Source organism: Tenrec ecaudatus, chromosome 9 (genome assembly GCF_050624435.1).
Source record: "Tenrec ecaudatus isolate mTenEca1 chromosome 9, mTenEca1.hap1, whole genome shotgun sequence".
NCBI classification, from domain to species: domain Eukaryota; kingdom Metazoa; phylum Chordata; class Mammalia; order Afrosoricida; family Tenrecidae; genus Tenrec; species Tenrec ecaudatus.
The window spans coordinates 160,231,604-160,375,782 of NC_134538.1; the positions used below are offsets into that span (position 1 = coordinate 160,231,604).

At 43.1% G+C, this 144,179-nt stretch overlaps 7 protein-coding genes, 1 non-coding gene and 2 pseudogenes across 8 annotated transcripts; 6 read left to right on the forward strand and 4 right to left on the reverse strand.

The window, feature by feature from the left end:
• Positions 1-1,592: 1,592 nt before the first annotated feature.
• On the forward strand, positions 1,593-2,528 carry OR6B1 (olfactory receptor family 6 subfamily B member 1). The gene has a single exon (XM_075557780.1). It carries the CDS (start codon positions 1,593-1,595, stop codon positions 2,526-2,528), a length of 936 nt encoding a protein of 311 aa, XP_075413895.1.
• A 35,434-nt stretch (positions 2,529-37,962) lies between these two features.
• Positions 37,963-38,895, forward strand: LOC142456629 (olfactory receptor 2A5-like). Its single transcript, XM_075557781.1, has one exon. The coding sequence runs from the start codon at positions 37,963-37,965 to the stop codon at positions 38,893-38,895; it is 933 nt and encodes a 310-aa protein (XP_075413896.1).
• An 11,980-nt stretch (positions 38,896-50,875) lies between these two features.
• On the forward strand, positions 50,876-51,802 carry LOC142456631 (olfactory receptor 2A1/2A42-like; annotated as a pseudogene).
• Positions 51,803-52,494: 692 nt separating this feature from the next.
• LOC142457498 (U1 spliceosomal RNA) lies at positions 52,495-52,658 on the forward strand. The gene has a single exon (XR_012786225.1). It is a non-coding gene; the product is annotated as a U1 spliceosomal RNA (small nuclear RNA).
• A 4,624-nt stretch (positions 52,659-57,282) lies between these two features.
• Positions 57,283-58,215, reverse strand: LOC142456632 (olfactory receptor 2A12). Its single transcript, XM_075557782.1, has one exon. It carries the CDS (start codon positions 58,213-58,215, stop codon positions 57,283-57,285), a length of 933 nt encoding a protein of 310 aa, XP_075413897.1.
• A 19,467-nt stretch (positions 58,216-77,682) lies between these two features.
• Positions 77,683-78,615, reverse strand: LOC142456633 (olfactory receptor 2A12-like). Its single transcript, XM_075557783.1, has one exon. It carries the CDS (start codon positions 78,613-78,615, stop codon positions 77,683-77,685), a length of 933 nt encoding a protein of 310 aa, XP_075413898.1.
• Positions 78,616-86,171: 7,556 nt separating this feature from the next.
• Positions 86,172-87,104, reverse strand: LOC142456634 (olfactory receptor 2A7-like). The gene has a single exon (XM_075557784.1). It carries the CDS (start codon positions 87,102-87,104, stop codon positions 86,172-86,174), a length of 933 nt encoding a protein of 310 aa, XP_075413899.1.
• A 15,435-nt stretch (positions 87,105-102,539) lies between these two features.
• Positions 102,540-103,412, reverse strand: LOC142456635 (olfactory receptor 2A2-like). Its single transcript, XM_075557785.1, has one exon. The coding sequence runs from the start codon at positions 103,410-103,412 to the stop codon at positions 102,540-102,542; it is 873 nt and encodes a 290-aa protein (XP_075413900.1).
• A 22,798-nt stretch (positions 103,413-126,210) lies between these two features.
• LOC142456636 (olfactory receptor 2A14-like) lies at positions 126,211-127,117 on the forward strand (annotated as a pseudogene).
• A 14,474-nt stretch (positions 127,118-141,591) lies between these two features.
• Positions 141,592-142,524, forward strand: LOC142456637 (olfactory receptor 2A5-like). The gene has a single exon (XM_075557786.1). It carries the CDS (start codon positions 141,592-141,594, stop codon positions 142,522-142,524), a length of 933 nt encoding a protein of 310 aa, XP_075413901.1.
• The last annotated feature ends 1,655 nt before the right edge of the window (positions 142,525-144,179 follow it).

The following is a 144,179-nucleotide window of genomic DNA, read 5'->3' on the forward strand; positions in this document are numbered from 1 at the left end:
CAAATTCTCTGCAAGATATTATTCCAGAATATTCTTACTTGATTGCTGAGACCTTCTGCTAAAATAGAACAGAATACGGCCCCGGCACTTCTTGCTATTGGCATCTCCTTCACAAACATGCTGGCCAAGTCGTCCAGTTTCCCTTCGACTGAAGGCCATTCCCTGCACCCCTGTCCCTCCATCCATTGGTCCAGGCACACAGCCTCCTCTCCGCTGGAGCCCCAATGCCCAGCCACCGTGTAGCAGATCACCCATCCCTGATCACACCGACACAGTGCTCTTTCTAAGCCCTCTTGGACAAAGCCTGACATCATACAGTGCATTTGTTTGTTTACATATTTAAGAAATCTCCCTGCAGGTGCCCCACAGGACTGGGCACTCCTTCCAGTCGCCATGGCTGCCCATGTGATCACCATGGGCTCAAACACCACAGATGTGAGGATGGCATAGGAGTGGGCACAGCTTCCTTCCGTTGTGCCTAGGGTCGCTATGGATCAAAACTGAACCACAACAGTAGCCAGTGTGACTCTCTGTGGCTCTGCTGGCTTGCTAACAGCAAGGTGGTGGTTCTGAGCCACCAGATGATGTGGGGGTGAAAGAGTCAGTTCTCGCCGTGGAAAGCTGGCTAGTCTGGAAAGCCCTGTCAGGCGGCTGTGAGTAGGAGCTCAGCCCGTGGCAGTGAGTTTGTTGTTGGACCACACCCTGCCCCCATGCCATCTGTCTCCCACCCTTTGCTTACAACCCTATCTATACTCCCCTGTTTGGATTTACCCTGCAGTGTCACAGACTGGACAGATAGGAGTATTCTCATGTTCAGGAGAAGAAACTGAGTCTCAGAGAGTGTGGCTTTCAACACCACCTGGCAAGTTAGTGGAACAGCCAACACTTGATGTCAGCCATCTGTCCCAGGACACCCTCACAGGGGGCCTTGGAGACGATGCATCTCCTCTCCATTCCTAGACATGGTACAGGAAAGGAACCAGTGAGGTGTGAGAGTGAGACAGGTGTGAGGAATGACGCCTGGAGGCTCCAACAGACGGGGACCAGGAAGCCAGATGATCATTTTGGATGGGCAGTCAGAGCATGGACTTTGACACTTCCTGATCTGGAAGAGTTGGTGAAGGCAGCATAGGGTTGGGATAGAGCCTGCATTGGAGATGTGGACTTGAATGAGCTCCCTGCTCTGCTGTCACTGTCCTCGTCACTAAAATGGGTGCAATAAATGCTATGACGAACATGTGTGCATGCATACATGCGATGTGCATATATTTATACACATGTGTGTGTGCACATACATACAGGGGGCTTCACTGTGTTCATGGAAAAATGAAATCAAAAGATAATGAAAAATTTCCAGGAACACCTTGAAACCTTTTCATGTATAAGCTATGTGGGGGTTAACTTGTGTGTTGGATGCACCTCGTGTGTGTTCCAGGCCACCATACATGGTTGAAATATGCTACCTGTTGCTGCTACTACTAGTCAGAGAAGGCTGAGGCAAACGCCTCTAGTGGGGCCACAAAGTTTGATGGAGTGCTTGTCTTCCCCCCAGCCCCAGACCCCCCAGGAGAACTGGGCCCCGCATCTCCAGGATGGAGGTGGAGAACCAGACCCGGGTGACCAAGTTCGTTCTGGTGGGCTTCCCCGGCACTTGGGGGGTGCGTGCCGCGATATTCCTGATGTTCCTTGTGGCCTACATGCTGACCGTGGCTGAAAACCTGATCATCATCTTGCTGGTGCAACAGAACCGTCCGCTGCACAAGCCCATGTACTTCTTCCTGGCCAACCTGTCCTTCCTGGAGACCTGGTACATCTCTGTAACGGTGCCCAAGCTGCTGGTCAGCTTCTGGTCCGTGAACAACACCATCCCCTTCACCCACTGCATGACCCAGCTCTACTTCTTCATCGCGCTCATGTGCACGGAGTGTGTGCTCCTGGCTGCCATGGCCTATGACCGCTACGTGGCCATCTGCCGCCCACTCCACTACCCGACCGTGATGAGCCACGGGCTCTGCGCCCGCCTGGCTCTCGGGTCTTGGGTCATTGGCTTCGGCATCTCCCTGGCGAAGATCTACTTCATCTCCCGCCTCAGCTTCTGCGGCCCCAACGTCATCAACCACTTCTTCTGTGACATCTCTCCTGTGCTCAACCTCTCCTGCACCGACATGTCCACAGCGGAGCTGGTGGACTTCGTCCTGGCCCTGGTCATCTTTCTCTTCCCGCTGGCCATCACCGCGCTGTCCTACGGGTGCATCCTGGCCACCGTCGTGCGCATGCCCACGGGGAAGCAGAAAGCCTTCTCCACGTGCGCCTCTCACCTGGTGGTGGTCACGGTCTTCTACTCTGCCACGATCTTCATGTACGCGCGGCCCCGGGCCATCCACGCCTTCAACATGAACAAAGTCATTTCCATCTTCTATGCCATCATCACCCCTGCGCTGAACCCTTTCATCTACTGCCTGAGGAACCGCGAGGTCAAGGAGGCTCTGAGGAAGCTGGTCTCCTGCCAGCCGGCCCGCTCGGACTAGCCAGGAAGACCAGGATGGGCGTGTGCCTTTCCAGGCATCTCCCGCCGTTCTTTTTCAGAACGTACCTGGGTGTGACCTTTGCTCTGCGACAGCATCACGCCCTGTCCCAGGATGGGCTCTTGGCTATGTCCTGTCCTTGCTCTGCCTTTTGCTCCTGTTGTCAGGATTCTAGGGGCGTGGCACTGGGAAGAGAGCAAAAAGCAAGGGTTTCTCTGTGGCCACAGCCACCTGGGACTGGGAGCCTGTGAGTACATTCAGAGCTGAGTGAGAGAGGAGAAAGTGATGGCAGTTAACTGTTTCTTTTTCTCTCTTTCTTTTTTATTTAATTTTGACTGCTATTAAAAATATCACCAAATGGGAAGCTTTAAAACATATATGAATTTATTCAACCCCCCACCCCCGCCCCAGAAATCTAAATTCGGGTCATTGTCAAGCTATCCTCTCTCCTGGTTCCAGCCATCCTGGTAACCCCAATTGTCCTTGGGGAGTTCCTTGGCTTATAGCTGGAGCCTCTTATAGTCCCTGTCTCCTGTGTGTGTGTGTGTGTGTGTGTGTGTGTGTGTGTGTGTGTTAGCTCTGAACCAGCGGAGTGGCAGAGAGGCTTCCCTTAGGAACCTGGCTGGCAGAGACCACTGAGTGGGGACGGTGAGTGGGACCGACTCTGTTCCAGCATGACTGCACCCCCACATCTTCACCACATTTCCCAAATGAGGTCACACTCACAGGCTTAGGGGTTACAACTTCAATATCTCTTTGGGGAGGACACAACTGAATCTCTGAAAGTCATGTGTAAGGAAGCCAATTTTGGATCCAGTAAAAAGCCGACTGATTCAGCGGTGACACCCTGACTTGCCAGCCTCCTGATGGAGACAGGTGTTCCCTGCACAACCCCCTGCTGGATGTTCCCATGAGCTCTCCTTGGCAGTCTTGGATCAGAGCCAGCTTCCTACCCACTCCCCAACCAACTGTCAAGAACCTAGTCTCCTTTCTGTATCCAGTGGGTCAAGTGTATTCTCTGACCTGGAAGTAAACATGAAATTTTATTTGATAAGAGCGTTGACCTTCTCAGCTCCCAACATGTTTGCTTGTATCTTCTAGTCAATGAGGATAAAACAGATGATAAGAAAATAGATCCAACACAGGGTTTGCTAAATGGGAGCTTCCCTCACCCCTCAGCCCTCTTCGGTTGGTGGATCTTCCTTCTCTTCGTCCTCTGCACTTTTGGGTTGATTTGCTCCCTTCTGACCCCCCACTCCACCCTCCCTCATCTCACATGGAGGTGACCAAGCCAGTGATGTGAGAGGAGTCTTCATTCTGCGGTTCGGGGACTCTCAGGTCTCATTGCCATCCATCTGCTCTGGCCCTTTGCTCTAGACCTGCTAGATGAAGCGTGCTAGATGAAGCGTGTCCCTGAAGAGCTCACTCTTCCTGGCTCAGCTTTCCATGAATGGCGACAGCTACTGAAAATACTGTGCAATAGAAGCAGTTCCTGACTGGAGACATATTTGCTTTATGAAAAACTGCATTTAAGACAATATTCTGTTTTCTTTTGTACATCTTATTGTTATTGGTATGTACTATGTGCAATGTTAGAATGTAGCCCCCAGTTTACATGTAATATTTCCAAATCCACAAAGACAAATAAAGGTTGGCTTTATGTAGAGACTGATAAAAATGGAAATAACAACAAAAACTTAAGGGAAAATATGAGCTATTTGACTTTTGTTAGAACTGACTTATGGAGATATTGGAATGGGTCTCTATGACAAGATGGGCCTACGAGGAGTTGGCAAAGTTAAAGACAGATGTTCCCCTGTTAACCAGGGCACTGAAAAGTAAAAATTTGGTAGTGAAGTTCTGTTTCCTTCCTTCCTTCCTTCCTTCCATCCTCTACTTTTTTCTCTCTTCTTTTTAAGAAGAAAAATTCTTGAAAAACCAGATGTCTAGTGAGTTAACCTTTGCCACTCTTACTGTTCAGCTTGATGGATAGACATGCCACTCAGCAGTCTATTGGATGTATTCATACTGAGAAAGAAGAGTAAAATGCTTCTCGGTACCTGGGCTCTCTATAGACTAAACCCTCTCTACAGACTAAAGCTAACAGGATAACCTGCTTCTGATCCATGGTTTCACCAATGGCAAAAGAAAGCAGACTTCAAGCTGCATCCACTAGAGCATGACAGCACTAGTAGAGATTTATACCCTTTGTTCAAGCAACTTAAAGTTTTTCCTTTTTCCATCTAAGAGTAAATGACACCATCAGGAATACCGTCTCCTTCTTCTGGAGTAAGAGGCATTGGATGTGATTATTGTCTCACTTTGACAAACTTCCAGAACCCATGCATACAAATAGGTACAGCCTCAGGAGGTAGGGGACCCAGGTCCATCCCCCAGGCCTCATGTCTGTGGGTCCCGGGTCCTTTCTCAAGCTGGGGTGGTCTCCTGGGATGGAGAACATGTACCTTCAGTGAGCCAGGCAGGGAAGCTAATTGTGTAGGGACCTGGCTGGAGTCACTAGTTGCCGTGCCAAGAAAGCAGGTAACAAAGCAGAAATGGACACATGTGCAGTGCAGGCTGAGGGAAGAGGATAAACTAAGATGCACTCAAAGCCCATTCCCTGTAGAGGACGGAGACCCCAAAGAACATGGATGTGAGTTCATGCAGCCTCCTGGGAGCTTCAAAGGGGGCTTCAAGAAGTTGCTGGACCCCCAACTGTCACGATCCCAATTCTACCTTACAAATCTGGCTAGACCAGAGAATGTACACTGGTACAGATAGTAACTGGAAACAGGGAATCCAGGATGGATGATCCCCTCAGGACCAGTGGTGAGAGTGGCAATACCGTGAGGGTGGAGCGAAGGTGGGGTAGAAATTGGGAACTGATTACAAGGATCTACATATCACCTCAGACAACAGAAAAGTGGGTGAAGGGAGACATCAGAAAGTGTATGATATGACAAAATAATAATAACATAAATTATCAAGGGTTCATGAGGGAGTGGGGAACGGGGAGGGAGGGGGAAAATAAGGAACTTATGCCAACGGCTCAAGTAGAAAGCAAATGTTTTGAGAATGAGGATGGCAACAAATGTACAAATGTGCTCGACACAATGGATGTATGTATGGATTGTGATCAACGTTGTACGAGCCTCCAATAAAATGATTTAAAAATAATAATATATTGTAAATGGGAAAAAATTACTTGGAAAATCCCATTATCTTTCCATTCCATTTCTCCATGATGACATCTTCTCATTCCATTTGTCCACGGTGTTTAAAGTCCTCTCTTTGTGTTCATCCCTGGAAACAACGAAGAAGCAGTGATGAAAATATCTGCATGTAAAACAAGCATGATGATTGTCTGACGAGTCAAAAGCATGATGATTGTCTGACGAGTCAAAATAGGATGGACATCTGATAGGGAGGTTAGCTATGTGCCTCCCACAGCAGTGCTCTACGAACAGGTGGAAAATAAAGGCCCCTGGGTGAACTGGGATGATCCGATGTTTCATCCCAGGTAACTGGTCCATGGTTTCACCCCCTTCTCAGGAGAAAGACGTGCCTGCTGCCCCTGTGAATATTTACACTCTCATAAACCAGAGGGGCAGTTCTACTCCACCCGGTAGGGACACTATGAGTCAGAATGGACTTGATAGCAGTGGGTTTCCGATTCTTTAAAAACTATTTAATGGCTAATAAGAGCCCTAGTGTCCAAGCAAGTTAAGTATTGACCTCATCACAAAAACGTCCTGGTTCCAACCAGCTAGTCTGTCTGCAGAGATGTACAGTCTCAGAAACCCTTTGGGGGCAGTTTTACTCTGCCCATCAGGGTCACACGAGTCAGGGTTGACCAGGCAGCCGAGGGATTTTTGGTTTGTTTTAATGGCTACATGCATAGAGAAGCTAGCTGTCTGTGAAAGGAGACACACAGAGAGTAAGCTAGCCATGTTCGGCCAGCGAGCCTGGGCGGGGTGACTTTGTGAAGTAGTCATCTTCCGTTTAACATTTTACCCAGAGGACCCACACTGAGGCAGGCAGGAAGGAAGAACATAAAGTGAGCTATAAATATGTCAATCACGCATGGACTATATTGTTCAAAAGACCATCTTAGGCCATCTCATTCTGCTTTGTACTGAGTCCTTACTGTGTGCAGGAGTCTGGACGGCGCAGTGGGCTGAGCGTTGAATGTCTGCAGTTCAGACACAAGTCTCTTCCTAGGCAGGCAGACGAGACTGATGGAAGGTGTTGGGAGGGGCTGGGTTGGTTCTCCTTTGCTCTGTCTCCAGAAAAACAAGAACCCGTCTTTCCTGGAAACCCTGAGGGTGTGTCTGCGGGGCTTTTAGGCTGGAATTAATCACCTGCCTGTGCCTATCCCTAACGTGGTCACTTTTGGGATGGGGCATGTTAAGTGGCTTAAGCCACTCAGTGGTCACCCCTGGAGCTTGGGGTGAATCCACCTGCCCTGAGGCCTACTGACTGCACAGGTGGGGGGAGTTACCTTCATTAAAATTGTGATTCTGCTCCCTGGAAGGGGAGCCGGTGCCGCTGGTTATTTCTACACAGCAAATGCACACCACCCTCTCCCACTGAACTGACCCAAACAGACCACACCCATGGCTACCAAGTCATTGCGACTCAGAGAAACCCTCCAGGACACAGTGGCGCTGCCATCTAGGCTTTCTTGGGGTGGGAGCAGAGAGCCACTGCTTTTTCCTGCGGGGCAGCTGCTGAGTGCAAATCTCTGATCTCAGGGAGTTCCTGTGGCCTTCTAGCCACTGCACCACTCTTTGTGACACACCGAACACACGACCACGGAGTCTTCTCTGACTCCTCCTGCTCTGTGTTGTTGCTCCGACTCACTGCAACCTTGAGAACAACAGCCAGACGCACTGCCCTGCCCTGCGCCATCCTCCCAGCGGTTCCTCAGTTCAAGTCCATTGTTGAAGACGTGGTGTCATCCCATCTCCTTGAGGGCTTCCTCTTGTTCGCTTCCCCTCTACTTTACTAAATATGCCGTCCTCTTCCAGGGACTGGTCTCTCCTGACAAGGTGTCCAGAGTCCATGAGACTAAGTCTTGTCGTCCTTGCTGTCAGGCACACGATGGCTGTGTTTTCTAAGGCAGACACGTGAGTTTGTTTGGTGGTCCATGATAGTTTTCATAGCCTTCACCTGCCCCATGATGCAAACTCATCGACGCTTCTTCGGCTTTCCTTACTCCATTCCACCTTTCTCCTGCCTAGGAGGTGACTGAAAACACCAGGCCCAATGTTGCCCTCAAAATAATATCTTTCCTTTTCAACATTTTAAAGAGATTCTGCACAGAAGATTTACCCAGTGCAATAGGAACCCTCTGGGGCAGGGTAGAGCTGTGTGTCTGGATTTCAGAGATGTAAATCTTAACGGGAGCAGAAAGCCTCCTCCTTATCCTGAAGTGCGACCAGTGGATCCAAATGGATGACCTCGTGGTTAACAGCAAGAAGCCTAACCCACTCTGCCTACAGGATCCGCCTTTGACTGCCCAGTACCCCTAAGCACCTCACTGTAAAAGATACTATTGTTGTTAGGTGCTGTCAAAACAACAACAACAAAACTTACCGTACATACTCGTGTATAAGCCAAGATTTTCAGCACAAAAATAGTGCTGAAAAACTGGGGTTCGGCTTATACATGGGTCTGTGGTACCCCAGCGAGGCATAACAACTCGTTACACCCCCCCACCCTCCCACCAGGTAATGGGAGGAGCACCCATTATCTCGCGGGTGATTGCCGTTTCTCCACTGTTCATTCAAAGCCCTGCTGACACTTCAGGGCTTTGAATATTTGTTTACTCACATCTAACCAATCAGAGCTGTGCTATGATGTGGACGGCTCCAGTTCATAGAAGCACCCGTAGTGATTCACTTATGCAGGAAGCTGAACTGGTAAGGATGTGTCTGTGGCTGCGCTCTGACTTTCCCCTCTGGTCTCTGTGTTAATTCACATCCTGCATCCCCTGCCCACAAGGACTCCCCCCTCCTCCCAGCTAACACGTCACGGCGGGGAGGGGGGCCATTACCATGAAAGTCTTGATTTTTTATCCTATTAGAAATGGATACTCTTGAACCAAAATAAAAACGCCGGTCATATGAGGCTGGTTTCAAAATGAAGGTTGTGTCAAGCACAGAAGAGAGCAATAATGGTATTGCAAGTAGGGAATTCTGTGTTGATGAAAAGCAAGTGAGGGAGTGGCGGAAAATGAAGGCTGACTTGGAACAGATTCCAAAAGCTAAAAGAGCTTGTCATGGTTTAACGTCCTTTTCTGGGGCTCTAGAGAGTGAATTGCACAAATGGGTTATGGAGTGTTGACAAAATGGTTACTGCGTAACAGGCACGGGGATCCACACACATGCTCTACAAATGGCTAAGGATGGCAAATATAAAGCACCAGGCATTGAAACATTTGCTGCGTCAGCAGGATGGTGCACCCGCTTCATGAATAGGTTTGGCCTACCTATGTCTGAGACAAAGAACAAAGATTTCCCAGAAATTGCCACAAGACCTTGAAGAAAAATTTATGTCATTCCAGTCATTTATTATAAAAGAAAGAAGGATTTATAATTATGACCTGGCAGATAATGGGAATATGGATGAAATTGCCATGACTTTTGATCTTCCAGCAACAGAACTGTGGCAAGTTTAGGAGAAAAAAACATTTTTCTCAAACCACAGAAAATGAAAAAAATCCTTTAGAGTTGTTCTATCATGTCTGACTAATGGAACTAAGCTGCATCCTGTCATTATTTTTAAAAGAAAGACCTTGCCTAAAAAGATCAATTTCCCATCAAGAATTACTGTGTGTGCACATGTTAAAGTCTGGATGGATGAAGACGGAACAACAACAAAAAAAAAGGCTGGAAGAAATTTGGAACCGACGAGCAGGAGCAGCCTTAAAGAAAAAGCCATCGTTACTTGTTTAGGATATGTTTAGAGCCCACCTATCTTATGACATAAAAAATTGGCAAAATCTAGTAAAGTTACTTAAGCCATTATTCCAGGTGGGCTTACATCTGTACTTCAGCCTCTAGATGTATCTTTGAATAAACCTTTTAAAGACTGTGTGCGAAGGATGTGGCATGAATGGATGTCATCTGGTCAAGCCCGACTAACCAAAGGAGGAAATCTCATGAAGCCTGACATAGAGTTAATAGCAAAGTGGGTTCGAGATGCATGGGAAGACATTCCAGAAGACATGGTGCAATGTGCCTTCCAGAAATGTAGTATTAGTAATGCTATGGATGGCAGTGAAGACTGCGCTTTGTATGAAAATGACAGCAGTGATGGTGATGACGGCAATCTCAGTGAGGACAGCGTCTATGATGACCTCACACCAGCTGAAGCTCTGCATTGGGATATGGATGATGATGAGGAATCCAGTTTTGAAGGATTTTGACTCTTTACATATTAACTTGGTTGCTGATTGAGCTCAGAGAATGGTACTCTTTTTTTTTTTAAGCAAAAGGGAAGAAAATTATTGGAGCCCATATGGGAAACCCTAGGGGGGCCCAGCATACCCTACTGTGTAGGCATGCCAAGCAAAGTATCATACCATTCACTGTACTCCCATGTTCCAGAGGGACTCCCCTTGAGCCAAGCCCCAAAGCCCCAGGACTAGCTGGGGGTTGGGACAGGGAATGGTACTCTTAAGGTATCATTGTTGATACCTTGTTGTTTTTGTTGAACCTATTTTCCACTTACTGTGCTGGTTTACTAGTGTTAAATGACTTGTCTTTTTATTTAAAATAAATATTTAAATACATTCTCCTACTGATGGCTCAATTTTTAGTAATTTTATTTTCATTTGCTTTGATTATTAAAACTCACTAATAGCTTCTATATTTTCCACCCTAGGCTTGTACTCGAGTCAATCAGTTTTTCTGGTTTCCCAGGTAATATTTAGGTACCTCGGCTTATACTCGAGTTGGTTTATATTCAAGAATATACGGTAGTCATTGAGTTGATTTCAACCCATAGGGAGCTTTGTAGGTTTCTGAGACTAGCTTTTTACCAGAGTTGAAAGTCCTGTTTTCTCCGAAGGAGCCACTGGTGGTTTTGAACTGCTGAGCTTTCAGTTAGAAGCCCGAGTAGCTATACAATCCTCTGTCAACTCAAACGAAGGAGTGGAGTCTAGCCTGTCAATCAGGTCATAGCCAATCTTGCCTCTGGGTGGGCATGACTTTCTCCTGAGGATTCTGGGAACTCCTGTCTTCCTCCCTCAATGTGGGACATGCACTCTCTCTGCTACACATTCCTGATGACAAGCCAGATGGAGTTACGCTGATAGAGCCAGAGCCCTGGAGCTGGAGGAGCCACATGGAGACTCACGCCAGTGCTGAGATGCTTCCACCACCACTGCATCTACAACACTTTCCACCCACTTGCCTGTCATCTTCCTGTATTTGACATCATTGCACGTGTTGCATAAATCTGAACAGGAATTTATGGACTGGTGTCGGACATATGGACTCATATCGGACTTATGGACTTCATTTGGCCTGGGCTGTGATATTTCCTCAATATACAATTGTTCTTGTATATAAAGCTCTTTCTTATACACATATGAGTGTCTGTGAATTTGTTTAACTTGTCCATCAGGACTCACACAGCTGCCTAACCTGGGACCTCTGCATCACCAGGGCTCCCTGGAGTGCCATCAAGTCAGCTCCCATTCACAGTCACCTTAGTTAGCATGCGATATTCAAAACACCACCTGACCCTGAGCTGTCCTCACACACATGGCTACTCCCCAAGATATACCTTCTAAAGTGCTTGCGCCTCGGAATCAGTCCTCTCCTGCTCAAAGGGAGTCGACCCCACTGTCACTAGACACTTCATTGAGTCCCAGCTCCAGCGTGGCGAAGTCATGAGCATGCTCCTCTGGGAGGTCAGATGGAGCTCTTGTTGAAATGGTCTCAAAACTTGGAGAAAATCAAGGTGGCGATTGTTTGATTGTCTGATATCCCATCAGAGCCCTTTCTCAGAAGCCAGCCAGTACCTCAGATGGCAGGCATTCCCCAGAAGGCGTGGGGCATTTGGCTAACATTTCGTGTCAGGTAAAGGTGCAAATGGTCATCAGTCTTTTCCGGCTGGAGGTTGGCCTGCAATAATGGACGAGACAGTCTCTTCTTAGAGAGGGTGACCCAGGGGGACCTTGGTCTGTTGGGCGATAGTGAACCCAGCTTCTATGGTGGGCGATCGAGAGTTACCTATTCTTGTAAGACACATGCTGGGCCTGAACTGCTGGGCAAACCTGGGCAAGTTTGCCCTGTGTGGTTGGGTAAGCAGGCGCTCATGAAATACAAGTGAAAGCCGTTCAGGAGGTGGGTGCGTGCTGTGGTGTGCACAGGAGGCCAGCGGTGGTTTCCTTGATGGCAGCATGCACTGAGGGCAGAGCTCTGGCTCTGGGTCAGCACAAGCTCAGCCACCATTCCCTTTCTTAGGAAAGTTGTCATGGAGACCGGAAGCACAGGATAAGACGGCTAGCTGCCTTTCTCACACCAGAAAAAAGTACATTGAATACTGTTGGAAACTGCTACACACACACACACACACACACACACACACACACACACACTCCTGTTGAGACTGCTACCCTGGGAACACCCCCCAGGATGTGCTGAGATCACATGGTCAGCAGCAATCTCCCCGGAAGGAAAACAAAAGATGTGGAAAGGAAGATTTCTGAGGCTTCAATAGTGCTGGGTAGGAGCAGGCAGACCCAGGTGGTCTGCAGGTCCTCCCTCCTCCTATCTTCTTTAATCCCCTCCCACTTCCTGTTCTTTTCCTGCTGAAGAAATGCCTGTGACTTGTGTCTGAGATAAAACCATTTAAAATCAGATTAAGACACAAATCAGATCCTTCATGATCCTCTTGAAAGCCTGCCGGAGCTTTCCTTCGCCATCGGTGTTCTAAGCTGACCGGAGGGAAGGGATCCTTTATGGGGAGAAAGAAGGAGACAGAGAGGCTTCTGGGGATTTTTCCAGGTTGAGTAATTTTCTAGCACTATTTGGGCAGCGTTGAAAATTCCCTGTTCAGAGAAGCATTGGAAGCAGCGCTGCTGTTGCTTACAGAGCCGGCCCACGCTGAGCTCACTTTCTGCCTTCACAGTCCTGGCTCAACGGGTCTCGTCCCTGGTAAAGCACATATTCAGCCAGCCTCACAAACCGGAAGTCTGGGCTTTCTCTCTGCTGAGAGGAGCAGCCCAGATGCAGGGAGAGAGAGAGAGAGAGAGAGAGAGAGAGAGAGAGAGAGAGAGAGAGAGAGAGAGAGAGAGAGAGAGAGAGAGAGAGAGAGAGAGAGAGAGAGAGAGAGAGAGAGAGAGAGAGAGAGAGAGAGAGAGAGAGAGAGAGAGAGAGAGAGAGAGAGAGAGAGAGAGAGAGAGAGAGAGAGAGAGAGAGAGAAGCTCCTGGAGCTCCAGATGTTCCCCATAATCATTTTGCTCCATCTTCTGAATCCTTAGTGAGGCTAGTTCGATCCAGTCAGCCCACTAGGATCTTGGATTCCATTTCCTCACCCACGCTTCATGCTGTCCTCCACCACCACAGCACACCTGTCTCAGGCACCGTGACCTCTCAGGGGGTGCAATGGTATCTCACCCCCTGATGAGTCTGGTTTCCATTCTCTTCATCGAGCCAAATAACCTCATCATTATCAACAACAGCAGCACCTCTGCCAATGACACAACACCAGCAACAATACCGCCACCACCACCACCACCACCATCGTCACCAACATCACCTCCATCACCATCTTCACCACCACCACCTTCACCAACATCACTATCACCACCACCATCACCATCTTCACCAACATCACCACCACCACCAATAACAACACCAACATCACCACCACCATCTTCACCAACATCAGCAAGACCACTATCACCAATGACAACAATGACAGCAACAATCCCCCCCCACCAGGATTATCATCATCATAACACCACTATCACCACAACCACTACCACTTGCACCACCATCAACGCCACCACCACCACCATCTTCACCAGTATCATCACCACCACCACCACCACCACAACCAATGACAGCAGCAATGACAGCAACAATACCCCACCCCATCACCATGATCATCATCACCACACCACTACCACCATCGCCTTTCCCACTATCACTACCACCCCCACCACCATGATTATGGCCGCACCACCGTCACCACCACCACCATCACCTTCACACTCATCACCACCACCACAACCACCACCACCAATGACAACAAGCACAGCAACAATATCACCACCACCACCATCACCATCTCCACTGCCAGGCATATTTAAAAACACAGCCCTGGCCACAAAACTCAGTAGAAAAGTCTTACATTTTGTCCCACTCTCTACCCAGTAATATCCAAAGACCTTAGCTGGACTTTTAATATCTTTTACTATCTGTTGCTACTATCTGGAAGTGGTTTGAGACCGGGACAGGGAATGAGGCACAGCATTGCTGCTGTCACATTGGTCTTTGCTAAAAGCAAGAGATTTATGGATTAAAGGATAGACAGTGAACAGAGCAGAGACCAATGCCTGGGTTTGAGTTATGGGGCTGATGAAGACTGTCAAATGCACCACGGCCTGGGGCAAGAGAGGACAAACGTGGCTCAGAAGAAATGCAGCCGACCTGCTCCTTAGAAACCAAGTTAGGAAGAGCATGTCTGAGGCACTTCGGGCATGAGCTCAGGAGGGCCCAGCCCCCGGGGAAGTACATCACCCTGGGGAAGGTTGAGGAGGGACAAGGGAGGTCCCCAGAAGATGGCCTGACAGTGTCTGCCACAACAGTGAGATGGGGTCTGGCGCTGGAACAGGAGGGGCCGTTTTCCTGTCATGCACAGGGTTCCTGTGGACCAGACGTAAATTTCACCACACCCGCGTGATTGGAGTTCACATCACAACACTGCTCCTTACACTGTGCTGCTTTGGTGAGAGGGATTCACATTCAGTGGTTTATTAGCAAAGTCTTCTCTTAAGAACAGTCAAATTCTGACATGACCATCATGCACAATTTCATATAAAAACCCTTCGATTCACTATAATTTCTTGGTCAAACTGTAACTGTTGTAGTTAGTAGACTACGTATCTTGTTTATTAGTGCTTACAACTCACTAAAATCATAAAAGTCCATTTTCTCAGGGATATTATGGGTACCCATTTTATATGGCATGAGGGCCATCTAGTGGTCATTCGGACGACTGCTTAATTAACTGCGTTAGAACGCTGGTCTGACACATCTTCGCTGCACAAATGAGTGAGCAGAGATTCAGGTTCCTAAGGAGGCACTCAAGATGTGTGGAAGACCAAGTGCCTGTTATGTGAATTAGCATGTTCCAAAACCCTAACTCATGGACATCAAGTTGATACTGACTCATGGCAAGCCTGTAGGACAGGATAGAACTGCCCCATGGATTTCCACCTCTTCATGCTCATCTTTCTCCCAGAGTGGCTGGTGGCTTTGAACTGCTAATCTTGCACTTAGCAGCCAGCCAATGCCACCACTATGCCACCAGGGCACCTACTAGCATGTTAAGTGGCCAAAAAATGTACTACTATAGGGATATAATTAGTAAACATAGAAAGAAACCTTTTGTTTTGAATTTTTCAAAGTTTACCACTTTATCTTGCTTATATTTCAAGAGATTATAGCAAGAAAACACCTTCTCCTTTGCCTCGTGTGTAGGAACGGCCCTGGTTTCTGGGAGAAGGAGCGGCTAATGTAACAGGGTGACTCCAACGTACACATTCAGGGGCCTCTGCATCCATCGCAGGATCCCATCTCTCCGTGGGTCGCACAGATGGTTTGTACTCAATCCCAACGTAAGGGTGGGGAATTTGAACCCAAATAAAGACCTGTGCACTTGCTTCTTTGAAGATAAAAAACCCAACTCCAAACCTGTTTCGGTCAAGTTGATTCCAACTCATTGAAAAGAGGACAGACAAGAAACCCCTATGGTGCAGTTGTCTTCTGGAATACACAAGGAGCTGCCAGGAATCAGAATCTATTCAGCACAAGGCATTAAAAAGAAACAGTTTTATTGGGACACCATCCTCATATCAAACGTCCCAATGGTTCAGTTACATCAAGAAGAGTTAGACAACCCTTACCACAATCAATTTTAGAATATTTTATTGGTTCTTGTACTCATTGTTATTAGCCTCCCACCCCTTTCCCCCAAACCTCCCCTGCTGTACCGTACTGCCGTGGAACTATTAATCCAGCTACTGATTCTATAAATTTACCTATCCTGGATTTCTTATACAGAAAAGCATGCAAAAAATCTCACAGTTAGCAGCCAGCCAATGTCACTACTATGCCACCAGCTCTCCTACTAGCATATAGGAGCTACTTGCTAACAACAATAACAATAATAACAAAGTAAAACAGATAAAACCTCAACAATGAAGAAAGTAGAAAATATTTAAAATCTAGACCAAATTTTAGAAGGATCATAATGTAGGTCAAATGATAGGGTACTAAAATTATAACCCAACTACATGTGAAATAATTCATTTTTTCAATGCATTCTGCAAGATAGCAAGGCAATTCCCATCCCTGGTCCATTGTCAGAGGGAATTCACCAGAGGCTTGATACACAGGTATTTCTTCACATATATATTTACTAATACAACTTGTAAATTGGTCAAAGGGGCGGGGGTTCAACAAGACATTACATTTTAACTTAACTATCAACTCAAATTGTCTTCCTCATGCTATCTGGACACTTCTGTTTGTAACCAGCCACCTTGACCTCTCTGATTTGATGACACCTTCATCATAAACACAACCCTAATATATGGATGTTTCTGGTCCATCAGCATCCCTCCTCAGTTCTTCACCAAACACACACAATTTACAAAGCTACAGTTTTATGATTTTGACCATCAAAAGGATAGGGGATTTTTTGTAAGTTGTCTTTAAGAGGAGTCTCCTGGTTGCTAATGCTTTTTGATTTTCTATGGGATTTCAGCACCATAAATAGTAACTAACTCACTGATTCTCTATCTCACTAAAGAGAGAAGCCCGAATCCTCTTTTCAGGAGTCCTGATGGTGTAGTGGTTGGAGTTGGCCTGTGATTCACAAGGTCAGAAGTTCAAAACTACCAGGCGCTCTGTGGGAGGAAGAAAGGAGTTTCTGCTCCAGGAAAGGGCTAACATGTCTCTTCAGAGAGGCCATGGATCCCCTGCTCTCACGCAAGAGTGCACGGGAAAGCGGACAATGGCAGGTGTCATCACGTTAAAATTTCGCATCTTATTTGACCTCCCTTTGACCCATTTTAAAGTTGTGCTAGTATTTTCTTTTTTTAAATTATATAAAAATATATTTATAAAGATAGATATATAATTCAAGAAATAAACCATTAAGTAATATACAGATAGATAATACAAGAAATTAACAGTTAAATTATAAAGCAGTGAGACACTAGCAGTCCTTCAAGTTTTGAGAGCTGCCAGTTTCCAGTCCCCTTCTGTAGAGAGAGCTGGGCTATATATACCCAGGCAGCAAACAGCAAGGCAGGTCCCCAACTGTCATCAACTGTCAGTTCCCAGCTCCAGAGATGAACATTCCAATCGTGTGGGCTTAAAGGGACCTCAACTTACAGCGACACAGTCCACAGGCTAGGCATCCCACAGGTAGCATACGCCTTTAAACTGAGGCACAGAACAAGCAAGGTGAGGCTCACCGAGCCATTTATCCCTCTGCCCTTCAGTTAATCCTACTTGTGTTTATCGGCCAGGCTGACACAATAAACTATAGCACACAGTATGCAAAATCAACTCTCTACAGTATAAAAGAGACCCTGAGCTTCCCCAATGGTAGTTAACATATTTACAGAAAAGTGGGTGAAGGGAGCCATTGGACAGTGTAAGATATGACAAAATAATAATGATTTATACACTATCAAGGATTCATGAGAGAGGGGGAAGCAAGGAGGGAGGGGGGAAATGAGCTGATTGCAAGTGCCCAAGTGGAGAGCAAATATTTTGAGAATAATGAGGTCAACGAATTTACAAATGAGGTTTTTGACTATTTTGTTACTGGTGTTAGCTTTTTTGTTTCTTTTTTTTTGTTGTTTTTCTGAATATGAAATCAGGATGAGTGAGTCTATAGAGACGGAATGACTGGACTGGTGGGTCCTTGCGGGTGTGGCACGGGAGATTGGGGGAAATGGGGCAGGAATCACAAGGAGTACAAGAAAGAAGAAAATTTTCTAAAATTAATTGTGCTGATGATTGTCCAACTCTTCTTGATACGACTGAACTGCTGAATCCCTATAAAACTGTTTTTAAAAAAGTTGCAGTCTTGCAAGAGCACAAGGACAGTTCGACCCTGTCCTATAGGGCTGTCGAGAGTCGTCATGGACTCCGTGGCAAGGTCTTTGGTTTGGTTTTTGACTGAGCTTGTTTTATGCTTATTGAGCTGATTGGGGGACATTGACATTTACATCACATGATTTATCCAAGAACATAAGTGTTTCCACTTGGTAAGGTTTGTGTGCCACTCAATGCTTAATGCTCAGTGCCATTGGCTCAATTCTGTCTCCCAGCGACCCGATAGAACAAGGTAGAGCTGCCTGCTGGGTTTTCTTTGACAGAAACTCTTACTGCAGTAAACAAGCCTCATCTTTCCCCTTCGGAGTTGCTGGTGGTTTTGAACTACCAGCGTATGCTTAGCTGCCCAACGCATAACCACTACCCCACTAGGGCTCGTGTGTGTGTGTGTGTGTGTGTGTGTGTGTGTGTGACTGGGGGGAGCTTTAGTTTCCTTCACATTATACCTGCTCCATTTGCTAGATTTGTGCATTTTAAGATATCATATATCTATATATTTCTATTGAAAATAAAACCTGTAGACATGTAACGCTTTGAGACATGATAGCCGGCTTCGTTGCTCCTTTCCGCAAATGCTCCCGTGTAAAGCAGGCAGTGGAAAGAAGACTGGCACCTTGCCAGTTTTCACAATTCAGGCTTCGGGAACTGTGAATCAGAACTACTTTATTAAATTTTCTATTTGGTCCTCTCTATTTTAAATCCTTCCCGTGATGTTATGTGGATGAAGGACTCTTCTGCCTACTGCTCTTTCCCTCGGATTTTCTCTTTCAGTTATGTTTACTATTTTATGAAGATTGGTCCGATGTCATTTGAACTTAGGTAGTTATAATTACTAAATCTTCTCTGCTAATTTCACTGTTTGGGGTTCAGTGTCCTTATTTGATTTAAAAATATATATATTTTTTTTTCTGTTGTGTGTGTGTGTGTGTGTGTGTGGGTGTGTGGGTGTGTGTGTGTTTTGGTCTGAATTAAATCTTGTCTGATACTATGATTACAACCAAAGAAAACCCAGCTCACTCACTGCCAGGATTCAATTCCAGCTTGCAGCACCCCTGCAGGCAGGGCGGAACTGCCCCGGCGGGTTTCTGAGACTGTACTCTATGGGAGTGGGTGCCTCATCTTTCTCCCAAGGAGCAGCTGCTGGTTTCAAGCTCTGACATTGCAGTTGGCAGCCCGCACACAACTCGCTCACCGGCTCTTGCTTCCTCTTGCTTTATTTTTCCTGTTTGTGGTAGGGCTCTGGTGAGCTTCTCTTGCATTAGACCCCTGCTGAGAATTTGCAGCTCCATCCCAGGTAGATTGAATCAGAATTTAGCTTTGATCATGGTCCTCAGGTGATTCTTATCGATCCCCATATGGCTCTTACATATGTTAAGAATGATCACGCTCCTCTTACATGTACACAAATGGTTTTGTTACCAAATATTTTAGATAGACTCAGATCCCATCTACCGCTGGTGAAAAGGGCAAAGCTCAGCAGAGATCAGCCGGGAATCAAACACGTCAACGTTCTGGTTTGCCACCAGCATCGTTTCTTTCTAAGTATTCTGAATCATCGTTTATGTTTGGCTCTGTTTCCTGTGCGCAGCAGACAAGCGAGTCTCGGCTTTGTTGCTGTTTGTAATGCAATCAGTAAGTTCCCTTGACATTTCACACTGTTCTCTGTTCTTTTCACACTGTGATGTGCTGGGACACTTCCTCTGGGCTCTGTCATGGGACGCGGCACTGGGCTTTGAGGCTTCAAACACTGGCGTCTGTGCTCTTTTATTGTGCGCATTTCTTTCAGTAATTAGTAGGCGACCGGTGGCTTCATTCCGGTGGTTATATTTATATTTGCAATATAGGATGTGAAAGCTAGAAGCTGTGTAACGTGAAAACCTGTCAGATAAGGAAAACTGAAATAACCCCGAACCAAACCGATGGCCGTCCAGTCCCTGCTGATTCACAGCATCACTGTAGCACCCACTAGAGCGGCCTCTGAGGGTTTCAGAGACTAACTCTTGACGGGAGTAGAGAGTCTCATCTTTCTCCCATGGAGCAGCTGGTGGTTTCAAACTCCTGACCTTGTGGTGAGCAGCGCAACATATAACCACTTCACCACCAGTTACCACTCAAGGGAGCGAGAGGAAAAGAGTTAACACTGCTCTCTGTGTATCTTTATTTTTTAAAAGAGCTATTGACATTTCATCCACAAATCATAAAATTTAGTAGTTCAACCATATCAAGAAGCATTGTACAATCTTTACCACAATCAATTATAGAACATTTCCCCCTCCGAACTCATTGTTATTCAGGTGATTCAGCAGATACTGAAGATAAGAGAGTTGGCGATGTACCAGTTATTTTTCTTCTTCTTCTTTCAAACAACTTCCATCATTTATATTCATTCTGACATTGTCGGGGCACATTTAGCATTTGCAATCTGCTCTGAGGCTTCCTCCTCATCTTAACCCCCATCCGAGCCCCACAGTTAGATTCAGAGCTCAATGCCAGTCCCTTGACTGCCCATCTCCTCATCGTCCCATGGTAGCTTTTTCAAAGAAGGGCCTATCGCATTGCTCGGCCTCGAGTCCCTTCATGCTCGAGAGTGTTTGTGCTTTTGCCTGGCCCTAAGACTTGGCAGAGACTTGATTATTTGGTAGATGGGAATTCCTCATCTTGCATCAGTGAATACATTCCGTGGGCATACTTTCTGCTTTATAAATGACTTGCTCCTTTTTGCTCAGCGAAGCCCATGATTCTGTTGATTTTTTTTTTACACTGGTAACATGGGCTAGGGCACATCTTTGTATGCCCATCCTGCTTCCAGTTCTTAGGGACAGCCTGTCTTTCCAGTTTCGAGGTTAAGCCTTCATTGACTACTAGAAAAGATATTTCGAAGATTCCTTTGCTGGTCTACATGTTCCTGAAGGGCATGGTTAGATTTTCCGTTTCTGTCTTCCACACAGCTCCTTCACCTGATAATCCGTTTTAATTCACGATTTCAACATGATGATGTTTGCTTGCCACCCACAGTTGTGCAGGCTCACTGAGATCCAGTCTCTCCACACCCTCTCCGGCGTCTGTTATTTTCTGTTTTGTTTTCTTTCTTTAATTTTGCATTCAGTGTCGGTGGGAGGTGGTATCTCATCATGACTTTATTTTGTCTTTCTCTTATAACTAATGCCCACGAGCATTTCTTCATAAATGCATTGGCTGCCCTTCTCCCTTCTTGGGGCCATCTGCCCTGTGCCCCTTCCACCACAGACCCACTCATTCATCTGACTCTCCCGGCTGGTTCAGTGCTCGCCACCAGCACCACCATTCAAAGCCTCGGTTCTTCAGTTTTCTGTATTCCTTGTCCAGCATTCCCATGCAGATGAAGCCACTGAATACCATGGCTGGGGTCAGGCACACCTGTGATATCTTTGCTCTTGAACACGTTACAGAGGTCTTGCGTAGCAGATGTCTGAACCACCGCTTCCACGCACACTGAGTGTGAATCCAGCCAACTGCAATCCTTGACAACACCTTTCTCTCCTGTTTATCATGATGGTGTCCATTGGTCCCGTGATGAGGGTTTGGGCTTTCTTTACGTGGATTTATAATCTATGCTGTGGGTGGCAGTCTTTGGTCTTCATCAGCAAGTGCTTCGAGTCTTCCTCACTTTAAGCAATTAAGGGTGTGCCCGCTGAGTAACGAGGTTATTAATAAGCTTTCTTCCGATCCTGCTGCTGTGCTCTTGTTCATATAGCCCAGCTTCTTGGAGTCTTTGCTCAGCATATAGATCGAGTAAGTACGGTGAAAGGATATGACCATGCCGCACATCTTTTCTTATTGTAAACGACTCAGTATGACTCTGTTCTGTTGGAAAGACTGCTATTGGTCCACGTACAAGATCAGCACATTCTTCTCAAGGCTCTCCACAGTGTGTTATGATCCACGCAGTCAAATGCCTCTGCATTGTCAGTCAAACGCCAGTGAACATCTTCCTGGTGTTCATGGCAGTCAGCCAGGGTCCGTCTGACACCAGCAGTGATAGCCTTCTTGCGGCATCCTCTTCTGAACCAAGCAGCAACTATTGTTCAATGTTCGTCAGCAACATTTTACTTTCATGTGGTATTTGCTGTATTGTCCAATAATTTCAACAGTCTGTTGGGCCACTTCTCCTTGGAATGGACACAGATATGAATCTCTCCCGGTCAGTTGCTTCTTCAGCTTGTTGGAATATTCGGTCAGTTGCTTCTTCAGCTTGTTGGGATATTCGGTCAGTTGCTTCTTCAGCTTGTTGGAATATTCGGTCAGTTGCTTCTTCAGCTTGTTGGAATATTCGGTCAGTTGCTTCTTCAGCTTGTTGGGATATTCGGTCAGTTGCTTCTTCAGCTTGTTGGAATATTCGGTCAGTTGCTTCTTCAGCTTGTTGGAATATTCGGTCAGTTGCTTCTTCAGCTTGTTGGAATATTCGGTCAGTTGCTTCTTCAGCTTGTTGGAATATTCGGTCAGTTGCTTCTTCAGCTTGTTGGAATATTCGGTCAGTTGCTTCTTCAGCTTGTTTGTTGGAATATTTCTGTTGCTATTTTGTTCATTCCTGGAGCCTGGTTTTTCGCGAACTTCTTGAGTGTGTCTTGGATTTCTTCCTCCTGGCTGACTAATTCCTTACGGCACGGTGACGCCCTGCATTCCTTCCATTGTTGCTTGACGTTTCCTGTATTGTTTAACACTTTGCCCTTGAGAATCCTTCAATATTTCATCTTAAGCTTGATGTTTTTTCTCCAATTATTTCAGCTTGAGATGTATTGAATGTATTCTTCCTTTTTGGCTTTCTGACTCCAGGTCTTGGCACATTTCATTAAAATACTTTATCTTCTCGAGTTGGCCTTTGCAATTTTATTCATCCCCTTTACTTTATCATTTCTTCTATTTGCTTTATATGTTCTATTTCAAGAACACATTTCAGAGTCTCTTCTGACATCCACTTTGGTCTTTCACTTCTTTCCTGTCTTTTGAATGCTTTCTTCATGTTATTGCTGTCACTTCGCAATTTATAAGATATCCCGTCTTTAGTGTTTAACATATCAAATCTATTTTCAGATGTTTTTAAAACTCAGGTAGGAAAAACTTAATGTCATAGTTTTGCTCATGGTTTTTGAAAATGTCATAGATTTTGAAAAAGTGTCATAGTTTTTGAAAATTGAACTTGTCCTAATTTTCAACTTCAACCTGAACTTACATATGAACGATATTGTCGGTTCCACAGTTGGTCCCTGGCATCCTTTTGGCTGTTGATATTGAACTTCTCCACCATCTCTTGCTACAGATGTAGTCAATTTGATTCCTATGTATTATGTATGATGAGGTCCTTTGAAGTTGGTGTTTATGTCATTAAAAAAAGCTATTTGTAAATTAAAAAAATAGTTGGTCTTGCAAAATTCTACCAAGCAGTGTTCAGCTGCTATCTTCTCACCAAAGTCATATTTCCTAAATTTTTTTCCTCTTTGTTTCCAGTGGTAAAATTCCAGTTGCCAATTAGTATCAGCACACCTTGCTTAAATGTTTGATCAATTTTAGACGAAAACATTGGTAGAATTCTTTGATTTCTTCATCACTAGCTTTAGTGTTACAGGAAAAAGGTGAGGCTTCCGACTGCCATCGAGGATTACAAGCTCAGAAACCCTGACTACGGGGTCGCTCTGAGTCTGAAACCACTCAATGGCAATGGACAAATCAAAGCTTTATTGCTTGGTGCATCAATTTGAATAACAGCTGTAATGACATGAATTCAAATAATATCCTGCCACAGATAGCAGTGTACTTCAAGATAAATCACTCACCTCCAGCGACTCAATGGGGACTCACAGCGACCCTGTAAGACAGACCAGAGCTGTCCTTGTGGATTTCTGAGATTGTAACTTCTTACAGGATTAAGTTTTGAACTGTTGATCTTGTGGTTAGCAGCTCAATGCATAACCACTACACCTGTGGTTGACGACCCCTTTGGGGGTCACCTGATTCATAACAGTACCAAAATTACTTATGAAGTAGCAACAAAAATAATTTTATGGTTGGGGGGGTTTACCACAACATGAGGAACTGTATTAAAGGGACGCGGGATTAGGAAGGTTAAGAACCACTATTCTTTTAAAACAATAATCTCTAAGTCATCCCTCTTGGATTTGTCATTTCTGGCAGAGTAAATAATAAATTGCTTGATTCAATATGGCCAATACCAGTCCGTTTCAGCTTGCCAATGCTTAGGGTATCAATCTATGTGTTCCATTTTGTGTTTGTCTGGGTAGACTAGAGAAACAAATGCAGAGAAATTCATATGTGTGCAAGAGAGAGCTTTATATCAAAGAGTATTTGTATATTAAGAAAACATCCCAACCCCATCCAGATCAGCTCTGTAAGTCAGATTTGAGCCCATATGTTTGATACTATTCTACAAATTTATCTTCAGACTCATGCGAGACATGCAATGATGCTGAATCCAGGAAGATCACTGGCAAGTTGGGGGAGAGTCTTATGGATCCAGTGATAATGGAAACAACTCAGCACTGGCATAGGTCTCCATGTGGCTCCTCCAGCTCCATAGCTGTGGCTCCATCAGCATAGTTCCATGTGCCTTGTCAACAGGAATGTCAAGCAGAGAGAGTGTGTGTCCCACCTCCAGGGAGGAAGACAGGAGTTCCCAGAATCCTCAGGAAGATCATGCCCACACAGAGGACTCATTGGCTATGACCTTATTGACAGGCTAGACTCCACCCCTTCGCTCAAGTTGATAGATCATGTAACTGCCACACATTTCATGTTTGATGACTTCCAATTTTCCTAAATTCATACATTCCAAGTTCTGGTGATGAATAGATGTTTTCAGCTATTTCTTCTCCTTTTGAGTCAAACCCCATCAATGAAAGAGGCTCCCAAAAGTTTCACTCCATCCATGTCTTCATGATCGACTCTGCTTTGAAGAGCTGTTCCCCACTTGTAGTTTGAGTGTCCTCTAATCTGGGAGGCTTATCTTCCGGCATGACCCCTGACAATATTTTGCTGCTATTTTTAAGGCTTTCGGTGGCTAATTAATAAGAAGTGGACAGCCCAGACCTTCTCCATCATCCTGTACGTCTATTCTTACTCTGGAAGCATCACTGAAGCCCGTACACCTTGGGTGATTCTCCTGGTATTAAAATCCTGGTGACACAGCTTCCAACATCACAGCAATACTCAAGTCACCCTAGAATGACAAACAGACAGTCAACTTGTGTGAGGTCATTATTAGAATGGCCAGAATTTAAAGAACTTGAAATTTTACCATAACAAGTGTTGCGGAGCAACTTGGCGCCTCCTCAACTGTTGAGAAGGTAAGATGCCTCAACAACTCTGAAAAACATTTGATCATTTTCTTTAAACACACCACTACCATACAGGCCAGCCATCATTCAAGCACAGATCTTCACAAATGCATATACAAAAACCACATATACAAAAATGTGTTACCGCCCCCAAATGGGAAAGAACACAGATACCCAACAGTGAAGGCGTAAATCAAGCCATGGTATGTCCGTACAATGGCACGTGGTAGACCAGAAAAGAAACAAACCATTAGCACAAGCAATTGCATGTGTGCGTTTCTGGATGAGCACATACAACGAAAGAAGCCATTCGATGAAGAGAACGCTCTGCGGTTTGGTTCATGTCAAATTCTGGAAAATGCAAATTCCATGGCTGTGGAAGAAAGCTGGCTAGAGCCTGGCTTGGGGTAAGGTCACCATGAGTGAGGGGTTTCTAGGGGAGCATTGTTTTGGGGGATGTGTATGCTTATGGCCTCGTTTGGAGTGGTGGGTTCATGGATGCGCCGCTATGTCAACAACCTTTAAATAGGACATTCTAATTACATTCTGTTTTCAGCCTATCAATCCTCAACTGACTTTGGTAGCGAAAGGAAGCAGGGCTGCCAAAATAAAGTTCAAAGATTTAGTTTCCTGTTTTCTTTGAGGTTTGTGGATAACGTCAATGAAGAAAGGCAAGCCTCTCAAATGTGCTCCTCAACATAAGGTCTCGAAGTCCCTCTTTTTCATTCTGAGATCTTGATAAATGAGACTGTGAGGCAACACTGTCTTTGAAATAACGTGAAAGTAATTGGCTACTTAAACATAATTTAGAGGAGCTTTAGTGAAAGAGTTGGTGGTCAAATAAAGAGAGGGAGCCGAGTTGCGTCAACAGTTTTGACAGGAAGGGGAGCCTAACCTGAGCTGTGGGAGATGTCCGTCTGCTTGGGCTTTGTGGACCACGTGTGCTGGGGAGACAAAGGGGAGGATGAATGAAGAGCCGAAGGAACCAAGGTCTTTAAAAATAAAGATGAGCTGTTTACTGTGAATTAGGTGGGGGTCTACATTCAGATCATGATTTCTGCATTCATCATCTTAAATAGCTACCAGCCCTCCCTCCCAATTACCTGGCCTGGCCCCCAGGTTGTTCTTGTTCCCTCTGGTTGGCTCCTAACTTCTCCTCCACTCAAGACTTGTCTGTCCACTCTCTAGCCTATTGCTTCTCCTCCATTCCCTTCTCTCCCAGTCCTGGTAACCATCTGTTTCTTTGGGTATTGACATGTTTATTCTTGATTTTTGAAACAGACAGTGGTCTCATACAATATTTGTCCTCAACACAATGTCATCCAGATTCATCCAGGCCAGGAATGCTTCAGTTTCCTCATTGCCCTTTAAATATGCATAGTATTCTGATGCATGTATTCAGTTGAATTTAAATATGCATAGCATTCTGTTGCATGCATTCTGTTCCTCATTGCTCTTTAAATATGCATAGTATTCTGTTGCATTCTTTCACTGGTGGGCATGTCAGTGGTTTTTATCTTCTGAGGATTGGGAGTAGTGTTGTGACGAACCTGCTCTTTTATGTTCGTTATTTCCGTGGGTTCTCCGTACCAAGCAAAGGAGTTGTCGGGTCACCTGGTATTCCGATTCCCAATTGTTTGTAATTGGTTCCTCCTTTCCAACCCACTCACCCTCTACCCTCCCAGTATCAACCCTCACACCCCTGGTCCTGAAGGTATCATCCACCCTTGATTCCCTGTGCCTCCAGCTCCTATTTCTGTCGGGAGCCATGAGGCCCGGCCATAACCTTGCCTGTCCGGAGCCATGAGGCCCAGTCATTGCCTTGATCTCTGAGCTCTGTAACTTTGCACAGGAACTGTTTTTTCTGCGGTCATTGTTCTCAGGGAAACACCTGCGGCTTGCTTCCCCCATTTATTCTCAGGGAAACACCTGCAGCTTGTTTCCCTTTCCCTGGCCTATATAAGCTGTAGCCTTTTACTCAATAAATGAGACTTGATCAGACTGCTGTCTTGTCTCCATTTCTCGTGTCTCTTGTCCCCCCAATTCCCACTCCCTCCTCCAGAGTCCGCGTTGAAGTTCCCGTGGGTGGGGACATATCTCCACCAGTGTACATCCTCTGCTGTATCCAGACTTACAAGGTAGAATTCGGATCATGATAGGGGGGCGGGGGGCGGGGGGAAGGAAGCATTTAGGAACTGGAGGAAAGCTGTATTCTTCATCGGTGCTACGCCACACCCTGACTGACTCATCTCCTCCTCTAGATCCCTCTGTGAGGGGATCTCCAGTGGCCGACAAATGGACTTTGGGGCTCCATTCTGCACTTCCCCCTTAATTCACTATGGTAAGATTTATTTTTTTGATGATGATGCCTTATACCTGATCCCTTAGACACCTCATGATCGCACAGGCTGGTGTGGTTCTTCCATGTGGGCTTTGTTGCTTCTGAGCTAGATGGCCGCTTGTTTATCTTCAAGCCTTTAAGACCCCAGTCACTATCTCTTTTGATAGCCGGGCACCATCAGCTTTCTTCACCACATTTGCTTGTTCACCCGCTTTGGCTTCAGCGGTTATGTCGAGAGGGTGAGCATCATAGAATGCCAATTTAATAGAAGAAAGTATTCATGCATTGAGGGAGTGCTTGAGTAGAGGCCCAAGGTCCTTCCACCACCTTAATAATAAACCTATAAATATAGGCACATAGATCTATTTTCCCATACATATATATATATGTATTTGCATGTACATGTCTTTGTTTAGACCTCTATAAATGCCCTTTGCCTCCTAGCTCTTTCCCCTGGGCACTCTTTTGCAGTTCCACCAGCAGGCTATGAGGGTTCCAGTCTCTCTGTCCCCTTCCAGCACTTATCCTCTGGCTTATTTTTTTAAACACTTTGCTGTTAGTGCTGGAGCGAGATGGCATCCATCATGGTTTTGGTTTGCATCTCTCAAATGGCTAGTGGTCTTGAACATTTCTTCCTATGTCTGCTGGCCCCTTGGATGCCTTCATTGGTGAGCTCCGGAACCTAACTGGTGCAGTGGGAAGGAGATGGCGGAGATACACTTGGAATTATTAGCTATATGGACAAACAGGGTCGTAGCATGGAATGTTGTTCATCAAAATATGTTCCTGCCTATTTCCCTTACCAGTTCATGTGACTCTCTTTTCCTTCCTCATTGTTGTCAAGAAAGAAAGAAAATGAAGACGTTGGAGATTGTTCATCTGACTGTGGGCAGGGGGTTAGAGGAAGCCTATTTGGCGACACCGTGTGGAATTGACCACTGTAGATTAGTAAGAAAATATAAGTAACCCATCACTACCCTGTTTACTGGGTAGAAGAGTCTGGTTCTATAGGAAGGGGCTTCAGTGTTGAGACAGACTCAGAACTCACCAAAACCTAGAGGCAGAAACTTTGCTTGGTGAAAACCTGTGTAATCATTCACAACACATTAGTAGGTAAGCACAAGTACACCCAGGCTTACATTGCTTCATAGGTAATGTGTCCGCAGAGAAAAAGGAAAGCCTTTGGAGTCTTTTTCAGAACCCAGGGTTATCATGTGCCGTGACCTCATGAGTTATTTAATGTAGTTCAACTCATCTCCAGGGAAACAGTGGCTAACTACTGTTTCAGCTCACTGTGATGACTGGTAACAGCTGTGCATGAACGTCCTAGACTTTTTCTGGAACTGAAAACTCTCAGCAGCTTGAAGCTTATTTGGCTTATTATTCTAATGTGCAAACGGGAAAAGATGAAGCCCATTGATAAAGTGCTTGGTGCCCTGGTCTCCGAGGAAGGCATCTGTGGGCCCATTTAGATATCACCTCTGGGGCCCACTGTGGAGACACCAGGCTCCTTCCCCACCAGGCCCCATGGTCTTGTGAGCAGTCACCCCCTGAGAGAGCTGCACCATAATTAATGGTGGCAGAGTTTTAATGAACACCGCCAGGAGGTTTTCCCCGACACTTTGTAAATCCTGAAATACTCTCTATCCCTTTGAGATCAATTAAAAAGTTTTTGTTTTGTTTCTTAATCTTTGTCAAGGTGCCTGAGGCAACTTTCCAGCTGTGTCTCTTTAATGGCCTTCTGAAAGGATGGGATGTGGTTCTCCAGTGGGGATTGTGATTGCTCATGGAGGGAGGCGTGGAGACTTCTGAGAAACCCTGCAAGCGATGGCCCTACAGCCACCCAACCCTGCAACCTGCAATCTCTCTGGGCTCACTCTCACCCACGGAGGGAGGAAGGGAGGGGTGGAGAATACTGAGAAGACTCTCACAGGCCTGAGTTCAGAGAGGCTCTCACCAGTCTCCTCTCTGAGAACGCACCTCCGGCTCTGGGCGATGGCCTGTGGCTGCCAAATGGAGGATGTGAAGTGTTGCCCCCTCTGCTATGGCAAGTCCCTGCGCCCCGCAGAATACACTCATCAAGCACACACCCCACGCTTAGCGCTTCACGCTTCACGCGTTGGTTTTTCCAAAATAACACCTCACTGAGTTTTTTCATAACACATTGCACAGTGAGCTAGGTTCCTATTCCACAATTTCTGCACAAGATGTTCAGTGACAAAGGCAGTGGTTTTCACAGTGTGTCACCATTCTGGTTATTTCTGCTTGAATTATCCCATTTCCAGCAATCTGCTTCCCCTGCTTGAAAGTCATGTTGAGCAATTGGTCTCAGATAGATATTTTTTGGTGGGGGGTAGAATTTTGGGACTCATGGATGATGTCCTTTAGTTAGTGAACCAATCAGTTACATCATCAAAGGTGACACAGGGGACAGTTCTGGCTCCATATTTAAAGAGTACCCACGAGTTAGTCTCCTGGTGCCCTCTATTGCAACTGGTCCAATGAGATTGGACTTAAACAGTTTGAAGTTGGTTAAAATTTTTCTCCCATTCTATCAGGATCCGCCATCCCTGCCAGGTGGCCCCTCCTCCTCCATTAAAACAGCACCCAAATTCTATGTGTACGTCTACACACCCACAAGTGAACTTGGACATTTGATTGAGACCATCAATTTAGAGAGGAAATTCTTTCGTTCAGTTTGCTTTGTTGACCAGAGTGTGGATCCATAGTGACCATTCATTTGGATCTCTGACCTTGTGGGCTCCCATTTGTCCTCTGACAGTGGGTGAAGGAGACACAGCTGGAGTTCAGGTAACCAGAAAAGAGCCAGGGGGGCCTGGACTCCTTGTAATTGCAGCAGACAGGAGAAATGCTGGCATGGTGCCTCTGATGGAATGCCACAAAGAGGCTTCAGATTGTACAAACGATTATTTCAACCTTTGATCAAAAGTAAAATGAGGTTCTGGGTTCTCAGCAAGTCCTACAAGGATTAGAAATGTGTGATTCCTGTCTGACAGTGAAACTTTCTCAAGTAACCGATTGGATATAATAAACTCTTCCAGATTGTAAGTTTGGTGCTATGAAAAGGAAAAAAAATTCAGCCTTTATCAAAAATTAATTATTTCATTAAAAATGCCTGAATGAAACCCAAGCTCACTTTGTTTTCAGCAATGTTAGATCAGGTTTTTCACAGCTGCCTGTCCTTGAACCTTTTCCCTGTTTAAACAACAATAAATAATTAAGGGAAGTTGGTGTTTTTTAAAAATCATTTTTCTTCTTCTGTGAACAAGCCAAAATGTGGCAAATAGGTCTAATGGAAAGGGCTCTTGATGCAGATCCATCACTGTACAGCAGCCTACAGAAATACTCCTTCGGTGATCTATAAAGGTGTAGAGACAGCCTCAAGAAGTCCTGGGCCGCTAACTTATCTCAGTCACCCAGACAGCCAAGCAAGTGTCATTGGAACAAGTCGTTTCTAAGATAGAATCCTAGTGCTAATTCTTACCACCAACTCCAGTCCAGTAAATGCTTGACATCAACCTAGACATTTTTATAGCCTGTTCTGAAAAGCATACATGGTAAGCATCTTTTGACTATGACTGTAAATCTTTATAGCCCATATAAGTTTATCTTTGTAAGCCTCTGTGTTTCCAGTCTCCCCGCATTTTGTGGGCCCCACCAAGGACTCCCCAGTCCATTCTTTTATTGTGCTATCTCTGTATCTTGCCCTACGTCTATCCTCCTTGGGACCCTCTCACTGGAATCTCCATGTTTTCATTTATGCCAACTGGTGACTTCCCATCAGAATGCCTCTCCAATCCTAACTACACGCTCCAAATCTTCATCGGGAATCCCAGTGGTGTTTTCCCTTCAACCCGGTCATGAGTTCCTGGTGAATGGAAACCCCGTCTCTGAAATGCCTTCCCAAAAGAAACAGCCAGCAAGCGACTTTCCTGAATAAGCTGGAGAAACATCTGTGCGAAATAATTGACCTAACGACATAGTTAACATACATTGATGCCCCTAAAGGGAACAACAAAAAATGTTGAATTGGCACATGTTTATATCTATCTATCTATCTATCTATCTATCTATCTATCTATCTATCTATCTATCTATCTATCTCTCTATCTCTCTATCGATCTATCTATCGATCTATCGATCTATCTATCTCTCTCGATCTATCTATCTCTCTATATACCGATGTTAGTATATAAACACATGACAATTCTGTATTTTATATATGTATATACTTCCTGTAAAAGTTGAATAAAATGTTTCCCCATGAACTTTTTGAAGTATGTATATAAGCATATAGATAGATACACACACGTATTAGCTGTAGATAGATATTACATACGTGCATGTATGTAATATATATGTGCATATAAGTCTGCTCTAGATAAATTTGGTTCAATTGATTTTGGAGATAAAATTCTTAGGGTAAAGAATTAATTGACAAAAGCAAAGTAGATCTTCTTTTTATTGACACATTTATGTCTTCTCTGTTCCCAGACAGCACTCAAATGTCAGTAGAGCAAAACACACAAGCTGCAAGAACAAGTAAAGCGGGAGAGGAGACATCGCAGGAAGGAGAAGAGCAGCGTTTTAAAAATCGGATAATTGTGAGGAAGGTTGCGTTCCATCGTGCAGTGCGCAGGGTTGCTATGGGCTGGAACCGACTGGATGGTGGACAGCAGTTATTACGACTTATGGAATTAGATGGAGGACTACTAGCTAACATACCAAAAAGAAATGATGGGGTAACAAGTTCTCTGGAGGAGACCAATGAGATCTGAGACCCACTCACTCCAGGGACCCCTGAAAAGCCTCTGACCAGGACATCAGCAGTGTTAGCTGGCGAGTGGCAGGCAAAGGGATGGAAACCAGAGATAAGAGAACAATGCTTGTCAGAGTCCTTGGATTTTCCAAACTGAGTACCACCCCAGCCCCAGACAATGATTCACACTCAGCAGGAGGCTGCGGGCTTATTGTCTGGAAAAAATTAAAGAAGCTCTGAGTTATGGGGTCCCTGTTGATGTAGACATCAGGGAGGCTCCGTTAGAAACCAGAGGAATTATGTGACATTCTGAGCCCTGGAGGATGAGAGCTGTACCCCACTGTCTCGCCCTCCTCTTCTGTCTCTGTCACTCAGATTGGTACTTCCTTAATAACAGACACATTGTCCAATAGAATAGAATTGAGATTCCAGAAATGAGCCCATACTTAAAACAGCCAGTGAATAATTTGCTCAGTCTGTTCAATCTCCCAGCCATACCACACCGGACTCTGTATCCTTGGGGGTTTGAAGAGGGTGAAGAGCTCACTGGGTCAACCAAGCAGCCCTGCAGGTAGTCACACTTGAGAGAATCTCAGCGAACTAGCCAGGTGAGGGACTGTGGTGGCAGGGGCTACCTCATTCCCAGGAAAGCACAAATGCATAAACACACATGTCCAGATGCTCATCCAACCTGCAAGTTGGCTGGGACGTTTACATGAGATGCCTTTTTCCCTCCCGTGTAGGGTCACCATGTGTCATAATCGACTTGATTGCAGTGAACTCTTTTTGTTTTTTAATATAATTTTGCCCTATGCAAACCTTTATACATGGAATTTCCAATAAGACACAAATATAAAAAGATAGAAACAGAGATGATTCCGAGGCGAGAATAAAACTTAACTCCTGAAATTAGATTATTCTACATTTTCCATCTATTCTTCCATCTGCAAAGAGTCAACATTTAACCAGTTGCTTGGTACAGGGATAGGGACAGGGGAGAGGGGAGCATTGCGGGACTCACGTGAACTTGAAACCCCCAAGGATAAAGAGTGTGGTCGTGGCATTGTTGGGAGATAGGATACACTGAGAAAATTATTAGCTGCCTATTTTTGTATGGGCTTATTTCTAGAATCTTGATTCTATTGGTCTATGTGTCGGTTATTAAGGCGCGATCAGACTGTTTTGATTTTTGTAGCTTTATCTTATATTTTGAAATTAAGAATTGTGAGTCCTCCTAGTTATTCATTTTCAGGATTGCTTTGACTATTCAGAGCTCCCTGTAATTTGACATAAGCTTGTGGATTGGGTTTACTTTTGCAAAGAAGGATAGTTAAAATTTTTATAGATGTTTGTTAAATCTATAGATCACTTTGGGTATGATTAGCATCTTAACATTTTTTATCTTAAATGTTCTAAACCTTAAACACAATGTATTCAGTTTTAAAACCATGTACCTGATTTAATATTCAAAGCATATAAAGAAATTGTACAAATCAGCAAGTAACAACAACAGCAACAAAAAGACATACAACCCACTTAAAATGGATAAAGGTATAACAGTCGCTATTTTTTTTTAACAATTTATTGGGGCTGATACAATTCTTTTCACAGTTCATACATATACATACATCAATTGTATAAAGCACATCTGTACAGTCTTTGCCCTAATCATTTTTTTTCTCTTTTCTTCTTTTACATTTTATTAGGGACTCAAACAATTCTTACCACAATCCATACATATACATACATCAATTGTATAAAGCACATCCATACATTCCCTGCCCCAATCATTCTCAAGGCATTTGATCTCCACTTAAGCCCCTTGCATCAGGTCCTCTTTTTTCCCCCCCTCCCTCCCCATTTCCCCCTCCCTCCCCATTCTCCCCTCCCTCATATGCCCTTGGTAATTTATACCTCGTTATTTTGTCATATCTTGCCCTATCCGGAGTCTCCCTTCCCCCCTTCTCTGCTGTCCCTCTCCCAGGGAAGAGGTCACATGTGGATCCTTGTAATCAGTTCCCCCTTTCCAACCCACTCACCCTCCACTCTCCCAGCATCGTCCCTCACACCCTTGGTCCTGAAGGTATCATCCACCCTGGATTCCCTGTACCTCCAACCCTCATATGTACCAGTGTACAGCCTCTGTCCTATCCAGCCCTGCAAGGTAGAATTCGGATCATGGTAGTTGGGGGGAGGAAGCATCCAGGATCTGGGGGAAAGCTGTGTTCTTCATCGATACTACCTCACACCCTAATTAACCCATCTCCTCTCCTAAACCCCTCTATGAGTGGATCTCCATTGGCCGACACTTGGGCCTTGGGTCTCCACTCTGCACTTCCCCCTTCATTTAATATGATATATATATACATATATACACATACATATATACATATACACATACATACACACACATATCTTTTTTTTTTTGCATGATGCTTTATACCTGGTCCCTTGGGCACCTCGTGATCGCACTGGCCGGTGTGCTTCTTCCATGTGGGCTTATTTGCTTCTGAGCTAGATGGCCGCTTGTTCACCTTCAAGCCTTTAAGACCCCAGACACTATCTCTTTTGATAGCCGGGCACCATCAGCTTTCTTCACCACATTTGCTTATGCACCCATTTGTCTTCAGCGATCCTATCATGGAGGTGTGCAGTCAATGATATGATTTTTTGTTCTTTGATGCCTGGTAACTGATCCCTTTGGGACCACTCGATCGCACAGGCTGGTGTGTTCTTCCATGTGGACTTTGTTGCTTCTGAGCTAGATGGCCGCTTGTTTATCTTCAAGAGATAGTGACTGGGGTCTTAACAGTCGCTATTACAGCAAACATATACAAGTGGTCACTAAGCACAAGAAATGCCACCAACCATTAGAGAAATACAAATCGAAACCACAAGGTACCACATCACACCTCGCACTTGCCCGCTCCCTGTGATTGAGTCCATTCCGACTCACCTTGACCCACGGGTCAGAGGATAACATAATATCCATCTTGTATCACACCCATTAGGATGGAAATTACCAGAAAAATAGAATTAACAAGCGAGGGCGAGGACATAGGGAAAGAGAACCCTTGTTTGTTGTTAATGGAAATGTACAATGGCACACTTGGAATGGCAAACAATTCAGTGGTTTCTCCAAAAGTTAAAGAGATGAATGTTTATTTGGTTTGGACTCAAAGAGACCCTACACCCTTTTGAATGACACACGTTCTGGTCTCGCACCACCCTCACAATTGTCTTATTTGAGACAAAGGTTGGAGCCACTGTGTCGACTGATCTTGTTGAGGGTCTTGTCTTTCAATGCTCTATTAATTTACCAAGCTCTATGTCTATTTCTAGGGACTTGTCTCCTGATAACTTGTCCAAAGCATGTGAAACAAAGTGTCACTACCTTTGCTTCTTGGGGAGCCTTTTGAAAGTATGTCTTCCAAGAAAGGTTTGTTTGTTTTTCTGGTCCTCTGTGGAGCTGTCCCTAGCCCCCACCAGCACCATCATTCAAATGCATCGATTCTGCTGAAATCTTCCTTCTTTGATGCCAACTTCCACATGCAGATGAGGCAAGTAAAAACTCCATGGCTGGGTCAGATGTACCCTAGTCTTCAATGTGATGCTCTTGACCACTTTAAAGAGGTCTTGTGCAGTTGATGTGACTAATAAAATGCAGCCTTTGATTTCTTGGCTGCTGCTTCCATGAATATTGCTTGTAGATCCAAACAGCATGAATTGATTGAAAAGTTGAATCCTCTCTCCATTTTCCATGCTGGTCCACTTGTGAGTATTTAGATTTTCTTGACATGGAGTCAAAATCCACACTGAAGGCCATGGCCATTAATCTGCCTAGATTACAGAAGGAAATTACCATTGCTATGGCCAGAGATGAGCACACCACAGCTTCTCTGACAGTGCGTCCTTCTCTGGTGGCTTCCATGCTGCTGTTATGCTTGAAGCCATGCTGCGTGTGTTTCAAATGCCATTAGGGTCACCCAAGTGGAAGAGGTTTCAGCGGAGCTTCCAGAATAAAAGCAGACCATGGACAAAGAATAGACTATCACCTTCTGAGATATTAGCCTTGTGAAACCCAGCACAACATTGAGATTTCTCTCGGTTTAAATATTTATTGGGTGTAGAAAGCCTCATCTTTTTCCAAGAGCAAGAGTAAAACCCATGACACCATTGTCATCGCAATACCTGTAGATACAATTTGTCCTGTGGTCCCAGGGGTGTGTATGTTCTGTTGCTAAATGAGCTTCATGCGCATGGATCCATCTGGGCATTCAGTCGCTCCCCAACATTTCCTTTCCTCCTGAACATTCCCCCCAGGGCCCACAGCAGCTTTTGGGTCTCCTGGTAAAGAGGGTGTCTTTGTGCTGAGCTTAATTGCCTCCTCTCCCTTTACAAAACCCTCAGACATGATCTGGAAAGGGATGCGATCTGGAAAGGGATGCGGGGAGGTGATGGCCTTACAATAAAACATTCTCTCCTGGTTCTCAAAGTGAGCAGGCCCAGTGCTCACTGAAAGAACCTATTGGAAGAACAACGAAGGTCTCTTTCAGAGATCCCCAGGAAGCACAGGTTTAGACTCAGACCTTCACAAGTACTCCCGCCCTCTGTAATTTCCTTGAAAGCTACGCAGAGCTCTGAGAAAAAGACTGGGGCTGGTCCCACAGTAAGTAATGGGTATTTTGCAAAGGGTGTTCATTTTTTTTTCAGAAATGAGGGTTTGGAGGAAGGAAGTTTTGAAAAATCAGTACACTGCATTGGAGGTACAATTCCACTCACAGGTGGGCAACTTTCTGGGCTTTGAGACAGGCTGGCTGTTTTTTGAGAGGTGAGGACGTAAGAAGCTTGTGGAGAATGACCCATTGGTTAGACAGTGGGCATTTACTTCTCTGGACAATCTCAGTTCTCTCTTTCTATCGCTTGGTGATCAGGTGACCAATGGAGTTACAGGAAAGAAATAAAAGGGGAATAAAAGGACTTAATTAACACCCAGGATATGCCCGTTGGGTGTTGTTCAATAATGCAATGCCTGCCATACACCCATTCACCCACCCACCCACCCACCCATCCACACAGGTCCCCTTCACCTATCCTTCCACTTATTGATCAACCCAGTACCTTCCATCCACTCATCTGGCCACTCTTCCTTCCTTTTTTCCTTCCTTCCTTCCTTTCTTCCTTCCTTCCTTCCTTCCTTCCCCTCTTCCATTTACTCCACAAATGTGCTAGACAGTGTTCCAAAGCAGTGAGTCATAGTAATAAACAAGTCCCACCTAGAACCTAGAAAGTAGCACTGCAAGGAGGTGGGGTTGGAAATGGCTGTAGGAATGATATATTGTTAAGCGTTCACTCATCCACATACTAACAAGTGTCTATGTATGGACTACATGTGATTATACTCTATAAACTTATATTAACTACTTGAAGTGAACTGTTTTTTCTGCTTTTGTGGATTAAGAGATTTGATAGAATGTCTCTGTAAACAAATAAGTCGACCATTGCTTATACCACGCAGTCTCCCTTTATATGCAGCACTAATCTCTACCTGCATTTGCCCCACACAGAGCACCCGACTGTAGCAGTGGTCCATACAGGCCTGTCCGAGGACATGACAATAAACCAAACCTCCATCACACAGTTCATCCTTCTGGGGTTTCCTGTTGGACCCCAAATCCAGCTGCTCCTCTTTGGCCTCTTCGCTTTGTTCTACACCTTCACTCTGCTGGGGAACGGGGCCATCCTGGGGCTCATTTGTCTAGACTCCAAGCTGCACAACCCCATGTACCTCTTTCTCTCACACCTGGCCATTGTTGACATGTCCTATGCCTCCAACAATGTCCCCAAGATGCTGGCAAACCTGGTGAGCAAGAAAAGAACCATCCTCTTTGTCCCATGCATCATGCAGACATTTCTGTACATGGCTTTTGCGCACACTGAGTGCCTGATTTTGGTGGTGATGTCCTATGACAGGTATGTGGCCATCTGCCACCCCCTACACTACACTGTCATCATGAGCTGGAGGGTGTGCACTGTCTTGGCTGTTATTTCCTGGGTGTGTGGCTCCCTCCTGGCCCTGCTCCATGTGGGTCTCCTCCTGAGACTGCCCTTCTGTGGACCTCATAAGATCAACCACTTCTTCTGTGAAATCCTGTCTGTCCTCAAGCTGGCCTGTGCCGACACTCGGCTCAACCAACTGGTCATCTTTGGAGCCTGTGTATTTATCTTAGTGGGGCCCCTCTGCTTGGTGCTGGCCTCCTACACCCGCATCCTCTTGGCCATCCTGAGGATCCAGTCTGGGGAGGGACGCAGAAAGGCCTTCTCCACCTGCTCCTCCCACCTCTGCGTGGTCGGGCTCTTCTTTGGCAGTGCCATCGTCATGTACATGATGCCCACGTCCAGCCACCCTGAGGAGCAGCAGAAGGTCCTTTCTCTGTTCTACAGTCTGTTCAACCCGATGCTGAACCCCCTGATCTACAGCCTGAGGAATGAGGAGGTGAAGGGCGCCCTGCGGAGAGTGCTGTGGAGACAGAGATCGGTGTGAAGGTGTTCAGGAGAAACCTGAAGGTGGGAATTTTGCTCTCTGTGATCAGAAGGAGCAGTGATGCAAATGCCTTCAAGTTCCATCTCTTAGATGTCTGCCCTTGGGACCATGTGTTTATTAGTCTCAATCCCGAAAGATGGCCTAATGTCCACATCACAGTAGCCCTGAGGAACTGAGTCTGCATCAGAGAGGCCCAGCGCTCCTGAAACAACCACCAGGCAGACTCTTTGTTGAGCCCTGGCTCATTCTAGATCCAAAAGCCCTGGAGCACTCTGCGTCGATCCTGTGGGTTGTGCGTATTATGATGGAGGGATCCTTGAGGCTCCGTGTGACGGTTCTGGTTGGTTCCCAGGGGACAGGTGTCTCACCTTTTCACTCCTGGCTGTCAGCCCAGTCCAACAGAGCTCTCTGTCATGTAGAAAAGGGCTTCATGTGGTGCAATGTCCAAAGCAGTAGTCGGAGTCACATCGGGCAACCAGACATTTGATTAGTGTATTCAAGGAATGCGTGTTTGACTTAATGTTAATGAACTGAAACTTGAAAGTGCTGCGAGTGATTTGTGGTCACCCCACTGAGGAACAGACAGTCTCCCAGGGGTATGAATCAAGGTGGCTGACACAGATATGCCAGCAGACACCACACCGACCATGCTGATGAAACAGTCACACGAGCACTGCATGCTCCCCTCTGTTCAGGACCACTTGAGAATGTCTAATTCATAGCCAGGAGAATGGTCTCTGTGTGGATGCAATTGGATTGCATGTTTGAGATATGAACTGAGAGACCTAGAGAGAAGGTGATGCTTAAAACCCCCTCAAATGGAATCTACTGATACAATGTTTGCTCTGCCTCTTAGGGACTTGCAGAGAGTAGAATTGCCCCACAGGGTCCCCCAGGCTGTACGCACATCTCTACATGAGCCGGATAGCTTATCTTTCTGCTGTCGAGTTTTATACAGGTCGACACTGGCAACTTTGGGGTTAGCAGCCCCAGAGTGAACGCTACTGTGCCCCCAGGGCTCCGTATGCTCCAAGGATGGATCATAGGAAGATGAAAAAATCAAGTTCAAGACATGAGCTATCTTGACCAAATGCAGTGTTAGATCACACCGACAAGCCAGGACTAGAAGCAAAGTCCATGGACACGGGGGCAGTGGAGGGTGTTGGGAGACAGGCAGAGAGGCGTGGATGTTCATGTCGAGTCGCAGAGGGAAGGCTACGGACTCCTCCTGCCAGTTCCCAGAAGCACCTCCCATCCAGATTTTGTTATTTTTAGGCTTAGCTCCATCAAATAATTTTGTCCACTGTTCTATGGCTTCCACTCCCCTTACTTCCCTAAGTGTCTACCACTAAATGTCACCGAGTTAATTCTGACTCACTGTGGCTCCGTGACTGTCAGAGTGGAACTGTGTGCTTCCTAGGGTTGGCAGTGGCTGGCTTTTCTAGAGTGCAGCTATCTCGGCATGCTTCCTTATCTAGTAGGCAGGCATGTTAATCACTGACATCACCTGGAATATACTAATCATTCTGTCAAACATGCTGCGATGGGATGGCATCTCTACCAACACAAGTCAACACTGCCTTGGTTGAAGCATTCCCTCTCAGAGATGCAATAGAAATGAGGGCTTTCCCTACAGAGAGAGAGCAAGGATGAGTCATTGATGCTGCCCGAGGATGAACTGTTCCCTTACAGAGATGTGATAAAGATGCAAAGTTCCTTCATAAAAATGCTGATGTAAGGACAAAAGGTTCCCTTACAAAGATTCCTTAAGGGTGAGCAGCCCCTTACAGAGATGCAGTCAGGATTAGTGATCCCTTGTAGAGAGGCAGTACTGTGTGCAGGTCCCTCCCTCCTAGAGGGGCAGTACAAATCTTGCCCCGCCCCCTCCACCACCGCCAAATAAACCATGGTAGTAAATAGAACTGTCCAGCACTCTGGATCTTTGTATGCTCTATTCTAAAGGCAGAACAAGAAGCCTTTATAAAGCCTTCCAAAATATGCACTAGAAATTTCATATTTTGTTGAATTACGGTTAAAGTTCTAAAAGAGAAGGGGGGAAAAGAACTTTTTTTTTTCTGTTCTGGAATGATCACCCATAGATTTGGATACAGATTTTTTTTCCCTTCCACAATCTACTAGAAAGTGAAGAAATGATAATCGTTCTAAGGCCAGTTCAGAAGTCCTTGAGAAAGAGAACATGAGAAGGCCTGGGCTCTGCTAAAGGAAGCCAGTGTAGGTGAAGGAGATAGGCATGGCCTGATAAGAGGTCTGTGGAGCAATTCTGACCACAAAACCAACGATTTAGTGAAGAAACTGCAGAAAGGCTGAAATGAAGGTGGTGAAGTAGTCAGGCATACTACCCAATCCCAGAAGAGCAGGGGTTCCCAACCTTCCACATGATGCAACCCTTTAATACACTTCCTCATGTTGTGGTGACCCCCCCCAACAATAAAATTATTTTAGTTGCTAATTCATAACTTTACTTTTCTACTGTTATGAAATGGGCGACCCCTGTGAAAAGGTCATTCAACCCCAAAGGGTTGCAACCTACAGGTTGAGAACCCCTGCTCTGGACGAAAGACCTGAAAACTCAGGTGAAACTGATGCAGAGGATGTTCTCAGAGCCCTGAGCGATAGGCCGGTCAAACACTGGTGGGAAGGAAATGACTGAAGGTGGTGAACACAGAGATACAGAGCAGAGGCTTCTTCCTCACCGGCCAAGAACAGCCTGGTCATTTGAGGTCTTTGGAAAGTAACTGAACAGAATGTCTCGTAAGATACAGACACAGGGTGAACAAATAGAGAAGTTGAATTGGTCCTAAGAAAGGGAAGTGCATGATGGTGGGTGAAAATTCCAGAGATCCGGGCAACTGCAAGCAGGGAATGAGTCAAGGAACAGGGGAACCACTGGGCATTTGTGTTGGGCACTAACACGTTGTTGGACACCTGTGCGGTGGCCATTGCAGATGCCAGACTTTGCTGAGCCTCCTCCCCTTGCAATCAGTTGGGTCAAGGACCAGAAGAAAATAATTTTATTGATATAAAATTGACATGTCATTCATTACCATAGTTAAACCACTTTTAAAAAGAGTTGTATAAACCTTGGGGGAAGGGAGACAGGTCAGTGTAAGATATGAAAATAATAATAATTTATAATTTATGAAGGGGACATGAGGGAGGAGGAGAGATAGGGAAAAAGAGGGCTCAATAGAAATCAAATGTTTAGAAAATAATGATGGCAACATATGTACAAATATGCTTGATATAACTGATGTATGAATTGTTATAACAGCTGTTAGAGCTCCCAATAAAAAAAGTTTTGTATATATCATCACAATCAGTTTTGGTGTCTTTCTTCCCTCCTCCATTCTTTATTCGTTCCCCAATCCCTCTCATCGTCCACACCCCCTCTCCATGGTAAAACATTGCATCTGTTAGTTTCTCTCTGCATCCACTCCTTCTGTGCATCATAAGCATAAAACCTAACCAAACAATAAATAAAAACAATAAAGCAGAAAGAAAAAATAATCACATAAAGATAAAAACAGAGAGTAAGAAGGACAAGACCACCAAAAATATTTTAAAAGCCAGGGAAGAAATTTCTGCCATGGATCAAGTGAGAAATATTTAAGTCTAGAGAAAATTCAGATTGGGTCAGAGGGAGGTCAACTGGTTAAGTATCATATCATACCGTCATTTGATTCACCTTTAGCAAGTTTACAATCATCTTCGTCTGATAGTAAAGCCGCTCGTGTCCCTTGTCTGTAGCCAGACAGGATCTACCAGAAGCTTAATCTGACTAGATACTCTGCAGATGGATTTTGGCCTCCTACTGTTATCCTTAGCTATCGACAAATCAGGTGTTTACATTTTAAGCTCTGATACTTTTATCTTCATAATATTTGGATTTTGCTATTTGTCATCTTTGGATCACACAGGCGGGTGTGCTTCTTCAGTGTGGACTTAGTCGATGCCTCACTTAGATGGCTGTTTGATTGACTATAAGCCTTCAAGACTACAGAAACTATTCTAATTCATAGCTGGGCATCATATACCCTCTTCACCACACTTTGCTCTATGTAGCACCTTATCTTCAGTGATCTCTTCATGAAGGAGTGTACCAAGCAGGGATAACTGGCTGTACTTACTTAGGAGTTCCTTAGCTCTCGTGCTAATTAAAAGAAGTCACTTTCCACTGGATGGTGGGGGGGGGGGGGGGGCGTTGTCTATGACATCCTCTCACACACAACTTCCCAGTGCCAAAGGTGTGCCCCATTATCCACCCAGTGGTCAGTGATGCTCCTAACTGACCCTCCCTTGCCTGATGATCTGCCTGGTCTACCTCCACCCACTGCAACCTCCCCTTCTTTTCTTCATATGGTTTGCAGTGTGCTCTTGTCAGTCAAGCCCTGAGCACCCACCACCACTGTGACCTAATCAGCTGTATATGCTCCCATGAGTCACACACCGCGTGCCCACAGTCTTTACACGGGCAGCGTGCATTTCTGTTCACCAATGATGCATGCCTGCGCATCCATGATAGGCAATGTGTGGTCCCATCCTGGCACTTTAGTGATGGATGGCTTGTGCTCCAGCAGACTGGGTGCCACAAGACTGCAACCTCCGCAGTCAGTGACCTGCCCTCCCATGGACTGGGCACTGCCCTCTCCCGACTTCCTTAATTGTCATCACACATTCCTGCAGCTATGCATTTGTTCATATACATACATATATAAAGTAGTGGCCACAACCACACAACCAGACACCCTCAGCACCCTTGTGCCCCCACACCCCCCCCATCCACTGGATGAGTGCTACCACCTGCTGTAGTACCAATGAATTGACGAAAATGATGGTTAACACTCGACCAGCTCACCTTAAGATACTCTACCAGATAAGCATTCAGAAACCTGAGCCCACACTCAAGCCTGCTACCCAAACCACCCACAGACAGGTGATGCCTGTCTGAGGGCTAGCTAACTAGTGACCTGAGTAGCTTGCCCACCATGCCTGTCAGACATATATATATTTTTAAGGGGCAAGAAATCAGGTGGGAGCAAACCATCATGCAGTCAGTCAATTAATACAACAACACAGCAGATTCTCGGAGGGGAAAAAAAATCCACAGCCACTGAGTGAATGACAACTGATAGCATCCCTATTCAGGCTCTCCAAGGTTTTGTAAATGTTTGAAGGAGCAGACAGCCTCGACTTTCTTCCATAGAGTAGCTGGTGGTTTTGAACTACCAACATTTCAGAACAGCCCAATGCTTACCTAATGTCTCTATCAGTGCTCACTTCAAACCACACACACAAAACCATGACAGGATGGCTCAAACAGTGACCAACGTAAAGAGCTATAAAACTTCTGAGAGTAAGATATTGTCATGGAATTGCCAGATAAGAAAATTTTAACAAGAAACACAAAAAATTATATTTAGTCACTTAATATCAGTAGTCAGAACAAGGCCAGGGGCCAACTGTGTGACTTACCATCAATTGTTCACATACCAGTTCAAGGTGAAATGGAAGAAAATTAAACCAAGTCTACAAAAGCCAAAGTACAACCTTAAGTATACTTCAGTTGGCTTTATAGATAATCTTGGGAAGAGATATGACACACTGAACACTGAGTATCGTACATGAAAAATGAAGCAAGTAACTAAAAAGTCAGGTAAGAAAGAAAAGATGCAAATGGATTGCAAAATAGATTTCAGAACTTTTTCTTGAAGAAGGAGTAGCTAAAATAGATGGAAGAAATGACATAAAAGAGCTGACCTGATTTCACAGTGTGGTTGGAGAAGAAAAAGTAAATTATTATAATGAAATGTGCAAAAACCATGAGTTGTAAGACCCCAAGGAAAGGACATATTTCACATTTCTCAAGTTGAAAGAACTGAAGAAAAATAATCAAGCCTTAGACTGCAATATTGAAGAATGCTATGGGCAAATGAAGAATGACATAAAAAGGGGCAGAAACACACAAAGCCATTATAACAAAAAATATTCGGCTGTTAGCCAACCATTTCTGAAGACAGGATATGATCAAAAAGCAATAGAATTGGAGGATCAAAACCCAAGAGTACGGCACGAAGTTGAAGCCACACTGGAGTATTGGTGAAACACAAGGCTCCAGGAATTGACGGACCATCAACTGAATTGTTTCCACAAACATCTGCAACGTTGGAAGATCTTAGTTTTCTGTGCCAAGATATTCAGAAAACATTTACTTAGTCAACTGATTTGAAGAGCTCTGTATTGGTGAGTATTCCAAAAACAGATAATCCAACAGAGTATGCAAATTATTCATCAACATCACTGATATCAAATACAAATATGATTTTCCTGGAATTAATTTGAAAATGGTTGCAGGTGTACAGAGAGAACCACTAGCCATTCAAGCTAGATTTAGAAGAGGGTGTAGAACGAGGGCTCGCATTTTGGTGCCAGATAAAGATATTTACTTGAGTTTCACTGACTTGGCATGCACGTTTAAATGTGTGGATCCCCACACATTTCTAATAACATGTGTTCAAATAGGACCTGTGGAAGAGGCAGTTGTTAGAGTAGAGCATGGGGTTATTTCGTAACTTAATATCAGAAAAGATGGGGGTTGGGGCTGTGTATTTTCTCCATATTTGGTGATGATGGACAAGTAACCCAAGAATCTGAACTACATGAAAAAGGATGAGGTATGAAGATTGATGGGAAACCTTTTTAAACATCTGTAATAAGAGAAATGTTTAGTTCTGTGGTACCTATGAGTTGGAACCAACTCGATCACCTAGCAACAACCACGTGCAGATGACCCCACCCTGCTGGCTGAGAGTGAAGAGGATGAGAGACACGTGGTGATGGAGGCGGCTGAAGCCTTCAGGATGGATCAGGCCTCGGCGTACCGCAAACAGTCTCCACAACAGACCAAGAAGCAGCATCGTGGTCAAAGAAGAAAATTTGGAACGGGTCAATGATTTCATAGTATTCGGATATTCTAGCAATGCCTACAGAAGAAATCGTCAAGGAATCAAGTGATGCGGTGTATTGGGAAAATCTGTTCTGAAAGACTTCTTTAAATTGTTAAAAAAAACAAACAACAAACAAACAGAAAAGCAAAGCTGTCGCTTTGAGGACTAAGGCACACCTGACCCAAGCCAAGCTATTTTTGGCCCCCTTGGGATGGTGGACGCCGAATAAGGAATAGGAAAGAAGCATTGATGCTTTTGAGGTATGGGTATGGTGGAGCAGAGTGAACATAGCACGGACAACCACAGACTGGAGACCCTGTCTCGGCAGACGCGCAGCCAGGATCAAAGGAGGGCTAGCTTTCATCTCACGAACTTGGGACATGGATCAAAAGGAGAAGTCAGTGACAAAGAGGAAGACCCTCCAGAAGACGACTGAAATCGTGGCTGTAACCAGGCACTAAACACAGCAAAGATTGTGAGGTTCACACAGGATCAGGGGTTAGGTCACTTTGAGCCCTGGTGTCATGAGCCAGAACTGACTCCAGGCCACCTGATGAAAGGAACCACCCCTCCTGTGTCTTTGTGTGTGTGTCCAAGGAAAAGCCCCAAACATGGCTTAACAAGGCTCTTTGGAATACATTATCTTCTTCCTGCCTCCTTCATGCATTCCCCAAGACTTCCGCGGTTTCTACTACCTGGTTTTATGTTATGAATTATATTTCTGGTGGGGACTTGTTGGAAGACAAACAATATATGTTAAAATTCCTCAGTCAGTGGTAGCATAAAAGCCCCACTAATGCTAGAGAAGGTTGGTACAATGCATAGGCTCCACCTGCCTAGAGTAGTAATCCACCTATTTGCAGGGTCTAGAAATGTTGATGTAGTGTAAGCCATTAAAACAAAAACGAAGCTCATGGTAACGGCAATGGATGAAAGGCTCGTCCAGGGCATTCTAACACTTCTTCAACATCTGAGTCTCTCGTGATTGAAGAAATGATCATGCCCATTGCCTGAGCCTGGTGCTCCCTCGAGGAAGAAGAAGGGAAATACCAAGGGGGCCCCTCTCCCTGGAGGGGTGCAGACCCCGTCTGTGCAGAGGACAGTCACCTCTGTCACCGCTGGACTCTCAGGAGCATGAGCACAGTATCTCTGCTGTGAGAACCCTGCCTGCATGGGAACACCTGCTCCCCGGAGGAGACCCTTGAGAGAAGTTTCAAAGTAGCGTAGAGATGTCTATTTCTTATTTGTGAAGCTTCACCTGAGCCTTTCCTTCTTGCCTTCTTGTTTTCGGCTGTGAGTATGAAGTCAGTGTGCACCCTTCACTCACCGTGCACTTTTAGATAAGCTGGGATGAAAAAGAGCAATGAGAAATGTAGCTGCTATTGTCTCTGGTGGATCTTTCTACGTATGGACTTATGTCCTAAGACAATTCAAAGTTACCATTGCTTTTAGATACCTCCTACTGGATACCTCTAACTTAGTTTGTGGCATTTAGTGTTGGATTTCTTATTCAATCTGTGAGATAAAATAGCGGTGTGAGAGAATTCATTATAAAAGCTTCTGTTACCTCCTGCAATTAAGGAGTGTTTTTATGACAGAACGGGTCTGACCTATAATAAGATGGGCTCACGTTATAGAAGAAGGACGTCTTGAGGTTTTATTTTGGGAGGTAAACTTCATTTAGCTAATTAACACAGTAATTATCTGATCTGTGGGTCTGTTGGCGATCTTGTCAATCCAAGCCAGCAATATGTGCCCTGCCTATGAGCTGTGTGGTAGAACAGATGGTAAATTTGGCAAATAACCTGTGCCTCTTATGTTGAATGTCGAACCAGCCTCCAAAGAGGAGGAAGGGAGGTAAAATCACTGACCCCACCACTTTGTCGTCCTGCCTGCATCACAGGAACTTTTCCTTGCACTCTTATATTCATTGGCTCCAAAGATCGCACGAAGCATGACAGGAAAGTGGACAGTACTTTTCTGTTTACCTTGGGGCCACTCAAGATATAGTGGGAAGAGGCCTTAAGATCACTGTAGTTCAACTTCTCACAGGACATATGAATCCCTGATGGTTATTCAGTCTCTGATTTAAAACATTCGTTGACAGTTAAGCCCCAAAGAAACAACCAGTTATCAAGGAAGCAATTCTATTTGTATTAAACTATTTATTAGACAAGATGATATCCTCTCTCAATCATTTCCACTATGAATTCTATTCTTTCTCTGAAGTAAAGCAGATGTTTACTGACTTTTGCTTACGAAATCTAGCTTATATTAATTTATCAGAAAATTCAAATGATAGACAGGAACTCTGTTATGAACATTTTCAATATTCTTATTTTAGTAAAACTCAGGCGGTAAGTTTGACATTCTGTACTGGACACGGATATGGAAGCTGACAGATAGAAAGCAGAGGAAATGGTTTATAACATATGAGGGGATGTTAAAAAAAAGTGTTGCTACTAGTGTTCTACTTCATCTATACATGGGTTTGTTTTTTGAATAGTTTAAACACATCTCTGTGCTCCGTGGATGGCTGAAGACAAGTTCTCTCATTCTTGTCTTCGTCTTGTGAGAACGCACTAAAACAAAAGAGATACTTCTTGTGCCGTAGAACGAAACATTTCTGCGGTCAGAGTGAAGATCAGACGTTAAACAGAACCCAAGTGGGCATCTTCACAAGTCCCTGCTTCATGTTGACAGGGACAATGCCCGCACGTCAGGCAGCTTAGGGACGGTGGAGAAGACCTCAACATGGGCCAAGTGAGGAAACGGCATCAGTCCCAATGTGTGGAGGGACTGTGGTGGAAGTTTAGGATCGGGTGGAAGAAGAGCAGAGACCTACCACTGGTGTGATAATGACTGGTGCTTTGATTTTACGTCTCGGTTTTCAGTGAGCATATTGGCTTCAGCAAGCTCCCAGCTGGGTGGGGGCCAAAGCGCTACACAGAAGTCAGCTTGCTCAAAGAGCTCATCTTTCCACCAGCTTTGGAGCAAGATCCAAGCTAGCAAAGAAGACTTTATGGAACGAATCTCAATCTGTGACAAGTCTTGGCTTTACCAATACAATCCAGAGAATCATGTTCAAGTAAAACAGTGGCTTCTGAGGAAATCAGGTGGCTAGCTAAATTCAAGACAGAGAGAGGTCAGCTCAGAATTTCATAGTGACTGTTTTGTGGTGGGATTCCCAAGGGGGAATCTGGATAGATTTTCTTGATTGACTCAGGACAATCACAGGGGCTGACTAGGAAATGGAAAAGCTCATTCGTGAGAAAATGGAAAATTACATGAGAATGTTTCCCTCTTTTTCTCGTGGCGACATCCCAGCTCCTTCTTGGGCTGTCCCCTGAGAACTTGGTGGGGAAGGTCTTGGTGTGTGTAAGCCTGGCCCTGCCTTCTCATACAATGTCTTGTTCCCCAAACCCAAATAATCTTTTAAAATACTATAAGCTTATTCCCTCAAAGATGCAAAACCTGCATTTTGTGGTGATGTGGACCAAAGAGTACAGCATTCTTTGAGGAAGGGTTAAGTAAATAAAAATTTCTTCTGAACAGAACTCCATGGAGGCTGTCTGGAAAGAATATTAGCTTCAGGTTTTGATTTTTAAAATATTTTTATTTAATAAAGGGTCTATGATTTATAGCAGTAATATTTTACTTACACTCCTACATTGATCCAAATTTCAGAATACCCAGTGTGTTGTGGAAAGAGCTTTTAAATTGTGATAAGCCAACACAAAAGAAAGATTTGCATTACGTTAAAATTTATTCAACATTTTTATTAGACAGTTAAGGAACTATCAAATATGTAGAAGTTCTATGCATATGAATCTAAAGTTAGAGTTAAAGCTATAGGCTTGATTATTGGTTAATATTACTTACACTCCAGCACATGATTCATCATGGACTCAATTAACAGGTTCCAACCAGAATTTTTCAAATTAATGGATTAGAATAAGGCAGATTAGACCACAATTGAATAGAAAATAACAATGTTTTCCACATACTAGGGACTCTAGTATATACTTGTTTGTGTGTGTTATGGCCAGACATTTCTTACATGAGATACTGTAAGCATGTTGGGAAATTCTAGTACAAGTACATACAGACATAAACATATAAATTAATAAAGAATAGAAATATACCATAGTGACCCTTGTGGCCTTCTGATCCTGAGACAATAGATCAGAGTGTGCAGTCCCTGAGCACAAACGTTAGAAGACACAGACTCTGTCTTCACTGCAGTCCGAGACAGAAAACCACTAGAGAAATTGAAGATGCTGTGCTCGTCTCCACCCCAGCCAGGCCTGGGGCTTTGGGGCTCGGCTCAAGGGGAGTCCCTCTGGGACATGGGTTTACAGTGAATGGTATGACCCTTTGCTGGGCATGCCTACACAGTAGGGTATGCTGGGCTCCGCTAGGGTTTCCTGTATGGGCTCCAATAAATTTCTTCCCTTTTGCTTAAAAAAAAAAAAAGGAGAAGATGCTTCCAGAAATGTGCTACGTTTCACAGATGTGGTACAATTGGAAGGACACATTCATGAGGAAATTTCCTAGAAAGACTACTGAGATAGTCCTCACCCCTCTCTCAGTTACAGACACTGAGAACCCTGGACAGTCGCACACAGCACGTCTGTATGCTGTGGTAGACGCAGGCACGGGTGACGAGCCTGAGGACAGGGACAAGCCTTGCCATGACAGCTATTTAAGTACTGACATAGTTTGAATTCTGATTAAAGTTGATTTGAAAATAAAGGTAATGTTTACTGAACATCATGAGAGAAGATGAACACTTTGCTTATCATAAATCGATTTTAAAAGATCTCCCTCAGTCACATCACACGTTTTGCACTTAGCGACCAACAGACCAAACAGCTCATTGGAACGGCTCCACTTTCCTACAAAAACTCAGTCACACACACACACTCACTCACTCCCACACACACATCCAACAGGTTTCAACGCTACCATAGACTTTCCCTTTCCATGGGTTGTGCGGATCTCTTTTCAGAGAAATGGGTGAAAATGAGACAGTCGTCATAGAGTTCCTTCTCCTGGGATTTCTTCTTAGCTAAAAGGGTCAGCTGCTCCTCTTTGGCCTCTTCTCCTTGTTCTACACCTTCACCCTACTGGAGAACAGGATCATCCTGGGGCTCATCTCGCTGGACCCCGGGCTGCACAGTCCCATGTAATTCTTCCTCTCCCACCTGACTGAGGTTGACATCAGCTACTCCTGCAACACCATGCCCATGATGCTGGTGAACCTGCTGAATCCCACCACCTCCGTCTCCTTCGCTGGCTGCCTCACACAGACCCTCCTCTTCTTGGCTTTTGCTATCACTGAATGTCTTCTCCTGGTGGTGATGTCCTACAATTGCTACATGGCCATCTGCCACCCCCTACACTACACTGTCATCATGAGCTGGAGACTGTGCACTGTGCTGGCTATCGCTTCCTGGATATGTGGATTTCTTCTGTCTATGGTTCATGTAATTCTCCTCCTGAGACTGCCCTTCTGTGGACCCCACGTGGTGAACCACGTCTTCTGTGAAATTTTGTCTGTCCTCAAATTGGCCTGTGCTGACACGCGGATCAATCAAGTGGTCATCTTGGCTGCGTGTGTGTTAGTTTTAGTGTGGCCTCTATGCTTGGTGCTGGTCTCCTACATGCGCATCCTCTGGGCCATCCTGAAGATCCAGTCCGGGGAGGGTCGCCGAAAGGCCTTCTCCACCTGCTCCTCCCACCTCTGCGTGGTCGGGCTCTTCTTTGGCACACCCATGGTGGTTTACATGGTACCAGACTCGCAGCAACAACAGGAGCAGGAGATGCTGTCTCTGTTTTACAGCCTCTTCAATCCCATGCTGAACCCCCTCATCTACAGCCTGAGGAATGCTCAGGTGAAAGGTGCCTTCTACAGAGCATTTCAGAAGAGGACCACATGAAAGCTGAATGCCACTTCTCTAGGAGATGTCACTTCATAAGGACTTCATGGTCAGAAAAAGTATCTAACACAGAACTGTGATATAAGGGTGTGAATTGACCACATCTTGGAACCAGATAATTGGCTGCATTGGATTAGTATATCTCCCCTCGAGAGTCCTGGGAGAATTGGCATAGCCCTTACAGATTAGGCCGATTGTGCCCTTAATAGAAATTGGGGTGTTAGGTTCACATTGTCATGAGTCACATCCTGACTGCCTTGGCTAGGGGAACCTGAAACAAGCAGGGAGCTCTTCTGTCTAGTAGCAAGTATGTGTCCCAGTCATGGTCCCGCCTATAACTGTGATGTATTGATCTGCCACCAAGGTCTCTTTGGTTATAGTTTCCTTTGCTCTCCCATGTTTGTTATAAACTCTGAATCTCAGAAAATCCTGGAACTCCATTATGACCTCCTGCTTATAACTGTTATCTGGATGATGTGTCTTCGTCTTTTGTTTGTTGTTTCCTATTTAAGATATATTAAATGTTCTCCTTAAATTGTATTTCAAATGTGGACTATCTTTTTTACTCTAAAACATCTTACAATATCAACTGAGAGGCCAAAGATACAATGAATGAGTTTCACTGCTGAATAGCTTATCATCTCTACATGCTCTGATTGCCGTATATTTATTTACTGTAAAAACTTAATAAGATACTTACCTGGCAGGGGAGATACCATGATCACGAGGGTGGTTTTCCCAGGGTGAGGCTTATCCATTGCACTCCGGATGTGCTGACCCCTGCGATTTCCCCAAATGTGGGAAACTCGACTGCATAATTTGTGGTAGTGAGGGACTGTGTCTGCGCTCTCCCCTGAAAAAAATTAATAAGATATTTCTATCTTACAACCCCTGTATGGATATACATATTCTTTCATTAGCATTGATTTTATTATGCTAAAAATATGTTCCCTCTCTGTTTTTCATTTGTATTATGTTTCATATAGAGTTAAAGATGGATTTATTCCATGTGCTACTCCAAGGTGGTCAATTCTAAGGCATTTTCCATGTATATTTTTTAAAGTTTGAAACCATAGGTAGATTACTTTGAGGACCTAATATCTCACTTAATGACATCTCCTAACCTTTTTTTTAAAAAAAAGAAAATTAAATAGCAAAGATAAATAAATAAATTTTGTAGCTATAACAATATGAAGGATGCTTAAGTTCTCAGAAGAAGAAAAAAAATCTCACATGCAATGATAATCACATGGGAGAGGGACTTGCAGGTAGTTCCCTGCAAAATGACCAGTACTTCACAGACCTACTTTATATCTCAAGTCTCTTTTCGTGCTATCAAGTCATTAAAGCCATTCTTTTTTCAACAATACAGTAACTACTGTGATTAAAAATTATAAAAAGTGGATAGCTAATTTATAGCTTACATTGAAATTTAAATTACCATGCATCTCAGCTATAACACAATGGTGCCATGAGGTTTCCCATCTCAGCAAAAACAACCATGTAATCTTTACAAAGTATTGAAAACAGCTGTTGACAGACATTGAGCTAATACACTGCTGGGGAGACATTGGAGTCCAGACCCAGTCTGAGGGTACAGATTGGGAAAGAGCCTAGAAGTGTAGCTAAGATTCTAAAAAGTTCCATGTCTTATGAGAAGGACCATGCTCTGTGAGGAATTCAAAAAAAACTATATATAATATATATAATGGTTCCTGGTTGTGTGGTGGGGGAGGGAGGGGATCAAGGGGAGCAGATATCAAGGAGCTCATGAAGAAAGAAAATGTTTGGAAACTGATTGTGATAGCCATTGTACAACACTGCTTGGTGTGATTAAATTATGGAATGTTATGATATCTGTAAGAGCTCCCAATAAAGTGATTAATATAATAATTAATTGATTTTTTAAAGCTTAAATTTATAAAATTGATATTCACCCAACAGATAGCTGATAAATAAAACACATTCTTACAAAAACTAACAAGAGTATGCAGTTGTCCACTCATGACTGGAGCTTGCCCATCGTGTCAGTCCCCGATGGAAAGGATGAGTCAATGAGAAATAAAAACAGTATGTAAAACCAAGCTTCAGATGAGATCAACCATCTAATTAACCACACTGGTCTGGCAGATGAGACAAATTACTCTCAAGAATAGCAGAATACAAACTCTTTTTCAAGTTCATCATGGACATTCATCAAGTAAAACTTTACTGTGGGCCCTGAAATGAGTACCATCTCATTGAGCACACACTTACAGCCTGTGAAATTATTTGTCTAGTTACTCCTTGTTCTCTTATTAAATTAAGCAGCTATAAAATAGATAAGTAATAGGGCAAATGTAGCAAAATTACAATATGCAATTTATAAGAAAATGAAGAAAATTAGAACATGATAACATAAATAACTAGACTATATCCAAAGTTTAATATTGACACCTAAAAATGACTAATGTGATAAAGGCCTGGCTTCTCCCTTGAGGGCCTCGACCCACTCCAACCACATCTACCGCATGATGAAGCTTGGCTGGGGATTGACGAAGAGGACGTGACAGCGCAGGCTCCCAACGCTGCTTTTCCTGAGATTCCTGCTGAGAGGCTGATGAGGACACATGCTGCATGGTCATGGAGGAAGGAGATTAGGCCATTCTACTCTCACACTTTGTGGGCTCTGCACACTGTCCATCTGGCTCCACCCACTGACACTAGGGTTTCCCATCCCCTGTTCCTGTGTGTAAGGTGGCATCGTAGCCCTCCAGCCTGCCCCTCCCTTGTTTCAGAATGGAGTTAGATGTGTATCCGTGAAGTTCCTTTTGATTTATTTTGTTCTGAAATGAAGGAATGTAAAATAAAGAAGATGCCATTTTATAACAAAAAGATAAGAGAGAATAAAGCTTAGATGAAATAAACACACTCATTTCAAAACACACCTTAATGAACTAACACAAAAATAACCCTAAATATTCTTTTGTGGTTGCTGCCAGTTTCCAAAGAGTTGGCTGTGACACGGAGCAGCACTGTGTACACGGGCTCACAGCAATGCCCGTCCTTCCCGGACCCTCACACTGTGTCCTCCGTCTGCGCTCACGGTGGAAGTCACTGACCAGCCGAACTCATTGAGCCTCTTCCTCTTTCCCACAGACACGCGATTTTACCCAAAGTGCTGTCCTTTACTGTGGACCGGTCCCTCCGCAGGAGCCCTGGTGATGTAGTGGTTATGAGTTGGTTTGCGATCTGCAGGGTTGGGAGTTTGAAACCACCAGCAGCTCCGTGGGAGAAAGACCGGGTTTACCCCATACATTGTTACAGTCTTGGACCCCCACAGGGGGTCACTATGAGTCAGCACTGACTGACTCCATGAGAGTGCATTTGGTTTGGGGGTTTTATTCTACACGAATCTTCTTATAACTGATTGGCTGCTCACAGCAGGACTCAAAATGGAGTGAATTATATTGCATTGAGTCACAAACCGGGGAATTATTCAGCCTTAACTTCCAAACCACTGAGAACCCTGACACCGCGAAACTGACACAAAGCACAACTATCAAAATATCACAAAGAAAAGCATGTCGGCACTGTGTCATTGGGTTGGACGAATGCTTTGTTATTGTTGTTTTGTAAATTTTTCTTAAAGAAACTTACTGCTATTACTACAGTATAAAGGTTAATGATGAACTAATGATGTATTTTGCCTAATACTTTTACAGACATACTGATATTTCTCTCTTAATTGGTTAACAGGATGAATATTTTCATAGATGTAATGTTAAACAACCATGTACTTGGGTGATACATACAATGTCATTTTGATATAGATGAATAGAATTACATTGTGATTTGTGTTTCATAAAGTTTATGATTTGATATATAAGTTTTATAAAATAAGATGAAAATAATACCGTATTTCCCTTTGGAGATTGAATTTACATAGGGTTTTGATTCTATGTTTCTGGAATATTTTAGTAGTATTATTGGATGATTTAGATGTCCGGTTTCTTTTTGGTTCTGTTTATATATGTAGCATGTTTCTAGGACACAGTCAGTTATCTAAGTTTCCTACTATAATGGCATAATGTTGTTCAAAACATAAATGGCATTTTCTAATTCATTCGTCACTAAGTGAGGGCCTTCTTGAAATTACTCATGTGTGCCCTCTCTTTTTTATGTGCACAAGCCTCCATATACACCCTATGATGAGTTGAACAGTGCACCCTCCCCACCAAAATTCATGTTCGCTCCAAACCTCAGGATGTGCCTTTTCTTGGTTTTTGGACTATCATTATGATGTAATTAAGACCTGTGCTTTCTCCAGAAGAGTTCAGTGAAGAGTTCACTCTGGATGAATGTAATGTTCACAAACAGTCATGATAAACAAATTAAAAAATATATCATAACTCTGGATGAATGTAATGTTGACAAACAGTCATGATAAACAAATTTAAAAATATATCATAAATTTGTAATTCTATGAGAATTACTTATTTTCTTTGTTTTCTTTAGCATTTCATACTTCTATATTTTCTGAGTTCTTGCATGTAGAAAAATATACACACACTCACATATGCTTGTATATATGTAGGCACACACACATATATAACCAAGAAAATACACATATAAATGAAAAAAACATTAACATTATCAAGGATTTAATTTTGCTTGGATCCACAGCCAATATTCCTGGGATTAGAAGTGTAGAAATCAAATAGGATATTTCAGTGGACAAATGTGTTTCATACGACATCTTTAAAGTGTTGAAAAACAGGGAGGTTCCTATGACAACTAAGGTGTGCCTGGCCCAGCTGTGACATTCTCAGTCTCCTCCCAAGAATGTGAAAGCTAAACATTGAGTAAGGAAGGCTGGAGAAGAGTTGATTCGATTGACTTATGGTTCGGTGAAGGATATTGAAGATACCACGACGGCCAAAAGAACAAACAAGTCTGCAAAGAACCAAAGAAGCACAACCAGAACGCTCTTTAGAGGCAAGGAGGAGACTTTGAGACTGAGCCTTACGTACTTTGAATGGGTGTCATGAGAGACCAGTTCCTGGAGAAGAGCGTCATGCTTGGCAAAGTAATGGGCCTGTGAAAAAAAGGAAGACGCTAGACACGATGGGTTGTCACGGTGGTTGCAACGATGGACTCAAACAGAGTAACAATTGCGAGGATGACTCACGACAAGACAGTGTTTTATTGTGTTGTACCTAGGATCACTATGGGATGGAAAAAATTCAATAACACCTAACAACAACAGGTGCACACTCATTCTTATACATGTATATTGTATAATTTAGAATAGTTTTATCTTCAAATGACAGATCACACCTAAAATGGCTTACAATTAAGTTTCATTTTCTTTCCTTTCTTTTTTTTTTGTGGTCAGAAGATGGAGAGCCCTTGGATGGTGAATTCAGGAGCTCAAAATGGCGTGCAGGAACATAGAATCATGAGGACCACGCTCACACACTGAGGACACTCAACTCCCCTCACACTGCTCTCCGCTTCCACAGCACTCTCCGCAGGGCGCCCTTCACCTCTGCGTTCCTCAAACTGTAGATCAGGGGGTTCAGCATTGGGTTAAAGAGGCTGTAGAACAATGACAAAACCTTCCTCTGCCCTTGAGAATGGCTGGATTTGGGGGCCATGTACATGACGATGGCACTGCCAAAGAAGAGTCCGACCACGCAGAGGTGGGAGGAGCAGGTGGAGAAGGCCTTTCTGCGTCCATCCCCAGACTGGATCCTCAAGATGGCAAAGAGGATGCGGGTGTAGGAGACCAGCACCAGGCAGAGAGGCCCCACCAGAACACACACAGAGCCAGCAAAGAGGACCACTCGGTTGAGTCTGGTGTCCGCACAGGCCAGCTTGAATACTGACATGATCTGACAGAAGAAGTGGTTGATGGTTTGTGGACCGCAGAAGGGGAGCCTCAGAATTAGAGCGATATGGACCAGCGCCAAGAGGAAGCTGAACACCCAGCAAGTGGTGACCAGAGCAGTGCACACTCTCCAGTTCATGATGATGGTGTATTGGAGAGGGTGGCAGATGGCCACATACCTGTCATAGGACATCACCACCAACACCATACACTCTGTCACAGCAAAAGCCAGATATAGAAATGTCTGAAGTATGCATGGTCCAAAGGTGATGGTTTTCTTCTGCATCACAAGATTTGCAAGCATCTTGGGGACAGTGCTAGAGGCATAGGACATGTCAATGATGGACAAGTGTGAGAGGAAGAAGTACATGGGGCTGTGCAGTCGGGGGTCCAGCCAGATGAGCCCTAGGATGGTCGCATTTCCCATCATGGTGAGGATGTAAAATAGCAAGAATATCCCGAAGAGGAAAAACTCCAACACAGGGTCAACCTGGAAGCCCAGCAGGGTGACTTCTGTGATCCACGTCTCATTGCTCCCCATGGTCTGGTGACAGCTGTGATGAGATTATGAAGAAAGATCAGAGCTGAAGAGTAGAAAATGTTGAAAAATATGTTCATTATTCACTGCAAATTTATGGCAGAGAACACAATACGTGATTTATGGGTCTAACACAGCTCAAAAATCCATGTTGCTGGCCTGCAAATTGTATAGTATTTATTGAGCTTCATAAGTTTTTAAATCTTTAATAGAATCTATGTTATAATTTAGGACATCTGGTGGCACACAATATTTATGCATCGACTGTTAACAGAACTATGAACCCAACCAGAAGCTCTGGAAATCTGCTTCCTTAAAGATTATAGCATTTGAAATCCTATTGGGAGGTCTTACTACGTAATACAAAGTTGTCATGAGTTGAAATCAACCTAAAACCAAAACATAGCTAAATTTCTCTCTTAGGAAGTCTCTGCTAGCTAATTGTAGAACTGATTTTCTTCAGCCCTAAGAGGATTAGTCCAGATTCAGAGGAGGACACAGAACATAGGCCAGCATTGCTGATGTCAGATGGATCTTGGCTCAAAGCAGAGAAGACCAGAAAGATATTTATTTGTTTTATTGACTATGCCAATGCATTCAACTCTGTGGATCATAACAGTCTGTGGATAACATTGAGAAAAGTGTAAATTTTGGAACATTTCATTGTGTGCATGCCAAACTTGTACCTGGATCAAAGGCAGTTATGTGACCAAAATAAGGGATTACCGTTTGAGATCAGAAAAGGTGTGAGTCAGGTTGTACCCTCTCACTATGCATATTCAATCTGTATTCTGGGCTAATTCTCAATGAAGCTGGATTATATGAAGAAGAATGCATCATCAGGATTGGAGGAAGGCTTATTGAGAGCCTTCAATATGTAAATGATACAACTTTGCTGCCGAAAGTGGAGAGGACTTGAAACACTTGCTGGTGAAGGTCAAGGCTTGCAGGCGTCAGCATGCATTACAACTCATTGTAAAGGAGGCCCAGATACTCACTACTTGACATTACAACTCATTGTAAAGGAGGCCCAGATACTCACTATTTGATCATTGGGTAACATCAAGAAAAGGTAACTTCAAGAAAAGACTGAAGCTGCCAAGAGTTTTATCTTGCTTGGATGCATGACCGATGCTCATGGAAGCAGCAGGTCTAGAGATCAAAAGATGACTTGCACGCAGTAAACCTGCTGCACAGCATCTATTTAGAATGTTGAAAAGCAAAGATGTGACCTTGAAGGCTAAGATATACCTGACGCAAGCCATAGTGTTTTCAGTTGCGTTGTATGCATGTTAACCTTGGGCATTGCATAAGGAAGACCAATGAAGAACTTATGCATTTGAATTGATGGTAAGGAACATTGCAAATACCGTGGACTACCAAAATGACAAGCGAGTCTGTCTTGGAAGAGCATCCCGAGAGCTCCTTAGTAGCAAGGATGGTAAGACTTCATCTCCTGGACAGTGTACATGTTGTCAGGAGAGACCAGGTCCTGGAGAAGGACACTGTACTTGATAAAGCAGAGGGGAAGTGAAAAAGGAGAATGCCCTCAACAGCCTGAGCTGACACGGTGGCTGTAACATGGACTCATGCATAAGAAGCACATGGTGCAGGACTAGGCAGAGTTCTGTTCTGTTGTGCACAGGGTCACCCTGAGGCAGAGCCGACCCCATGGCTCCTAACAACAACTACAACAAGAATAAAGAGAAAATATTGAAAAAGTGCTAGTAACACAGTTCGTCAAGACACGTTCTATATCTTCCTTTGGTAGTTGTGTTTGGTGTCTTAAAAGCTGGTGAGCAGCCGTGCAAGGTGCAACTATTGGTTTTCCACCATCTGGAAGAAAAAAGATTGAAGACAACCCAAGATTCATGGATCCAGTTAGTCCAGGAGACTACCAGCCCATCTGAGAATCCATTTCCATGATGCAGAGGTCCTAGCCAGATGGTGCCTGTCTGCCACTGACAGCTGCTCTGAAAGCCATCACTTTAGAAGAACTTGGATAGAGGGGAGACGTGTGGAACACAGCTGAAAATCATTTAAAAAGACAGGACTTACATGTTGGGTAAAGACTTTTGGAACCCTGAAGACTTTGACCCTTAGTTACCCTTCAAATCTGGAAATGAACTTACTCTTATGGCTTAATTTTCAGCTAAACATAAACCTCAGCACCTAACCTATTGTCATCAAGCCAATTTCAAATCATAGAAAGCCTATATATTATTTACAAGATTCTAAATCTTTGTAGAAACAGGTAGCTCATCTTTCTCTTTCAGAGTTGCAGGTGGGTTTGAACCACCAACCTTGTAGTTAGAAACCCAACATCTATCCCACAGGGCCAGCAGGGCTCCTATTCAACCATAGACAAATCTACAAGGGAATAATAACACTAAAGCATTAGACACCTCTACAATAATAAACCATTTATGATTTCTAAAGGGCAGGATTTATCAAGGACAAAGTTCAGGAATTTTAGGAAAGGAGGGGACCTGGAAATAAGAGACAGAAAAAGAGGAATATATGCTGTATCATTGTAGGGATTGCAATGAATGGTGGGAAAGAAAATTGATGATCTACTCTGTAAACCTTCATCCTATTCAATATAGAAAGTACAGTGGTAAAAGAAAATTATGCTTTTGGGGACAACTCATCAATTCAAGTCGTCTTCTCAGCAACCAGCAGTCTGTAGACAATATCTTTGGAGTGTCAATAGGAAGACAATTATAAAGTAATGTATCTGCAAGATGCTTTTCCATGAGCAAGAACAAAACAATCCATTTAGGGATCTACAAATTAAGGATATTCACATCACTCTATGATTAATTTTTTTCTCAGTAAGAAGAAAAGTAAACCCAGAAGTAATTCAACCATATAAAAAGAATGTATAACACATAATTTAATAACACATCTTGGTAAATTTAATCACCTAAGAGGTAAAACATAATTATTTTATATATAAAAGGATAATATTACTTACTTTTAAAATAATAAATTCTAACCTTTGAAGGATATGTTCAGTAAATAAAGACAACATTCTTGAAGACAATGGAAGTACTGAATTAATTCAAAATTTTGGAAAAAAATCATTAAATGTAGCTACTAATACCTAGGGGAAATCAACAAAATCCTGAGTAAAAGTTACTAGTTCAAAGATACAGGGAAACAGAGAAATTATATTTTTTAATCAATCCAACAGAACAATGACAGAAATATATTATTTGATAAACAGAAAACACAACATAAGGTGATGTAAACATGCTCATGTGAACATCACTAGCAGACACATCCTGTATTAGTCGGTGGGGGAAAGATGAGGCATTCTCCTCCTCTAAAGAACTACAGCACGGAACCCACGAGGGGAGTTCTACTCTGTCTGATGGGGTCACTGGGAGTTGCCATCGAATCAATGGCCACCAACTTGGTTTGTTTGTTTACTTATTTATTTTGGTGTGTTATAAGACAGAGATTTCCATACTTGATTTAAAGAGTAATCTCCAATTTTAATGTTCCGACACGAGTCCAAGGTAAATATAAGTGCAAATACATTTTTTAATTAAAAAATGTATTTGGATCAAATAGATATTGGCAGTGACAAATTTTTTATTTAAAAACCATTTCACGTTTTTTCCCCAAGAAACATGCTCATTTATACTTTGGATTACCTCCTTGAAGGGACCTCAAACCTAAAATAACTTCAGTGAAACAGCAGTCAGCAGGTGGAGTCATGTGTCCCATGGGCCGGTTACGTTAGAGTTCGGCCTGAGGTAGTTTGTGTTTTGACTTTTGTATCATTGGGCAGGATTTAATTATATGAGGACCTTCAAAGTTTGTGGAAAATGGGATAAAAGATAATGGGTTTTGTAAATCCCTTGTATTCAGTGGAAAATGTAAGCATTATGCAGAACAGAGCCTCAGTTTCCACTAGCAAGTTCCAATAACTCTTACTCGATAGCTGCAATCCCTTCATCACACATTAAATCTCCCACCAGAGTGAGTTCTTCAGTGGCACACTTGCTTTTAAGGCCAGGGATGGGTTCTAAGCAACCCACCCGTCTTATCTGTAATCGGCACATTGCTTTTACCACAGGAAGAACTAACCCAGCTACTTGTTTCCAACACCCCTCTCCTACTTGGTAAAGCCACCTCGGCTTGTGCGACTTCTGAAGGGTGCAAAGTCCTGGTATGAAGCTACCAAACTAACCGCCATCATGTCTCTTTTGGCTCAGAGCGACTCTGCAGGGCAGGGTAGAACTGTCCCCATGTGTTTCTGAGACGGTAGCTCTTTAAGGGAGTAGGAAGCCTCATCTTTCTCCCCTGGAGCTGCTGGTGGTTTTCAACTACTGACCTTGGGGTTTGCAGCCCAAGGCGAAACCCACTCTATGCCACCAGGCGCCTCTTTTGTTCACCAGAGCTATGAAACCCTTGCTCTCTCACTGGGAGGGGCAGGGGGCCAGAGACTATAACTGCCCCTGCTGGTGCCTGGGATCTGCCTCGCATGCAGTTCTCCGGACACACTCGTTTGCTGCAATCCCGGAGTCCACAGATTCTTTCTCCCATCTCGCAGCACTCTCCATGCTCTGGAGGCAAATTTCCAGTTTGGGTCCATGTACCAGCAACCACTCTGTGATGTCTCCAGCTAGACAGAACAACCACATACACAGCAGTCTACGGGGGCACCATGTGGGGATGCCACGGTGGGCACAAAAGCAGCAGCGTGTGGCTGCAAGCTGCCCTCTGTGCTCCTCTCCATGCCTTTCCGACAAATCCGCCCTGAAGTGCTTAGAGGGCTCATCAGCTCATCAGTGGTTCTCTTAAAGGCAGCTGGTTCTGAGAACTGGTTTGTACTGGTCTGGCCTCCTGCTGAGCATGTTGCCACCCTCAGATGTACTGAATTAGAATCACATTTTTACAGCATATTCAGTGATTCTTATAAGCGTCAATTTTTTGCCAGGGATGGTGGAAGTATCTCAGCACTGGTGTGGGTCTCCACGTGTCTTCTCTAACTGCAGGGCTCTGGCTCCATCAGCATAGCTCCATGTTTCTTGTCAGCAGGGAGACCAGAGAGCCAGTGTGTGTCTCGCCTCCGGGGAGGAAGACAGGAATTCCCATAATCCTGAGGAAAAGATCATGCCCACACAGAAGCCTCGATGGCTAGGACCTGATTGACTGGCTAGACTCCACCCCTTCACAAATTTACAGTAGATTATGTAACTGCCCCAGACCACCCCTTGTCAACTTGACACGTTTACCCCATCTTTAGTCATATATAATTTTTAAACAAAGCAATAATAAAATCATATCTGTACCTAACAGGATAAACAAAAAATGCACATGATTCAATATGTGCCAGTCTCTTTTAAGCATAATATTCTAAAGTGAACAGAACAATAGTCTATGACTAAAAATTGCACTTAAATGAACACCTGCACCTTAATCTTATAATCCTATGAATATATTACCTCACCTATGGAAGTTTATAAGCCAGCCACTTCATGCCTTCATCCTCCCAAGGGTATCCAACTTCTATGCTGCCCACTTACAACAACCCAGTGCTCTGAGGAGACAAGCTTCTTCTCTGATGTGAAGAAACGTCACCCCAGTGGAAACCTTGTGAGTTCGCATCCACGAGCAAAGTAAAATCAGGATAGGCTGTCCATAAAGTCAGCGGTAATAGACACCAGTTCACAGGCTCAACTATCTTCTCTTCAGCTGGTCGGGTTCTGGTCAACTCCATGCGGGCCAGCTCGCTCCTCTTCTTCCAGAGCTCCGCTCCTTGAGCTCAACTCCCGTGCAGTTCGGTTGACTGACGCTTCACTGTCCACATGCACCAACATATTTTGTGACTTCAGGTGCATTCTGAGAAGACAACAACTCCTGTCCTCCCCTAGAACTTATCGTTGACTGAAGGGCCAACTCTTCCACCTTGAGCCAGTTGCTGGTCGTGAAATACTGCTTTCAGCTCAAGCAGTGTCTCTTCCTCTTTGTGTAGCTCCTGAAGCCAGCTCAGCATCTTCCCTGTCAGCTTGGAGGCCCTCTGCACACCAGTCGTGACAATATTGAAATCACACCCAAGTGCTAATTGGCACATAGCAGATTCTCTCTAAGACTAACTATAAGGATGAACCCAACATCACCACCAACTTCAGCTTCCAGTCTGCCAAAAAGACTTAAACCAAATTCGTATACAAAGGCACTACTTTGATCTGAAAAATATGTCCACAGGAGGCTACAGAAATATACTTCACAGTAAAATGTCCAAAGCCCCTCCTTGGAATGTGCAAACAAGCCTTAGGTGCCCAGTGGCATGACTACCCAGGGACTTCAACTAGTGCACGCCTGTCAGCCATGCCCAGAGGAGGGAAATAAAAAAAAAAAAGACCTGATGTGTCACAATTAGTGTGAAATGCAGTGGTAATTAGAATGGGAAAATGAAGAGTTGAAGTCCTGCAGATAGAAGGCTTGGAATGTCCATGATATGAGCCCTGACGCAGGGGATGCGTTCTAATGTCAGGAAAGTAGATTGTGACACCCATTGTAAGTGACTCGGTCGGCATTCCTACTACAATGACAGCAATGTCAACAACAACCTTCAGCATACACATGCTGCTACATTCTAAGATTAAGTTTCTAAAAGAGCACCCACCAGTGCACAATGTTTCGGTTTTTTTCCTGGTCCAGTTCTCCCACACATTACAAATTGGAGTCCATCTCAGTTTTTCTGTGTTACCCATGACTGAATTGGGGAAGAACCTTAGCATTAATGCACCATCTGCCCAACAGTAAGGCATATGAAGAGATCACAGGGTTTATGAAGAAAAAATAAGCATTATTCATAGTGGGAATAAACATTACTCATACTATGAGCCAGCAATTTTGTAAACACAAAAATTTTCAAATGTTAGAGATGAGTTAGTACAATTCATAAAGCTATTTTTAAATCCTCAATTCAATCAGAATATACCAAATGGAGAGATATAAATGTATTGTGCTGCATGTCTGGAATTTTCCATAAGGTTAATATACAGATCTAACAAACTCTGAATTGGATGACGGGCTTTTTGGTGGAAAGTTACAATGATACTAGATTTTGCATGAAAATACAAGGGATCATGTGACCCCTTGTAGTGTCAAGTATTGTGAAAAAAGCCTAAAATAGAAGGACTTACTCTGATGACTATTACACTCACAAAGGGTCACTGATTAGGCCAGCGAGGACTTGAGGTGGGTCAACAGGCTAATATCATGGCCAACTCAAAAAGCCAAAAGCACACACTGACTCCCAGACAAAGCTCAAATGAGTGAATGCCACACATTGTAGGTGCAAAGTAGCCATCAGCTACCTCCTACCGGGCAAACCTATTTGTTGTGTACCAGGGGAGAGCACCTGAGATATTTCCATTCAATGACGGTTAATCAATCTCCCAAGAAATGCTGAGTCATCCATCCAGTGGAAATCAATATAATTCTCCTGGCCATTATCCCACGTTGATGGTATATCCAAGTCCAGGCATGAATACCAGATGGTGGTTAAGATCAGCATGACCTTCAGAAAGGTTCTTCAGTGGCCATTGGTGCCCTTCCTATTCCTGGTCTGATACATACCAGGTCTTAGCTATTTGGTTCAATGTCTATTCTCCCTTCTATGTGAATGTTCACAACTCGACAGACTCAACAAAGTCCCTATAGCTTTTCTCCTTGCACTAAGAGCACCCTGATGGCGTAGCCTGGTTTGTGGTTGCTGGTAGACTTAGACTCTCAGAGGGCTGTCCCTCTTCCTTGTCTCTCTCTGTGGCTGCTCTTGGTCACCAGGTATAGTTTGCAAACCAAGCTCCATAAAGGCTTGAAATTTCTAAAATTGATATAATTTAAGCATGGTACAGTTTCAAAACCACCGACTACTCTGTAGGAGTAAGATAGGCTTTTTGTTCCTGAAAAGAGTGACAGATTTGTAGCCCCACGGGAGCAGTTCTACCCTCTCCTACAGGATGATGACGAGTCCAAACCGATGTGCAGACAGGGAGTTGGTTTGTTTGTCCTCCCGCCACCATGCGTTAACAGAACACTATCACCTCGTATGTTACATAAGGACGTACCTTCTGTGATACTCAGTAACAATATTTATATTTTAACACTCTTTTTCATATATAACTTAAAAAAGAACGCTACTAAAATATAGGTGTCTATGGGTCAGAGTTGACAAGACCGCAGTGAGTGAGCTTGAGAGCAGTGTAGCATTTTCTTGTCTTAAATGTTTACAACTCTTAGTGCTTTTTCCGATTCCATGTCCTGACTACAGGATTGTTTGCTGTAGGAAAGAAACCCTGAGATTCTCACAGCTAATGTTACCGTAGGGAGCAGCCCTGGAGGCTCTGTGTAAAGTGAGTGGCTGCTGAGAAAGCCTGGTGTCTGAGGATGGGGCTGCCGTCTCCATAAAGATGGAGAGCCTTGGAAACGCTCAAGAGCAGTTCTGCTCTGTCCTCGTCGCTTTCGATGAGTTGTAATTGGCATCATGGCAATTAGTTAGAATTGATTTTCGTAAATACTACCTTAGTGGATTTTGACTGCTTTGAAGCTAAGGAATATGTTATTGACAGTGTTTTTCTAGTAATCTATTAGCTGATCTTCAACTCTTTATAAACAGTAAAAGTCAGGGTAATCTGAATATAAAAACCCTTTAGTGTAATAACTAGAAGTAAAGCCCTGAAAAAGCTAATAGGTAATTGAACATGGAGGAAGCTGTTGTAAAGACAGGCGCCCCGGTGGGGACGTGGGTCACTCATTGGGCAGCTAACCTCATGGGCAGCAGTTTGAAGCCACCAGCTGCTCCCTGGAAGCAAGCTGAAGCTTTCTGCTCCCATAGTCTCAGAAGCCCACAGGGGTCGCTATGAGTCAGCACTGGACTCCGGGGCAGTGAGAGTGAGTCTCACAGGGATGCTATAGAGTTAGAATCAGCTGTAAAGCGACGCCACATTGTAAAATTGTTTTATTTGAAATGCTGTGACTGATCACCTCTCAAATAGTGGCAATAATCTGTTATTGTATTTACTTTTCAAATAGTACTTCTCCAAGCAGCCTAAAATGTGATTATCAAATGTAATGAGAGAGTATAATTGTGATATATATTAAACTATGTAACAAACATATTTAGTATATTTGTTTATGTATATATTCATCATTTATGTATATATTTATCAAAGATGTGGCGGATTTCTGGGTATGGAGCACAGATTTAATAAGGCTATTCTCTAATAGGAAATTTCACAGAGAGAACTCTTCCCTCAAATTAGATAATTGAGCATGGTCGTCAGTTTATTTCGCACTGGGGTCAGACAGAGGGGCTCCCCTAGGAAAGACATCTTCCTTTGTAAAGTAGGAAGCAGGGCTGGGCGGCCGTTAGCTGCCTGTCAGGTGGCACAGAGCCGGGTGCATCTATTGCCGGGAATGTGACCAGGAGGGCAGAACGGAGAGGAGCTAGAGGCCTCTGTCCGGACACAGTGGGTACCAGATGGCACTCCGTGGACCGGAGTGTGAGGAGTCTGTCCACAGGGAGGACGTTTCTCTCTTCCTTTCTAAAGCTGATGGTCTCTGCCAGCTCCTGGGCTCTTCTTCCTTAAACCGTTCATCTTCCTAAGTGATGACTTATATACAAAGTGACAACTATGGTATTTCTGCAGGTCGGGCCTAAAACCAAAGAACTGCATGTGTCCTGAAGCAGGTTCCAGGACCTTGCTGAGGCCCCCTTTCTCTCCTGAGAAATGGAACCGGACACGAGGGTGTTGAATTTGGATGGTCAGTATTTTCCCTCATAGATCGCAAATTTTTAAAAATAATGTTATTCACACAAAATTCACGTTAGGATCCACTTCCCTAGTTAAGTCGCTTTTTCAAAGGTATCTATATCCATATCCATATCATCTGTCTATGACATCATCACAATCAGTTCTAGTGCTCCCACATTCCTTTATTGTGCCCCAATTCCAGTCCCCACTCCCAATACCCCCTGCCAGATAAACCAATTATCTGTTGGTGTCTCTATGTTTCTGTTAGCTTCACACACTGAGAAATGTAACAGAAACAATAAAAATCGAAACCAAAACAGATCAGAAAGAAAAAAAATATATACTAGGAAAAGACCATCAGCAACATTTTTTTAAAAGCCAGAAAAGGTGTTTCTGTCGTGGAATAAGCAAGAAATATTTAAGCTTAGAGCAAATTCAGGTTGAGTCAAGAGGGAGGCCAAGCAACCAAATATCATATTATCCCATAGCTCGATTCACCATAATCAATTTTATTATATACAGTCTGTCTGATAGTGAAGCTGCTCACATCCCGCGCCTGTGGCGAAACTCGATCTGCCAGAGGCTTAGTATGACTAGATGCTCTGCAGATGGATTCTGGGCTCCCGCTGTCCCACTCAACCTTCTACAAATTGGGTGTGCATAGTTTAGCCTCGGGTACGTTTCCCTTCATCATATTTGAATTGTGCTCGCTTCTGTATGGGCAACTTTTTACGCTGATCATTTAAGGTGAATCTGTTCTGCAGAGACATGTTGAGGAGCCCGACCTGACCACACCTTCCATGGCGTGCCCAGCAAGCAGTGCGGAACTTACCCACCTGCTCGCGGCTGCCCAGCTTTGTCCACCCGTTAGCTCTGCTACAGAGAGGCCCGACTTCAGCAAGAACAGAGGTGAGTGCCTAATCTGAAGGATCTTGGCATGAATTCCATGCACTACAAGCCATCCTTCATGGCGTCCACATAGGACAGTCCCCTAGTATCTGTACTCACTGAGTATTGTTCTGTAATTATGCCATCCTCTCTGTTCCACTTATGGAAAGGTTAAGATTTCATCATGTTATCCGTGTGACTCCCCAGGGAGCTTGTTAAGGTATCCCCCAAAGGGATATATCCTCCCTAGTGTGGGAAATAGATTTGTCTCATTTAAATTGCTCATGTCACACCAAAACTCACCGCAGCAAATATGGTTTATAACTTGGAACTCATGGAGACTGGATTCCTTTTCCTGGGCATATCCTCCTTACAATTTCTAGCCATTCCCTAATTCTTTGTCCCGTTTTCAACCCCACATTTCAAAATACATACTCTGCATTTACAGGGGAGCTTTTGTTAAACTTTCTATTTGAAGCATTTAGATATTAAATTTTTGCTCCAAGTAGTTCATCTGCCTCCGCATAGCTGGAAATAGATACATAACCTTAATGACTGAGATAAAAACTTCATTTATTTATTTTACATCCCATTCCCATTTTGAACTCCATGACTGCCCTTGTCACTGCCCACTCCACTTTGGAACGCATGACGCCCCTTCTCTCCGCCCACTCCGCTTTGGAACCCCATGAAGCCACTTATCCCGCACACTCCCCTTTGGATCTCCATGAATCTCCCCTTGTCTCAGTCCACTCCCCTTTTGGACTCCATGACTCTCCTTGTCACTCCCCTCTGGAACCGCATGATGCCCCGTTTCTCCACCCACTCCCTTTTGAAACCCCTTGAAGCCCCTAGTCTGCGCCCACACCCCTTTGGGTCTCCATGGCACCCTTTGTCTCCTCCTACTCCCCTTTGGGATCCCATGAGGTCCTCACTGCCCACACCCCTTTGGAACCCCATTACTCCCCTTGGCCCCGCCCACTCCCCCGACTGAGATTACTTTAACCCAGATTTGGGGGTGGCCTAGAGAAAAAAATAGTAAATAGCCCTAGTCTAGACTAATCACTTTTGGTGATCGTTTTATATTTTTCTCTCTTAAACCTCTACTAAATTTCCCCATTAAACAAATGAACCAATGATTGAGATTTTTGCCTTCACATGAAAACTCCAACCACCTTACCTATACTTAGGCCACTGACTTATTTTATGATAATTTTTATATGTCATATGTCAACTGCACTCTTTGGTATGTGAAAATCCAGTTGTCCCAAGACAATGTTCTGACTCACTGGATGACATGGCACACTTGTGAAAGATCAGCTGGTTCTTTGTCTGGGCTTGTTTCTGGACTCTGCTCCATCCCACTGAGTTATACGTCCACACTTACGCCAGTACCAGGCTGTTTTGATTACTGTTGCTTTGGGATGTTTTTATGAGGCGCCAGTAGAGTCAGAACGCATAGCAACCCTACTTCTAATGGGTCAAACTCTGCATGGTCCTTGCCAACCTCACAATCACTACAGTGTCTGAGCCCATCCTGGCAGCCGCTGCGTCAATCCGCCTTATTGAGGGGCATCTTCTTCTTGTCACTGTTCTGCTTACTAAATATGATGTCCTTCTCCCGAGACAGATCCCTCTTGGTAGCATGTCCCAGGCACCGAAAATAAAATCTGAGGAAGCTTACTTCAAAGACAGCTTGGTTCATTCTTCAGGCAGTCTATGGAATAGTCAGTTTCTTAGGCAATGTCAAAATGCAAAGGCATCCATTCTGCTCTGGTCTGTATTCATTGTCCAGTTTCCTCGTGTCCATGAGGCGATTGGAAAGACCACGGCTTGAATCAGGCACACCTCAGTCCTCAAAGCAGCATCTTTGCTCTTTTGGGGCACATTCTCCTGATGCAAAACATCCTGTAATTTCTTGGCTGCCATTTCCCCGGGCATTCTCTGTAGCTATAGCTGCAGGGTAATCCTCGACAGTTTAATACATTTTCCATTCATCATGATGTTGTCTGTTAGTTCAGTTGTGAGGATTTTTGTTTTATTTATGTTAAGGTTTAATCCATAGTGAAGACTGTAGTATTTGGTCTTTATTAACAATTGTTCCAATTCCTCTTCCTTTTCAGTAAGCAAGGTTGTGCCCTCTGCATGACACATGGAGTGAATGAATCTTCCTCCAGTCCTGACGCCACATCCTTCTTGATATTGTCCATTGTCAGCAAGTACCTTGAGAGGGTATCACCCTGACACACACCGGGCTAGATGTAAGTTCCTATCGCATCCCCTCGTTCTGTTTGAAGGCGGCCGCTTGCCCTGTGCACAGGTGCCACATAAGTACAGTGAAGTGCTCTAGATTTTTCATTCTTCTCAAGGTTGCCATCATTTGTTAGGGCATGCTCGGTCAAATCCCGTTCACACTGTCAGTGAAACACAGGCGAATATGTTTCCGGTGTTCACTACTGTAGTCAAGACTCGTTTGACTCGTCTAATTGCATCCTTGGTTCCACACACCCTTCTGAATCCAGCTGGAACGTCAGGCTGCTCCCTGATGATGTACTGCTGCAACTGTTTTTGAATGATCATCACGATTTTACTCATGCACGGTATTAATAACATTGTCAGAAAACTTCTGTATTTCATTGGATCACCTTCCTTTGGAAGGGACCCAAATATTGATTTCTTTCAGTCATTTGGCCAATTAGGTTTCCTCCAAATTTCTTGGAAGAAACAAGAGTGCTTTCAGAGTTACAGTCACTTGTTACAACATCCCAATTGTTACTCTGTCAACTCATGGAGCATTGCTGTTTTTTCTGTACCTTCAGTACACTTAGGAATTCTTCCTTCAAGGTCACCAGTTCCTTATCACACGAAATCTTCTGAAATAGTTGAATGTAAATGAATTATTTCTGGTACAGTCAATCTATAAATGGCTTTCATTCTCTTTTGATGATTCTTATGGCAATATTGCAACTCAAGGTTTGAAGTTTTCCTCAGTGCTTTCAATTTGAGAAATATTGAACTTGTTTTCTCCTTTGGTTTTCTACCTCTAGGTCTTTTCACATTTCATTTAATTCTTTACTTTTTCTTCTCTGGTGCCCTTTGGAATCATCTGTTAAAGTTTTTCTATTAATCACGACTTCTGTCTTATTTAGCTACTTTATCTTCTGTTGATGTAAGAGGGTCTCTAACTCAGGTGTGATTTGTTCAGGGTCATATGTTCTCCTGTGGACTTGTTTTCATTTTATTCTACCCCAAAGAAATGGTTTGGTTATTCCCATCTCCAGCTTCTCTGTGATGCAGTGTTTTACTTGATATGGTCTTTCTAGTCTGAACCTTTGCAACTTTTACCAAACTACTGGGTATTTTCCTAATGGTCCTGGGTATGAGAAGGTGGGGGAAGATGATGATAGGATTCAGTTTTTAAAGATAGTTAGTAGCATTCATTGTGATTTCATAAACTTGGACCTGTACCATAGAGTTTGGTCAATTTTGCCATCCTGCTGGTAATAAAACGAGCCATCTCAGGAGCAAAAAAGGGGCCTCTACTACATCCACAGCCCTTCACATCCATTTGGTTCCTTGTTTTTGAATCTGATACCTTTTCTTGTTGATACTTCATGATCACATAGGCTGGTGTGCTTCTTCCACGTGGGCTTTGTTGCTTCCCTGCTAGATGGCCACTTGTTTAACAAGCCCTTAAGACCCCAGATGTTATATCTATTTTTAATTAAAAGATCATTTTATTGGGGGTTCTTACAGATCTTATAACAATCCATACATCAATTGTATCAAGCACATTTGTACATATGTTGCCATAATTATTTTCTAAACATTTACTTTCTATTGAGCCCTTGGTACAAGATCCTCTTTTTTACCTCCCCCTCCCACCCTCATGCCCCCTTAAAAATTATAAATTATTTTCATATTTTACACTGGTTGCTGTCTCCATTCCCCCATGGCCTTTGTTGTTCATCCCCAGAGGTGGGGTTGTATGTCTATCATGGTGATACTTTTTTCTGCTATATCTTTTAATAGCTGGGCACCCTCAGCTTTCTTCACCACATTTTCTTATGCACCCATCTTGTTTTCAGTGATCATGGCAGGAAAGTGAATATCATACAATACTACATTATTAGAAAGAAAACATTCTTGTACTGAGATAAATTTTAAGTAGAGGCCAAAAGTCCATCTGCTTCCTTGCTTTATATATATATATATATATATATATACACACAAGTATACTTACATTGACATATTTCCATATATTCATACATATAGAAATATACGCATTCTTTCTCCTTTCCTCTTTTTCTTAGACAGTCCTTCTCAGAAAGGCCACATGAAAGGGATGATAAATCCAGGATGTAGCATAACACTGATGAGCCACTTAGCTATCCTCTAGTTCTCTACTATATCTTCCCCCTTTACTATTATGGGTTTAATTTGTTTTACCTCATTGAACATGTTAGAATTCCATATGCTCATTTGTATATTTAAGATCATTCAGTACATGAAAGCCAAGATAGATAACCCTTCAGAAACAGTGACAGGAGCAATGGTTACCTGCGGGCAGAGGAACAGAGGGGTGGGGATAGTGAACTGATGGCATTGAGACTGTATAACCACATTTGATGGGATTGAATAACAGAATTGCTGTGAATGGATATTTGGATTTTGTAAGATTTGGCTAAATAAATAACTAACTAAATAAGGGTTCTTGGGGGGGGGTATGCTGCGGGAGGGAATAAAGGGGAGCTTTTATCAAGGAGTTCAAGAAGAAAGAAAATGTTTTGAAACTGTTCGTGGTAGCAATCGTGCCATACATCTTGATGTGACTGAACCATGGAATGTTATGATATCTGTAAGATCACCTAATTAAAAAGTTAATCTTTAATAAAAGAGAGAGAGAGAGAGAGAGAGAAGATCCAAGAGTGCAGAATGTCCTTTGGACCCAGAGATCCCCAGGAAATGAACTGTTCCACCCAGGGCCTGAGGAGAGCAACAGAGTCAAAAGCCAGACTATAAGGCAGACTGCCTGGCCCAAGGAGGGAGTAAAGCTGAGTGCCTTTGGCCAGAAGCTGGCTTGTGGAATGTGATGTCCTTAATTAGGAGAGCTAGGCTTGTTGCCTCACAAAGTACCATGCCTGGAAAACCAGTGCAGAAGTTGCATGCAATGTTTTCTGGCTAAACCAAAGAATGAAACCAAACTCATTGCCGGATACCGGGTACAGCTGCCCTGCTGCTAAACACAGGAGAAGAAAACTCGATGTCCACACCAGCCCAAGGCCAATTGCCACAGGCAATGGTCAGACACATCTCCAATCTTCATTTTTTTCCTCCTGTTTTCACACCAGCTGCTCCTTCCACATTGTGCTACTTTCTTTCTTATTTTTTATGTCATTTTTTCCTCCAAAACCATTATATTGGGTGTTAATACAGATATGTACAATTGCTACCACAATCCGTTTCAAAACCTCCTTTTCCTTTTTGAACTCCTTGACATCGGCTCCCTTTCACCCCTGCCCATTCACCACCACCACCACTGCAGCCCCCAGGATCCCTTATTCTACTTGCTGTCCCCATAGTCTCATCAACCCTGGGTTTCATATACTAAAAAACAGAAAAATATAACAAAAATTAAAGAGTTATCCCATGATGAAACACATGAGAGATAAACACCAGCATTAAAAAAACTAAAAATAAATTAGCATAGAAAGTGTTGAAAACCAGATCAGGCCTAACATGCATCAGAGAGCGCATCGACTGACAAAGTTTAAACTGTTCAAGTTTAGATCTTCTATAACCATCATTCCAATATAGTATCTTTAATAACCAATTTCCTCTTATCCCTTTATTAGGAATAACTTTTGAGACCCCAATGTTATTTTATCTGATGTCTTTCTTGCTGAACTCAGTAATTCATTGCAAGAGCCACACAAAAACACAGACAACAATCACAATTATAAGGATTTATTAGGGAAGTAAAGAGGTTATTACAAGATAGGAGCAGAAAACATTAAAGAGACAGTCATTGGTACGCAGCAACGTAACAACGCTCTTCAACTGGCTACCAGGTCGGCTCCCTCCCTGGCCTTCTACCTCTCAGTTGCCTGGTCCATTGGCCTCTGCCTTCGTGAGGCAAGAAGCTCCCCCTCTCTGCTGCCTCACAATCTCATGGTGTCGGCACTTGTGTGCTCCGTTTCCTTGTTTCAGCCTCTGGTCTTGGTTTGGCATGGCCTGCATTGCCTCTGACCTTGACCCCCACGACCTGTTCCACTGGGAACACTTCTTCTTTGATGGTTCTAACTATGGATCCTTCTTTGTTTCCAACTTCAGAATTTCATTTTCAAGTGATTATCAATGTATGTTGATCAATTTCAGCCAGCAGAACTAGAACTGATAAAGAATTATCTTCCTGGAAAGTTTATCTCCCTCCCCCCCAAAAAAAAACTTATATTGGCATTACCTGTGCCTGTTATGTTTTGTGGGAAGAGTGTGGATTAAATTCCAGCAATGGTTTTAGGATGGCTTGGGTTTCTGGTTTCTTTTGGGCTCAATTTTCATGTTTTATTTTCCTAGGAAGTTGCAATGTCATCTAGATTTTTAATAGAATGACAAAGTTGTTTACAATATATTCATAGTATTTTCTAATGCCTTTAAAAGAAAAATTATGGGCCCTCTTTGTACTCATGATTATACGCTGTGTTCTTTCTTTTACATATGTACACACTCACATATACAAATACACACTTTCCCTCTCAATTTATGTTTCCCCAAAAAACCACAGGATGTGACTTCATTTGACAAATAAAATCTTTCCAGATGTTGTTACTAAATATGAGGTCAAACTGGATTCAGGCGAACCTTGAATCCAATAACTGATATCTGTATAGGAGAGGGGAGACAGACCTCATCATATAGGGACAGAGTGGGAGACACACCAGAAAGTGATGTCTTAATGGAAACAGAAGTGAGAATGGTAAAGTCGGAGACCAAGGAGCAGCAAAGATTGCAGACAGGCACCAGAAGCTGGAAGAGGCAGAGGATTCTCTCCTACAGGTTTCAAGGGAGCAGGAACCAGTCTGTGCACTCATTTTGGATTTCTGAATTCCAAGGCTGAGAGATAAAACACTCATGTGGTTTGAAGCCACCCAGCTTGTGGGACTTTGTTATAGCAACCCTATAAAGACACACACACACACACACACACACACACTTTTGTTTTAGTTGCTTACAACATAATGGCAGGAGTTAGGGTTACTAGTCTTCCACATTGCCAGAAATTAAAGTCTGGGTCATTTGTGCATGACATAATTCAGCTTTATATCCCGGTAATTCATGTTCTAAAATGTGACCACCAATCCTCTTTGCTTCTACATCTCCCGGATTTTTTGTTTGTTTTAAGTGTATTATTTTTACATGATTAAAGCTTGTGCTTTTCACATTTTGCTTTCCTCCCTGGATGACTTTAAGTCGAACAGTCACATTGTCAGTTTAAACCTACATCAGAAATGATGGTCCACAAAGAGCTGGTCTGTCCGTTCGCTTCCTTTAGCACTTCACACATGTATGTTTCTTGAGCTATTGCATGCAAAAGATATATACACATGCACACATGTAAACATATATGAAACATACACAGACATGTACAGAATGACTATAAGCACATTAAAAACAATTTTTTTTCAAAGTTATGTTTTTAAAATTTATAAAAAACAACCTTATCACCTTCAAAATAGTCTCCATTACATTGAATACATCTGCAATTTCATTCTTGGAAACATTTTCCAAACTCATCTGTTTGGATGGCTGACAGCACCTCCCTCATTTTTGTTTATTCCTTCACCTCTCCACATCATCAAATAGCTGTCCTTTCATGTCCCTCTTTATTCATGGAAGCAAAAAAGTGGTCACATGAAGTGAGGTCAGGAGAGTAAGGTGTGTGGGGTAAAAGAGGCATGCTATTTTTTGCCCAAAACTGGTGCACTGAGATGGCTGCATGAGCAGTTGCATTGTCATGAATGGTAAAACCAGTCCCCCACAAATCAGGTCTTTTTTGTTGTTAAAATTCACTGAACTATGCTTCAAGATAGTCCAGATAACTTACCCATCTCTTCAATGGCCCGTTTTCAGTCTTTGAGCACATGTACCTGAATTTTGTCAACATTTTTCATCCATTTGGAAAGTTGATAGACATCCAGAACAAGGTTTGTCATCAGTTGATATTTCATCTGTTTGTTTGTTTGTTTTTTGAAATGTGCAAACAACTCGCACACTTGAGTTTTTCCCATAGAGCTCTCCTTGAAAGCTGTGTTCAACATCTCAACAGTTTCTGTGGCATTTTTCCAGAGCAGGAAGCATAATTTCATTACCTCACATGGTCTCTTAAATCAGTTGTCACAAAAAAATGAGGTACAAGCAAAAATGCTTTCATGAAAAAATCCACTGTGACCAGAGAGAACCTTCCCAGTTGACACCACTGGGTGCACTAACTCAGAGTGAGTTGCTTGATGCTTACCTAGCAGCAAAAACATACTACAAAAGTTTCACCCTACAGAATGATCTTCCAGTTTTTTGGGGAGGGGGTAACCCCTCATATTATGTATTTCTTGTATTATTTAGAATATGTTTACCTTCAAGTTACAGAAGACAACAGCTAAAAGGGCTTAACAGAAAGATCCTTTTTCTTATTTTGTAAAATCTAAAGATATCAAGTAAGAGGATGGTAAGTGATGAGGTTTCAATGGCGTGCAGGAACACGGAATCATGAGGACCACGCTCACACACTCGGGATATTCAAACCCCCTCACACTGCTCTCTGCTTCCACAGCACTCTCCGAAGGGCGCCCTTCACCTCTGCGTTCCTCAAACTGTAGATCATTGGGTTCAGCATTGGGTTGAAAAGGCTGTAGAACAAAGATAAAACCTTCCTTTGCTCTTGAGAATGGCTGGACTTGGGGGCTAGGTATATGACCATGGCACTACCAAAGAAGAGCCCAACCACGCAGAGGTGGGAGGAGCAGGTGGAGAAGGCCTTTCTGCGTCCCTCTCTGGATTGGATCCTCAGGATGGCAAAGAGGATGCGGGTGTAGGAGACCAGCACCAGAAAGAGGGGCCCCACAAGGATGCTCACTGAAGCAATGACGAGGACCACTCGGTTGAGTCTGGTGTCCACACAGGCCAGTTTCAATACTGACACGATCTGACAGAAGAAGTGGTTGATGGTTTGTGGACCGCAGAAGGGGAGCCTCAGAAGGAGGGCGATGTGGATGAGAATCAAGAGGAAGCTGAACACCCAGCAAATGCTGGCCAGAGCAGTGCACACTCTCCAGTTCATGATGACAATGTATTGGAGAGGGTGGCAGATGGCCACGTACCTGTCATAGGACATCACCACCAGCACCATGCACTCAGTGTGACCAAAAACCATATAGAAATATGTCTGAAGTATACATGAACCAAAGGTTACAGTTTTCTTCTGCATCACGAGGTTTTCAAGCATCCTGGGGACAGTGCTAGAGGCATAGGACATGTCAATGATGGACAAGTGTGAGAGGAAGAAGTACATGGGGCTGTGCAGTCGGGGGTCCAGCCAGATGAGCCCTAGGATGGTCGCATTTCCCATCATGGTGAGGATGTAAAATAGCAAGAATATCCCAAAGAGGAAAACCTTCAGTCTGGGGTCCACCTGAAAGCCCAGCAGGGTGACTTCTGTGATCCATGTCTCATTGCTCCCCATGGCTTTTTGATGACTATGACGTGCTTATTACAGAAAATTCAAAGCTGAAGAATACTCATGGCAATTGAGTTGATTCCAATTCACAGTAATCCTAATGATAGAAAATGGAAAATTAAAGATATATATTTAATTATGTATGTGTATATACATACATACATATGTACATACTCATTTTACAGTGAGAATTCACTCGAGACCACAATGAGTGATTCATTGGTCCAACCCAGCTTCCAGGTTTGTGTTGTTGATCTATATAACTTATATTTTTACTTTGCTTCATAGTTTTCTGATCATTCATAGAATGTTTGTCGTCACTATGGAGCAATGGTACACAATGGTTGAGCTTTAACTAACTGTAAGGCTGACCATTTGAACCCCAGCAGATCTGAGGAGGAAAAGCCTGGCAGTCTGCTTACATAAAGATCACGGCCCAGGACACCCTGCTGGGAGCCTCTCCTCTGTCTTACAGGGTTGCCACGAGTGAGAATCAGCTTGAAGCCGCCTAACATCACCAAGCTAAATTTCTTTCTCAAGATTTCTCTGCTAGATTATTCTAGAATTTAGTTGTCCTAAGACCAGGAGGAAGAGCCTTGGCAACATAGAGGGTTACACAGTGGACTACTGACACCGAGGTCAGCAGTTCAAAGCTACAAGATGATGGGGAAGATGAGATTTCTGTTCCCCTCACAATCCCAGGGGACAGGTCCACTGTGTGCTATCAGGTTGCATGAGTCAGAATCAACTCCATGGCAGTGAATGAGGTTGAAGAGGAAATATGGAAAAGTGCCAGTAACACAGTCCAGCAAAACAATGTCCTACCTCCAACCTTGGTAAGTAGTGACTGGGGCCTTCAAAGCTGTGAGCAGCAGCTCTGTAAGGTGAAGCTATTGGTCTTTCACTGTGTTAAGGAAAGAAGAGTGAAGGAAAATGGAAACTTCATGGACAATGGAACCATCAGCCTCCACAACAACAAAAGAAATGAAAATACAATAATGAAAAATGAGTTTCTGCGCCTCTATTAACTGGTCATGGCAGTATCGATATCACACCAAACACCAATCGGCAGAGAGTAGATGGTCTGTAGTAACTATAGGGGTAAACACAACAAGATGATCACTTTCAGCTTCCAGTTCCCAAAGAAGGCTTAAACAAACAAACAAACAAATTCTAATAGAAAGAAGCTTCTTTGATCTGGAAATAACACAACTCAAAAAAAATATTCACTGCCACTGAATCAATGCTGACTCACAGCAACCCTATAAGATAAGGTCCCTTTGGGTTTCGGAGACTGTAACTCTGTAGAAGTAGGAGGAAAAAACAAAAACCTCTTTCTCCAGCGGAGAGACTGGTGGTTTCAAACTGCTGACTTTATGGTTAACAGCCCACTCGTAACCACGATGACACCTGTGCTCCCTACAGAAACATACTTGATACTAAAAGGCCCAACGCTCCGAGCCTTGGTGCTCACTAGCACTATTTAACCAGGGACTTAGACTTGTAGAGAAAAATTAGAATCAGTGTATATGATGACTTATACACAGAGGGACAGCTTCTTGTATTTTTCCCAAATTGGGCCTGAGTCCACAGGAACATGCAGAGATTGAGAACCTCGGAGTGGCATTGCATGCTCCCAGCCCTGAAGAAGATCCAGTGGACCTTTGCTGATGCCCTTTCCTCTCCTGATAAGAAGGTCAGGGCACATGGGGTGGTGAGGAGGCAACTCGATGGAGATCAACTAAGACCCACCTCTATTCCCCAAAGATCTACTAAGGAATCCAGGGGGCAGACCATGAAGAGACACCCCACCATTCCCTGGCAGGCTCACCAGACAGCGTGGAAACTGCCCACCTCCTCCCGGCTGTCCAGTTTGTCATCCTGTTTGTGTTGATGCAGGAAAGTGAGAGCTCAGGAAGAATGGAGGGATGTTCATACTCTGAAGGATCTTGGCATGAATTTTATCTGCTACAAGCCATACATACTTTATGTATTTTGTCATGATGCAATACGTTCGTCTCCCCGAGGTGCTAGTTAAGGTAACTCAAAAGAATTATTACTCCCAAGGAAGAGATATAGATTTGTCTCATTAAATCTGTTGCTGTGAATGAATTACCAGAATTCTCCATTGTAAATATTTTTTATAACTTAGAACTGATGGAGGTTTATTATTCCCATGGACATGTCTACCTTCCTAAAACTTCTAGTCACTCCTTCATTGTTCCATTCTTTATCCTTCCCTCCCCCCAATACATTCTCGATACTTATAGGGGAAATCTCCTAAGCTTTCTGTTGTAAGAATTTATGTGTTAAATTAAAGTTAGATTCCAAATGATTTGTCTGCATTCACATAGCAGGAGACAGATGCATAACCATGAATGACTGAGATATTTTAAAATCCATTTAACTTTGTTTTATTTATTTAATAAATAATAAAAATAATTTCATTTAATTATTATTTAAATTACTAAAATTAAATGAATATAATTCATTAAAAACTATTTAACCCAGCTAGCCACTTGTTTGCCTTCAAGCCTTTAAGAACCTAGCTGCTTTATCTTTTGATGGCCAGGCACCATCAGCTTTCTTCACCACATTTGCTTATGCACCCACTCTGTCTTCAGTGATCATGTCAGGTAAGTAAGCATCATGGAATGCCAATTTAATAGAAGAAAGTATTCTTGCATTAAGGGAGTACTTTAGTGGAGGTCCAATGTCTATCTGCTACCTTAATACTAAACTTATGAATATATGCACATAGATATGTTCCTCATCCTCATGAACATTTTTACATATAGCATCTTAAATGTTAGATTTTTGTCTTTGAATCTTATTGTATTTGTTTATCATCTGTAAGTTGTGTGCGCGCGTGTGTGTGTGTGTTCCTAGGATCGAGCTAATCCTCCTTTTCTATGAAAACCTAGTTAGTTCCATCAAGTCAATCCTGACTCAGCAACTCTATAGGACAGAGTAGAACCAGGCTGTAATAAGTCTTCACAGAAGATGACAGCCTCATCTTTCTCCAGAGAAGCAGCTGTTGGGTGTGAACCACCAACTTCGTAATTAGTAGCTCAGTGCTTAACCCCTGCACCACCAGGCCCCATCCATTTTATCTAGGTAATCTAATTTCCTACAACATAACTATTGTTATTCTCTACAATCATGTTTCCCTGATGTCATCTCTACAATTCCTAATTTTATTCATTTGAGTCTTCTCTCTCCTTTCTTAGTGTAGCTACAGTTTTCACAATTTTGCTGTACTTTTCAAAAGATCAAATAGTGGTGCTATTTGCCCTATTCTCACATTTTCAAATCCATTTATTTTCACTAGGTCGTGTAATTTTCTTCCTCTACTTGAATTATTTTCAGTTTGTTCTCTTTCTAGTTTTTGAATGTAGTAGGTGAAGTAATTTGATTCTTCTTTTAAAAATCATTTTATTGAGGGCTCATACAGCTCTTATCACAATCCATAGATCCATCCATTGTGTCAAACACATTTGTACATTTGTTGCCATCATCATTCTCAAAATATTTTCTTTCTATTTGAGCCCTTGGTATCAGCTCCTCATTTTTCTCCTCCCGCCCTCACAAACCCTTTATAATTTATAAATTATTATTCTTTTTTCATGTCTTACACTGATTAATGTCTCTTTTCACCCACTTTTCTGTTGTCTGCCCCCCTGGGAGGGGGTTATATGTAGATCATTGTGATCAGTTCCCCATTTAGCCCCCAACCTTCACTTTACCCTCCTAGTATCACTACTTTCATTATAGATCCTGAGGGGGTTATCTGTGCTGGATCCCTGTGTATCTAGCTCTGTACCTGTGTACATGCTCTGGTCCAGTTGGATTTGTAAGGTATACTTGAGGTCGTGATAGTTGGCGGGGCGCATTAAAGAACTAGAGGAAAGTTGTATGTTTCATCAGTGCTGACCTGCACCCTGACTGGCTCGTCTTTTTCTTGTGCTTGTTCTGTAAGGGGATGTCTAATTGTCTACAGATGGGTTTTGGGTCTCCACTCCACACTCCCCCTCATTCACATTGATATGTTTTTTTGTTTTGGGTCTTTGATGCCAGATAGCTGATTCCTATCGACACCTCATTATCACACAGGCTAGTGTTCTTCTTCTATGTGGATGTTGGTGCTTCTCAGCTAGATGGCCACTTGTTTATCTTCAAGCCTTTAAGACCCCAGATGCTATATCTTTGAATAGCTGGGCACCACCAGCTTTCTTCACCACATTTGCTTATGCACACATTTGTCTTCAGTGATCATGTCAGGAAGATGAGCATCACAAAATGCCAGGTTATTAGAACAAAGTGTTTTTGTGTTGAGGAGGGACTTGAGTAGAGGCCCAATGTCCATATGACACCTTAATACTTAACATATAAGTATATGTACATAGAGCTATTTCCCTATCGTTATATAAAAATATATTTATATATGTACATGCTTGTATTTAGATCTCTATGAGTGCCCATTCGCCTCTTAGTTCTTTCCTCTATTTCCTTTTACTTTCCTCAATGGCAAGGAGGGCGTAGGATGCCTGGGCAATGTAACCCAGAGGAATTACTTAAACCTGAATGAAGGCTGAACATGATAGTGGGTCAAGAGGAAAGTAATTCTTTTTTTTCAATAGCAGCATTAATAGCTTATATGCAATCCATTAAGTTAGGTTAGGTTGTTTTTAGTTTAATTTACCCTGAAGCATTTTTTAACTTCCTGTATGATTTATTCTTTGTTCCACTAAATATTTTAACTCACTCTGCCACACTGATTTTCCATCATAGTAAGCCTATAGGACAGGGGAGAACTGTCCCATAGGGTTTTCCAAGGATGGAAATCATTACAGAAGCTAATCTTTCTTCCAAAGTGGTTAGTGGATTTGAAATGCCAACTTTTAAGTTAGCAGCCAGGCATTTAACCACTATACCACCAGAGAGAGATGTATTAAACATTTTGGATTGTTTAGTTTATATATTTGTAAATTCTCCAAATTTCATTCTGTCATAAATAGGATCACTTTGTTTTTATTGCAGTAAGAGGACATTCTTTGTATGATTGCAAGAATTCTGGTTGAATAGTTTGTTTTCTGTTCAATTCTGCTTGGTTTTGTTTTGTTTTTGTTGTTCATGTATTTTGAGGCTTTATTTTCTGGAGCATATGGTCATAAGTATTAGATATTCATAATAGATTAACCTTTTGATCATTACAAAACAGCCTTTGGTGTCTACCGTAACAATTGCCTTTAAGTCTGTATTTGATAAATAAGAGGATAGCTGCTCTAGCTCTCTTTTGTCACAGTTTGCAGAGTATCGCCTTTTCTATCTTTTCACTGACGGTCCACCTAATGTGCTTGAACCTAAAGTGCATCTCCTGGGGAGAGATTATAGGTTAGTTATATTTTGTTTTCTAACTTAACAAACTAAGTCCACATGGAAGAAGCACCCCATCAGCAGTCACTGAAGGATTGGAATGCATACAATCCGAAGTCGAAGGAGGGAGCAGTATTAGAGCCTAAATTTTGAGCATCCAGTGCTCAGAAGGTGATGGATGACAGTGGGAGGCCAAGATTCATTTGTGGCACTACGTGGGAAATATGCCCCTCGATAATTCCCCCTGAGGGACGGGAGGAAAGTGGTCCCTAAACAAAGTGCTTGGGGAAAGGAGTGTAGAAGATAAAAGACATAAATCTGACCTGAACAGTTGAAAACTTGTCAGTAAAAACCTCCTATGATGTGGGCTGAACCTGATCTGGTTTCCAAAATTTTCTGTTTGTATTGTTGTGTATTTGTTTGTTTATATTAGAGTGTATCTCAGAGGTGTTATGTCACTGGAGGTCACACTCTAGAAGCTGTGGTACATGCGTTTCCATTTTGGGGTCTATGAAATCCAGCATTGATGCACCTCTAGGGAGAGCAAGTAGAATGAGGGATAACAGGGTGATGTTGTCAAGAAGCCCATGGAGAAAAAAAATGCTTGGAAACTGATTGTAGCAGCCATTTTAAATTCCACTTGATGTGATTGAACAGAAATATATGATGTACATATTCAATCTCAGCTAATAAAAAAGGGGGGACCCTTTGTTGACTTTATTTTAAAAATTAATATATTGACTCTATGCAGTATTAGTATTTGTTTAGTATAGTCAATTGTCTCGTGTGCATGTGATAGTTGGACACTGAATAAGAAAGTCAAGAGAAGAGCCGATGCATTTGACTTGTGGTGCTGTAAAAGCATATTGTGGGCACTGCGGACTCCCAACAGAATGACCAGGTCTGCCTTGGAGGAAGTACTCCCAGAATGCTCCTTAGAAACCAGGATGGGGAGGCTTAGTCTCCTGTACTTTAGACGTGTGATCAGGAGAGAGCAGTCCCTGGAGAAGGCCATCCTGCCTTGCAAAGTAGAAGGGTAGCGAAATTGAGGAAGGTCCTCAAGAAGATGACTGACACAGTGACTGCAATGATGGCTCCACCATAAGAACAATCAGGAAGATGGTGGAGAACGACATTCTATGGCTCATCACTATCAGTCAGAATCGACTCAATGGCACCTTCCCATTACATGCAATTGTGGTATGACCCAAGAGTCAATTAAGTTTATAACCTGGGAAAATGATGAAAACCAAAAAGTGTCTACAGATATATTTGAATTCCTTTCCCACTACTTCTTTACTATTTTGTATATTTCATAGTTAAGATCTAGTGTTTCATCTTTATGAAAAATGATAATTTTAGCATACCTAAAACCTCTTAATTTAAAATTAAATTGTTTTTGATAGAAACTTATTATCATATCACTGATAAACTAGTTATCAAACCCAGAAGAAAAGTGTAGTTTTTCCTAGGACGCTGTTTTCCTTCCAATCTGCTCAAAACTTCATCATGGAGAAAATGCATCCAATATGCCAATATATTGGTTAGCTTGACATCCTGTTAGGATTTTTAAATTATACTGCTTTAAAATTACTTGTTAATTGTCTTTCCCTTGGAATCATATCTTATGCTCCTCCTAATTAGGTTATGTTCTAAAAATCATCATGGATTATTGCATCAATACATACAAACATCTTTAATGAAAACATTTTGAAAAGAGATGACAGTTTCTAAATAAAAATTATTTAAATAGTAAGTTATCAAAATCTATATCTTAAATGTTTTCATATTCAGTGCCTTACTCTATTCTATTCAATTTTGTCTACAAGTCTTGTTTACAGAACAAAAGCGCAAGACACAATACTATTACATGGTATTGGCATCATCTTTTGTCTACAAGTCTCGCTTACAGAACAAAAGAGCAAAACACAATACTATTACACGGTATTGGCAATCACTTTTAAAGTGTACACTCAATGTAGTGGGTTGTAGCATATTTTTATTTTCTTGTGCAGTACTGAACTTTAGTTCCGATGAGAACAAAGTGAGCTTTCTTGGGAAGTGTCCATAGGAAGAAGTCAAGATTAAAAGTTTTCCCTGGAGCGTCTGTGCCCGTGCATTGGGTATTGGATGAGATGGTTCCTTCCATCTTCTAAACTCAGTATGTTCATTATTCGGTGAGTCTTTCATGAAGCTCTCCCCTTTCCAAGCAGCCTCTTCAGAGCAGCTTTGACTTCTTGGTTCCTCAGACTGTAGATCAGGGGGTTGAGCATAGGATTGAATAGGCTGTGGAACAGAAGGAGATATTTCTTCTGCTCCGTGGGGTTCCCATCCCTGGGTCCAACATACATGATAATGGCTGTGCCATAAAAGAGTCCAACCACACAGAGGTGGGAGGAGCAGGTCGAGAAGGCTTTCTGGCGTCCCTGCCTGGACTGGATCCTTAGGATGGCACTCAGGATATGAAGGTAGGATATCACAATGGAGGAGAAGGGTCCCACCAGCACAGACACTGCCCCGGCCAAGACCAGGACTTCATTCATCCTCGTATCTGCACAAGCGAGTTTGAGAACTGCCATGATTTCACAAAAAAAATGATTGATTTTCTGAGGTCCACAGAAGGGCAGGGGCAGAAGTAGCACCAGGTGCACCAGTGCGAGGAGAACTCCTATAATCCAAGAAGTCACTGCCAGGGTGATGCAGAGCCTCCAGCTCATGATGGCAGAGTACCGGAGCGGGTGGCAGATGGCCATGTAGCGATCGTAGGACATCACCACCAGGAGAAGACATTCAGTGTGAGCAAAAGTCAAGAACAGGAAGGTCTGTGTGAGGCAACCAGCTGTGGAGATGGACGTGTTGGGACTCAGCAGGTTCACCAGCATCATGGGCACAGTGTTGCAGGCATAGGACATGTCTACAATGGCCAGCTGGGAGAGGAAGAAGTACATGGGGGTGTGCAGCCTGTGGTCCAGCGAGATGAGCCCCAGGATGGCCACGTTCCCCAGCAGGGTAAAGGTGTAGAACAAGGAGAAGAGGCCAAAGAGGAGGAGCCGAACCCATGAGCTGAGAGGGAACCCCAGAAGGATGAACTCTGTGATGGCGGTCACATTGTCTCCCATATCCCTAGGAAAGAGAACATTGAGTTAATGTTTAAGAGACTGTTTAAAACAGACTTAGTTTTCCCTTGTGATACTTAGTGTGTGTGTTCACTCTTCAGAAACACTTGCTCTAAAATCTATAAAAACACCAATACCTCAGTAAAAAATTACAATTAAAAAGTGGAAAAAGGACATGCATAGAGTCCATCTAAAATGACACCCAAGTGGCCAAAAAACAAATGAAAGAATACTCAAGATTATGAGCCATTTGAGAGAGGAAATTCAAATGAAAAATCATCTATCACCTTACACCAAGGATGACAATCCAATTGAAAACAACAGTAACAATTAGTTTTGGAGAGGATCCAAAGAGATTGGAACTCTCATCCACTTATGGTGGATCTATAAATGTGTACAACATTGTGGAAAGCAGTATTGGCAATAGAAATCCCACAGGAGCCAGCAATACCTTTGCTAGGTAAATTCCCTAAAGAAGTAAGAGCCACGGACAGACACATGCACTGTCATGTTCACTGCAGCACTGTACATAATAGCAAGAAGCTGGAAACAGCCCTCATGCCCAACGGTGGAAAATCTGATAAAGGAACATTGAGATGCACACCAGGGCATAATAGGCATCACTGGAACACAAGGATGAAAACACAAAGCACCTCAGGACACGATGATACAGGAGACCATTGTCTTGAGTGAAGTTAGTTGCAAAAGGACAAATGCTGCGTGAGATCCCAACTACAAGGAGAAAAAACAAAAAGACAGCGTCCTTGGACGTTCCCAGACAGGGTGAGCAGGGGTGGGAGATGAAGCAGTGGACTAGATCGCTGACAGGTATGGACTTCCATGAAAGGGAGGCCAAACCCAAACCAAGCTCACCGCTGTTGAGTTGATGCCAACTCATAGTGATATCATAGGACAGGTAGAACTGCCCTTGTGGGTTTCCAAGAGTGTAACTCGTAGCATAAGTAGAAAGCCATATCCTTCTCCCAAGGTGCAGCTAGAGGTTTCGAACTGCTGACCTTGAAGTTAGCTGCCCACTGAGTGAGTAACCACTATGGCGCCAGGGCCCCTGAAAGGGAAGACAGAGTGCCATAAAGGGGAGAAGAGCAGTCAGGGTGGAGGAGGGGCTTGATGTGCGCTTTGAACTGCTGAATGTAGAACTGATGGTCTGAAACATAATCCACCACACCCCCACACACCACCTAATCCACAATTTAATCATTTTTAAAAAGAAACACTGCAGTGACTATTCTAAGTCTGTGTGTGTGTGTGTGTGTGTCTGTGTTTTCAAATAAAATAAATGAAGTCTTGATTTGGTAACCTTAAAATAATTAAAATATATGTTAGGGTAAGTTAAAAAAAGTTTTGCTACTCAGGTTCTAGTTCAAGTTGACTCAACACAAAACAAGAACGTGTTTAAATATACCTCTGTGATTCCTGGGCAGCTGCAGCCCAGTTCTCTCAGTCATACACCTGTCTTCGTCTCATTAGCAAGTCTTTCGAAAAATAAGGAAGGTCCAATCAAAGCAGTGATTACTGAAGGCATCTGCTGGGCACATGCCTTCAAGGTGGAGGAGCCAGCTCAGGTGTGCTGACTGTTTGGGGCGCCCACAGGAGTCATCTTGAGGGGTGATCTCAAGGGATGTCGCTAGGATGAGGTCTCAAGAAAACGGCAAACTGCTGTGGTTGGAAAAAGGTCAGGACAGTTGTGCCAAGGAACTTTCTTTTCCACCTGGACAGTGCACGTGCTCATTGTTTCAGGGGGGTCTCAGGGGCCGGGTGATGGGAATATCCTGGGAACCCTCATCTCATCCACCCTACAAGCCGGCACTGCCCTCCAGACTCCTCTTTGTTTCCCCAACTCAGAGAACAACAGGAAGGAACGTGCCTTGACTTCCTCCATGGTGCTCACAGCGCCCCTTTGACGTGACGGAAGTAGAGGAGCTCAGAGTTCTTAGGGGAAGGGGTTAGAGGGCTGGAAGCACCACTTGGAGAAGCATATAGACCTAGACAGAGGAGAAGATGAGAAAAACCGCTTCCCATTGTGGCATGTTTGCTTAATGAAGTGGACTATGGTTTTGTAGCAAGACTTCCTGATGTTCCTTTGTACATATATGTGTGTGCATACCTCCTTTCTGTTGTTGATGATGATGATGACATCACTTTTTATTGTGGTGAAAATATTCACACCCAAACATCTACCAATGCAACACATTTCCACATTTGTTCTCCCATGACATTCATTACAGTTTTCATAGTGTGTCACCAATGCTGTCGTTTCTCAATGTATTCAATTATGAACACAAACTCAATGCCAGCAAAACAAACAGCAAACAAACACCACTCTCCTTTTCCCCGCCTTCCACTAATAATTTCTAGTTTCTGTATATTTGCTGATGGCATTGAAGTAGGACTATGCTGTATTTGTCCTGTGACTGGGTTAGTCTGGTCCCCATGTTTTCAAGGCTCCTTTGTGCTATGGTGGCCTCTCGGACTTCATTTCCCTTTACGTCTGTGTTCTGTTCCACAGTGTCCATGATTTTACAAATGCTAAAGTTTCAAGTTAAATATTTTGTTCCATCCCAGTCTCATGCACAACTTTGACTTGACTTGATGAACTGTTCCATATTCTCCAATTACATTTTTCTTTGCTTGTAGTAACCAGTTGTTCTCTTGGTTTAAAAGCAATGAACTGAGGTAACATATCTGCCGATGATCTAACCGTGCAGGTGGGGTGACCTCGAGCTGGACAGGGTCATGGGGGCAGGTAGCTGAGGTTAGAGCCAGAGCACACTTTTTCAAAGCCAGTGTTGCTCCCCTCTTCCCTGCTACCCAGACTCTCTCCACTTCTGTATCTATCCTCACTGCCCTCAGAGAGAGCTCACAAAATTTCATCCTGCTGATGTTCAAAGACTTATTTTCAGCCTAATAATCTCATTTTAGCTTTGCTTTCCACAATGAATATTCAGATGATAGTTCATGTGGGTGACTAGTTTTGTGTTACATTGGTGATTTAAGATGAAGATCAATAGACAGAAAAACAAACAAACAAAAAACCCATGCAGGATTGGTCACTTCCTGGGTGTTGAGGGTCACAGCCCAGCATGCACAGTGATGCCTCCAGGTCTGCAGGCTGGCTGGCAGCTGCTGGGCATTTCTGGGGGAGGGGAAAGGGTTGCTGCAAAGGGGCTTCTGAATTCTTTGAGAGATTGAACTCAATCATCTGCCAGCTCCAGACCCCAAATCAAACTCACAAGCACAAACATGAGACCACGTCCTTGCTCACACTCAGCTTATCTCGATGAGAGCAGGGGTGGGCAATAGTCCTCCATTTAAATGCTCTGCCTATAATCTATCAAAATTATAAATAGGTGCAAGTTTAATATCCAGAAAAGGATATGTTTTTTAAAAACAACGGCACTGCCATGGAGCCAATTCTGACTCATGGTGAGTCTATAGAACAGGGTAGACTGGCTCTTTGGGTTTCTGAGGCTGTACATCTTTATGGAAGCAAAAGCTTCATCTTGCTCTTGAGGACCAACTGGCATGTTTAAATTGCAGTTAGCAAACCGACTGGTCATTCACAATGCCACCAGGGCTCTCAGGCCAAGTGATAAGGCAGCAGAAGTTAAATGATTCTCCCTCTGGCTTCGGAACACTGCCTATGCATGTCCCCGTGGTTGGTGTCAGGCTCAACCCAGCCGGTGAAAGGAAAGCCTCTCACAGGTGCTTGTTGATTCCCGTTATGTGTCTGCCGTTGTTCTGAGGGCGAAGCTGTAAAGATGCGGCCTCTGAGTCAGACCCAGTCTCACAAGATCGCACGTTTGATACGAAGGGCCCAGGGAATTCCTCCTTAGGCATCTAAATATTTGACTTCTGCCTCCAGTGTCAGCTGAAGACCAGCATTTTATAACTAAGTGGTTGCCTTTAATAGTTACATCATACGGAAGCATAATATGAAACAAAGGCAGTTCTTACAAATGTATATTTTCACTTCAGAAATTAGACAGTCAAGCAGTATTGATGTTTCATTCTGCCTACACGGCGAGTTGCAAAGATCAAGGGCCCCATGTGAGCATCAGGAGACTAGAACGTACCTCAGCAAGACACGGGATGTGGCAGTGAGAAACGCAGAGGCAACTAAACCAGGGCTGCTAGTGTCGATCTGACCAGAACTCACAGGCAAAGGCAGTTTGGAGAAGTGGGGGCTACAAGCCACTGTTGCCCGGGGACCACGATGAAGCCTCAAGCAGGGAGACCAGCATCCTGTCCACGCGGCCGTTTCCCGATGTCCTGGAAGCCTGCGGCTCACCTGAGAGTCACCCAGGAAAAGTCTCATTCTTCTCCCTGCTCTTCTGAGAAGGGCGGGCCTTATGATCTCCACGGGGCACCGTCCCAGTTGGCCTGGCGCTCTGTGCAGGGCAGGAGATAATTAGCAGGTCTCTCTTGCCCCGCATGCTCCCCGTAGAGGTGAACAGCGAAACCACAGGTGCTGATCTCCTCAGAGGGCAGTGGGTGGTGGTTCCCACCTTGTCCTGCTTCCGAGGGAGTTGGAGAGGAAGGAGGAGAGCTGTTGTTCAGGCAAGGATGATCCCCTGAACTGCTTCTAAGTCATAGCTAGGACCCCAGATGACAGCTGTCCACACTCACCCATTCGGGATAGTTTCATGAATTTTCTCCACAATGTTACAAGTCCCAAACGTTCCCAGGAGGACCTCGGAGGAGCGGGCACCCATCTATGTCTCACTCTTAGTGGTGCACTAGAATCTGATTTTTTATTACTTCCTTCCTGACTTATGTAGTAAATCACACATTGCTCTTCTTTTACATTTTCGCTATTACTTATCCCCCCACCCCTTTTAAAAAATCATCACACTGGGTCCTCTTACAGCTCTTATCACAATCCATCACAATCCATCTATCCATCCATTGTGTCAAGCAGATTTGTACATATGTTGCCGTCATCATTTTCAAAAGCTGTTCTTTCTACTTGAGCCCTTGGTATTAGCTAATTCCCCCCCTTTCCTACCCTCCCTTCCTCATGAACCCTTGATAATTTATAAAAATTTTATCATGTGTTACACTGACCATGTCTCCTTTCACCCACTTCTCTGTTGTCCGTCTCCCATGGGAGTTGATTATATGTCAATCCTTGTGATTGGTTCCTTTTTTCTCCATCCACCCCCCCCACTTCCCCTTCCCCACCTGGTCATTACTGATCATGAGGGGGGTTATCTGTCCTGGATTCCCTGTGTTTTGAGCTCTTATCTGTACCTGTGTATATGCTGTAGTCTAGCCAGATTTGTAAGGTAGAATTGCGGGCATGACAGTGGGGGTGGGGTGGGCGGGGGGCATTACAGGTCTAGAGGCAAGATGTATGTTTCCTGGGTGCTATATTGCACCCAAACAATATCCTTTTATAGGTTTTTGTTTATTGTATTTTTATTTTTCCAAATGGAATCCTGTTTCTTCAGACTAAATGGCATCTAAAAGGATGCCCTTTAGATTTTTTTTTGTAATGTAGACATTCTGGTAATGAAGACAAAATAAGTCGATATAATAAATTTGCAACGATCTGGCTTGGGCATTCAGAAGGAAGAACATATTCTGTGTTGTAAAGACACTAAAGGGAAAATTCAAGCCTTGAATTGTAATATTGCAGGATCCTATGGGCACAATACTGACTGCTGCAGGACACATCTCCCACAGCTCTGCATAGTTTTGTGCAGAGTTTGATAGTTCAGCACAATGAAAACACAGAACTCACAGAGTACGTTCATAATTATGGCGCTTCTTAGGGAAGTGAAGAGGTGCCAATTCAGATGAGAAATGCTCACAATACAGTTGTTACTCAGGACTGTTTCTTCTGGGCTGTGTCCACAGTCAGCCCTCTGTCTGGTCCTCAGCCCCTTGCTCTGACCTCTGCCCTGATTGGACAATATCACAAAGTTCTTCTAGCTCTTTGTGAGCACTAACAAGTGCTCAAAGGGCACGCGACTCCACTGCAAGCCTTCGTCTGAATGCACACATCCCCAGCTCTCTGCACCAGCAAGCCCAGCTCCTCCTGTTAAGTGTTTAGAGACACCACACTCCATCAACCAGAATTCTGTCCAAAGCACTCAGCTTTACTTGCTTGTGGACTGGCAAGTCACGACTCTGTCTCATGCTCTGGCTGAGAGTGAGTTCTGCTTCTTCTCTTCTGCCAGTCCTTGGGTATCACCGCTGTCTTCTGCATTGTGATGGTCAATGTGTAGGCATCTCATTGTCCAAAGAGCAGGCATCTCTCTTTGATCTCCTCTTTTTCTGGTAGTGAGACCCCTGTTTCTCTTTCTGAGATGATTCACTTTATATCCAGCAGGAGGACCATCACGGGGAATCCGTTAACAATCACTCACTCACCACCAAAGCAAATCAACCAACCAGAAATTCCCCTCACTTTCTTAGCAAGATTCATCATTCATAAAATGAAGGTTCCTTGGTGGGAGGGACAAAGACAATGGCTAGAAGAGCTGCATTGAATTATTCACTAAACTGAAGAATACAGGAGGCTTCACAAGATACTGCAAGGAACACACATCACTGTACCAAAGAGATGTGGCCAACATTCAGCCATCTCAGGAGGTGGCATGTGGTCCAGAGCAAAGCCATTGAAAGGAGAAGTCCAAGCTGCATGGAAGGCGTTAGTGAAAAGCCAGGTTCAGGACATGACAGAGCACCCGCTTAAGTGTCAGAAGAAGCTGATGCAGCCCTGGGATCTCACTTGTCGGTGTCACGAAATTTGGAAGACACCTACTTGCACAACCAATTGGAAGAGGTCCATGTGTGTGCCCATTCCACAGCACGGGGACCCACGAGAATATGGAAATTGTAGAACAGCGTCGTCATTCAGATGACACGAAAGGAAATTTGTGCTGACCGTCATTCCGCAGGAGTCGCAGCAGAACATCCACAGGGACGTGCCAGGGGCTCCAGCGGGATGCACACGAGGGGTTGCAGCGGAATCGCATCGCTGATTTCGCGTGGAGCTTGCCTGAAAGTACAGAGCGGCCTGCCTGCGTTTTATTGACCAGGCCAAGGCACAGACCGTGTGGACCCTACGATGATAGCAACACTGTGAATCATGAGGATTGTGGAACACGTAGCTGTCCTACTGGGAGCCTGGACATGGTCCACGGACAGCCGTGTGAAGAGAACAGTGATGTCCTGGGAATTCATCATCGGGAAGTATGTGCGTCGGGTGGTGGCCCGTCCTCACTCGCGTGCTCTCTGCAGCCTGAGCAAACAGCCCGAGCAGCTGGCGAAGAAGAAGCAACCGCAGGATAAGAGGAACTCACTAACAAGTAGAAAGATGCAGATGATAAACCTTGTCTGCTGGGAAAGAAGAGGACGTGAAGCACTTACTATAGATCAAAGCATCCCGTGCTCAATATTGATTCCAACTCAGGAGAGAGGGGAAACAACCTCACAAATAAGTTAATAAGCTGCATCATGAAGAGTAGAGGACAATCAATGTGTGGAGGATTTAATTTTATTTGGATCCATAATCAATACCATCAAAAAAATTAAAATGATTTACTGCATTTGGCAAATCAGTTGCAATAGATCTCTTTGAAATTTTAAAAAGCAAGATGTCACTTAAAGACTAAGGTGCATCTGACTCAAGTTAAGCTCTCGTTAACTGTTTTGTATGTGTGTGCAAGGTAGATATGGAAAATGAGTAGGAAGACCAAGCAAGAATTTATGTCTTTGATTAATTGCATTGGCAAATACTCTTGAATACATCATAGACTCCTAGAAGAGCTAACTAATCTGTTTGGAAGTCTTAGAAGCAAGAATGTGAGACTTTGTCTCCTGTACTTTGTTCTCAGGAGGGATTCCCCACTAAACAAAGCAAAACAAAATGAAACAAACTGACTGCCACTGAGTTAGGGGAGGGTGGAATTGCCCCTGTGGGTTTCTGAGGCTGCAACTTGTTACAAGGAGTAGAAAGCCTCATCTTTCTTCCTTGGACGGGCTGGTGGTGGCTTTGAACTAGAGACCTTGTGGTTAGCAGATTCGTGAGTAACCACTAGGCAACCAGGGCTTCTTCGGAGGGACCGGTCCACTGTGAAGGACAGCATGTTGGGTAAAATCGCGTGTCTTTGGGAAAGAGGAAGAGGCTCAATGAGTTCGGCTGGTCAGTGACTTTCACCGTGAGCACAGACCGAGGACACAGTGTGAGGGTCAGGAAAGGATGGGCATTGCTGTGAGCCCGTGTACACAGCGCTGCTACGAGTCACATCCAACTCTTTGGAAACTGACAGCAACCACAAAACAATATTTAGAGTTATTTTGTGTTAGTTCATTAAGGTGTGTTTTGAAATTAGTGTGTTTACTTCATCCAAGCTTTTTTCTATCTTATCCTCTTTTTTTTTGGTATAAAGTGGCATCTTCTTTATTTTGCATACTTTAATTTCAGAACAAAATAAACAGAAAGGAACTGCAGAGTTACACAACATCTACCCCATTCTGAAACCAGGGAGGGGACAGGCTGGAGGGCTAAGATCCCACCTTACACACAAGAACAGGAGAGGGGAAACCCGCAGTATCAGCAGGTGGAGTCAGATGGACCCAGTGCAGAGCGCACAAAGTGTGAGAGTAGAATGGCCTAATCTCCTTCTTCCATGACCATGCAGCATGTGTCCTCATCAGCCTCTCAGCGGGAATCTCATCAGGAACAGCAGCACTGGGAGCCTCCGCTGTCACCTTCTCTTCGTCAATGCCTACACCAAGTTTCCTCATGCAGTAGAAGTGGTTGCAGTGGGTTGGAGGCCCTCAAGGGAAGAAGCTAGGCCTTTATCACATTAGTCATTTTTAGGTGTCAATATTAAACTTTCGATATAGTTTACTTATTTTTCTGTTATTGTGTTCTAATTGTCTTCATTCTCTTATAAATTGTATATTGTAATTCTACATTTTCCCTATTACTTATCTCTTTGTAACTGTTTAATTTAATAAGAGAACAAGGAGTAACTAGACAAGTAATTAATTTCACAGACTGTAAGAGTGTGTGCTCAATGAAATGGGACTCATTGTTTTAATTTAAATATTATTTATTTATATCTATGTGTTTTTTTAAAATCATTTTATTGGGGCTCATACAACTCTTATACATACATCAATTGAGTAAAGTAACCTTATACATTCGTTGCTCTCATCATTCTCAAAATTCGCCTTCCACTTAGGTTCCTGGAATCAGCTCATTTTCCTTTTTTCCCTCTCCCCTTCCCGCTCTTCCCTCCCTTGTGAACCCTTAATAATTTATAAATTATTATTTTATCTTATCTTACACTGCTCGGCGTCTCGCTTCACCACTTTCCTGTTGCCCATCCTCCAGAGAGGAGGTTATACCTACGTCCCTTCCCTTCCAGTATCGCCACTCTCACCGTTCGTCCCGAGGGGTTCATCTGTACTAGATTCCCTATGTTTCCAGATCCCAACTGTACCGCTGTGCATCCTCTGGTCTAACCAGGATTGCAAGATAGGATTGGGATCATGATAGTTGGAGTGGAGGAAGCGTTTAAGAACTAGAGGAAGGTTGCGAGTTTCCTTATTTCTACACGGAACCCTGAATGACTCATCTCCTCCCCACTACACCTCTGCAAGAGATGTCCAGTTGTCTACAGATGGGGATTGGCTCCCCATGAGGCACTCCCCTCATTCACAATGATATGATTTCCCCCCACCTTTTTTGCTTGAAACCTGGTCCCCTTGGCCCTTCATGATCACACATGTTGGTGTGCTGCTTCCATGTGGGTTTTGTTGCTTCTGGGCTAGAGGGCCGCTTGTTTACTTTGAAGTCTTTAAGTCCCCCGACCCTATATCGCTCAATAGCCAGCACCATCAGCCTTCTTGACCACACTTAATTATGCACACATTCGTCTTCAGCGTTTATGTAGAGAAGGTGATCACACAATGATGGTTTTTGTTATTTGATGTCTGCTATCTGATCCCTTCAACACCTCGTGTTCACTTAGGCTGTGTGCTTCTTCTCTGTGGACTTTGTTGCTTCTGAGCTAGATGGCCTCTGTTTGCCTTCAAGCCTTTAAGACCCCTGATGCTATATCTTTTTGAAAGCCATCAGCTTTCTTCACCACGTTTGCTTATGCACAAGTCTGTTCAGCGATCATGTCAGGTAGGTGGGTATCATGAAATGACCGTCTAGCTGAGCAAGGTGCTATTGTATTGAGGGAGTGCATGCGAGGAGGCCCAATGTCCATCTGCTACCCTACTACTGAATCTATACATATATGCACATAGGTCTATTTCCCCCACAATCATAAATATATTTACATATGTACATGTCTGTATTTAGGCTTCTATGTATGCCCTTTGCCTCCTACTTCTTTCCTCTATTTCTTTACGCTTTCCTCCTGTCCCACTACCATGTTCAGGCTTCATTCTGGTTTCAGTAATTCCTCTCAGTTACCTTGCCCTTGGTCACTCCCTACCAGTCCTCTCATTCCCTCCCTCCACTGGTTTTGAACCACTCGTTGTTCCCTTGTCCCTGGGTTGGCCAACACCTCCTCCCGTCCCCTACTTCCCACACTCTCATGTCCCTCCGGGACCGTTGGTCCCATTATTTTCTTCTCACATTGTTTGTCCAGCCTATCTTATCGAGGTGGACCTGCTGATATAGTAATATGTTCATAAAATTGGGGATGGCTTTGACAGTACCAAAGTGGCACACAAGAACATGGCAGCGACAGCAGCAACACCGACATGCTAATGAACAAAAAAGCCACTGACATACAAAATAAAAAATAAGAGAAAAAAATAGCAAAAAAGCAAAACAAAAAAAACAGCAAAAAGCAAACAAACAAACAAACCTGTTAGTAGTCCGAGGTCTGTTTGTTGACCTTTAGGAGTGTTTTCCGAATGAGTCTGATGGAGTTCCACGTTGTGGCCCCAAAGTCCATCCTTAATAGTCCCTCGGGACCTCCTTGCTCTGCTTCCTCAGCCGCTTCATTGCACGCCTCCAGTGTTTTGCCTCAGTGTGGTGGGGTCAGGTCAGTCGCACATCCCCCACTGTGTCTCAGGTGCTGTCCTGCGTAGGGCTATGGGTCAGTTCAGGATGTCGCATCTCTCTGTGGGGCCAGCTATATGATTCTCTCTGTAAAATGGGCCCTTCGAGCCGGGCTATCGTCCTCTGAACTTGGTGGGCCCAGGTGTGCTCCGCTCCGTTCTTCCTCCTTCCTTTGCTTCAGCTTCCTTCTGGGTGTGGTGTGGTAGGTCAGTTCCTTTCCCACACCAGACAATCTATTTTCATTTTCTGTGGTACTCCCTTCAATTGTGGGGGTCGGGCTAATTCTGGTTGGGGCTGGTATATGGTCCAGTCTATTTGTGTATTCCTACTGTGCTTTACGCTGCCCTCCTGGTTTGGCATGTCATGGTGGGTTCAGTATGCATGTTCCAGTTCTGTGAGGACACAACCAATACTCTCCCCCAGGTGGATTAGTGCCCTGTTCCCCCCATACCATCCACTCGGTTTCTCCCCACCCTGCTTCTCCCTCCACCTGCCCCACTTCCCCTTCTTTATGCTGGGCTCGCATGTACCTCCCTAGGTGTGGCCTGCCCTCCCTCCAATTATCTATGCGTCCACCCATTTATTGTGAGATAGATGTTTAGTCGTCTATTCCTGGCATGCTAGTTGTACTTACCTCAGGGGACTCATGTTACACCTGTCCTTTTGAGTTTGGATTACCTCGCTTAACATAATTCCTTCCAGCTCTTCCCACAAAACAATGAGTTTCCTGTGATCATCCATGCTGTTCAGTGCTGCATAGTACTCCATTGTGTGTATGTGCCAATGTTTACTAATCCACTCATCTGCCGATGAAAACTTAGGCTGTTTCCAAGTCTTTGCAATTGTGAATTGTGTCACAATAAACATTGGAGCACATATGACTGGTCATGTTTTATTTGCTGCTTCCACCGGGTATATGCCCAGTAGAGGGATGACTGGGTCATAAGGTAGATCAATTTCCATTTTCTTTAAGTATCACCAGATTGCTTTCCACAGTGGCTGTACAAGTCTACACGACCACCAGCAGTGGAGGTGGGTTCCTACTTCACCACAGCCCCTCCAACACTTGTTGCTCTCTGATTTGCTGATCTGGGCTAGCCTCAGGGATGTTAGGTGGTATATCATGGTTGTTTTGATTTGCATTTCTCTTGTGGCCAAGGACCTGGAACACTTTCTCATATGCTTATTGGCCATATGGGTCTCCTCCCTAGTGAAAGTTCTTTTCAGTTCTTTTGCCCACTTCCTTAGGGGGTTAACTGTTTTCCTCCTTTTGCAGGTCCTGATGGTATTGTACATTTTAGTAATGATCTCTTTGTCCGATGTGTCATTACTAAAAATCCTCTCCCAGTCTGTGGGTTGTCTTGTTACCCTCTTGGTAAAGTCTTTTGAGGTGCACAGGTGCTTTATTCTTATTAAATCCCATTTGTCGATTTCCAGTTAACCTGTGTGTATACCCTTCCCTATTGCAGTGAGCCTATGAGTTCACTGGGCCAGTGCTCTGAGGTTAGTCCAATTCCTTCCTTGATGGCTTTAATGGTTTGGAGTTTAACTTCTAGATCTGTGATCATCTTGATTTTGTTCTTGTACATGGGTTGAGGTAAACATCTTGGTTCATCTTTCTACATGTGGATGTCCATTTTTTCTAGCGTCACTTGTTAAAAAGGGCATCCACTTCCCACTGGATGGTTTTGGGGCCTTTGTTGAAGATGAGTTGTCTAGATGCTGATGGTTTTACTCTTTAGCTTTCTATTCTTTCCACTGGTTGGGGTGTCTGCCGTTGTGCCAGTACCAGGCCGTTTTGACCACTGTAGCTGTGTAGTAGGCATTAAAATCGGATAAGGTGAGTCATCCAACCGTGTCCTTCTTCTTGAGGAGTTCTCTGCTAATTCTGGGTTTCTTCCCTCTCCATATGAAATTGGTGGTCAGTTGTTCCAATTCTTTGAAGAAGGTTGATGGTATTTGAATTGGTATAGCATTGAACTTGTAAAGTGCTTTAGGTAGGACTCTCATCTTTATTATGTTAAGCCTTCCAATCCATGAGCAGGGGATGTTCTTCCATTTATGGAGGTCACTTTTGGTTTCCTGTAGTAGGGTTTTATAGATTTCCTTATATAAGTCTTTAGTATTTTTTGTTTAATATATTCTTAGGTATTTCAGTTTGTTCTTAGCTACCGTGAAGTGTAGTTCCTTCTTAATCCCCTCTTCCAAAGCCCTGTCTGATGTGTATAGAAAACCTACCGACTTTTGTTTATTGATCTTGTATCCTGCTACTCTTCATATTCCTTTATCGCTGTAAGTACACCAGCTGTAGAGCTTTTGGGGTTTTCAATGTACAGGATTATGTCGTCTGTACGTAGCAATAGTTTCACTTCCTCCTCTCCCATTTGGATCCCCTTGATGTCCTTCAATTGTCTTATGTTGTTAGCCAGAAGCTCCAAAATGATATTGAATAGAAGTGGGGATAGGGAACATCCTTGTCTTGTAACCTTTTTCAGTGGTATTGTTCTTGTCTTTTCTCCATTGACTATGATGTTGGCTGTTGGTCTTTCATAGATAGCTTGTATGAGCTTGAGGAACTTACTTTCCAATCCTATCTTCATGAGTGTCTTGATTAGAAATGGGTGCTGGATGTTGTCAAGTGCTTTTTCTGCATCTATGGATATTATAGTAGTTTAAAAAAAACTCTTTACATTGCATGGTCCTTCTCAGAAGACATGGAATTTTTTAGAATCTTAGCTGAATCTCTTGGCTGGTTCCCAATCTCTACCCTCAGACTGGATCTGGATTCCAATGTCTTCCCAGCTGCGTATTACCTCAATGTCTGTGAACAGCTATTTTCAATAGTTTGTAAAGATTACATGGTTGTTTTTGCTGAGATGGAAATTCTCATGGCACCACTGTGTTATAGTTGAGATGCATGCTATTTTAAATTTTAATGTAAGCTATAAATTAGCTATCCACATGAAGGTGGTTTTCCCAGGGTGAGGCTCACCCATTGCACTCCGGGTGTGTTGACCCCTGTGATTTCTTCAAATAAATTTTAAAAAGTAAAAAAAAATGTGAAAAAATTAGCTATCCACTTTTTATAATTTTAAATTACAATACAGCAATTACCATATAGTTGAAAAAAAGAGTGGTTTTAATGCCTTGATAACATGAGAAGAAGCGGGCATATAGAGAAGGCCTGTGAAGTACTGGTCATTTTGCAGGGCATTACCTGGAAGTCCCTCTCCCATGTGATTATTATTGACTATGGGATTTTTATCTTTTAAAAACTTAAGCATCCTTCATATTGCTGTAGCTAGAGATTATTGATTTGTTTACTTTTGCTATTTCTTTTTCTTTTAATGAAAAAGGATAAGAGATGCAATGAAGTGAGATGTTAGTTTCTGAATGTGTTCTATCCATGGTTTCAACTTTTAAAGAGTAAATGCAAAAATGTGTTAGACTTGAACATGTTGCAATAGCGCATAGACTAAATCAGCCTTTAATTCTATATATAATATGAGAAAAAGAGAGGAAACATATTTTTTAACAAAATAAAATCAATTCTAAAGAAAGAATGAGTATATCCATACAGGGGTTGTGAGATAGAAATATTTTATTGATTTTTTTTACTAGAAATGATACTATGACAATCAGAGCATGTAAAGATGATAAGCTACCCAGTAGTGAAACTCATTCATTGCTACTTTGGCCTCTCAATTGATATTGTGAGATGTTTCTGGCTACAGATGACAGTCTGAGTCTGAAATATAAGTTAACATTAAATACATCTTAAACAGGAAATACATTAAATACATCTTAAATAGGAAAAGACAAAAAAAAAAAACACAAAGACATATCATCCAGATAACAGAGTGTTTAGCAGGAGGTCATAATGGAATTCCAGATTTGCTGAGATTCAGAGTTTATAACAAACATGGGAGAGCAAAGAAACTGTAAGCAAAGAGAGCTTGGTGGTAGATCAATAAATCACAGTTAGAGGCGGGAACACATAAGAGGGAATGGGGGCCATGATTGGGACACACACTTTCTAATAGACAGAAGAGCTCATCACTTGGTTCAGGCACTCAGGATGTGACTCTTGACAATGTGAACCTAACTCCCCAATTTCTCTTAAGGGTACAGTGAGGCTACGCCAATTCTCTATGGCTATGCCAATTCTCCCAGGACTCTCTAGGGAGACACACTAAACCAATGTGGCCCATTATCTTTTTCCAATGTGGTCAATTCACACCCTTATATCAAAGTTCTTTGTTAGATAATTATTCTGACCATGAAGTCCTTATGAAGTGACATCTCCTAGAGAAGTGGCATTCAGCTTTTATGTGGTCCTGTTCTGAAAAGCTCTGTAGAAGGCACCTGAGCATTCCTCAGGCTGTAGATGAGGGGTTCAGCATGGGATTGAAGAGGCTGTGAAACAGAGACAGCATCTTCTCTTGCTCCTGTCGTTGCTGTGAGTCTGGTACCATGTAAACCACCATGGCTGTGCCAAAGAAGAGCCCAACCACGCAGAGGTGGGAGGAGCAGGTGGAGAAGGCCTTTCGGCGACCCTCCCCGGACCGGATCTTCAGGATGGCCCAGAGGATGCGCATGTAGGAGACCAGCACCAAGCATAAAGGGCACACTAAGACTAGCACACACGCAGCCAAGATGACCACTTGATTGATCCACGTGTCAGCACAGGCCAATTTGAGGACAGACAAAATTTCACAGAAGACGTGGTTCACCACGTGGGGTCCACAGAAGGGCAGTCTCAGGAGGAGAATTACATGAACCATAGACAGAAGAAATCCACATATCCAGGAAGCGATAGCCAGCACAGTGCACAGTCTCCAGCTCATGATGACAGTGTAGTGTAGGGGGTGGCAGATGGCCACATACCTGTCATAGGACATCGCTACCAAAATCAAGCACTCTGTGTGAGCAAAAGCCAGATATAAAAATGTCTGCACGATGCATGGGATAAAGGAGATCGTTCTTTTCAGGGTCACGAGGTTCACTAACATCTTGGGGACATTGTTGGAAGCATAGGACATGTCAATGACCGCTAAGTGGGAAAGGAAGAAGTACATGGGGGTGTGCAGTTTGGGGTCCAGACAGATAAGGGTCAGGATGGCCCCGTTCCCCAGGAGACTGATGACATACATTAAAGAGAAGACCCAGCAGAGGAACACCTCCATGTCTGCCTGGAGCTGGAATCCAACCAAGATGAATTCTGTGACCCATGTTTGGTTGCCGCCCATTCCTTAGTGATAGGTGGTCAAGGACTGAAACGTGACTGCAAGAACAGATCTAGAGAAGTGACATAAACAGAAGGTATTTACCATTAACAAGTTCAGATGAAACATTTATGTTTTCTTTCCCTTCATTTTGTTCACAGCATTCTGTCTTTAACCAATAACTATTTGAAAACCACAAGTATAAGGGGAATATCTGCGGGTTTGGATCGATAAAAGTTGGACTGAGGGATAGTCAAGCCATAAAGTACTTCTGCTCTACAGCACCAAGTGTAGTTATCTGAGGACCATTAGATGGTGGTAGACATTTTATTACTTTACCAGTTTTCACTATTTTTTAACCAAACTTATTTCCATGTATTCTGAACCTAATTTTGTTATGTTAAGGAGGTCTTGTCACCATTGTCTGGATCCTGTAGAGATTCACACACTTTGGGGGACCTAATTCAACCCAGAGGAGGTTACTGCATATTCCTTTGCACGTGTAGGTTAGGAATTTGTTGAACTGGACAACGTTGAAAGGTCCTTCATGAACGCATGTCTATGTTCTCAGTAAGTTTATCTTTTGAGCTCATTGCAGAAATTTAACAGCCTGGGACAGCCTGGAATTTGATATCCCCATGGTTAAAAATGACTTATTGCCACAATGACCAGATAAAAGTCTGGGTTAAGATCCATTTGAAGGGCGATGATGGGCCCTGGTGCTTTAGTTACCAGGTTATACTGTGCACCACTGGATGACGAATGTAGAGGGCCTGCAAACTCATATTAAACATGCCACCTTGGCCAATGAAACCAGTAAAGGTAACTCTTTTGTCACAGTAAATAGCTAGCTGTTTTCTAAGACATTATCAAAGATAAAATAATAAGGAGTTTGCCCCCGAAGCCCAGTTAACTGGAGTGTCATGTTCCATTTCTTGTATGAAATGTCCTGAGGCTACGCATTGTCATATACACTGGTCTGTCTGATAAAACCACAGACGTTGTTCACTGTGATGCAAAGGGAACTCCAAAAATATTTTGTGTGTGAAACAATGCCATATTCAATTTGAAACACACATCTAGAGAATGCAATGTGGGCAAATACTGTGACTTAGAAAAGTTGTAAGTTTTACTTAAAATTTATATTGTACTCTTAGGATTTCATGGTTGAAGGGGATTATTTGGCTGTGATTTTAAAAAAACATATAATGAAAATTATAGTGAATAATGCAATTTAATATATCTCGTTTATTAAGGTGTTGTGATATTTCTTTAAGAACACATTATCAGATGAATATGGCATGGATGGTTTATCTTCTGTGAGTATGATTGGGAAAGGGAGGCTTGTATATAACATCCAGGTGATAACTTTAGGAACAGCAGTAATTGTCTACTGATCAGAAACTGGGCAGAAAACCACAACTGCATACAACTTTATAGTCACTGAGGAAAACCATGAGCAATGATGAAAGAACATCTAACCTCTAAAGAGCAAAATTAATAACATGTGTATGGTCTATTATCACCCAATAGGAGCATTTTCATCTTATACCTGAAGATGTTACTGTCTATTTTATCTCGATATTCATTTTGCTCATTTCTTAATTTTATTATTAAAATCCTTTACTCCTCATCTTTGTACTATCATATTCATTTTATTTCCAATAAATCTAATGGAATAATAAAAGTAAAGTTAATATGGAACAGTGGTAAGGAATTACCACATTGCATGGAAGAAACACCAGTGAAGGCATTAGATGGGTGAATTTAAATTACAACATACAACGAAATGAACATTAATTAATGGAGATAAATTACATGGCAGTGTGTACTTCTATACATGCAGTGGTCTCCATTGCACATGTAACCCATGCACTTCTCAAAACAGTTTTCAGAAATACACTCAGCTGCAGTTATCCTCCTCCAATCTGTGACTATACAAACATTTTCCTAAAAGACATGCTATCATAGTGTGATATTCATCAATTCTGGGGAGCAAATTGGAGGGCTTTCAATGGGGTAACATACTGTAGGCACACTTATTAATTTGGTTTCTCAGCATAGGCAATAAACTAATATTATGGCAACTCTCAGTGTTTTTATGTTTAGTTTGCATTTGGGCCTGTTGACCACTGCTTGGTGATACTGAGTTTAGCAGTAAATGCGATGGTGGCAATAACATTAAGGAGAAACCCCAAGTGCCATCTCTTTGCCCTATAACTGCCATGGGGTGAGGTAGGGTCAGTCATTTGACATCTCTGGAAGACAATACCTTCAGCTGGTGTGTGGGAAGTTGCTTCCCCTGCACAACAGTGGCTGCCATGTGGGCACCATGGGCAGCGTATGGGGTCCTTCACTCTCTCTGCCCCTTACTCATGTGTTCATTGGTGCCATATCCGGGCATCTAATCACTTACACTGGGCCTGATGTGGGGAACAATGTGAAGGGGAGTCAGAAGATCCATGACCACACTGGGATGGGGAAGGTCCCCCCTGGGCCATCTCTGTTTGCCAGCCTCACTACTTAGGATGTTAACTATGAGGCAAGAAGACAGCCAGCCACAGAATACCCATTCTCCTCTCAGATCAAGCGATTTCTGCTATTTCCCCATCCTACTGCCGTGACCCACACCACAAGCCACCTACCAGTACAGGTGAATTCCTCCTACATATATTGGTCATTTCTGGCCATTGCCCCTAAATTCTTCATTGAGAGGCGCACTTTGGAGTCAGCTCTCTTGCCCCTGAGCACACTCCCCATGAGTGAGAGCTCCCAGCAATAGGAGCACTCACTGCACTTGCTGATGGCCTAGGAACATAACGCAGTGGTTCTCTGCGCCCCACAAAACACACGGGCTTTACTTTCTCCCCAGTTGAGTACAAAGAGGTCTCTAGATTCTCTCGAGAACTTAGATATTTGTCCCTGGCTGCATAAGTCATTAAACGCATACACATAATTCCTGCAGGAAAAGGAAAACATGGAATCCTTTCCCAGGAGATTAACAAAGATTGCCTGAGACTGATTTTCCCTGTGTGTGTGTGGGGGGGGGGGTTCAGGTAAAATGTAAGAGCTGATAGAATCTCATAGGATGCCGGTGGGTTTCCCATCATCTCAAGGGCCATAACTAGAGGAAAACATCACAAATTACAGGACATAACACATGGGCATATCACAACCCCCAAACCACTGCCAGAGAGTAGACTCTGACTCAGAGTGATCTTATTTTATTTTTAAAAATTATTTTAGTGGCGCTCGAACAACTCATCACTGTACAACTCATCACAATCTATACATGCATCCATTGTGTCAAGCACATTTGTACATTTGTTGCCATCATCATTCTCACGACACTTTCTTTCTATTTGAGCCCTTGGTATCAGCTCCTCATTTTCCCCTCCTGGCTTTTAAATTTGTAAATTATTATTTTTTCATGTCTTAAACTGTCCAGTGTCTCCCATCACCTATTTTTCTGTTTTCCGTCCACTAGGGAGGGGGTTATATGTAGACCATTGTGATCAGTTCCCCCTTTCTCCCCAACCTTCTCCTTACACTCCTGGCATTGCTACTCTCATTTTGGCCGTCAAGGGTTTATCTGTCCTCGATTCCCTGTTTACAGGTCTAGCCTGTACCAGTGTACATCCTCTGGTCTAGTTGAATTTGTAAGTAGAATTGGGATCAAGATAGTGGGTGTGAAGGAAGCATTGAAGAACTAGAGGAAAATTGTATGTTTCATCAGTGCTATACTGCACCCTGTCTGACTCATCTCCTCCCTGTGACCCTTCTGTAAGATCTCCAGTTGTCTACAGATGAACTTTGGGTCTCCACTACGCACTCCCCGTCATTCACAATGATGTGATTTTATGTTCTTTGATGCCTGATACCTGATTCTATCAACACCTTGCCATAGTCATTTTATATAGCATCTCTGAGACTAAATTTTCACAGGAGCAGATGGTCTCTCTCTACAGAGTGACTAATGGGTTTGTCCCACTGCCCTCGCAGTTTGGTTCAATCTCTAATCCACAGGGCCCCGGGGCTCCTTTCTGTAGAATGGATTTGATCATTCAAATACCCCCATAAGATGTGTAACTCAATCTTCATCACCCCCATTCCTCTGAGCATTCTCTGTAATTTCTGTCGACATTCCCCGGACTTGACTAGACTCATAACCTCAAGGAGAATAACTTTCTTTCTTTGTTCTTAAACCAGCGGTTCTCAACCTGTGAGTCACTACCCCTTTGGGGGTCAAACGACCCTTTCACAGGGGTAGCCTGATTCATAACAGTAGCAAAATGACAGTGATGAAGTAGCAATGAAAATGATTTTATGGTTGGGGGTCACCACAACATGAGGAACTGTATGAAAATGTTGCAGCATTAGGAAGGTTGAGAACCACTATCTTAAACCCTCTGTTAAAAAATTATATGAGTTTATTTAGGGGTGGGGTGGGCGGCAGGGAACGTTTACATTTGTCTACACTGTTTGGGCAGAGATCTAAGAGGGCCGGGATGGGACCAGGTTATTCTTCCGATAGGTCGAGGGTCTACCTTCCCGTGTGAGAACACACAGTGGTGGGATTTTAGGGAGTCAGGCTGCTTTGGCAAAAAGAGCCATCGTGAAAAGCCCACAACCAGGATACATATGGTAGCCAACTAAAAAGGAGGTGGGGAAAGGAAAAAAAGAAAAGAAATGGGGAGCGGTAGTACAGGGCACTAAACCACACAAGTGGAGGGCATTGTTTATTTCTCCACAGGGAAAGAGGGACCAGACCTGAACCCAGTGCTCCTAGATGTGAATGCAACATGCTGGCACAGAGTAGGGAACCAGTGGAGAGTCTGAGTGGTCGGCCCCAATACCAACTACTACGTGGACTCTGCCCCTCCTCCAAGAATAATTTCTTTCAAAGGATGGCACTGAATCTGCAGCTCCGGGAGAGAGACATTACTGATCGGAGCACATGGGAGCATATAAAGGGGGAGTAGGAGAGAGTGGAGCCCATCCTGGCCCACCAGGCCCTGAGGACAATGACCCCAATTAGAGAAGCCAGTCCACAGAGAGGACCACATGGCCAGCCCCACTATGAGACATAACTTCCATCACTGACCCATGACCCTGCAGGGGACAGCACCGGAGACACAGTGTGGGAATTGCACCCGACCTGATCCCACCACACCGAGGCAAAGCACTGGGGGAGTGCAGCGGAACAGCAAGGGAATGGAGCAGCAAGGTTCCCAGGGAATGCTGAAAGTGGACTTTGGGGCTAGAGCATGGTGCTCCAACAGACTGGACTGGAAAACACTCCTAAAGGCCAACAAATGATCCTTGAAAAAACTACAAGTTTTCTTTCTTGATATGTTTTGTTTTGTTCTTTTTCAGTGATTTGCTGTTGTTTTGTTGCATACTGTTGCTTTGTTTTTTCTCTGTCTTGTTTTTGTGCATGTTATTATCTTCACAGGTCTGCCTAAATAAGATAGGCTGGATGAACTATCTGGAGGAAAAACAACGGGACTGACAGTTCCCGGGGGACTTGGGATAGGGGGCGGTGGGGGGTAAAGAAGTGGTGCTAGCAAACCCAGGGACAAGGGAACAACAAGGGATCCAAATTGGTGGTGAGGTGGGAGTGGCAGGCCTGGTAGGGAATGATCAAGGGTAAGGTAACGAAGAGGTATAGCTGTAACCCAGGTGGGGATGGAGGATGATAGTGGGACAAGAGGAAAGTCAAGGGAAATAGAGGAAAGAGCTAGGAGGCAAAGGGAATTTATAGAGGTCTAGACAAAGACATGTACATAAGCAAATATACATATGAGGATAGAGAAATAGATCTATGTGCCTATATTTATAGGTTTAGTATTAAGGTGGAGGAAGGCCCTTAGACCTCTACTCAAGTTCTCCCTCAATGCATGAATACTTTCTTCTATTAAATTGGCATTCTGTGATGCTAACCCTCCCAACACAACCTCTGAAGCCAAAGCAGATGAACAAGCAAATATGGTGAAGAAAGCTGATGGTGCCCGGCTATCAAAAGACATAGCATCTGGGGTCTTAAAGGCTTGAAGATAAACAAGCGGCCATCTAGCTCAGAAGCAAAAAAGCCCACATGGAAGAAGCACACCAGCCTGTGCGATCACAAGGTGCCAAAGGGATCAGGTATAAGGCATCATCAGAAAAAAAAATATCTTACTATAGAGAATGAAGGGGGAAGTGCAGAGTAGAGATCCAAAGCCCACTTGTGGGCCCCTGGAGATCCCCTCACAGAGGGGTCTAGGGGAGGAGATGAGTCAGTCAGGGTGTGATGTAGCACCGATGAAGAATACAGCTTTCCTCTAGTTCCTAAATGCTTCCTCCCTGCCCTGCCTCCCTCCACCCCAACTACCATGATTCGAATTCTACCTTGAAAGTGTGGATAGAGCAGAGGATGTACACTGGTGCAGGTAGGAGCTGGATGCACAGGGAATCCAGGGCGGATGATACCTTCAGGACCAGGGGTGTGAGGGGCGATACTGGGAGGGTAGAGGGTGAGTGGGTTGGAAAGAAGGAACCGATTACAAGGATCTACATGTGACCTCCTCCCTGGGGGACGGACAACAGAAACGGGGGTGAAGGGAGGTGCCGGACTGGGAAAGATATGACAAAATAATAATTTATAAATTATCAAGGGTGCATGAGGGAGGGGGAGCGGGGAGGGAGTGGAAAAGCAGAGGACTTGATGCCAAGGGCTTAAGTGGAGAGCAAATGCTTTGAAAATGATTAGGGCCAAGAATGTACAGATGTGCTTTATACAATTGATGTATGTATGGATTGTGATAAGAGTTGTGTGAGCCCCTAATAAAATGCTTTAAAAAAGAGAATGAAAAGACAAAAAGTTGCAAAGCGCAGATCTAATCACAAATTAATAACCATGATCTATAAAAACTTTTAAGACTCACCGATAAGCATACTGAAACTTCAGTTACTAAATGAATAAAAGGCGTTTTCCCAGGCAACTCACCAAAGAAGGCATACAGATGACATTAAAAAAGGCATATGGAAAGATCCCCCATATCACACATCAGTAAACAAAACAGACAAACAAAAACAAGGAGTTCTTACCTTGTAGGCCAATGTGTAAGCACCATCTCACCAGGGCTCCCGTAATTCAATTGGGATTTGTGATTTGTAAATAACACTGAGACCCCAGTAAAGGCAACCTGGTGGTGGAGCAGGCTTTTCATTGAATTGCTAGCTATACGGTCACTGAATTGAATCCACCAGTCTATACTTGTCCTTTTGTGCTTAGCTTACTTCACTTAGCATAATTTCCTCCAGTTCTTCCCATGCGGCGATATGCTTTATGCGTTCATCACTGCTATTAGTGATGTGCCCCAGCTTTTTAATCCATTCATCCGTTGATGGAAATTTGGGTTGTTTCCCACTCTGTGATTGTGGACTGTGCCACAATGAACATTGGAGCACAGATGTCCTGCCTTGGTTTGATTCTTGCCTCTTCTGGGTTTATGCCCAGTAGGGGGGATTTCTGGATCATATGGTAGCTCAATTTCCACCTGTTTTAGAAATCGCCAAATCGATTTCCATAGTGGCTGTACATACCTACAAGTCCACCAGCAGTGCATGAGAGTTCCTATCTCACCACAACCCCTCCAACACTTGTTGCCTTCTGATTTTTTTAATTGGGATATCTTTGAGGGTGTTAGGTGGTATCTCATAGCTGTTTTGATTTGCATTTCTCTTAAGGCTAATGATTGGGAACATTTTTTCATATGTTTATTGGCCATTTGGATTTCAGACTCTGTGAAACTTCTGTTCAGGTCCTTTGTCCATCTCCTTAGTGGGCGGTTAGTGTTTCTCTTACTGTAAGCTTTCAAAGTATTGTAGATCTTAGTAATAAGGCCTCTTTGTCTGATGTGTCATTGTTAAAGATGTTTTCCCAGTCGGTAGACTCTCTTATTACTCTCTTGGTGAATTATTTCGATGTACACAGGTGTCTCATCTTCAGTATATCCCACTTGTCTATTTGTGACTCCTCTGTATTTGTATCCATTCCTATTTCTGATAGCCTATGTATTCCCTGTGCCAAGGTTCTCAGGTTTGTCCCAATTCCCTCATTAATGGCCCATTGTTTGGGTTTTTATCCACCTTGAGTTTATTCTTTTGCGTGGAGTGAAGAGTCTTGCTTCATTTTTATGCAGGTAGGTATCCATTTTTCCAGAATCATTTATTGAAGATGGCATCTTCTTCCCATTTAATAATTTTGGGGTCCTTATCAAAGATCAGTTGCCTGTATGCTGATATTTTTATTTCTGGGTCTTCAGTTCTTTTCCATTGGTCTGAATATCTGTAATTATACCAGTACAACACTGTTTTGACTACTGTGGCCTTATAGTACGTGCTAAAGTCAGGCGGAGCAAGCCCTCCCACTTTGTCCTTCTTCTTGAGGAGTTCTCTGCTAATTCTGGGCTTCTTCTACCTCCATATGAAGTTGGTAATCTGATTTTCCAATTCTTTGAAGAATGGAAAATTATATCGGGACAGCATTGAACTTACATAGTGCCTTGGGCAGCACTGATATCTTTACTATATTGTCTGCCAATCCACAAGCATAGAATATTCTTCCATTTGTTGAGGTCACTCTTGAATTCTTGTAGTAGTGTTCTAATTTTCCTCATACAAATATTTTGGTTTTTAGTCAGGTATATCTCTAGGTATTTCAAATGTGCATGGCTATTGTAAAGGGTACTGCCTTTTTAATCGTCTCTTCTATCATCTTGTCTGATGTGTAGAGCAGTCCAATAGACTTACGTTTGTTGATTTTGGATTCTGCCACTCTGCCATATTCCTCTATTGCTTCCAACACTCTGCTTGTGGAGTTTAAGGGATCTTCACTATATGGAATCATATCATCTACGAATAATGATAATTTAGTCTCTTCCTTCTGCACATAAATAAGTTCAATATCTTTCCTCTGTCTTATGTTGTTAGCTAGAACCTCCAGTTTGATGTTAAATAGGATTGGGGGCATGGGACATCCTTGTCTGGTCCCCGTTTTCAGTGGAATTGTTTTCATCATTTCTCTGTTAACCACCAGGTTGGCTTTTGGATTTTCATATATAGCTTGTATAATATTGAGGAATTTTCCTTCTATTCCTATTTTCTTGAGTGTCTTAAACAGGAATGTGTGTTGATATTGTCAAATGCTTTTTCTATGTCTATTGATATTATCATGTGGTTCTTATCATTTTTCCTGCCAATGCAGTGAATAATGCTGATGGTCTTTCATATGTTGAACCATCCCTGCATCCCTGGTATGAATCCCACTTGGTCATGGTGAATTATTTTTTAAGTATGTCATTGTATTCTACTAACCAGTATTTTGATAAGGATTTTTGCATCAATGTTAATGATGGATATTGGTCTATAGTTCTCAATTCTTGTGGCATCTTTGTCCGCTTTAGGTATCAGAGTTATACTAGCTTCAAAGAGTTTGGGAGTTTTCCATCTTTTTCTATGTTCTGGAAGAATTTGTATAGGACTGGTGTCAGTTCTTTCCTCAATGCTTGGTAGAATTCTCCTGTGAAGCCATCTGACCCAGGGGATTTTTTGTTGGTAATCCCTTGATTACCTTGTCTATTTCTTCTAGTGCTATGGGTCTGTTGAGGTTCTTGACTTCCATCTGGGATAGTTTAGGGAGGGATTGTGTTTCCAAATATTTTTCCATATATTCCAAATTCTTGAATTCATTAGAGCATAGACCTTCATTGTACTGTGTAATTATTCTTTTGATTTCATTAGGGTCTGTTGTAATGCCCCCCGTTTCATCCCTCATCCTTGCAAATGTGGTTTGTTCCTTACTTTCTTTGGTTGGGTATGCCAGCAGTCTATCAATTCTAATTCTTTCCAAGAACCAACTTTTTTTTTCAAAGAACCAACTTTTAACGGCATTAATGTTTCCCATAGTTTTCTTGTTTTCCCTTTCCTGTATCTCAGCTCTGATTCTTATTATATCTATCCTCTTGCTATTAATAGGGTTGTTCTGTTGACTCTTTCCTAATTGGTGTAAGTTTTGTGCCAGCATGTAATCCACTAGTCTCTCTTCTTTTTAAATGTGTGCATTTATTGCTATCAGCCTTCCTCTGATAAATGGCTTTGCTGTATCCCACAGGTTTTGGTACATCGTATTTTCGTTCTCATTGGTTTCTAGAAGCTTCCTGATTTCTTTTTTTTAAAAAAACAATTTATTAGGGGCTCATACAACTCTTATCACAGTCCATACATATACATACATCAATTGTATAAAGCACATCTGTACATTTTTTGCCCTAATCATTTTCTTTTTTTTCTCCTCTTTTCTTTTTTTACATTTTATTAGGGACTCATACAACTCTTATCACAATCCATACATATACATACATCAATTGTATAAAGCACATCCATACATTCCCTGCCCCAATCATTCTCAAAGCATTTGCTCTCCACTTAAGCCCTTTGCATCAGGTCCTCTCTTTTTTCCCCCTCCCTCCCCGCTCCCCCCTCCCTCATGTGCCCTTGGTAATTTATACATCGTTATTTTGTCATATCTTGCCCTATCCGGAGTCTCCCTTCCCCCCCTTCTCTGCCGTCCCTCTCCCAGGGAGGAGGTCACATGTGGATCCTTGTAATCAGTTCCTCCTTTCCAACCAACTCACCCTCCACTCTCCCAGCATCGCCCCTCACAGCCTTGGTCCTGAAGGTATCATCCACCCTGGATTCCCTGTGCCTCCAGCCCTCATATGTACCAGTGTATAACCTCTGCCCTATCCAGCCCTGCAAGGTAGAATTCGGATCATGGTAGTTGGGGAGAGGAAGCATCCAGGATCTGGGGGAAAGAAGCTTCCTGATTTCATCTCTGATCTGGGTCAGTACCCACTCCTTTTTTCAATAGAAAATCGTTCATCCTCCAATTGTTTGCCCTTGTTTTCTTCACCATCTGGCTGTTAATTTCCAGCCTTATGGCATAGTGACCAGAGAGAGATGTCTGTATAACCTTGACATACATGTCTGTATGTGCTTGAATTTACTCAAGTGTGCCTTGTGTCCCAGCATGCAGTCTATTTTCGAATATGTTCCATGTCACCTTGAAAAGAATGTGAATTTATTTGCATGTTGGTGGAAAGGTCTGAAAATATCTATCAAGACAAATATTCCAATTGTGCTATTAGGTCTGTACCCTCCTTGTTAAATTTCTTTCCCAATGATCTGTCTATTTCACAAAGTGGTGTATTAAAGGCACCAACTGGAATTGTTGAGCCTGTGATCTCTTTTTCATCTTTTGGACTGTTCGATGTACAAATGCCTTAGGTCTCTCATTAGGTGCATATGTGCTTACTATGCTCACTTGTTCTTGGTCTATTGTTCCCTTGAGCATTATATAGTGCCCCTCCTTGTCTCTTGTTATGGCCTGTATCTTGAGGTCAATTTGGTCATATTTTAAGATTGCTACCCCAGATTTTTGTGCATTGCCATTTGCTTGATATATTATTCTCCAGCCTTTAATTCTCAACCTGTGTTGTCTGCAAGCTTGAGATGAGTCTCCTGGAGGCAGCAGATTGATGAGTTATGTTTTCTGAACCAGTCGGTTAGCCTTTGTCTTGTAACACATTACAGATGGATCCCAAGTTTACTCGTGTTTTGTGCACTATCTGTTACAGCTGGATCACAAAATAACTCGTGATCTCTACATGCTGTCTGCAGATGCCATCTGTTAGGATATATTTTAACTGCTTCGTCTATTTAGGTCTTTATATCAGTAGTGATTGTACCAAACTCGATTGTCTTCATGTTAAAAATATATATGATAAAAAGTTGAAGAGATGTATACCCATTTGTGGTTTAATGCAAAAAATCCTAACAGCTGATAAATACAAGGCCACTTGGGTAAGTTGGTAAAAAAAATTCAGTCTTTAATGTGTTAATGCCTGAGTTCAGTCCATTGATATTCAGTGTTATTATATCCATCTGTGGTTTCTGTGATGTCATCTTATACCTTTGATGTTGGTTATTTTCCTATCTACCTCTTATCTGCTTGTGGTGTGTGTGTGGTTTATGTTTGTCCTCTTTCCACTATTGAGCTGATGCTATCATGGGGGCAGTTTCCTCTTTGTCTCCCTATGGATGGAGTTGTTCTATGTGATAGTCTCCTGTTTGCACTCGGTGAGTGTTGATCTTCTGCCCATACTGTATCGGCAAGAATCTTTTGTAGGGCTTCGTTTCTTTTTACATATTCTTTGAGGTTGTCTTTGTCTGGGAAGACACTTCCTTCTCCATCTATCTTAATAGATAATTTGGCTGGGTAAAATAATCTTGGGTTTGTGTTGTTTTCCTTCAAGTTTTAGAATATGTTACTCCATTCCATCCTCTTCTTCATCATTTCTGCTGATAGGTCTGAACATACTCTTATTGGGGTACCTTTATAAGTGACTGCATTTGCTTTTTTATTTTTCTTTTTTTCTTTTTAAGTGACTGCTTTTCCCTAGCTTCTTTTATGATCTCCTTTCCTCATAGTTGGATAATTTGACAATTAGATGTCTTAGTGACAACTTCTGGGAATTCAGTGTGGCTGGTGTTCTTTCAGCCACATGAATGGTTGCCTGACTTTCATTTATTAAGCTGGGTAAGTTTTCCTCTTAGAATTACTTTGCGATTTTTGCTGTTGACTTCTTTGTTGTGTAGTGCAATTATTCCAATATTGTTTCTTTTCATAGCATCAGATACGGCTCTCAAGTTTTCTTCAGGTTCTTTGATTGTCTTATTTGACGGCTTTTCTTGTTTGCTCAGGTCTGCTTGGTTATCCTCTAGGTCACTGGTGAAATTGAAATTCTCTGCTTCCTTGAGTATGTTGAGAAGGTCTGTCAATCTGTCACTGTATTTTGTTATTTCATCCCTTAACTCTTGCATTTCCCTTTGGTTCATTGCCTTTATTTCTTCTATCATTTCATCATTTTTTTCTGCATTGCTTCCCTCATATCCTTTATGACTCCAAGCAGCATGCTGAAAATTTCTTTTTGTGGCAGGTCAATATCTGCTTCTTCTATGCCAATTATTGTGTTCATGACTTCTTCCAGCATTGTCTTCTGTTTCTCCTGGTTTTTTTTTTTCTTCTTTGAAGTTGCAGCTGGTTGCTGTTTATGTGTTGCTTTAGAGGAGCCTGCAGTCATCTTCCTGAGTTGAAGAGGCCTGGACTCTCTCTTTGGGGATTCGTATGAGTGCTCCTATGAACTACCTGCTGGTAGCTGTACTGAGGGTTCAGGCTATTGCTATGTCTTCCTATGGTGTCACTTTTATCCTAGACATCCAGTATTCCATTATTTGGAATGTGTGTTGGATATTCCTCTCATGTGATCCTGGTATGGTTGTTGTGGGCCCATGAGGGCATCACTTCCCTGACCGATCTCTAAGTAGGCTTCATGGTTTTGAAGCACCTTGGATGTTCTGTGGTGTTTTTGTCTGCAACTGGAGTGCTGAGGAGAGCATGTGGGTATACTCCCCTTGGTGTAGAACTTGGTAGCTGGCAGGGGAATTACCGTAGACAGAGATATCGCCTTGGATATTGGGTGGATGTTCCTGCAGTAGTGTGGAGCCCCACCAGTGATGGTCAGTCGTTCTGCCAGTCACCTGTATATCCTCAGGGATTAGATGCGAGATGCCCCCAGTGTTTTCAGGGCAGAAGCACCTGCACCTGCTGCTTAGTGTTTGGAAGAGAACAGGTGTAAATTCCCTCAGCGACTTCCCAAGACAATAAGTGCGGGTTGGAGCTCCTCCAGTTGGGCCTTCAGAGTTTCCCTAGACATAAGGGAGTGGCCTGGAGGCTTCTAGTGGCTTGTGACAGCAAAGAGAGTGAAAGGAGAGAAAAAAGAGATAAATAATAAGACAAAGACTTGAGAAACAATGCCAAGCAAACTAACACCCACCCACTCACACACACACACACACACACACACACACACACAACTAAAATTCACAGAGTAAACAAAATGAAAACAAAAAAGGGAAAGAAAGAAAAGAAAACAACAAAAAAGGAGAACTGAATCTGCTGAGTCTATTGTAGGGAAGAGAGAAGAGCTAGGAAGAGAGAAGAAAAGAAGAAAATGTGAAAGAATAACACAAATAAAGAAAGATAAAGAAGAAAAAAGTGAAGGAGAGAGAATTAAAAATTAGATAACGAGATAGCTGACCTCAGACTGTGCTGTGTGTAGCACTGTCTTAGAAAGCAGGTTGCCCTAGGCAGAGCTTGAGGTCTGGGAACCAGCAGTGGTACCTGAAAAGAAAGAGTGGGAGAGGAGTGAATCATTAAAGCAGAGAGAGAAACAAAGAAGGAGAGAGGAAAGAATGAAAAAGAGAAGAACGAGAAAGAACGTGGAAAAACTCAACTGTGTTCACTAGAGAGAAGGAGAAAATAAAGCGTAAAGAGATAGCTGATCCCTGATTGCTTGAATGTGGGGCCAGAGGGGTTTATACCCTGCCCCACAATGGCAGGTTGGTGTGCCCTTTTAACTCTGGGACCCAGTGGTGCTGGGCAGAATTACCCTAGTTGATGAGATTGCCTTAGAGGTCTGACGGAGGTTTCCTCAGCAGCGCAGCATGGTGTAGATGTTTTTACCAGCTGCCTTATGTGGTGTACAGCACTCCCATGGAGGGCAGACTGGAGTTCCTCTTGCTATTTGGGTTCATTTACCCTAAGTGGAGGGTAGTGACCTGGTAGCCAGTATTGGCATATGATAGGAAAGAGTGGAAGAGAAGAGGAGAAAGAGGAAAACAGAAAAAGAAATAGAGAAAAAAAAACAACACAAACCTGAGCTCATTGTGACTGACTGCAGTGGGAAAGATAGAAGGGCGAGTGAATAAAGTCAAGAAGAAATAGAGTTGTGGGTAAGGAGATAACTGAGACTTGATCACCTGTCCGTGATGCTAGAGGAGTTCCAACTCTTCCTCAAGGTAGTGGGGTGGTGTACCCATTTGATGTAGGGTTCCACAGATTCCGTGTGGAATTACATTCAAAAGTAAGATCGCACCCGTGGCCAGTTGTCTGTTCTCACTGCGGTTCTGAGCACTGGGGTTCACTGGTGTACCTGCCTTGTGCTGTATGTAACACTGCAGCAGGGGTGGGGTCAGGGTGTTGCCACAGCCCTGTCTAAGGCCCCACGACAGGCACGACCTCCCCAGCTGTGTATAGACTCACTAAGTGGGAAGCTGGGCTTATTGTACTAGCTAGACTGCTGGTGCCCTACTAGATCAGAGGATTTTGTTTTTTATCCACCTGGCCAACTAGAATAGAATCAAATTAAATTGTCTCCCTCAGTCTCTGGGCTTCACCTCCAAGTACTGTTAAAAGTTGAGACTTGCTACAGCAGGTCTTTTTTATGCAAAAAGCTGCCAGGCACTGTAGCTGGGTTTTGGCATTCCTTTGCTGGGCTTCTTCTTATGATGATTTATGTTAAGAGGCCCTGTCTATGTGCTCCTTGAAGCTAAGCAGCAAGACTTGGGTTTGAGTTTTTAACCAATAATATATATTTCACTCTTTTTTATATTATGTTTGTGATGTGCTCTGATTTGGGGGTCTGTCACGCTGACCCCCAGAGGGTGAGATCTAGCTTATCAGAGGGGTTGTTTCTTTCTCAGTGAATTGGAACTAAATTTGCTCCCTGGACTCCGACTATCCACCTATTTTCTCCCACACCGTGATCTGCCTTGGGTTAAAATCTGCTTTTTTGCTACTCCAAATTATGGCAACCTGCTACCCCCACTCCCGAGGCTGTGAGCTCAAGGCATCCCACAGTGTGGAGAGTTCTGGCATGGAGATCTCCTCTTGTCTGGGATTATGTCCCCTCTAGGGTGTCAGCCTGGAGAAATCGCTGCTCCCAGGGAGGGCACTAGGATCTTGTCAGCTCGCACCTGTGGGCTCGGCAAACCTAGAGCACTTTAGAGCATTCTTGGTTTGCTTTGTGAGTGGAAATTACACGCAAAAAAATGGGTTCAGGAGAGACCCTAGTACCCTAGTTCTAATTTCAATACTCCACCTCCCCATTTCCTTCACCTACCCTCCCAATTTTCTGGTCTGGCAACAGGAGCTCCAGATGGGTGAGTCCTATTGAGTCGCAATCCCCCCCCCCCCCAAGCAGGTTGTTCATTTCTTTCTAAAATTTCTTTAGAGGTAGTTCACATATATGACCCTCTATCCTAGATGATTTTATTGTGAACTCATTCTTTTCCATTCATCAAAGTGTTGTACTCGTGTGGCAAAGGGGACTAATGACCCTCCTCCTTGGTTCCTAAAACACCCAGGGCTTGCCTTGTCAATTGCTTGGGTGTGGAAGGACACATGGATGAAACTCATAGAAGGAAGATACCATAGATTTTTCTAAACTACCCCCAAGGTCCCTGCCCTAAGCCCAGTCCACCCTCTGCCCACCACCACTGGCTCAGACTGTCACCCTCTCAGTTCCTTGGGTCCCCAGCATCTCTGCAGACACTGACTGAGGACTCAGCAGCATCTCTCCAGTTTCCTGCAACTGATTGAGCTCGAAGCAGGCCAGGCCTCGAGTCTTCTAAAGTCTTCCCTTCACTTCCCATCTTTACTCTTGTTTCTTGCACATTACAGTTACTAGCTGTGATTTTTAAATCATAGCCTGAAAATATACATCATGCCCTGGAGGACTCAGAACTCTGAGCCTGCCTTTTTGCACTTTCAGAAAGACAATTACTGAGGTTAGTTTTGCTGCAACTTCAAAGTATGTGCTCCTTTCTGCCATTAAATTTATCTTCTCCGGAGAAGAATACAGTTTCCATCTTAAATATGTGTTAATTGGGAATACATATATGTATGTGTGTGTCTGTGTGTATACAGAGAGAGTGGTGTAACACTTCCTGTATAGATTTTGAAATATGAATCAATTAATATGGAGTCAAAATTGGGTCCAGGATTGCACATAAAATTAATTAAACTATCTTTCAATGGCAGCGAAAATGACTTTACAGACCATGATTTCTGGCTACTTCTTTGGAGCTTCATTGTAATATCCCTTAAGACTTTGGAAATAAGTCTATGATGGCAGTGTCATGATCTGGATGTGGAGGCTTACCTTACAGCAAATACCTCGAGTTTTGAAGACTTCAGGGCACACTTGCCAAATATGTCCATTAACTGAGATGTTGGTCAAATATTAAGAATTCCCAAAGACTCATTTGGGCAGTGTTTAAGGAAAAAGAACACTATTGCCAGCAGGCGGATTCTTAGGTCCCTCCAAGAAAGCAGTCTTTGGACTAAACCGAAATACCAAATAGATTACCACAAAGTCCCTTTAGAATCACAGTGACCCGGTAGGACAGCATAGAACTGCCTCTTGGCTCCTAGGATTCCCAACGTGGCAAACCCATGCGATTCTCCTAAGGAGTGGCATCTGAGTGGGAAGAGCTCCCCCATTCCTACGCTAAACCCGCAGACATGGACCCAGTCGATTCCGACTCACAGCGATCCTACCGGACTGAGCCCCGTTGGGTTTTCTGAGGTTGTAAATATTTATAGGATCAGATAGCCTTATCGTTGTGCTGTGGAGAGATGAGAAGGTTCAACCCGCAGTACTTAAGGACAGGAGATCACCATGCTTTTCCTGCGCCAGGTGAGGAAGACGCTGCTTTTTGTTTGGTTTTTTTTTTTGTCATTCTTTTGATTCCTGAGCTGAGATCCCCAGAATGTACATCACTGCTCAGAAGCTGAAAGACAGTGACATTTGCTCCTCATGACAAATTTCATTTCCTCGACTTTGAAGCTTGGGTAAATTGGTTGGTTGTTGCAATAAATTTCACCCCAATTTAAGGTCCACTTCTATTCAAAAGCAAAACAAAAATAATTTCTTTCAACTGGATTCCAAATTATGGCGCCTCCATATTCTCTTCTGCCCGACAGCAGCTGTGATCCCTCGGGTTTTCAGTGGTTGCGTTTCGTGAAGTGGACTATCACCTCTCCTTCCAGGCTGCATCTTTGAAAACTCAAACTTCTGTTTTTAGTTGATAGTAAGTCTTAGTATCTTCAGTTTGCATCTTTGCAACTGCAATTTGCTACTGAGACTACATTCTAAGCCAAAAAGTAGGTCTGAGAAAATTTATCTCAACACACTGAACTTAAGAGCAATAAGAACCCCAAGTTTCCTGCAATGAAAAAGTGTTTTTTAAACATAATATCTGATTTAATAAAATATTATGCTGCTTTTAGTTACAGCTGTTAAAAACATTATGACATATAGGAATATGTTCACTGTATTAAATAAAATTGGCATATTCAAAACACAGACAGAATCTCATTTATAAATATATTAGTTCTAGTGGTTTAAATTCTACCAGAGCTAGGAAGATACAGTGGAAAGAGTCTATCACAGCTGAATCTTAAAGAAGCTCTGAGACTTCTCTTCATGGGCACTCACCCATAAAAGGGAGAATACAAACAAAATGCCACCAAAATGCAACATCTTTCTAAGTGTAACCGCTGTTACTGTCAAGTAGCGGTCCTCCTTTAAGCTCACACGTTGATAGCTTCACAAAGGCCAGCACGCTTCCCTCTAACATCATATGTGCACAGGTGCACGTTGTTCCCAAGAATGCCTCCCACCTGACATCAGTTTCAGTATCATGTGCTGGCTGAGGCCAATGAAACTCTCAAAGAGAACTCAGCATTACAGTTGGAGAAGGTGTTTCTAAGGGAATGCAGTCAGCAGCTGAAAAGAGAAACTGACTGTAGGGACTCCAAATCTGACCAAAGTGGGTGAAACGAGAGAGAACTTCACTGGATAAATGACCAAGCCATAGGGACAGAAGACATGATCCTTCCCTGTCTTGGACCAAGAAGACAAGACAGCAGAGAAAAGGGGGCTGTCTGCAAGGGTCAGGGTTTTGTGGGAATCACCTCTCCTGTACCTACCATCGATAATCATGACTGTGCTTGAATCCATAGTTCTTGAACTGTTCCAAACAATGTGTGTGTTGTTCTGTTATGTACAGAATGTATTATATAGGCTATTGTGTCAAAGCATATTTCATTATGTAACGCAAAAATATTATAATAAACACACACAATCATGCTCCATACAACAGCATGCTGGAGATTTAAATTGCCTATCTGTCCCAGTCTCAAACTCCATAAAGCCTATTATATTAAAATTTTGAGATAAATACAGTGGGTTTTAATAAGAGAATTGATATGATTATTACTGAATCATTATGTCAAAGATGTATATAGAATTACCTTTTATTGCTATACATAGAATAATATGCTACATATTTTATGTATAACTGTACTAAGACAGGCATTTGGCTGATGTTACAAATGAACTTTACCTAACTTGTCAAATTTACATGTCAACTTGATTTAAAGGCAGGTTTTACAATGAGACCCATTTACAATTGTGAGATATCTGTGTAATATGCTCACACAATGTCTAAATCACATGACAGCTCATGTCACAGACATGTTTTGGATATAAGTGACACTCCCACCAACTTTCTGGGACCCCTGGTGTCCCTTCCCGTGGGACATCAACAACGTGGATACCTGAAAGAGGGACTGGGAATGAAGATGGGCAAGGGCATGAGAAATGGAGGCAAGACAGGAATTTGATCAAGCCTCATTTATTGAGCTGAGAGCAGAGGTTTAAGTAGCCAGCGAAGGGCGGGCACCATTATGTCACATGTAAAAATAAGGTACAACTGAGGTAGCCAATAGTCGTGTATCTCCAAATAGGGCAAACAGATAAGTATGCTAACGAAGCATTCCTGGTGCCTGGGGTGGGAGATGACATTAGTCATGTATTGACCAATAAACATAGCAGCTGCTAGTGAAAGAGCACCAATCCTAGCAAGGGTCAAGGCAGCCACCCTCTGGCGGGAAAGAAATAAAGGGCAGTAAAACCTCAGGGCAGTTTGTATGGCAGGAAACTGAGAGTAAATTCATGGCTTAATCCAGGGTAGGGAGACACACAGTTCCTTCACCCTGGTATGTCAATTGTGTTAGATACTTTCCAATCAGGTCTCACTCCTAGGAACCCCAGGTACATCAGAACCAGACGGTAACTTTCCTTCCAATTGTGGTTATATTTGAACTCATTGTAGCAGCTATTCACCTTGTTGAAGATCTTCCTCTTTTTCCCAGACCCCCTACTTGATTGGCCATTATGTCTTTCTCCAGCGACTGGTGGTCCCCCACTGACAGCATGTCCAAAGTGCTTGAAACAAGTCTCACCATCCTCTCTTCTATGGAGGATTTTAAGGCTTTACTTCTTCCAAGCCAGGCTTGTTTGTTCTTGGAGACCATGGCATAGTCAACATTCCTCACCAACACCAAACTCCAAAGGCACCCATCCTCCACTTTTCCTTATTTATTGTTCGAGTCTTCACACATACATATGAGGAGACTGAAAATACCCTGGTTTGGGTTAGACATACATTAATATGGCAGCTGACATTATGGTTTTGTTGTTGTTGTCTTTTGAGACTTTTAAGAAGCTTTTGGGGACCGACTTACTCAATGCAATGTCATTTGATTTCTTGATGGCTACTTTCATGAACATTGATTGTGAACCCAACTAAAATGAATTGCTTGACAAATTCAATCTTTTCTTCATTTATTCATGTTTTTATTGGTCTAATTGTGAGAATTTCTGTTTCCTTTGTGTTGAAATGTAATCCACGTTGAAGGCCGAGTGCGTTGATCTTCATCACTATGTGCTTCAAGGCTCATTAGCTTTTGGTGTGCAAGGTTGTGCTATCTGTGTGTTACAGGTCAGGCTCCTCCAATCCTCTCCATATAGTTCATCTTCTCAGAGTATATGCTCAGCATATGGATGGAAAATATGGTGGAAGGATACAGCCCTGATGAACACCTTTCATAATTTTAAAATCTTTTCATGTCCCCTTGTTCTGTGTGAACAACTGTCTCAGTGTATGTTCAGATTCCACATGGATATATTTAATTGTTCTGGAATCCCCAGTCTCTGCATTATTATCTATAGCTTATGACAATTCAAACAGTCCAGTGCCTTTACAGAGTGAAGAAAACTCAACTAAGCATCTTTTTGGTCTTCTATACTTTCAGCCCAGGTCCACCGATATCAGCCAGACTTCTGGGTTCACATCCTCTTCTGAATCGGCTTACATTTTCAGAAGCTCCCTGTAAATGTACTGATCTTCAACATTTTTAAAGTACTTTCACCCAAATTTTACATGCATATCATATCAATGATATTGTTTGATCGCTTTCACTCCCTGTTGGATCACCTCTTTTTAGTTTGAAATGGGCACAACTCTGGGCCTCTTTTGGTCAGTTGGCCAGAGAGCTGTGTTCCACATTCTCTTTCATGGAAGAATGAGCGCCTCCGGTGCTGCAGCTGTTTGCTGATACATTTCCGTTGGTATTCTGTCAGTTCCTGTAGCGGGGTGTTTTCCCGCACCTTAGCGTCAACCTGGACTTCCTTCAACACCATGAGGTCTTGATCTTTTTACACCTTGAAAGAGTTGAACATCAACCGATTCTCTTTGGTTCAATAACTGTGTATGCTTCCCATTTTATTGTGACTCTCCATGTGTTGCTCTCCATGTTTTGCCCATAGAATCCTACAATAGTACAACTCAAACTGTCAATTTATCCTTCATTTCCTTAGATTGAGGAATGATAAGGCTATTATGTATTCCTTTTTGTTTTCCTAACTGCAGGTCTTTGCAAATCTTATTATAATACATTCCTGTTTTTCTAATCGAGTTGCCTTTTGGGATGTTCTGTTTAGCTCTTTAACTTTATCATGCCTTCCAAGCACTTCCTCCTCTCTTCATCTAAGAGCAGTTTTCAGAGTATTTTTGGCATCCACTGGGCCTTTTCTTCCTTTTATGTCTTTCCTTTCTTCGTGTCTGATGTCCTTGGTGTCATCCCACAGCTCCTCTGGTTTTCTGTCATTTTCATTTAACGCATCAGATTAAATCTTGAGATTGCCTGTAAATTCAGGTAGGCTATATTCAGGGTCATATTATTTTGGCTCTTGTGAACATGTGTTAATTTTTTTCAAAATCAAGCTGAACTTGCTGGTCCATTCAACAGTGAGCAAATGTTGGTCCATTCCACAGCAGCACTGGCCCCTGATCTTATTTTGGCTGAAGAAATATAGCTTCTCCATTGATATTGTTCACAGACATCTTTGATTTTCTTCCTGTGTATGTCATCTGGGGAGGTCCATCTGTGCAATCACCATTTTTGCTGTTGAAAAAGGGAGTTGGCAATGAGGAAATTGTTCATCTTGAAAAGTTCTATTATGTGATATCCAGCTTCTTTTCTGTCATTAGCTTTTTCTACCTACCGATCCTTCATTTTTGTGTTCTATTTGTATGTTCAAATCAATCCATCAACATTGCATGTTTGATCAATCTCAAACTGCAGCATGTGGTAGAATTCATTTTCCTCATTGTTTTTAGTAATTGGTATGTGATTTAAATAAAAGCATTGTCTTATTAACTTTTCACTTATTGTTGGATACTTGCAGCTGTGTTTTTCCTTTTGAATCATGCTCTATCAGCAAATAAAGGCCCTGAAAACACTGCTCCATCCCTAAGATTAAGGCAGAAGTTCAAGTCCAGTAGTATTTTGAATGCGTTCCAACCTTAGGAGCTGATCCTCTGGCTTTGTCTCAAGCAACATTCCACTGCTAGTCATTAGTTTATACAGATGAACTCTTCAGAAAGTCCAACCCGTTCCATTTTCCCACTCTATTTCTCTGATCTTCCTGCTGCAGTCTTGGATGCATCAGTTTTGGCCATGAGCATGGGGGGAAACTGGACCTGGATCTCGGAGGTCACCTGGCTGAAATTCCTGGTGGACCCATACCTGGAATATTTTCTCTTTGGGCTCTTCTCCCTGTTCTATGTTTTAACACACTGGGAAACAGGGCTATTGTGGGGCTCATCTGCCTGGACTCCCGACTGCTCATCTCCGTGTACTTCTTCTCCCACCTAGCAGTGACTGACGTGCCCTATGCCTCCAACAATGTCTCCAAGATGCTGGCAAACCTTCTGGGTGAGAAAAAAACCAATCCCATTATCCCTTGTATAATGCAGGCATTTCCAAATCTGGCTTTTGCTCACACGGAGTGCTTGATTTTGGGGGTGATATCTTATGATTGGTACGTGGCCATCGGCCACCCCCTCCATGATGCAGTCATCATGAATTGCAAGGTCTAAAGCACACTGGCTACCAAAACGTGGAAATTTAATTTCCTCCTGTCCCTGCTCCACGTGGGTCTCCTCCCGAGTTTGCCCTTCGGTGGACCTCATGAGATCACCCATTTCTTCTGTGAAATCTTGTCTGTCCTCAAGCTGGCCTGTGCACATACTGAGCTCAACCAACTGGTCATCTTTGGAGCCTGTGTGTTTATCTTAGTGGGGCCACTTTGCCTGGTGCCGGTGTCTTACACCTGCATTCTCTTGGCCATCCTGAGGATCCAGTGTGGGATGGACACAGAAAGGCCTTCTCCACCTGCTCCTCCCACCTCTGTGTTGTCTGGCTCTTCTTCATGGCGCCCAAGTCCAGCCACCCTGAGGAGCAGCAGAAGGTCTTTTCCCTGCTCTACAGTCTGTTCAACCTGATGCTGAACCCCCTGATCTACAGCCTGAGGAACACAAAGGTGAAGGGCGACCTGCAGAGAGTGCTGTGCAAGAAGAAGTCAATGTAAAAGATATTAGGGTCCTTGGGTTTAGGTTTTGCTCCACAGGACATGATAGTTGCAACTGGTTACCATGTGCTGGAATAAATGCCACCTTAAATGCAATATTAATAACTCAAATGCTAAAACATGAACTATCGTGCTTCTAGAGAAAAAAAGAGGAGAAAACATTTATGATATTGAGGTTGGCATTTTTTCCTAGAGAAGGTGTAAAAAGCAACAACAAGTAAACATTTTGTGGTAAACTTAAGATTCTTTGGGCAACATCCTCTCTGTTGTAGCAAATATAGTAGGGCAACAGTAGCCACAGATCATGTGTACGTGGATGACTGTTTCTGTGTTCCAATAAATCTTTACTGATAAACAAAAAGCTCACCAGTGCTGACTCATGAGTAGTAATTTATTGATTATTTATTTGCATCTGAAAGCTTATCCACTTCCATTTGATGCCAACTTAGAGGCCAATCCTGAGTGGTTCTAGAGTGTACAACACATGACCAATAAACAGTAGAGAGTTGGAGGGCATTTGGGGCCACTTAAGTGTGAGCCCAGCCTTCCTTAAAAGCTTCTAGAATATGCCCTGTCTGAGCATTTGGAATACTCCATCATCATCATCATGAGCCCTGAGCAGTTCCCCTGCTGCTCACCACTCCTTCAAACCTGAGACCTGCAGTGAGAGCCACTGAGATTATGAATTGGAGCCTCAGCTGGAGACAATTGCAGAAAATCTCGTGACCCACTGTTTTCAGGAATACTGGATTAATAAGGTCCTTGGATTTTGCTTAATTTTGTTGCTGATTTATTTCAAGTTCTTTATCCCTTTATTCTGGTCTTTAATGATCTGTTTTGAGAGACACTTAACTCAACTGCTTGTGAAGGAAGTATAATTTCTGTATTCACCTGGTGGCAGCTACACCTTCAAGGCCTCAGTCTCACCGTCTGAATCTCAGGATCATTTGGAATTATGGTGACAGAGGAATCTTTACCGAGTATTAACCAGGATTTGTGTAGACAAATCACTGAGGAGACTCCTAAGGGGGAAGATGACTCTGAACTCACAGCAGCCATTGTCTTCCTCTCCATCGTCTCTGCACAATGGAAGTGTGTCTGGCTTTCTGCAGAATCATAATTTGTGTTATTGTTTCCTTCTTCCTTTCTGGGTCTTCTGACCCAATATTAAAGTTAGCATGCTTCTCTCTGTCTTTCATACTTTGCACAATACGTTCTTCTCCATTTGTACCACTTTCATTTTATAGAATATCCCACTGGTAAATCTTCCACAAGCTTTGTTATGGAATTTTCATTTTACATCTTTCAGAATTAGCACCTTTCCAGCTACCATGTTTCCCAAAACATACAATTTTTAAACCTATGAATAAAGAAACTTGGAACTGAAAAAATAATTTGAAATTATGAACTTTAAGTTCAGGCCCAGTAGTTACTCTTTAGACTGATAAACACAAGTTCATTAGTTCTAAACCTGAGTAGTTCTGCTCTGAGAAAGAAAGAGCTTTTGACTTCTATAAAGAATTACACTCTGGGAAACCCACAGGGGCAATTCTGCCCTGTGCTACAGGGTCACTATGAGTCAGAATTGACTATCAGTGAGATTCTGACCAGAAAAAAAAGCAAGAAAATCTCAAAAATAAATCAAACTTTTGTATTTGTTGTCATTAATGGCACTTGGATGTATTGGTAATAAATAATACTTCAGATTTGAAAATCAAATTCTAAAATACATTGCTAATTGCTATCCTACTTCTCTATTTCTTTTTTATTTTTGTATTCTTTTGCTTTTACTTTTAGTGTGTATGTCTATTTTCTTATGGCTCATACTTTGTTCTTAAAGTATTTTCAAACTGAACATGTAGTTTGACAAAGTTAACCTTCCTTTTACTCTATTGTGTTTCATGTTCATCATGCTTTTTCCCATAACTGATATTTGTCAAATTAAAAACATACTCAATTCTTTCATTCTTTTGCATTACTCAGACATTGCTACTTCAACTTTCGACCTCCAGATTTTTGACATTCTTTCACTGTATTTCCTGGCTTTTATTTGTCTTTCTGTTTTGAAAATGTTACTGTATGCTTTCAGGTAGTTTTTTTCCCCTTGAAACAAAAACATCTCACAATATTGGTCAGGTTTTTTTCAATCATTTTATTGGGGCATCATACAACTCTTATCACAATCCATCCCTCCATCCATTGTGTCAAGCACATTTGTGCATAGTTGGCATCCTCTTTCTACTTGAGCCATTGGTTTCAGCTCCTCATTTTCCCTCTCCTTCTCACTCACCCTCGCCCTTGAACCATTGATAATTTATAAATTATTATTATTTTGTCATATTTTATACCATCTGACATTTCCCTTCACCCACTTACTTCTCTGCTGTCCATGCTCCAGGGAGGAGGTTATATGTAGACACTTGTAATCGGTTCCCCCTTTCTCCATGACCTTCCCTCCACCCTCCTGGTATTACCACTCTCACCACTGGTCCTGAGGGAGTCATCTGTCCTGGATTCCCTGTGTTTCCAGTTCCCATCTGGACCAGTGTACATCCTCCAGTCCAGCTGGACTTGTAAGGTAGAATTGGGATCATGATAGTGGGGATAGGAAGTATTCAAGAACTAAAGGAATGTTGTATGTTCCATCATTGCTACACTGCACCCTGACTGGCTAATTCCTCCCCATGGTCCTTCTGCAGAGGGATGTCCAATTTCCCACAGATGGCCCCAGCGTCCCCACTCTGATCTCCCTCTCATGATCAATTCTATGATCTTTTTTGGGGGGATGTCTTTGATGCCTGATACCTGATTCTTTAATGATTTGTTACCTCACAGGTTTGTGTGCTTCTTCCATGTGTCTTTATTCTTGCTCAGTTAGAAGGACCCTGTTTATCTTCCAGCCTATAGAGCCCCAGATTCTGTATCTTTCGATAGTCGGGCACCCTCAGCTTTCTTCTCCACATTTTCTTGTGCACCCGTTGTCTTCAACAATCGTGCCGGAAAGATGAGGTTCTCAGACTGCCAAATTGTAAGAACAAAGTGTTCTTGTCTTGAGGGAGTACTTGAATAGGGGCCCACTGTCCATCTGTTTCCTTTATACTAAACAAATATCTATTTTCCCATCATCATATATAAATATATTTACATCTCTATATTCCTATATTTAGATCTCTTTAACTGCCCTTTGCCTCCTAGTTCTTTCTTTGTACTTTCCTCTTGTCCCACTATCATGTTCAGCCTTTATTTGGGTTTCAGGAATTCCTCTACGTTACATTGCCCTTGATCCAGCCCTGCCAGTGGTCAGACTTGTTAACCAATGAACTGGCAATCACTTAGGGAATTTCTTGACTGGAAAAAAATCGACTGATGAGCTACCATTGTCTTAGAGAAATAGGCTAGTTTCTTATCTCACTAGGATGAGACAAAGGCTTGCGGGCTGACTCTAGCTAAGACGAACCTGTTGATGAAGGAATATTGGGAGCTAGGGTCAACTCTCAGGTTGAAGTTCCTCCAAATCAGTAAAGCACACCTACTCTGTTTTCTTGCACTGCACAACTCCTCAGAGGGGGACATCACCTGCAGCCTCTGGAGATGTCATAGCATCAAGGACACAGACCTGGGCTGTGGATTTCCAGCACTGAGCTTACATGGAATAAGTCAGCTCCTCCTCTGAGCAGTTCTGTGACCTGCCTTTGTTCCTGGTAACAGTCCACCATGTTGGTCTCTGATGGATGTGGAGAAGTTGAGAACAAAACAAAAACCAGGAATAGTATGACTCCATGCAGGCCCCGCTCAGTGGGGGGAGCTTAGAACACCTCACATCTCCATGTGGTTTCTTGATTCAGTCACCCTCAACACAGCCTGCTCATGAGTGTTGCCTGGGCTGCTGGATAGATCAGGGGAGCCCAGTCAGTCCGAAGCAGCAAAAAAGATAAGAAAGGACGGCAAAAATCTGTATAACACATTTGACAAAAGAATGTTTTTCAACTTTCCCTAGGGAATATTTCTGGAAACAAAAGGCATAGCAGTACAATGAGATGGAAGAAGAAGTAGCAGGACCATGTAGTGTGAGGTGCAGACTGAGGAGCCCCAAGATCATCCCATTTGCCGACACACAGACGTCATAAAACAGAGAGAAGATCCATAAGAAGAGTCCTTCCATGTCTACAGTGACCTTGAGTCCCACTGAAGTGAACTCTGTGTTCCAGGATTGATCAACCCTCCTTTCTGGATGACACCTCAAAGACAAAGAGTCAGAGCAGCACTGTGAACAAACATTGAAGTTATCCAACTCATAATTAGCTCACCATGAGGTTTAACGCTTGTTCCTACTTAACACATCTCCTACAGGATTGCCTGCCACTGTTTGGATATGTTGTTTTTTTTAAATCTATCTGAAACTACAGAAAAGTATCAAGGCTTGACAGAGACTCTCATTACCTTAGCGATACTTCAGAAAATGATTACTTGAAAACGGATTTCTGTTTAATTAAATTCTCATTTTCAAATATAAACCCACTTTAGTTTCAATTTGAGAGTCAGTATCTATAGCTCCTCATTTCCCTCCAGGAAGAGGAACATGATTAACCTCACAACAGTCGAGGGGTCATAATCAGGACACCTTGTGTATTTGTGTTGCCCCCTAATCTTTACTGTGCTCTCACTGACCTGATCGCCCAGAACTCACTGCAAGTTCACCCAGAACTCACTGCAAGTTCATCCTAGAGGTGGGGAGAATTATTCCTTAGGCACAACTTGGAAGCATGTTAATAGTAGATAATTAAGTTTATCAGAGAAGGAAGAAAAGTACGCAAACAGTAAATATTTATTCTATTAAAGAAGGAAATAAGGCTTGTAGGATGGATACTTTAAGAAGACCAAGGAATGCTTTAAATAATCTATGTTTAGATTCAAATGGATAAAATATGGAGAAATGAAATAGAAACGAAGACCAAGGATTTCAAGAGTGAGAGATGTAGGGCGAGCACTTCAGTGAGTCAGAGAGCGTGTTCAGATGGAGCACGGGGCTGCAGTGAGGAGCTCCTGCTCACATTGGCTATTTACAAAGGAAAAAAAGCTCAATTTAACCTATTTAAAGCATAATTCACTATGCTCTAAAGTAGATTAAATATAGTTTTATTATTTTGAATATATCCTTTGCACCCCATCTGAAGAACCAAATGTAAAGCAACTAGACTTAGAGAGGAGATTTACAAATATAAGAACAAAAACCTGAAGATCTTGGGTGGAGAGGAAAAAGAGGCAGAAGGAGACAGACCGTGAGAGAAGCACACCTATCTGCTGTGTAGGCCTCCATCCAGGAGCAGAAAGGCCAAGCTGAGGCTCCATGAGCGACAGGTGTCTGAGATGGAGGTTCACTCATTGAAAGACATTTAAAAGGAAGAAGTGGCCATTCAGAAATGCTAAAACAAAATGATTTATGATGGAAAAACTTAAATGGATTATGTTCCAAGATGGTTTATTTTTATTTATTGCTTTCCCAGTCAGGAGAAAATAGTTCTCCAGGAGAAGACCTGAGTGAAGACCACTGAATGACTAAGGACTCAGAGATCCAAATCAAACTGAATGCACTGCCATCCAGTCAATTTCAACTCAGGAGAAGGTGAAATCTACCCCATTGGTCAAATCAGCTAATGCTTACTAGGGCAGAAGCCCATTCCTCTCTCTCTTCAAGCTTCTGATTAGAAGCCCACAAGTCACCTATTATGTCAGCTACTTCTTTACAGAGAAGCGCCATGGAGCTGTTTTAGAATTGCTAAATCTGGTCCAAGTACTGGAATAAATGAATTCATGATTTGACCATAATCTTTACAAGGCCTCTGACTTGGTATTGCATCATTTCCAGAAACTTGGACTCACTCAGGCCCAAGCAGCACGGAGGAACACAGCCCTGGGGATAACAAATCAAGAACAAGGAGAGGACCCAAGGAAATACACTCCCTGGGTCCCATGATGATGAGGCAGTAGCAAATGATTCCCTTCCCCCCAGGGTGAGAGCGAGTCGATGCAATCCCCCTGGCTCCTTCTGAATCATCGCTGTGTCTCTGGAGAGTGGCTGGAGTCACCCGATGATACAAGAGGGCCTTGCACACAAATCACACATGAAGTTCAGTTAGCACTCTGTATCTGGGTTTCCCTCCCCGTGAGGATGCTTTAGAGACAAGACTTAGCTTTACCCTGTAGGATGTCCCTTCTTCATGGTGACGTGCATTCTGAACCCAAGGCCTGGCTATTGAAGAAATGGGCAGAAACAACACGGCGGTAAGTAAAACAGCTCATCGCCCAAGTCAGCAGCTGAAGGTGGGAGATGGAGAGGGAGGGACAGGCCCCACGGACTGTAAGATTAATGACAAATGTCCCTCCCTCTGATCAGATTCTGACACAGGCCTCTCCTCACAGTCAGATTTTGGAATCTCTGGGTTAGTACCCACTGTGTGGCCTCCATGAACAGACATTAATAAGAGCAAGAAGATCCAGAAAGCATTAGCTGGGCTACAGCGGGTGTACTAGAATTCTTATTCCACGTGTTTGGATTCTCTAACTGTCTAGCTTGTCGTCTCCCCCTCATACAAGTGTCAGCACAACGAGCCTTTCTCCCCAAACTCTAGACAGGTGAGCGTTTAAAGGTCTTTGTTTTTCACATTTGCCTCTGAGGTGCTTTTCCAGGTGACAGTAATGAGACTCAGAATGTGCCCCAAGCTCCCAGAGGCCACCTTTCAAATTCAAAGTCAGATGATAACCTCTCTCAGAGTCACCTGACCCCAGGTTTCTGTGGTCAGCAGCCTGGATATGGAAGGATGACATGAACAGCTCACAGAGGGAGATCTCATGGGGCTTCCCACACTGCCTTGCACATCCCCTGCCCACGCCCAGGCCACTCCTGCTCACCACCTTTGGCTTAGACTGCCACCCTCTCAGCTGCCTGGGTCACATGTGTCTCTGCACAGCCTGACTCAGAAATCAGCTCCATCCCTCTGGAGACAAGCCAGCTAAAGGAATTTCTTCATTTTCTTTCATTACCCCCCTTCCCTGCTCTTCAGAGCTAGTGGGAATTTTTTTAAATAGAGCCTGGCATATACAATATGCCCTGGAGGACTCAGGGTCCTGGCTCTTGGAGTTTGTCTGTCTTTCTTTCAGGGGGACAGACTTGACATAACTTTTTTGCTTCCATTGCGTGTTTGTTCCTGTCTGCAATCCATTCATTGAACTTGCTTTATCCAGGAAAGAAGACAGTTTCCAATCCAACACCTGCAACCCGGCACTTACGTACGTACACGCAAGGTTAGCACTGTGCACTGTCTGGCTTCCACACTCGTGATCAGAACATGCACCGCATGAAACATGCTTCTCCCCATGACAAAGGGCATTCCCTCCACTTTCTCACTTGGGGATTTTGCTTTGCTGTGATCTCACTTACAACTTGGTGGATCCTACAACAATTTTAATCCCAATTTGAGATCCAGATGATTAGAAAGGAAATCATCACCAACCACAGTTGATTGCTGGACGCCAGTTCCCATCCTGGCACTGTGTGTCACCTGGACCAGAGGAGAAGGTGCCCTCGGTGTTCCACGAGCTGGCACTTTGACGGATCATCCTGTCTGTCTTCACTGCGGTGTCTGATTAGACTCACGCTTGCATTTGTAGCCTGTAATAAATGTTGACCTTTTCTCTCCCAAACCAACCTATGTCCTTTGAGAGACTGCGTCCTGGTGGTGACCCCACAGGACAATGCTGAACTGCATGCCTCGGCTCCAAAGCTGTAAATCTTATGGAAACCAGCTTCCTCTCAGGACATTGGGAGGTTCCACCTACTAAGGTTTGGGTTAGCAGTGGGCAGTGTGTCAGTCACTGTGCCAGCAGGGCTCCGTTTTCTGCACCCGAACTGCTTCCAATGGAGCCTCTCTCAAGAAACCCCAAAGGGAGGGTCTCTGGCTCTTCTTTGCTGTGAAGGAGTGTCCCTTTTTCACAAGTGCAGCTTCCATCTGAAACACTAGGAAAATTCCCACAGGATCCAGATTTCTTGAAAATCTAAGTGATTGTTTACCATCATGCATGGAGGCAATACTATGCAATTGTCACTTTATCTTATTTTATAGATTTTTTTAAACAAATGGGAATAATTTGTTTTTCTTCCTGGGAATCAATTGAGTATATAAAAACCAGGCAAATTTTCTTGCACAACCTACTCTGTAATTCAGCAGAGTGGAAGGCAGTGCTCACTAGAAATGATCAGTATTGAAGGTTTCTCATATAACCCGCAGAATTTTCCCACATATATCAAAATCCCAGAAAGACCTATGTGTGTAAAAGTGTTTGTACTTTAAAACGTCAGTGGATTCATAGTCACGCCACATTTACTTTACATGGAAAGACAGGTTCCGGACATTTGTTGTAGGGCTGAATGGTGCCCTGTGTCATGGAGGAAGCAAAACATATTTAACCCAAGTGATGATTGGGATTTTAGGTCACTTCCCAGTGTTTAATGCTGTATCCAAGGGGGAAATGGGTATTTCTAGATCCTTGGTCCTTGTCTTGAGGTCCCCTCTCTTCCTGTCCCAGAATTTACCAGTCCATTCTACAGATGACCAGGGTCTCTGCACTGATTGCTCCTGGAGCGGACATTCCTTCCAGTCCCTGCTGGGCCTGACCGCTCACATCTCGTCTGAGCAGAGCTTTCCGAGGCCACATGGTAAGAGGCTAGATGATTCCACACAGTCAGTGGGGACTGAGATGGTACAAAACAAACAGGAGGGCAGCTTGCATTAAGCATCTGGTAGGTGCGTGAATTTTCTCTAGCTAGAGAATCTGCACTTTGATGCTTTGAATATATCCTACAGAATAATCATGGATATAGGAAAAATATAAATAGAAAAGGAAATACTTCTTAATGTTGTAAAACTAGGGAAAGCAGGAGCCAACAATTTCCTAAAATGAGAAATTGTAAAAAAGCACAGAACAAAATTAAACTAGTGACTTAATATAGTATTTGTGGCTCTTAATAGTATTGGTAAAATATTATTTCAACTTATATTGAACATGCAGGTGACACATCCTTGCTTGCTGAAAGTTAGGAGCCCTTGAATCACTGGATGTCGAGGATAAAAATTGCAGCTTTCGGTATGCATTGCGAATCAAAGTAAAAAAGATCCACATCCTCACAAAGTACAATAGGCAACATCATGAAAGATGGACAAGAAATGATGTTGTCAAGAGTTTAATCTAACTTGTATCCACACCATGCTCATGAAAGCATCAGTCAAGGTGTTTTACACTAAACACATCTGACAAAGAGACCTCCTTTCTTTAGAGAACTGAAATGTAAGGGTGTTGTTGTGAGGACTGTGGTGTGCCTAACCCTAGCTGTGGTATTTTAAGGGCTTCATGTCCATGTAAAAGTTGCATATTGAATAGGGAAGACTGAAGAAGACTCGATGCATTTGAATTGTGTTGTCGGAGAGAACAGCACAGAGATCTGTGTTAAAACATTTCTGTCAGAACGCTCCCACGGGTGAGGATCTGAAGCCCCATTCCTAAATACTTGGGATGTGCTGTCAGGAAAAGGACCTGGAAAAGGGCCTCATGCTTGGGAAAGTTAAAGTTCATTGAGGAGATGGGTTTTCAAAGTGCCTGTAGCAATGGCTCACACATACAAACAATAGTGAGGATGGTGAAGGACCAGGCAGTATTTTCTTCCTTGTATGTATGGTAGCTATGAATCTACCAAACACAATGACACCTAATGGCAACAACAGCAATGGTTTACAAATAAGATACAATTGAATCCCATTTATCAATATACTCATCTATGTTGGTTTATATTCTGAGTATTTACGGTCTAAATATCTAAGAGGAAGAATACATGAAAATGATATTTTAAATGTTCTGTTAGATTGATCTTTTAACCTGGATCAAAAGTAATGGTAGCTCTCAGATTGTTTCTAAAATGTGGAGACCAAAGTGGAAGGGCTAGCACCAGGAACTGGGGTACAGAATCTTACCAGATAGGCAGGCTCTGAGCCTACTTCCCCTGAGTTATGGATAGATATGGGCCTCCTAGGAAACGAACCCTAGAAAGAACCAACCAACTGTCTGAGAAATTGAACCTGCTGATAGTGACGCTATCAGAATCTGTCATGACCATGGCAAGAGGTGACAGGGAAGGGTGCCTCCAAGGAACTTGATCGCTGAAGAAATTGATAGAGTTGATCATATGTTGTTATTATTATAAGCCCCTAGAGTTGGCTCAGACTCATAATGACTTTATCCACAATAGAGGCAACAATGTCCATTCAGTCCCATTTCAGCAATGTTCCTGAGTGTGTATTCATTGCTGCATCTCTGCGTCAATCCATCTTTTGAGCACCATCCTCTTTTTCGCTGCAATTCCCTTTTTACCAGCATGGGTCTTCTCCAGGGACAGTTTCTCCTGATAACATGTCGAATGTACATGTGGGAATAAGACTTTCTCCCCTCCTCACTCCTAGGAGCATTCTGACTATCAATTTCTCAGACATCTGTTTGTTGATCGATTCTTCTTTGATCTTTTGTACTGAATGCCCAACTTTCAGATGTATATGAAGTAAATGAACATACCATGACTTGGGGCAGGCACACCTTAGTCCTTCTCAAGTAATATCCTTGCTCTTCAGTACTCTAAAGTGGTCTTGTGCAGCTGATTTACCTAATGTGAGTCATCTACTGATCTCCTGATTGCTGCTTCCATGACCGCTACTGCGGATCCAAGCAAGAGAAAATCCTTGACAGCATCAACCCTTTCTCCATCTATCACAATGCTGTCTCTTGGTCCAGTTGTGGGGATTTGATCTTCTTTACATTGAGTTCTGATCCAGACTGAAGGCTGCCATTCTTGACCTTGGTTAGCAGGTGTTCAAATACTCCTTGCTTTCAGCAAGCAAGGTTGTGTCACCTAAACATCACCAGTTAACAAATGTTCCCCTATCCTAATGCTATGTTCTTCTTCACATCATCCTGCTTTGTGGGTCTTTGTTCAGTATACAGATAGAATAATTCAGGTGAGAGGATACAACCCTGTCCAATACAATGAAAAGAAAGAGTATGCCAGAGCAGAACCTAATATGAGCCCTGAGACTTCTCCTTGTGGGTGCTCAGCAGTAAAAGAGGGAATGCAGGCAGACAATATGCCACCACAGTACAACGGTGTAAGTGTTATTACTGTTACTGTGAAGTAGCTTTCCTCCTGTAAGCTCACACGTTGAAGGATGCAGAAAGGCCACTGTGCTTCATTCTGTTTAACATCATATGTGCACATGTGCTTTGTTTGTGACCAAGAACGTTCCCACCTGATGGTCAGTTTCAGTATCAGATGCTGACTAAGGCCAATGAAACTCTCAGTGTAAAATCAGTATTACATTTGGAGAAGGTGTTTCCAAGGGAACGCAGTCAGCGGCTGAAAACAGAAACTAACTGTAGGGACCCCAGATCTAAGCAAAGTGGTAGAAATGAGAGAGAACCTCACTGGTTAAATGATCAAGCCATAAGGACAGAGACATGATCCTTCCATATCTTGGACCAAGAAAACAAGGCGGTTGAGGAAACGGTGGTGCCTGACAGGGTGAGGGTTTGTTGGAATCATCTCTCCTCCACCTATCTTGATGGGTCACAGATGAGACTTTATATTCCTATAAGGAATTACAGGGTCGGAAAACCTCAAGGGCAAGGCTCCTTTGTCCTATTCAGTCACCATGAGTTGGTGGACTCTGTGGCAATGACTGTGGTATGGTGTCCTGAAAGGGAGTCCTATGTTAGAACTCTCCAAAACAATGTGCGTATGTGTGTGTGTGTTTGTGTTGTTCTGGTACATGTAGAATACATAAGAGTAGGTGCTACTATGTTATAGTATAACGTATTTTATTATGTGACACATAAATATAACATAGAATAAACACATAACCATACTCCAAATAACATCCATTCAAGTAATGCAAACAATATGTCTTTGTCTCAATTCCCATAAAACCTATTTTATAAAAAATTTGAGACAAATTCAGTGGGTTTTCACAAGGAAATCAATACGATTATTATTAATTATTGTGTTAAAGGTGTTTACCTATATCTGGAGGTGTCTTTTTATGTTTCTTTCTACAGATAGGTAATGAGTACACAAAGACCAGCATTTAACTCATGTACAAATGGTACCTAACTGGCCCAATTTACATATTAATAGAGAATTAGAGACAGATTTAAAAGTAGGGCTCATTTGGAATTTGGGGAATATTTTGTATAATATATAATTTGTGGTGTGTATTGCATAATAATATGGTATATAATTTGGAGAATACCTGTATATTGTGGTGCTCACACAAGTTGAAATCACAAGATAGACAGTTTCACAGAATGCATCATGGACCTAAGATGATAGACCACTGCATAGAGATACAAGGAATATAAACGATGGTGGAAAAAATCCAATGAAACATTAATGTATTTTCCCTCCAACTTTTTAAAAAACATTTTACTAGGGACTCATACAACTTATCACAATCCATACATACATTAATTGTGTAAAGCAAATTTATACTCCCTCCAACTTTTAAAAGCGTCCCAATATGTTGCTTTTGTTAGATGCTTTCCAATGAGGTCTGACTCATAGTAACCCTGTGTAAGACAGAACCAAACACTTACTGGTCTTGCCCCTTTCTGATAGTTCATGTTTCATCCCTTTGTTAGAGCCAATGACTTCATTTGAGAGGTTTCCTCTCTTTCCCTGACCCCCACTTGACCAACCATTGTGTCTTTCCTTGGGGACTAGGCCCTCCAGATAACAGGGCCATGATACTTGGGAAAATTGTCCCCATTCTCAATATGAAAGAGTATTCTGTCTGTACTTCTTCTAAGACATATTGGTTTGTCTTGTGGAAGTCCATGCATATTCAATATTTTTCACAGACACCGTAATTCAAATGCGTCAATTCTTGTCTAGCCTCCCTCATTCATTATTCAGTCTTCAAATGCAAATGAGATAAAATTACCATACTTTAATCCCCCAAATGATAGTACTGTAGTACTGCTCCTGAAAACTTTGAACAGGATTTATATTTGTTTGTTTGAGGCAACATTCACACATCAATGTCGTTTGATTTCTTGGCGTCTACTTCCATGAACTTTGATTGTGAACCCAAGTAAAATTTGATCCTTTCTAGACAGATTTTTTTTTCCATTTGTTATGATGTTGTTAATGAATTTAGTTGTGAGGATTGTTGCTGTCTTGCTGTTGAGGTGCAATCCATATTGAAGGGTAAGTTCTTGGGTCTTCATCACTAAGTGCATCAGGACTTCTTGTCTTTGAGTGTGCAAGGCTGTGCCAAGTGCTTTTCTCCCATCCTGACCACATTCTTCTTCACATAGTCCAGTGTCTCAGTTATTAGCTCAGCTTATGGGCTGACAAAGATATATTGAATTGAAATAGCCTTTATGAGCATATTTTTCTTATTTTATGATTCATTATCCGCTTATTTTATTGGAACGACTGCCTTTTGGTCTCTGGTCAGGTTCCACAGGACCATGTTTAAGGAATTCTACAATTCCCTTGTTCAATATTATCTATAGCTTGTTATAATTCAACCACTCCAATGTCTATACATCATCAATATGACAGAAGTAAGCAGATTTAGTATCTCTGTTTTCTGCCAAGAGCCATGTGACATCAGCTATGATCCGTATCATTGACGCCACATCATCTTCTGAAACAACTTGACTTTCAGGCATTTCCATGTGGGTTTCCTGCTCCAACTTTAAAAAAAATTATCTTCAGCTAACCTGACATGAAGATATTATCAAAGATATTGTTTGATAATTTCTACTCTGTTGGGTCACCTTTCTTTGGAAGGGGCAAAGATATGGATGTCTCAGGTCAGTTGGCCAATTAACTCACTATTCCACATTTCTTTAGTTTGCTTCAAAATTTCTTTGTTCTGATAGCATTTTAGAAATATATAGAACAGCCTATATATTGTTTCAAAAATTTCATTGAATAAAGATTTTTCTTCATTTTATGGGAATACTGACTTAGTTTAATAATGCAACTAAAAATAAAGTAACCAATCCTGAAAACATACTGCCAGACAATCGTCCAGTTGGTTTGCAGAGGAGGGTAGAATTGCTCCTGTGAGTTTCGGAGACTGCAATTTTGGTGGCAGTAGAGAGCACTGTTTTCTCCTTCACAGTGGTTGTTGGTTTTTAACCTCAACCATTAGGGTCACAGAGCAACTTGAAACCACTATTGGGCCATGACCCTTTTTATCTAAAAGAGATAATTTTCCAAAAATGAAATAAAGAAAATCCATGTGCAATGATTCCTTTGTAAATACTCTCTTTTTCCATCACTGCTTACATATTGTGCACCTTGGATAGCTCTTCAGCTCCGTCCTTCCTGTTGCAGCCCTGGCCTCATCCATTTGAGCCGCATGAGCATGGGGGAAAACCAGACCTGGATCACAGAGATCACCTTACTGGGATTCCACGTGGACTCCTCACTGGAATACTTCTTCTTTGGGCTCTTCTCCTTGTGCTATATTTTAACTCTGCTGGGAAATGGGGCTATTGTGGGGATCATCTGCCTGGATCCCCGACTGCACACTCCCATGTACTTCTTCATCTCCAATCTGGCAGTTGTGGACATGTCCTATGCCTCCAACAATGTCCCCAAGATGCTGGCGAACCTTCTGAGCAAGAAAAGAACCATCCTCTTTGTCCCTTGCATCATGCAGACCTTATTCTGTCTGTCCTTTGGTGTGGCGGAATGCCTTTTCCTGGTGGTGATGTCCTATGATCGCTATGTTGCCATCTGCCATCCCCTTAGATACTCAGCCATCATGAGCTGGAGGGTTTGCATCACCCTGGCAGTGACCTCCTGGATACTTAGCTTCCTCTTATCTCTGGTTCATATCATTCTCATCCTTAGGTTGCCCTTTTGTGGACCTCATGAGATTGACCACTTCTTCTGTGAATTCCTGTCTGTCCTTAAGCTGGCCTGTGCTGAAATATGGCTCAACCTATTGGTCCTCTCTGTTGGTTGTGCGTTTATTGTATTGGGGCCCCTCTGCGTGGTGCTGGTCTCCTACACCCGCATCCTCATCGCCATCATAAGGATCCAGTCTGGGGATGGACGCAGGAAGGCCTTCTCCACCTGCTCCTCCCACCTCTGCGTGGTCGGGCTCTTCTTTGGCAGTGCCATCATCATGTACATTTCCCCCAAATCCAGCCACCCTGAGGAGCAGCAAAAGGTCTTTTACCTGTTCTACTGTCTGTTCAACCCTATGGTGAACCCTCTGATCTACAGCATGAGGAACGCAGAGGTGAAGGGTGCCCTGCGGAGAGTGCTGTGCAAGGAGAGCTCAACCTGACAGATGTCAGAGAGCCCTGGATTGGTGGCTTTGCCCTGTGGGACATGGTCATTGCAGTTTTTTATCATATGCTGGAAGAAATGCCACCTTAAATATAACATTCCTGATCTGAACTTTACGAACTTAAGCTAAAGTGCTTATAGGAAAAAAAGAATACCTTCATGACAGTGAGGTTGGCATTGGTTCTTTGATAAGACACAAGAAGTAACAGCAGTGGGAAACATTTCATGGTCAACACATGAGAACCTTGGGGTCTTCTGATCTCTGTTGTAACAAAGACCAGAAGGTCTTTTGGCAAGAGGAGCCACAGAATGTGGACATGGGTGAACATTTCTGTGTTCCAATCAAACTTTATTGACAAAGAAAACTTGGCCAGATTAAGCCCAGGAGTGGGGGCTTACTGATTCTCTATTTGCAGCTGAGAGTTCATTCAGTTTCAGTTGATACCAACTTAGTGGCCAATCCAGGGTGACCCCAGAAACCACAACCTGAGACTGGATCTCTTCAGAGGGTTCCACTTGGAGGACATTTGGGGACCACTCCTGAGTGATCCTATGCTTCTTTGGCAAGTGCTAAAGCTTATCTAGTCTCAAACTTTGACTGCAAAGACCAGTGCTTGCTCCATCATCATTAGAATCACTCAGTTGAACCTGAGACCTGGAATGAGAGCCATAAACATTATAAATTAGAGCTTCAGAAATCCAGCAGACACAAGCAGAGAAACCTCTTGTACCAATTGCTACCATTGGCTTCACCAGGATCTTGATTTATGCTAATTTCTAAAAGTTTGTCACTTATGTATTAAGAATACTTACCTTAATTAGGTAAGAGTACTTACCTAATTCACTATATGTTGAATTAATTTAAGCTTCTATCATTGGTGGTGAGAGACACTCTCCACATAGTGGGAAGTATACTTGCCGAGGTCTATGTGATGGTAGATAATCCTGCAAGGTATCATTCTTACTTTCTAAACGCAGGTTAATTTGGAGTTATTTTAATAGATGGATCTTTTTCAAACAAAGAGAAGACTCATGTGGACAATAGCTCAGAAGAATCCAAAACCTGAGGATGTCTCTAAAACTGAGAGTCGACACGTCTTGGTTGCAATCATCTCTGGATAATAAGTGTGTTGTTGTTTTCTTCTCCACTCTGGTTCCACTGAGCCAATGTTAAGATGAGCACACTAGCTTCTAACCTTCAAACACTCCGCATCTACCCATTTCCCAGTTTCTACAAAGTCTTCCACTAATACATTTCTCTATTTTTGATTTGTAATACTAAAAAGTATATTTTCTCATAAGAAGATTTGGAATGTCCCAGCTATCACATTCAAAAAGATATATATAATTTGAAAGTTAAGAATGCAGAAATTTGGATATATAAAATTAGTTTGAAATTGTAAACATCAGGGTATGACAAATCCCTAATCTCTTACAGAAAAAAAAGTATTGTCTCTAAGATAAATCATTTTGTAAAGATCACTGATGATATCAGTGCTATAGAAAAAGTGTTGTGAAGACCCCGGATGTTGCCCAGCTCCCAGAAAGCCCAGTGTCTCAGGTCTCCAAGGCTTGTCTTCAAACAGACTCATCTAACTGAGGTGTCAACCAAGTCTGCACAGAAGAAGCACGCCAGTCTGTGAGATCTAAGGA

Excerpts from the sequence above, each read along its gene's own strand:
- OR6B1 (XM_075557780.1), top strand. The coding sequence starts at position 1,593 with ATGGAGGTGGAGAACCAGACCCGGGTGACCAAGTTCGTTCTGGTGGGC.
- LOC142456629 (XM_075557781.1), top strand. The coding sequence starts at position 37,963 with ATGACAATAAACCAAACCTCCATCACACAGTTCATCCTTCTGGGGTTT.
- LOC142456632 (XM_075557782.1), bottom strand. The coding sequence starts at position 58,215 with ATGGGGAGCAATGAGACGTGGATCACAGAAGTCACCCTGCTGGGCTTC.
- LOC142456633 (XM_075557783.1), bottom strand. The coding sequence starts at position 78,615 with ATGGGGAGCAATGAGACATGGATCACAGAAGTCACCCTGCTGGGCTTT.
- LOC142456634 (XM_075557784.1), bottom strand. The coding sequence starts at position 87,104 with ATGGGAGACAATGTGACCGCCATCACAGAGTTCATCCTTCTGGGGTTC.
- LOC142456635 (XM_075557785.1), bottom strand. The coding sequence starts at position 103,412 with ATGGGCGGCAACCAAACATGGGTCACAGAATTCATCTTGGTTGGATTC.
- LOC142456637 (XM_075557786.1), top strand. The coding sequence starts at position 141,592 with ATGGGGGAAAACCAGACCTGGATCACAGAGATCACCTTACTGGGATTC.